This window comes from Hemiscyllium ocellatum, chromosome 6 (genome assembly GCF_020745735.1).
Source record: "Hemiscyllium ocellatum isolate sHemOce1 chromosome 6, sHemOce1.pat.X.cur, whole genome shotgun sequence".
NCBI classification, from domain to species: Eukaryota; Metazoa; Chordata; class Chondrichthyes; order Orectolobiformes; family Hemiscylliidae; genus Hemiscyllium; species Hemiscyllium ocellatum.
This window is the reverse complement of record NC_083406.1, coordinates 73,520,057-73,647,075: the sequence shown is the minus strand read 5'-3', so window position 1 is coordinate 73,647,075 and position 127,019 is coordinate 73,520,057. Positions and strand designations below refer to the sequence as shown.

Sequence of the window (127,019 nt, the reverse complement as noted above, 5' to 3'; positions counted from 1 at the left end):
TTACATATTGCAACCATTTAAATAATTTACATCATAAAAGTTCTGAAATAAACATAAGGCAAACAACCTTCCCAACCTCTCTCCTCTCCTGAGGTATAGTGACCATCAGGTAAAACCACCAGCCTCTAATGAGAGAGCTGCCTTATGTATTATGTGACTTTGCCTTATGTTGGATAAAAACCAGTTTTCAGTTCTGAAGAGGAATGAATAACAATTACATAGAAAAAGTTTGGCATAAGGAAAATGAGAAAGTTGGAACAAAGCATTTGAATTCAGGAAAATCCATTTTCTGACAAGCTGTATTATATCAGTATTTGGCCTACAATTTTTCTAATCTGATCAGGTCATTTAGAATCAATAGATTCATGCATCATGGTCCAATCACTCCACGCCGACCATAATCCCAAACTAAATTAATCCCATCTGCCTGTGCTTGGACCATATACAGCCAAATCTTTCTTATTCATGCATTTATCCAAATGTCTTTTAAACATTGTGACTGGACCCACATTCACCACTTCCTCTGGAAGTTCATTCCACACATGAAGCACTCTCTTTAAAAAAAAAGTTGTCCCTCATGTCCTTTTTAAATGTTTCTCTTTTCACCTTAAAAAATGCCCCCTAGTCTTTAAATCCCCCACAATAGGGAAAATACACCAGCTGATCACCTTCAACATCCTACTTTCTTGTGAAAAAAAGTCTCAACCTATCCAGCTTCTCCCTATAAATCAGATCTTCCATTCCCAGCAACATCCTGGTAAATCTTTTCTGAAACCTGCCCAGCTGGAGAATATCCTTCTCAAAAAGGCAACAGAACTGGACAAACTACTCCAGAAGAGGCTTCACCAAAGTCCTGTGCAACTTCAACATGACGTCCCAGCTCTTAGACTCAAAGGTGTGAGCAATGAAGCCAAGCATACCAAATGTCTTCTCAACCTCCTCGTCTACGTGATTCAAACTTCAAAGAATTATGTACATTAACCATTAGGTTGGGTATCAGTTTGGCTCAGTTGGCTGGATTGTTGGTTTTCAGAGCAGTGTGACGCCAACAGCGTGAGTACAATACAGCGCGCAGACAAGGACTCTCCTTCTGAACCTCATCCCTTGCCTGAGGTCTGATGGCCCTCACATTAAATCACCACCAGCTACTTCTCTTTCATGAGAGAGCAGCGCCTATGGTCTGGTCAGACTATGGTGATGACAACAACTCTATTCTACACTACCCAAGGCATTACTTTTAAGTGTATACGTCCTGCCTTTGTTTGTTTTACCAAAATGTTTTACCTCACATTCATCCAAATTAATCTCCATCTGCTGCTCTGCAGCCCATTGACCCAATTGATCAAGATTTCTTTGTAATCTTAGAATCAACTGGCTAAATTCCATTTCAAAACTTCTTTGTCAACCAATCAGAAGCTTGATAAATAACATGGCCTTGCCAGTCATACATCTGGATGAGTTTCACTGATTAAAGCTGGAATTATGCCAACAAATATGGTATAAACGTAGTTAAATACTGATGAATAGTTAGCAGTGTCAGAGTGAAACGTATCGTTTCACTAGGTTTGTTTAACTTACTTGTAAACAGGTTAGGAAATTGTTGTTGTGAGACTGACTGAGTCATTTGTCTGTAATGTCTTGTTAAATCTTTGGACTGCAGTGACTCACATATGGTGACAATAATTGTAGGTAATTATTTAAGATATTCCATAAAGCCTAATCATAGACTTACACAAAACAGAATCGGTCTCATCCACTATGATCAGTACAGGCAGATATCTCTTGACATTCACAATTTGGGTTCTCCAATAAAACATAGCCAGTTGCATGAGTTATTATATGCTATTAGCACCAATGGAACCATATGCATTATTATGTTCAGAAGAAACTGAAATATACGAAAATAGAAAAGATCTATGACTATGTTTTTTTTTTAAATTGAATAATGACAATAACAAAGAATAGGTCATTGAGTCTGTTATGTGAAGTCCTCCATTTAATAAGATTGTGGCTGATTTGATTGTTACACTCCGATCAGATTTTTAAAGACGATTGTTTGTATTACTAGCCATGCATTTAAATCTCAATCTTAGTTCATGATACATTTCACTCTAAATAGTAATTCTGGGGATTAATTTATGAAATGACTTAATGCAATTGCGAAATGCTTAGAAAACAATCAAATTCAAGATGTGGGCAGTCATAGATATGATGGTAATTTTAAAAAACCACACCGTCTTGCCAATCAGCACAAATTAGAACTGGCAGAATTTGTACAGCATTCTTTGGGAAAGTGATACAGAACTTCAATGTGGCTGGAGAAAGAGACATGCTGTTGTCATTGTGCACTCATCAGAGTCAAATTTTAAAGGCAAAAACAATTTATAACTGAAAATGTGTTGCTGGAAAAGCGCAGCAGGTCAGGCAGCACCCAAGGAGGAGAGTCGACGTTTTGGGCATGAGCCCTTCTTCAGCAATGAGGAAAGTGTGTCCAGCAGGCTAAGATAAAAGGTAGGGAGGAGGGACTTGGGGGAGGGGAGTTGGAAATGCGATAGGTGGAAGAGGTCAAGATGAGGGTGATAGGCTGGAGTGGGGGCGGAGAGGTCAGGAAGAAGATTGCAGGTTAGGAAGGTGGTGCTGAGTTCAAGGGATTTGACTGAGACAAGGTGGGGGGAGGGGAAATGAGGAAACTGGACAAATCTGAGTTCATCCCTTGTGGTTGGAGGGTTCCTAGGCGGAAGATGAAGCGCTCTTGCTCCAGCCGTCGTGTTGCTATAGTCTGGCGATGGAGGAGTTCAAGGACCTGCATGTCCTTGGTGGAGTGGGAGGGGGAGTTGAAGTGTTGAGCCACGGGGTGGTTGAGTTGGTTGGTCCGGGTGTCCCAGAGGTGTTCTCTGAAACGTTCCGCAAGTAGGCGGCCTGTCTCCCCAATATGGAGGAGGCTACATCAGGTGCAGCGTATGCAGTAAATGATGTGTGCGGAGGTGCAGGTGAATTTTTGGTGGAAATGGAAGGATCCCTCGGGGCCTTGGAGGGAAGTAAGGAGGGAGGTGTGGGCGCAAGTTTTGCATTTCTTGCTGTTGCAGGGGAAGGTGCCGGGAGTGGAGGTTGGGTTGATGGGGAGTGTGGACCTGACGAGGGAGTCATGGAAGGAGTGGTCTTTTCGGAATGCTGATAAGGGAGGGGAGGGAAATATAGCTCTGGCTGTATGTGCTGTAGTATAAACAATTTATACTACAGCACATGAGACAATGGAGCTGATTCATTGACAAGTCAACTTCAAAGAATTGTATAATTTAACCTTTAAGTTGGGAATTAGTTTAGCTCAGTTGGCTGGATTGTTGGTTTACAGAGCAGTGTGATGCCAACAGCAGTTACATGTAACCAGTGGTTACATCGAACTGGAGTCTCCAATCTTTTTGGTTAATTCAATAAAGGTGCAACACTTTTTCTCCCCCTTTTTGTGTATCACACGCTCAAAATTGACCTAAAACCACCACTTTCAGACCTGAAAAGTGCCCTATTTCAAGTTTCCCTGGAAGCCTAAGATACCTAAAAAATCTGAATAACAGCTAAAGCTTGCCATTTCATGCTATTGTTATGCAGTGGCAACATGAGTAATATTTCCCCTACTAACAGAATACTCCCATCAAACCAAAGCAATGTTCTTCCTATCATATAAATGAGTATGTAGTACTGTATATCAATTTCAGTGCCAGTGTAATGCCAAGAATGCAGGCTACATGTTTCAATTACCAGGGTTGTGTGTGAAAACAAAAGATCTTAAAATGTTGTGATACAGAATCATGTAATTATTAGCACCTTTCATGACCTGGAATGACTGCAAATGCTTCTAAGGTATTTCAAATGGATGTAATTATTAGACTGCAGGGGGACAGAAACTTTCTTTTTCTTTATTTAAGTTTTATTACCATTAAGACTGTGGAGCAATGTGTTTGTATTAAATCACCAAAGTCAGTTTAGCATTATAACATTCAATGCAGTTAGTGCATTTAAAACAGGTAGGGTATCTCCACTGTTGAAATTTACATTGGACTTATAAAACAGTTAATATGTCTGATTTATGCACATATTAGCTGAGTAGAAAGGAGCATACATATGCTGTATGACAGAACATTATAATTTCATTGTCCAAATATACCTGTCAATTTTAATGTGGACATTTTGGCAGTATGAAAATGATAATATCATTGGGCATATTAAAAAAAAGTGAGTGAGGATCCACCATAATGGAAAATCCAGTCATAGTATAAACCTTTATCTCATTTATAACAAGCTTTGCATGCAAGATTAGTATGAATATTCTCTGCTATCTCTGGGATCCTGTATCATTAGTAATCACTATTTCCCCCTCACATGCTGGTCTTGGCCCTGCTCTCTCAATGCACAGCCTTATTAGTGTAGAGGAGATCAGTCCTCCCATCGTGTCTGCAACAGCTCTCTCAATGATTAATTCCCTTCATCCCATTCTCCTGCCTCCCTGTGACCCTGCATGTTCCCCCTCCTCCTCCCTCAGGTAGTCTAATTCCATTTAGAATGCTTCAAATCAAGCCTAACTAAACCATACTCTTAGACAGTACATTACAGACTTTAACCACTCACTGTGTGAGAAAGGCTTTATTTTAGATGTAGGTTTGCTCACTGAGCTGCAAGGTTCATGTTCAGACATTTAGTCACCATACCAGGTATCATCATCAGTGAGCCTCCAAATGAAGCACTGGCTGTATGGCCCACTTTTTATTTCTGAAATTAGATTTCCTTAGGTTGGTGACATCATTTCCTGTTCTTTTTCTCAGGTGGTGGTAAATGCGATCCAAGTCAATGCGTTTGTTGACAGAGTTCTGGTTGGAATGCTATGCTTCTAGGAATTCTCATGTGTGTCTCTGTTTGGTTTGTCCTAGTTGAAGTGATATCCTTCATCATCCAAATGTAAAGGCACTAGTGAGAGTGGGTCATATCTTTTGATGGCTAATTAATGTTTATATATCCTGGTGGCTAGTTTTCTGCCTGTTCGTCCAATGTAGTGATTGTTACAAACACTGCATTGGATGAACAGGCAGAAAACTAGCCACCAGGACACATGAACATCAACTAGCACAAAAAGACATGACCCACTCTCACTAGTATCCTTACATACAGATGAGGAAGGACACCACTTCAACTAGGACAACACATTCATCCTAGGACAAGGCAAACAGACACATGGGTGAGAATTCCTAGAAGCATGGATTCCAACTAGAATTCTATTAACAACTGACTTGGATCCCATTTACCACTGCCTGAGAAAAAGAACAGGAAATGGCATCACCACAGGAACTGACATCATCACAGGACATTATGTCACTAACCCAAGGAAAACTAAACATAGATATAAAAAGCGTGCCATAGCACCAGTGCTTCACCCGAAGGTTCACTGATGATGTTACGTGGTATGATGATGAAACATCTGAAAATGAACTTTCCAGCTCAGGGAGCAAACCAACATCCAGGACCTCAACCTGAGCTCCAAATCTTCTCAAAACTTTTCTTCATGTCACCATTCTATCATTTGCTAATTAATTTAAACCTGTGTATTCTCATTCTTGCTCCTTTCATGAGTTGAAACAGTTTCTCCAAGCTTATTTTGTCCAGATTCCTCATAACTGCCTCCACCTATTGTTGTCTTGCTTTTTGCAGGAAAACCATCCTAACTTCTTCCATTTATATTCATAATTGGAGTTGCTTATCCATGAAATTACGCTCATGATTTTTTGACGCATTTTCTTCACTGCCTCAACATTCTTTCTAAAACGGAGCACAGAAATTGATGCAATACTCCAGCTGAGGCTGAGCTAGAATTAAAAGGTATCTAAATTTTGAATGGGAGCTTGCTTTTATTTCCCCTTACAGTCATAATTCTCTGGAAAATACTTGGAAACAATTTCACAAATTAAGATACAAATTATTTTCAATCATCAGTTCACCAGTCTGGAAGAATGAGGGGCAAATCATGTTAATAATCATCTGGTTAGAGCTACTGATCCTATGCAATGTGCACGTGTGAAGTTGATCACAAGTTTTCTACATTAGCAATCACCTATTAATCATCAACCCCTCCACTAGTTTGTTGAAAACTATTCCCATGTTTTCCACTGAGCTGCATTAGAGGGTACAGGTACATCAAAGAGTTGCACCAAAACTGGGGAAAGTATTATGAATGATCCAATCTGCAGACAGTATCCATTATATGCAAGAATTTTAAGGTAGATATTTGATATTCTAATCACTACTTTTTAATAATAGCAGTGTTAAAAGACACATTTCCCATTGATGCTCCTGCTTTGTCCTCCTGTCGATTCAATAAAATGAATAATTTTCTTCTGCTGTCCACTTTGCTCTTGCCCTCCTCCAGACCTGCCCCATTCCCTTAACTACTCAGACTCCATCTGCTCCCTCCCAGCCCCACTCTCAACCTTGCCCCCTTGCCCCCCCCCCCCCCCCCCCCCGCTCCTATCCCAGACTGGTGGCAATGGTTCCAACAGAATCATTTGGTCCAAGGTCCTCTTCAGGCATCATGTAGCAACAGCACTAATTGGATGCATGGCTCTCGATCACAAACAGTATGTCAAGTTGCTCAAATTTAACGAACAGGAGCTAGGAGACATCTCCTCCTGGCCAGGCAGTGGATGGTAAAAGGGTGCAATTCTCTTTTCCAGAAGTTGAAATTCTTCCAGCAACTGGAAAGATGACAGGAATCTGACTGATAGAAGCAGGGATGATATTTTCTCTGATTTGGGGTTCTTGAACCAGACGTCAATATCTAAGGATGTGGAATTAGTTATTTAGGACTGAGATGAAGAAAAATCTTTTCATCTAAAAAGTATTGAATCTATACAATTCATTAACGCAGAAAGCTATGGTGGCCAGGTCACTGAATATATTCAAGAAGTAAGTACCTTTTCAGATTCTCAAGTCACTTAGATATGGGAGAAAGAAAGCAGAAATCTAGCATTGCGATTTTATTGAGTAGCAGAGCTTAAATGGCTGAATTGCTGACTCCTGCTCCTAGCTTTTGTGTTTCTATAACCTACAGATCATATCGAACAACACATACTGTTTTCTGGTGACAGTACTGACTGCACTCAACCAATCAGTACTTGCAGAACTCAAATAATTTTGTCAAGTGTTATAAGTGATTCTACAGTTGGACAATATTTGCCAAATAATCCAATGTGCACTAATAATTACATACAAAAAATTTCAGATTATAAATTGAATTTGCAATATGGCTCACTTACACTTATAGAAATGAAATGTATACACAGGCAGGCAAAAGGAACATGTCTGGGCATTTTTTTGAAAACTGGGCATGTTTAAAATTTAAACAATTAAACACTACACAATTGGCTTGTTAACTGATCAGCAATTGTTTTTACACAACATAAATTGCTGCTCCTTATTAAATTTGGCTTTTTAAATTCATTTGTGAGAAGTGTGTGTTGCTGGATAGCTAGCATTTATTGCCCATCGCTAGCTGCCCTTGAACTGAGTGAGTTGCTTGGTCATTTCAGAGGGCAGTTGAGAGTCAACCACATTGTTCTGGGTCTACGGTCACGCGTAGGCCAGACGAGGTAAGGATGGCAGTTTTCCAATAATCGGCAATGATTTCATGGTCATGAGTAGGTTCTTAATTCCAGATTTGCTTTTTAATTGAATTCAAATTTTACCATCCACACCTCTACACATTACGCCTTGCACCCTTATCACTCACTCTTAATTAAGAACACCTGCTTTCTGTCCAACCTGTCTATCAGGGTCTCCCCTCGACCATCTCTGTTCCAAAAAAGACCTGAGCATTTCCAACCTCTCGATACCTCAAGCAGTTCATCTGAGGCAACACCTTAGTAAATTTCCGTTGCAGTCCTTCAGTGCAATCAAATCTTTCATTATAACGTGGTGACTTGAACTGCAAACATTACCTATGGCCTTAACAAAGTTCTGTATAGGTCCAACATAACCACTCTATATTTATAAAATGTCTCAACTGATAAAAGACAAATATTCCACGTCTAACTATTGTATTAATCTACCCTGCCACCTTCAGAAATTTGCGTATAAATACTTCAAAATCCTCGAGTGTCCTACCATTCATCGAGTACTCCCTTGTCTTGTTACTTCTTCCAATGTGTAGCACCTTACTTAGCAGGATTAAATTCCATCTGTCACACATCTGCTCATTTGACCAACCTGTTTATGCGTTCCTGTAAGCAAAGGTTTTCTTCCTCAATGTCAACTACACAGCCAAAATTTGTGTCATTAACAAACTCAATCGTCTTATCACCCCACCCCCCCAAAAAAAAACTCATGTATATCATCAATATGTTTCACGAACAAGGGACTGTCAAATGCCACTGGACCCTGACCTCCAGTCCCACAAACAGCCTTTTCATTACAATCTTGCCCCCTGCCACAAAGCCAATCTTGGATCCAAGTTACTCTGGATCCAATGTGCCTTACCTATTTTATCAGTCTTCCATGTGGCACCTTGTCAAAAGTTTTGCTGAAATCCATAAATTACAGTACCTGAACAACACTCCTCTGCACAGTTATTTCAAAAAATTCAATTAAATTTGTTAAGCACAACCTCCCTCTGATAAATGGATCAGTGGTGCTGGAAGAGCACAACAGTTTACCTCCCTCTGATAAAGCCATACCCATCACTGATCAAATCTTGCTTCTCTAAATGGACATTAAGTCACTCCTTCACAACTTCCTCCAAAAGTTTCCCTACCACTGATGAGACATTCACTGCTATGTAAGTCCCTCATTTATTTCTCACCGTTCTTGAAAACTGGATCCATACTAGCCATTTCCTGTGGCAAGAGACAAATTAAAAATTGGGTCAGGTTAGGGCCTGACAATTTCCTGACTCATCGCCCTCTGCAGGATGGAATATAACTCCACCAGACTTCAAGATTTGTCTACTTTTAAGCCCTCTAAAATCTCCTCACTCCTACAATCAATCTGCTAAAAACCTTTCAGTTCATCTTCTGAAATTCTGTACCTACATCTCCCAAGATAGATGTGAAATATGTGAACATTCGAGTAATATTCTCCCGTTTCATACACACATTTTCCCCTTTGTTTCTAATAGGCCCTACTCTTTCTCTGGGTATTCTCTTCACCTTCATATATTTTGGGATTTTCTCTAATCTTGCTCCCTCTTTGCTCTTGAAATTGTTTTCTTAAGATCCTTTCACACTACGACTCCGAGTTGATTTGTTCCCTCTGTCCTTTTCATCCAGTTTGAATATTTCTAGACATCCAGAGTTCTCTGGGCTTGATCCTCCTGGGTCCTGTAATCTCCCAATTCCTTTTGAACACCTCCCACTTTTCTGTTACAGATTTACTCTCAAATAGCTATTCCCATTCTACTTTGGCCAGATCCTCAGATCCTGCCTTGTTTTAATAAACTCTGTCTTCCCTCAAAACAAAATCCTTTTTTGCAGACCAACTTTCTTTTTTGACTTGTTAGCCAATCAACAAATCAACCACTTAATTAAAAACACAATTTTACTTTTAAAAAATGGAATTTAGACTTGAATATTCAGCTTGTTATAATATTTTCAAATTACAGACAACATGAATTGTATGGAGTGTAGTGTCTGAAAGGGTTAGTACTGAAAAGTGATATATAAACAGCACCCACTGATTAATATATCACACCAATTCGGTGGGAAATCAGTTTAAGATCTTGAAATAAGACGACCAATTACCTACATCTTCCTCATAGACATAGGTCTGGATTTTCCAAAGGTCAGATAATTTCAAAAGTATAGTTGGGAGTTGCACATAGGGATCCTGCAAAATTCTCATTGGAGCAGAAATGCCCAGGAACTTGAAGATTCTCCTGGGCAACTCCCCTTTGCTTGGAACCCTCTGAAAGTACCCATTTAAAATTGGAGAAGTCAGAGGGATATGCTACAGTTAAGCAAATAAGTAGTCAGAGAAAGTTAAACTACATATTTGAAAGACTAACTCCTGAGTAACTATTACCCCTTCACCACCAGACAAGACAGCCCCCATTGTGCAAAAGACTCACCTTGCCCCCTTGTCCTTATTCCAAATCCGACCCTAATCTTTATCTGCTCCAGACCTGACATCCCCCAATACGGAAACGTCAAAGCACAGAAAATAGGAATAGGCCATTCAGCCCTTCAAGCGTACTTTGTCATTCAATACGATTGTGACTAATCATCCAACTCCGTATCCTCAGTTCCCACTTTCTTTCAATATCCTTAGATATAGTTCTTCGGGTTAAAGGAATCAAACTCCTTCATGAAAACATTGACTATTTTGGCCTGAATTGCTGTTTGTAGCAAAGAATTCCAAAGACTCATCACTCTTTGGATGAGGAAATTTGTCATTTCAGTTTTAAATGGCCTATTTTGTATCCTTAAACTGTGACCACTGGTTTTGCTAAAGTTTACTAATTGAGAGACATAAATCTTGAAAGGGAAATACAGCAGAAAGCATTGTTAAAATGTAAATAAAAACTACCCTCATGAGAAAGGAATGGAGTGAACACCAAAATCTTCACAGGCTATTATCTCAGTTTGCATAAACTGCAGTATTACATGCTGATTCATTTATTACACCATTCTTAGTAGAAAGCATGCAGCAAATTGTAAACACACATTGCCACTTAAATTTATCGATGAAGGTTTAATTTAAATTTACATTGTCAAAGCAGACTTCAATATTTCCACTCCCAAGTACTCTTCTATTAAACTCGTCCTTTATATACAGAATTTATCTTAAGCACATACATAGATAATGTCTTTATTGTAAAGCAAAGATTTCAGCCCTAGGAATTTCTCGTTATATGTAACACTGAAAATTCACAATGGTTGGTTTTCAAGGACCATGTTGTTGTGAAACTGGGACAGGTTTTCAATAATCACAGATCGTAAGTTCAGATTGCTTCATGAAGAAAATGGGTAAACATTCAACACTTGTTACCAAGCTAAAACGTGATTCAGTTCTAACATTTCACAAAATATCTCTGTAGCAAAAATATTGATATATTAGAACAGAAATATTGTTTTATTAGAGAAGCAATAGTTGGTAATGAATTGGACTCAGAGATTGCTTATTGGTAATAAGTCTAAAATATGGATGCTGATTACAAGTGGAAGATCTATTTACAAGCCCGCATAAGCAACAGATCCTTGAGATTAACCTTCACGTGTCTTATTTTATATAAATAATTAGATGCCCTTTTTCCTATTCCAGTGGAAGATAATCAGGGACTCATCACAAAGTATAAGGCTATTGGTAATAAACTGCAAGTAAATAATGTCACAATAAAAGTAAAACATCAGAAGTGAAAAATTATTTAACTAGGGAAGGAAAGGGAAATCAAGGCATCCATCATCTCACCACTCTCACACAATTCCAAGTTCTGTAATGCTGAAGATGGCAGACAGCAAACTAAACAAATAGCCTTTTGGTCACTGTTAGTGAATGGCTAATGGAAATCTGGAGAAGGGAAGGAGGAGGAAACAGAAAGGTCCTTTGTACCCAGAGATTTAAAAAAATAAAAATTTACAGAAGAATAATCATTTCTCAATACGTAGGTCTATATTTCCAGAAAAACAAAGAAATAAAGTGCATGTACATGGTACATGTAAAATAATTATTTAGATCCCTTGATTGGAAAACTATAATTTATAAACAATGCTGAAAGAAATCATGTTAAAAAAAATATTCATTATTCAAGGTTCCATAAACCAACTTCACCTTTACTAAGTGTCCAAATCCTTCAGTCTTTCAGCGTGAATCACTTTGATTTTTCTACGTTTTTCAACATGGTTTATTTTTGCTGTTGATTTATTCTGCAAAGATTACTATTTGCTCATCAAAGTTAAATAAATGAAATATACAACTAATCTCAATAAACACATGACTGATTTGCTAAGGAGCTTTATATGACAACTAGAATTCCATTGTTACTGGATTAATATGCTTCCATGCATCTGTATAATGCTTAAACTTAAATTTGCAAATTTCATATACAAAATCAATTCTGAATTTTGAATATAAATATATTCTACATTCCATCCACCTCTTAAATATTTTAAAATATTTTGTTAGAGATTATGACTTAAGTTGACTAGTTCTTGCTATGTCTAAATTATCGCATCCATAAGTAGATTCTACATTAGAAAACACCAAACATCTGTAGACCCTTTACAATAATATACAAAATAAATGGGTTTTGCCATGTTTAGTGTCATCAGCTGAATGCTAGCATTGCTTTCACATTATTGGAATAAAGCTAATTAGAAATTTACTTTAAATTTAAAAATCAATAAACGTCTGTGTAGGTTTTGCCTTCCAGTTGCAGTTCTTCCCAATTATGCTGTACAATTTAGAAGAATGAAAAAAAGTCAATGCACAAAACAACAAATATACAATGAACTTACAAACCAAATAAGAAACACTAAACAAATGGCTTGAGAACAAGTTTGTAATAAGGCAGTTTTCCTCTCAATAAATTCAACAACCGTCTTCTCTTTTTAAAAAGGCTGAAATGCAAACGTATCTTGCCCCAATCGATCTTTATCACAGTCCAGACCAGTTGTGAAAATATGAAGCCCAACCTGATGACCGTGAAGTGCTTTCATCTTCTCCTAAAATAAAACAACATTAAATAAGTGAATTTTATTATAATACCTTGAAATTTGGTTGCACAACTTTCACATAGTGCTGTTTTGTTCAACAAGAAAAACTGCACATCTCCCCATATCATGAAAAATGACTGGTCAAGAGAGCAACACATTTATAAACCGCCGATACTGTTTTAATACTGGCTAATTGAAACTGCACAATTAGAGGTCGAAGTAGGACTCATTGACTTTTAACCTGGCCCCTCCCAAACACTTTTGGGCAAACCCCTGGCATATGTTTGGTGCTTCGTTGTCACTGACAGATGTCAGAAAGGCAATGAGCAAGCAACAAAATTGGAAAATATTTACTGATGTACAGGTTTGAAATAAAAATTTTAATTTTAGCTGTTCCCTGTCAAATCTGCTGCACTAATGACCAAAATCTCCCATGAACCACTTCTACCTTGCAGCCAATGGGTGAGGAAGGTACAAGCCTATTTCCTTCTCGTGACTTTTCATTTGGAGAAAAATCTCCCCTGTAACAGACTGAGAATTCACTTTCTGGGAAATCAGTCCAAGCATAGAATGTTGCTTAGTTGTAAGGCAGCCTCCTTTAAGGCATTAGATATTAAACAGAAATGTTATAGAGTTTGCAAAGGGAGCCTGGATGATGAAATTTTTGCCTTACTTAGATGTTCTTTTATACTAGGTAAAAGCAATGACTGCAGATGCTGGAAACCAGAGTCTAGATTAGAGTGGTGCTCTAATCTAATTACAGCAGTTCGGGCAGCATCTGAGGAGCAGTAAAATCGATGTTTCGGGCAAAAGCTATACAAATAATAAAAACAGAATTTCTGAACAACATTTGTAATAGCTGACATTATTTAACTGGACAATGATGTGCTACTGGACATGATTTTAGTATAAATAGAGTTTAAAAGTGTGGCCAGGAAAAAAACACAGGTCAGGTCAGGCAGCATCTAAGGAGCAGTAGAGTCAACGTTTCAGGTATAAGCCCTCATAAGGAATGTGGAGGGGGGAAAGGTGCTGAGAAATAAATGGGGCTGCGGCGGAGGGTGGGGGGAGGAAGAGGGCTGATGGTATGGTTATAAGTGGAAGCAGGAGGCAGATGACAGTGATATGTCAGTGGAGAGGGTGAAACAGATAGGTGGGAAGGAAGATGAACAGGTAGGTCAGGTTAAGAGGGCGGTGCTGAGTTGGAGGATTAGACCTGGGGTGAGGTGCAGGGTCGGGAGAAATGGAAAGTGGTGAAGTCAACGTTGAAGCCTTGCGTTTGTCAGGTCTCGAGGCGGCAGATGGGGGGTGGGGGGGGGCGGGAGGAGAAGCCAGGATTTGCACGTCCTTGGGGGAGTGAGAGAGGGAGATGAAGTGGTTGATCACAGGGCGGTGGTCTTTTTGGAGTGCGCGGACTAGTAAGGGCATTAGCATTCGGACAAAAAAAGTAAATCAATTAACATGTGACAACCATACTCGTGCTATCAAACAAGGGTGGCACAGTGGTTAGCACTGCTGTCTCACAGCGCCCGAGACCCGGGTTCATTTCCCGACTCGGGCGACTGACTGTGTGGAGTTTGCACGTTCTCCCCGTGTCTGCGTGGGTTTCCTCCAGGTGCTCTGGTTTCTTCCCACAGTTGAAAGATGTGCGGGTCAGGTGAATGGCCATGCTGAATTGCCCGTAGTGTTAGGTAAGGGGTAAATATAGGGGTATGGGTGGGTTGCGCTTCGGCAGGTCGGTGTGGACTTGTTGGGCCGAAGGGCCTGTTTCCACACTGTAAGTAATCTAATCTAATCTAATCAAGCGAATCAAAGTTACTGTCTGTATTGCTCTGCTCCTCCTGTAGCTTCAATAAACTATCTTGTGAAAGACTTGATATTGAAATATAAGGAAGCCTATGTAGTTGTGGTGCCTAGTCACTAAACAGAGAGAAAGTGAGGACTGCAGATGCTGGAGATCAGAGTTGAAAAGGGTGATGCTGGAAAGCACAGCAGGTCAGGTAGCATCTGAGGAGCAGGAAAGTCGCATTTCAGACATAAGCTCTTCATCAGGAATGTAATCTTACTGCGATGCCCTTTCCAAGGATGCCCACCTTGACGAAGTTCTCCTCTTCTCTCCACAAGGACCACAGCGAGTCTCTCTCTCTCACCGCACCCCCCCCCCCATGTTGTCTCCTCTACCCTGAAGCTCTTCAGCCATGTCCTGAAGCAGACCCACTACTACAGCCACATGTCCTTCCTCAGTATCTGCCTATGCAACAGACTTATCCCATATGGATTCAAGACTCCATTCAGACCATCATTATTTGGACCTGACTAAGACAATCACTACCGACGGCAAATACAAAGCCTCAGAAATGATTCTCCACTTACTCTCCCTACAGTCAGCCCTATCCCAGCTTTCTAATAGTCGTTTTGAAAGGCATTTGTATGTGAAATTCATCATGCTTATACTTTCCATTTCTGATTTTGCAGCAAAATGCACTCAGTAATAAGAGTTCAATTTGATTGCTGAAGGAGATAGACAGTCACTTGTGATGTTCACACAGGTCCATGATCTCCAGTAGAGGGCTCTGCATCCCAACAGCTTTCTCATTACTGCAAGTTCAAGTATAAGATCCCTTGGAAAATCTGTGGGCAACTCTAAGTGAAATGTGGCACTCTTTTCACTAAAGACAGCGATTTCAAACTCCAGCCCAATAACAAGCTGTGGGAGGATAAACTGTTTCCTCTATCAAGTGAATCAATAACCATAGATCACTGTTTAAATAACTGATAAAATAGTAAAGGGCAAGTGAAACATATTTCTATATGGAGGGCTGTAACATGAGGTGAAATGGTGAAATCAGATTCTACAGGAGTTTTCAAATGGCAATTTGGCATATGGTTGATGTTCACTAATTTGTAGGATTATGAGGATAACGTTATGGGGTGGCTAAAGTAACATAGCTTTGTTTGTTCTGGTCTCACAGCATTGTTGACCAGGCCAGCCTTCTGAAAACACTTCAAGAAGGTAGCCCAGACCCTAATCTCTCTAGTTGTTTAAAGCAGGTATAAAGTGAATATTCCAGGAGTGATGCAGTTGGCCCAACCACTCAGTTTGAAACAAAACAGAATTTATTTACAGACTACTGAATGAAACATGAACAAAGGAGAACCGAATTTAGAATAACAACCTATCTGAAAACCCAACTGACTCTTAAAGCAACTTAGCGTTGTTCCAAATACTTGCAAAATCCCCTCGGCAAAAAAAAAGGTAAAATCAAACACAGGTTCTTGCAGGAGAGACTTCAGAGAGAGAATCAGCATTGAAACTCTCTTCCCAGTAGCTGTTTCTTCAGGTCCCCAGCTGAAACTAAACCAAACTAGTAAAAAAACCTGAGCTGGGAGAACTGGCCTTTCATTGTACAAGTGTTTTTTTTTAATTTAAAAACATTTTTAAGTGGATATTTCCAGATATATTGGAAACTCTGCCTTAATGACCTGTCTTGAAAAAGGACAACATAACCTTGTTAAGGAGCACCATCTCCACAACAGCAACAGCATCCATTGTAGAGACCTATTTTACAGACTTTAAGTTCTATTACAAAAACCTATAGAGAACCTGAGTGCATATGTGTGTATTGAACAGTCAGTCACTGAAGTCCAGGCCAAAATATGTGTTTTTTTAAGTCAACCTGTTCAGACATGTTATGACACACCTAGGCAGGTGGGACATTAACCTCGATCTTCTGGCTCAGAGGTAAGGACACTACCACTAGGCTAATATTTGTAATGGCATTATAAATAACAACAGTTTGGAACCCACTAACTTTATATTCAAGAATTGCTCACAAGCTGATTGGATTCCTGAATAAGAGAACAAAAGCCCACGCTTCAAGTTTTAAGTTTCAAATTTTACCTTGAGCTATCGCAGATACCTTGCTTCGCTCCTCTGGGCTCAGTTGTAACATTGTGTCAATTACTGGAAGCAGGCTTTGCTTCTCACTACCTGCATTTAGGAATATGAACTTCAATATAACATTCTTCAAATACTCCAGGTTTGCAATAGATTTTTCACGTTCCTGGTTTCTCTCTAGTCTTCTCACTTCATTCTTCAGCAGCTATGTGGGGAAAAGAACACTTTGTGACTTGTATATCGAGTTAGGACATAAGATCAGAAAGAAGTATATACTGAACTTAAGCATTCTATGAGTTATAACATTTCCTGCTATCTTACATAGCCCCAGCACAGGTTTCACAGCTGACTTTTTTTTCTACATTACTTTCAATATAATTGAATTTCTGCCAATGGGGTTATTTGCTGATTATTTTAATTCAACTTTTATTCAGGACAAAGTTCAAACTAAAACAAAAAAACTTTTTACATTGTGACTAATTAAACAATCGAGTCAGCTCATTTGCATCAGGGCAATGATTGGAACATGTAAATGAGAGATGGTGACATAGTAGTCATACCACAAAACTAGTACAGAGGAACGTTGATTATCCGAAGGACGTGGGTGGGGAGTATTTCGTTCGGTTAATTGAATGCCGGATAATCAATTGCCAGATAACATAATGTAGCCAAGCATCAGGACCTTGTGATCTTGTTCAGATAATCCGAAATTCGGATAATCAAATATCGGGTAATAGAGGTACCTCTGTAATCCAGAGGCACAAGCTACTGCTCTGATGTTTAAAACTCACTGATGCAGCTGGTGGAAATTATGTTCAATTAAGAAAACCAATACACCAGCATTCAGGAAACGATTATCAATTGTCATAAAGAGCCACCTTGTTCACTAATGTTGTTTACAGAAGGAAATCTGTTATCCTCACAGTGTTACCTACATGCAGTGATAGCATCTTAACCATGTGTTTGGATTTTAACTGCCTAAAAATTGCTTAAAAGCCTAAATGAATCAAGGTATACAACCTGTCATTGACCAAGGCACTGGAAAGTGTGGGAGATGCATGGGAATACCATCACCTGCAAGTTCCCCTCCAAGCAACATACCACCCTGACTTGGAAATGTATTGCAGTGCCTCCATTGTCACTAGGCAAAATCCTGCAACTCCCTACCCAACAGCACTATGAATGTACCTACTGACTATGAACTACGGTGATTAAAATAGTGGCTCACCATCACTTCCTACTGAAGGGCAAACCAGCAAAGCCCACATCCCAGAAGGAATTGAATAGGATTTCCAACACGAATGCTACAACGGCTACTGCTGAAAAGTATTTTTTGTGAACAGATACGAAGTAATGAAACATACAATTTACTTTTTAGGAGCAATTTACGGCAGATGCTGGAATCTGAACTGAAAACAAAAAATACTGAGATCACAGCAGGTCAGGCATCATCCATGGACAGAGAGCAAGCTCATGTTGAGTTTAGATGACTCTTCAATTCATTAAGTTTTCCTGTGATTAGAAGAATACTAATAAATTGTATTGAATAATTGATAAAAGAATCAGTCAAATCATGTATTCACTGTGGTTTTCCTAAATGCCTGAAGACATCAATGGGAAATTGAGAAAGTACAACTCCTAGAAAAGGCAGGCAGAGTCTAATGTTGGTAACAAGGAGGTGCAACATCCGGAAAGAAAAGACCAGGCTGGAGAAGGACTGAATGGGTGTTGTCACTAAAACAGAATGGAGGAAGGAAAATATGGCGCAGAATTTCAGTTAACAGAAAGAGATGTCTATAATACCTTGTAAGGAATGGCTTAAAACATATAGATGGCCTCCCTCCCTCTTACCTGTTCTTGTGACATACATCAGAAGACGACTATTGTAACACACTATAGTGCCTAACAATATAGGACTACACATTTCATCACGTAATCCTAAAAGTCAAATGAGTTGCATATGATTCTTGGTATCAAGGAAGATAACATCTAACAAGAATCAGATTTATTGAAGAACTAAGAACTACACTTTATCTTATATTCTATGAAGAAATAAATAGATCTGGCACTACTTAATTAAGTGTTCCATCCCAGTGAATGTTTACCTACCGTGATTTGTTCCATAAGGATGGCATTAGTAGCTTCAGTCTCACGCAAGAGGCTATTCAAATGGTCAATACTCTTCGTAGCTGTATTTAATTTCTGTGTTATTTCTTCCTTGGTTGGCTCTGGCTGCCATAGTGCAACATCTGCAAATCATCAATGGAATAGGGAGAACAGTTCTCTGGTTAATCTCGGTGTAAAAGAATTTTAGTTACTTTTCTTAAGCTTTTTTTTAGAAGAGGAAGTCAAAAGTAGCTTCCCTAGTTTTTTTTAAACTCCTGGGCCAGCAGACATTTTAAATCTGCATTCTTAATCGTTTCCCAAATTCTTTCCCTTCATAAATAATCCACCAACATGGAGGGGAAATGCAGCTGATGTATTTCTAGATATGTAACACTACTGTTCTCAACCAAAAACTTACAAAATATAGAAATGGTGTCCTAAAATGGTTCATGCTCAGGTCTGCCTTTCCTTGTCAGTTTCAATATACAAAGAATACCATTTAGAGTCAAGAGTCATAGAGATGTACAGCATGGAAACAGACCCTTTGGTTCAACTCGTCCATGCTGACCAGATATCCCAACCCAATCTAGTCCAACTTGCCAGCACCCGGCCCATATCCTTCTAAACCATGTACCCATCCAGATGCCTTTAAATGTTGCAATTGTACCAGCCTCCATCACTTCCTCTGGCAGCTCATTCCATACACGTACCACCTTCTGCGTGAAAAAGTTTCCCCTTAGGTTTCTTATAACTTTCCCCTCTCACCCTAAACCTCTGGCCTCTAGTTCTGCACCCCCCCCACTCCAGGGAAGAGACTTTATCTATTTATCCTATCCATGTCCCTCATGATTTTATACACCTCTATAAGGTCACCCCTCAGTCTCTGAAGCTCAAGGGAAAACAGCCCCAGCTTATTCAACCTCTCCCTAAAACTCAAATCCTCCAACCCTGGCAACATCTTTGTAAATCTTTTCTGAACCCTTTCAAGTTTCACAACATCCTTCCAATAGGAAAATTACAAAAATATGTTTCATAGCAATTTTTGCAAACACATAAGATTTAAAAAAAGACTTACTTATGTTTTGAGGATAATTGCCCATAAAATAAAGTAGCTTTCTTAAAATAATCACCAAGAAAGAAAACACCAATTAAGTTTATTGCTTTACAAATATTTTCATTATCTTTCCATATCAGACAAATCAGCTAAACATTCCAAGGCTGTTGTAAATTTAAAACTGTCAACCAACCTAATGCTGTCTCAGGGGAAGTGAGTAATTGCTCAAGAGAGGCAACTTGGGTATTGGAAGAAGATACCGATTCTGTTTCAGTCATCTCCATTCCTTCTCCTTCTCCACGGTCAATTGAATTGATATCTATCACAGATGTGTCCACATTTCTTCTGTCACGTAGGATCTTCCCAGGTGGCTCAAGTGGTGCAGGGTCTTACACAATTAAAAAAACAAACAAAAATAAGACTTCCTCGTTGTGATGAAACTGGTGCTTTAACACTAAATGGATACTATGGAAATTCATGTAAGATGTTGTAGAGGCTTTGATCAGAATTATTCATATAGTCTTGGAAAGAGACATATTACTAAAATACATTAGCTTTATAAAATCATAAACTACATCAACAATGGGGTAAATATTCTCATTTATATGAACTTAAATATTAAATACCTATCACTACCCATTCTCTTCCTGATGGTATTTCTAAAATTTTTCTGCAGGGTCTGGACATTGAATAGTATCTTTTTAATATTCATTCATTCATTCATATGAGCATTACTAACACAGCCAGCACTTATTGCCCATCCCTGATTGTTCACAAGAAGCTTGTGTTGAGCTGCCTTTCAAAACCACTGCAGTGCAGCCTAATTACAAAATTCAAGGGGGCATTTTTTGTTCATTCATGGGATGGGGGTGTTGAGGTGAGACCATTACTTATTGCCTATCCCTAACTGAATTGGAAACGTGAAGGTGAGCTGTATTCTTCAACTACTGCAGTCCTTCGATTGTGTACTCATGCACACTGCTGTTAGGAAGGCTGTTCCATGATTTTTTATCCAGTCACAATAAAACAACAGTGGTAGAGTTCTGAGTCAGGATGGTGTGGGAATTGGGGAGCAACTTGCAGGTAGTGGAGTTCCCATGTACCTGCTGCACTTCTCCCTCTTGCTGGTTGAGGATGTTGCTTTGGAAGCTGCTGTCAAAGGAGCCTTGGTTAGTATCAGTGCTGAATGGAATGTATGTTGAAGGACGAGAGTGGCACACCAATCAATCCTTTGTCCTGTCAAGTCTGAAGCTTCAAGTATTGTTGGAGTAATAGGTATCTAGCAAGTGGACAGTATTCCATCACAATCCTGAAGTATGCCTTACAGATGATGGAAAGGTTTACAGGAGACAGGTGGTGAGTAATTCATCACAGAATTCCTAGTCTCTAATATGCTTTTGCAATCACACTATTCTTTTGCTGCTCTAGTTAAGTTTCAATCAAAGATAAAGCCCAGCAGATTGATAGTAGGAACTCAGCGATGGCAATTCCATTGAACATCAAGGACAATGATCCAATTATCTCATGTCTTGCCAGGCATCTCTGGCACAAATGTTAATTGCTGTCCAGATCTTGCTACATTTGAACACAGATTGGTTCAGTACCTGAGGAGTTTTGAATGATTCTGAATATTGGGTAGTCATTAGTGAATATCCCTACTTCAGAGGATTCATTTGTGAACATGCTCATTTCTGACCTTATGATGGACAACTAATGATATATCTGAAGCTAACTGGGCTCAGGACACTGCCATGAGGAACTTCTGCACAATGTCCACAAGCTGAGATGATTGGTCTCCAACCACTATCACCTTTTTTCCTGCGACAATACTCCATTCAGCAAGGAGTTTTCCCCGATATCTATTGACATCAATTTTCCTTTTCCCCTTGATCTCACATTTGGTTAAATGCTACGCTGATGAGCTACTTATTCTCACCTCAACTTTTACCACTATACTATATTATTTCATTCAGTCAAAGACTGTTATGGATGCCTTTCAGGGGAAATCACAACCATCTAAAGGAGAATGGATTTGGCTACGTGAGCCAAATGGAGCAAGAATACTGCAATGGGCTAAGTGAACTGAATTATATCATATGCAGTACAATCCTCTCAACATTTCTTCTAACTTTAACACCATTACCACTGTCTGATCACCTTCGGACTCAAATAATAAACGTCTTCCCCACAAACCTTCCTTTCCCCTACTCGATAACTCACTTCCAGAAGAATTACCAGGTTTTCCAACTGATCAGTTGCGATGCACTCTGAAGTGTTATGATATTATCACTTTTAAATGAAGGCTTGCGACATGGCTTGGAAAGGGTGGACGCTAGGAAATTGTTTCCGTCAGGCGAGGAGACTAGGACACATGGACACAGCCTTAGAATTAGAGGGGGTCAATTCAGAACAGAAATGCAGAGACATTTCTTCAGCCAGAGAGTGGTGGGCCTGTGCAATTCATTGCTGTAGAGTGCACTGGAGGCCGGGACGCTAAATGTCTTCAAGGCAGAGATTGATAAATTCTTGATGTCACAAGGAATTAAGGGTTACGGGGAGAATGCTGGTAAGTGGAGTTGAAATGCCCATCAGCCATGATTGAATGGCGGAGTGGACTCGATGGGCCGAATGGCCTTACTTCCACTCCTATGTCTTATGGTCTTATACTATTTGAAAAATTGGATTCTAGAATGGACAGAGAAAGCTTTAGCTTTAAGTTTGAATTGTATTTCTATATTACGCTTGTTGAGAAAGATGCTTTAATATCACTTTGAAGTCAGTTGTGTTGGGCTATCTGAACTTTATTTACATACATTTTAATGAGATTTTCAAAACACTCGAGGCAAATAGCTTACTGCTTAGAAGGACAAAAAGTATAATTGGCTTATTGACAAGATATCCAATAGCATAGGGACACAAACAGTTTTCTTTTAGAGAGAACCACCAAGACATTGAAGTGACTGTGAAAGGTTTCCTAAAGACAGACAGACAGACAGACCGACCGAGAGAGACAGACAGACAGACAGACAGAAAAAGGAGGTGGGGGGCAGCAGTACAGTTCAGCAGTCTCCAGAACAGCCAGGGCAGGAGATAAAAGTCCTGAGAATCTCCAGAAACAGAAGACCATGGAAAATAACTTTAAGGAATATAGGTTAAGTAGTAAATGAGTTGTGTTAGCACTTTAAGAACCTCATGATGATATATTAATTGAAACGAGCAAGCAACACATGATTTAAGTTTGTCAGAAAGAAACCACATATAGCTGTGTCAATTGAAGAAGGAACTTTAGCGTGGAAACGCTGTATTCCTTCACCATGGTTTGGGTATCTGCAAGGTAGATGTTGAAGAGAAAAAGAATGGTTACATCTTTATTGCTGCTATTTGTACTAAAACAGTTGCAAATATTTCTTATATGGTGCAAAAATAAGTTGTTTCTTTTTGTTTTCTGCAAATTTCCCTTTTTGTATATAAACTTTAACGTTTTGTTAAAAGTACAATGGTAGCCTCTTGTGAATTTGCTCAGTGATTGACCACCAAGGTAACTAAATTGCAAAAATAAAGCCTATGGTCTGTCAAGCCAGGTTTTGCTCTGTGATCTGACTTGTCCAGTGTTAACATTAGCTGGGATCATTACATATGGCAGATAAGATCAAGAACAGAATCTGCCAATCACCATTATTTGAAATAGATGGTATGATGCTGTTATTTAATTACACCGTAATAAAAAGAATTCTTTAAGAAATACTTACATGCAATGATAAATATTTTACTCTTAATGGGAAAATATCAGACATAGAAGTGTCAATTTGCAATGCATGTAACAATGACAAATTACCATTCCTTCAGTGTCACTGGGTCAAAATCCTGGAATTCCCCAATGTGGATTCCTACAATAAATGGCCTACAACAATTCAAGGTGGGTGAAAGATCACCACCATTTCAAGGGCAACTAAATGATGGGCAACAAATGCTGTCTCAGCCAGAGATGCCCTCATCCTAAGAATAATCAGAAGATTAATGAAGCATTATTGTAATTGCAACCATAGGTAAACTGAAATAATATATTTCTGTTAACTTAAAAAAAACACACACAACTCTCTAATTTGTAACTCAAAATAAAGCAAAATACTGCAGATGCTAGAGATCTGAAACAAAATGCTGTAGAAACTCAGCAGGTTTGGCAGCATTTGTAAACAGAGAAAACAAATTAATATTGAGTCCGATATAACTCTCTGTCAGAACTACAGAACTGTTCTGAAATCATATTGGACTTGAAACATTAACTCTGTTCCTCTCCAGACAGATACTGCCAGACCTGTTGAGTTTCTCCGGTACTTTCAGTTTGTAACTAATTTGCAACATTTAACAACATTTTAACAACTTGTATAAAAACTGTAGTGTGCTTTATAAATTAGAGATAACAAGAATATAAATCGTGATTTTGGTATCTAAATATATCTAAAATTATAGTCATTTTAATCAATTTGTTTGCATATGTGATGTCACGCCTCTGGGGCAGGTGTGACTAAACTTGGATATTCTAGCCCAAAGAGAGACAGACCCTACCACTATGCCACAACAGCCCTCATCTAAAATTATACCCTGTATAAAGACGTAGTCTCTCACTGACAGATGGTTATTCTACAGGTTCTACATTGAGACTTACTTGCTAAACTGCTTTCAGTTTGAAGCTGGAAGATCTGTGCCTCCATTTTAGTTAATTGTTTCTGTAACATTTCAACGGTCTTCTTGTGACCTTCCTGTAGGTTCTGAATTTGCTCACAGAAGCTTTTCTGTGCTGCTTCATTCTGGGCAGTCATCTGGCTCACAGTCTGAGCATGCTCTGATTTCAGCAAGACATTTTCAGACTGCACACAGCAAAGTCTGCAATATTTAAAAATATAACTTCATTTTAGCACAATCATGAAACAATATGTAAATCTTCCTTATAATATTTCATGCTGGACTCCACCCTCCATCCATGCATTAAGTGAATAGATAAGAGATTACCATGCTAGTTTATGTTCATGCTCTTCCACAGTTGGTTTTAGTAGATTTACATCAATGGCAACATCTTAGTTTTCTCTTTTTATTAAATAGTTCAGTTTTGAAATACTCAGTTGAATTGAGCATTTCAACAAATCTGGTTTTTCTAATATCACATGATTATAGCAGTGTTTCATAGTCTCTCAGCACATCATACCTGCACCAACTCGATAAAAGTGAGAATGTTTTGCTCAGTTACACAAAATATTGGTGAAAATTGAACAGTGTTTTAGTCCCCTTATGTGAATGGAAACAGATGCAGTTCAGAAGAAGTTTACTAAATTACTTAGAATGAATGGGCTCTGTCATGAAGTCAGGGGTGGGAGAGATTGGGTTTGATTCCAGGGGCATTTGAAAGAGAGGGGTGACTTGATTGAAGTACATAAACTTTGATGGGTCTTGAAAATGATGTTGCCTCTTGTGAGTGAGTCCAGAACTTGGGTCACCAATTTAAAATTAGGGTTGCCTTTTAAAACGAAGATGAGAAAAATTCTTTTTTGTCAGGGTTTGAAACTTCTGCCTCAGGTAGGGACAGGGTCATAAAATTATTTTTTAAACAGATGTAGATACTTTTGTTATGAAGGGAATCAAGATTTGTTAGGAGTAGATGGAAATGAGGAATTTGATTCAAACACTTCAGTCATGGGGACCTTACTGAATGGCAGAGCAGGCTTGAGTGACCAAATATCTACTTCTGTTCCTATTCTGTATGTAGCATGTTTGTAAGTCTGGAGTTTAGTAAAGTTATCTGTTGTGTGGGTGGGTACTTCATTAGTCAAACAGCATAAAATCCATAGAGGGTAAAAATCTTAACCAAGCATCTCAATTTGATTTATGATCTGAATTACAGTGAACTAACTGCTCTCAAACAGAAATCATTCTGTACATGTACAAGCTTACATGTAAACAATAATACATATTCCTGAATGAGATCACATTTACAAATTATATTTCTGTAACACAATTGCTTTGTGGTGTTCTGATTTGTATAACAGAAGTTGCTGATGTTTTGAGATAAATAAATCATTAAATGGTCCATTGTACTTCAACTAAAAGCAGACTATTCATATGCAAAGATTATTAGAATTTTAATTATAGTGGAATAAAATGGGCGACGTCAAAATGTATTGAAAATTAGTTTCATGAAGCAGATCTGAACATTTAATAAAAACCGAAAAAATCTGCAGATACTCAAAATCTGAAACAAAAAACAGAACTTGCTGGAAAATCTCAGCAGGTCTAGCAGCATCTGTGGAGAGAAATCAGAGTTAACATTTCGGGTCACACTGTGATTTCTCTCCACAGATGCCTCCAGACCTGTCGTCATTTTCCAGCAATTTCTGATTTTATTTCTGAAAACATGTAATATTTGCTTTGTGAACAGCAAACTTCAGAGAGGACCTCTAATTTGTTTACATCAAGTATGTGAAAATAGCCAGTATTCTTTACAAAGAAATTTCAATCAACATCTTAAAAGTCTTGAATACCAGAACCTCAATGCTTAAAACTATCTCTTAGTGTGCTCAATTTGCAGAACTATTGCTTTGATGCAACTCCAGATTTATCAGATATGTACCTACTTAACATTCATCTCATATCAAATATGCAAAAACATCAATTTGTTTTCCAGGTTAAAGAATGGATGTTGTCAAAATTTCTGTTCTGAACGATACTAATGGAAAAATGTCTGGCTTATAGGGTGTAGAAAAAATGCAATATCATAATAATACATTAGATTTTGTGATATCACGTGGCAACAGTATAAATAAAATTTTAACAGTATAAACTTCAAGTTAGTCAAACTAATTCACCAAGAGATTGCTTTTAAGAACATGAATTATAGCACTTATAATCAATTAAGGCTATCTTCTGCTTTGTTGGTTTTAGAAACTCGAAAAAGTAAAAAGAAAACATACTTTTCTCGAATCTCAGCCTCCTTGGACACAGTTTCTTGGAGAATCTTGTTATGCCGTTCCAGCAGTAGGTCATGCTCCAATTGTAGAGCCTGTAACTCACTCGCATTGGCTTGTAGACTGCAATGAGTCTCCTGTAACTTTGCCTTCAGCTGATCAACCACCTTTTGAAGCTGTTCCCTAAAATGACGAAAATGTATACATTAATTCAGCACAACTGTGCTTTTAGCACATCAGTGGATGTTAATGACCAAACAACCCCACAGTGCATGCAATGTAATTTCACAAAGGAGGAATGAGTTAGATTTTTATTTTTTGTTCGGTTAGCGATTGTAGTGGGGGCTGCTTCAAAATGGCAACACATTAATTGACTAGAGAAAAACTGACACCAGAGTTTTATTCCCCAACAAGTACAAACTAGTTAAGGGCAAGAACTGGCTATTCAGCCCATTACAACTTAGCCTTTGAACATCTTAAACTTCTTTAAAATACACATTCAATTGAACAAATTGTTGTTCCATATTGGCTCAAATGAGTCATTTTAGAGGAAAATAATAAAAATAAACATGTTATTCCAAATGATTTCACTCTGAAAATTTTAAAAACTTTTAAAACTACTTTAAGTACATTTATCTTCTCTGATCTTACTGGTCAAATTCGCCTTTATGTAATATTCTATGTCTAATCTCTATGTTTATCTCGATACCCTTCCTACATACACTATAACCTTCGGCACTACACTATTTAACAAATATTTATTTCACTATTTCCCTTGAAAAGTAGAGTTATTCTTTGTTGTCCTTTCAGTGGACCCAACCCAATGCATTTTTGTTGATGTAGCAAATTCAACATTTAAAAAAATCATAAATACACTCTGACATTACGTTACTTCAAAATAATCTTTGACTTAACCTAATTCAACTATATACCCCAACATGCCACTGACTTCACATTTGTCAATTTTAAAAAATTAATCTGCAGGATGCGGGTGTTGCAGAGCTTATTGTCTATTCCTTATTATCCTGCAAAATGTAGTGACATAAGTAGAGTTTTGAACTGCTGAGGTGCACATATTGTAGGTACACTCAGTCAGTTAGGAAAGGAGCGCCTAATTTTGGCATAGCTATTCTAACAGAATAATAATATAGTTCGAAGTCAGGGTGGTATGGGAATTCAAGCAGAACTTCTAGATAGTAGTGCTCCTATCTATTTGCTGCCCTTACCCTTTGAGGTGATAGAACTTGCAGATTTGAAAGGTATTGTTTAAAGAGCATTGGGGAGTTAGTGCACACTGCTGCTAACCATAACCATGCAGGAAGTAAATATTAATGTTTCCGAATAGGTTAGCAGTCAAGCAGAATACCTTCTTTGGATTGTGTCAAACTTCTTGAGTGTTGTTGGAGCTGCATTCATCCAAAAAAAGTGGAGAGTATTCCATCACACTCCTTCCTGGTGCCTTCTATATTATGCGCAAGCTTTATGGAATCAGGTGGTAAGCTAATTGCCACAAAATTCAGTATCTAACCTGTACTTATATCCACAGTATTTATACAGCTGGTAGAATTCAACTGATGGCTTCAATGTCTGAAGGTTCGCAAATGGTGTTAAACATATGGCCAACAGCAGTGAATATTATCATAAGATCTGAAGTGGCAAAAAGGCTTCGCCTAAGGCACTACCCTGAAGAACTTCTGCAATCATATCTTGTGGCTGAGATCACTGATCTCCAACAACCACAACATCTTCCTTTATATGAGATTTGAACCCAAACAGCCTTGGGTACCGGTGTTATCACAATTTCTGATGCACTCCATTCTCCCTGTGTAGAATGTTCTATACCCTCTCCATGACGTCCTGTATTCTGGCATCAGACAGGCAAACAATTTTGGGATTCATGATAATTGCTGTACAAATACCTGTATGTTCGTGAAATATGAATTTTCTACTCTTTCCTGTTGCCTCCTGTGCATTCCTTTACCAGTGCTATTAGGGTCAGGACTACATTCCTTCACGGTGTCATCTCCGAAGCTAAGAACTGGTTTGACAGCAGCACATGTATAAATATATCTGCATTCCTGCCTCTTCTTACTTTTCAGGTAGCCACCCATCTACTGCCCTGAATATTGATACTTACGGGGTGACCTACTCTTGGAATGTAAGATCCAGGAAATTCACATCCTTTCTGATGTCCACAGTGACTTGAGCTCAAATGGTGCAGACACTTCAGACAGACTTGACCCCTTGCCCTCAGCCCCAAGATCTATCAAGCATTTAGAAATTCTCACATTGTGTAAGAGTGACAAATCACACAACACCAAGTTATAGTCCAACAGGTTAAATTGGAAGCACTAGCTTTCAGAGCGCTGCTCCTTCATCAGGTGGTTGGCAACCACCTGATGGAGTAGCACTCCAAAAGCTAGTGCTTCCAATTAAGCCTTTTGGACTATAACCTGGTGTTGTGAGACTTGTAACTTTGTACACCCCAGTCCAACACCGACATCTCCAAATCATGTGTGGGAATTGTAAGAAACAGGGCTCATTGCCATCCATAAGTAAAAAATATAATTCCTGTTTAAGGGTCCAGTTAATACCTTGTATTTACTGTTACTATTTACCCTGATTGAAAGAGTATTCGTTTAACTAGTTAAGCTATAAACTGAATACAGTATTTAATAGTTTTCTGATCCTTCTTAAACCACTAATTTTAAATAAGTGTGAAATGATGACTAAACTTAGAGTAAATTTTACAAGTCAAAAAAAAATCGCACTAAGAGATGCTGTATTGAGGGACATTATCTCAGGCTCTGCAACTCACTTTTCTTCCTGGGTCAAGTCATGTTCATTCTGAGCGACTGATCGGCTCTTCTGCTGTTTTAGGACATTATGTACACGAACTTTGTAACTTTCAAAATCGATAGCAGTTGCAGCCTGTTCAGACTGTAAAAGAACAAGAAATCACTTTGGTGCAAGTATGCAATTTCAAAAGAATGAATTTCTAGCATTTATAAGTAATTTTCAGAAATAATTCTCATTATTTTTCTTTTTTTTCTGATGAAGATTAATTAAATTTTGGTGACTCACATGGCCTTTCATACTCCATACAGCATTTCCATCCACCACCCTAACCCTTATACTAACCTTTACCCCATACCTATCACCCTTTTTTGTTACCAATTCATACTCCTCAACCTATCATCTTTTGCCCTACTCCCCATGTCAACTAACTAAGTACTCAATATGGCATAGCATCAGGAGCCATACTGACATTAAATAAAATTGTATATCTATTGATGACATAATTACAACACAAATTAAAAAAAACATTGAATACATTTAAAGTCCTTCAACTAAAACCAAACTCTTATCAATAGAAACATTTGCATTCCAAGTTGTTTGATCATGTTGGCAGCTTGATAGTTGTTTTGATAGCTTTGACAGGCCCAGTGGGTTTGTGCACATTTTAAGCACATTGTTGCCCACTTTTCACAATACCATAGAATGCCAAAGGCAAATCCCACCCCATTCACCTGGCATACTTACTTCTAGTCTGGCCCCACCAGCATATGATCTGCTTTGCTCTGGGGCTCCAGATGTTTGGTGTACATGATCCCATTTAAATAGGGACAGTTGGTCATTTACATAGCCAGTTGGCTCAGGAAGCACATGGGAGAAGCCAAGGACGTGAAAACTTGGCCCCATGAACATCGAAAATGAAATATGCAGCGTGAAACTTTGATTTGTGAGCATTTTTGGTATTTTTGTGTGTAATGGAAAAACCTTCTGTCATTACAAAAACCCGGGCCAATGTCTTCAACAGGAATTGTTCATTTTTCATTGACTAATTTTCCTAAAAACAATTTAAATCTTCTCGTAAGGTGTCTCTTTTCCTATTCTCAGTAACCAACTTGAAATTCTCAGCACATTAACTTCAAAACGTTGGATAGCTAGGGTGCTAAACTTGAATGAAAATCCATTGATCTTTACAATTTAAGTTTTGCATCAAATAATCCTCTATAGTGACTACAGGCAAATCAGAGGCTGAGAATCGACCAATAGTTATGGATATGGGCACTTGATTATCCATGCCAGAGGTAGAAAAGAGGCTGTATTTATTTTTCAAATCGAAACTGTAGTCACCTGAAAAGAAACATTTAAATTTATTCTACACTTCAACAAAGATTGTATTTTGAATTTGTTTCGTGTACTCCAGATACACTTCAGACTATACCTTAGCAACATTACACTCGCCCTGAAGAGCTGCTATCTTCTGTGTAAATGCATTCACTGTCCGATGATTCTGCTCATTTGTTTGCCGCAATTGTTCCTGAAGCTTGTGGTTTTCGGCGATTAACTCTGCCACTTGAATCTGCAACATTTAACAATAATGTCTCAATTATGGATTCTCCAAAAAAAATCTTTATATTTTATAACTACTGCCTTGGTATTTTGAATTACAAGCACACAGAGGAACTTAGAAAAAAATCACATTTTAATCAAGAGTCACAACATTAATTACACTGATTAAATAAAAAAAATGTAAATTTTTGTTTGAGAAAGAATTGTTACCCTAAAGGTTAGAGTTTCATTGTTGGATTGATTTTCCAGAGTCAAAGCCTGGAAGGTGCAGAATTTGCTGGCATCTTCTGGAGTATGGGAGAAGAGTAAAATGATGAAGAATTTTCATTTCTATTTAGTGATGCTCACTAAGAATGCATAAATATGGATATTGGATGACAGTATACAGAGGATCCTTGATTATCCGAATATCAATTATCCAAATATCAGATTAGCGGAAGGAGATCTCTAGATCCCAATAGAAACATTACATCAACGATGTGTTTCCAACAGTGATTGCGTCTTTTGTTTACAATGATTAAACAGGCACCGAGTCCAAATGACTGACCTCCTGCCCTCTCTCTCTCTCCTCACACTTTCCCTGGAGTTCAACAGAGGGGTGTACCCTAAACTCTCCCTTTCCCAGATAATCTCTCCCAAATTGTCCTGTACAGGTAAAGGTGAAACCTGTCAAAAAATTGCAGTAAAAAGTTGTGTGCGTGCGCGCTATTTGGAGACTTAGCTCAAAAAGGCAACAGCAGCAGTCTTGGTGTCCAATCCAGCTGCAACGGGGAGGGGGGGGGTGATGTTGGACGGGGTTGGGAGACAGCGGATGGGTTTGGGGAGCAGGGTTGGATGGGGTTGGGGGCCAGCGTTGAACAGGATTAGGGGGAGGTGCTGGACAGGGTTGGGGGGAGGGGGGTCAGTGTTGGGGGCAGGCAGGGGCTGTGTTCAACAACTTTGGGGGTATGGCCGGGGGGCGGTTTTGGATGGGGTTGGAAGGCGGGCGGTGTTGGACGGGGGCTTGTGTGCAGTGTGCTGTTGCCTCGTCTCCTGAATGGGGAGCAGACGTAAACTCCAAACCCCAGAGGAAAGGCATTTAATCGATTAACCGAATAATCAATTATCCGAATGAAATAGTGCCGCCCATCTTGTTCAGATAATCGAGGGTCCTCTGTGCTTGATTTTATTGAAATGCCACTTCCGTAGTAATTCTTTTGTTATGGGACATTGCTGGTGAGGCAGTATTTATTTTCCATCACTGGTTTCCCTCACCTAGTTTCACTCTTGATTAGCTACAATACATTGGTTTGCATTGCTCCTGTAAAGAACAGTTAAAAGTTGGTTCAATGTTATGTAACAAATTCATATGCAGGCAAAGTTGGGCTGCTATGACAGGTTTTCTGACAGAAAAACTTTGACCCTACCACCTTTGCAAACTAGCAGCCCATTTCTAAAGTCTTACTGCTCTCCAAAATATTCCAATACATTGTTGCCTTCTAAATCCATTCCCATCTTTCCAGGAACTTCATGTATGAATCTATACAATCAGGTTAACATCCTTGCCATAATACTAAAACAACTCTCATTAAAGTCACAATAAAATCCTATACAAAAGTAAACTTTGTTCTTTACTTGTCCAGTTTTTGATACAGTTAACCACACCATTCCCCCGCAAAGCTTCTTCATGATCATCAGCTGAGTGGACCTGCTCTCACCTGGCTCCATTCTTATGAAACAAAACATAGCCAGGGAATTAGTTACAATTTTCTTTCCTTGCTTCTGCACTGTTCTCCCTGACACCACTCCAAAGATGATCTATTCTTGACCCCTTTCTATTTATTAACTACATGCTGCCTCTTGATGACAATATCTGAAGGATTTTTGTCTGTGCAGAAGTCCAACACAATCTCATCACCAACTTTCTCACTCCTCCACTGTTGCTAAAATTATTAGATTGCTTATCCAATATCCAAGACTGGATGAGCAAGGATTTCTGCCAAGTAAATATCAGACAGATTAAAATCATTCTTGTCATTCCTGCTCCAAACTCTGTTCCCCAACTATTGACAGCCAGTCCGTTAATATCATTGGTCATCACATTTGATCCACAAGTCCCTGTCCAGAATTTTAATGACAACACTACCTCTGCTGACAATCAAAGCTGTGACCATATTTTATGACTCCTTGCAATGACGGCTTCATTAATTTAGGATGTGTCAAAAGGCTGTTGGTTCTTCCTATTACTGTCTTAAGAGCAATGGCCACTGCTAGAACAGCAGGAGGCCCCAGAGCAACAACCAACCAGGAGGCCCAAAGTGGGATCGGGATCACCAAGGTCTTTCGGGCCGGTCCTTGTAAGAACATGGTGCTCAGCATTTCAGTCCACAAAGCGATCTTAACCCCAGAATCCACAGACATGTCACCAAGGGTAACAGGGATATGGCGAGGTGCCCATCAGCTACCCATAAATTCTCAAAGCATCCCTCACCAGACTACCCAGTTTTAAGTAACTGCTACTTTGTTGTACTGCAAACAGCATGCTGACACAGTTGGCCAATGGAATAATGGCAAATAACAAAATCTGTATAACCAGAAAATAATTCAGTAAGGATTTGTTGCGATAAGAAACTTTAGAACAATGGATCTCTACTCCTGTATGAATTTTGGAGTTTAGATCAATTCACATCAAACAATGACAAACACCATGTTCTACAGGTTTTATTATTAGCAGCTCAATTTGAACCCAGTAATTCCTTAAAGAAAACAAAGTTCTATTTCTTCCATGTAATATTTGGACCACATGAGCCAGGCAAGAATTATCTCCAAACAAGGGAGAAACTAATTATCATCCTGTGATATTAAATGGTATTATCTTTGCTGAATTCCCATTATTAGCATTCAGGGGATTGTCACTGATTGGAAACTGGACTGGGCAAGCCATATAAATACTGAGGCTAAGAACATGTCAGATGCTTGGAACCCGGCAGTAACTAACTCACCTCCTGATACTCCAAAGCCTGTCCACCATCTACAAGAGTGTGACACTATCTAGAACAAAGCAGCTCACATGATTGGCAGCACATTCAGAAAGGGAGTCAACGGGGTTTGCAGATGCAGGAGATCAGAGTTGAGAGTGTGTCCCAATGAAGGGCTCCGGCCCGAAACGTCGATTTTCCTGCTCCTTGGATGCTGTTTGACCTGCTGTGCTTTTCCAGCAACATACTCTCAGCACATTCACAAAAGTTCACTGCCTCCAGCACTGTTGCGCAGTAGGAGCAGTGTGTACCACCTTCAAGATGAAACTTATCAAGGCTTCTTAGATAGCATCTTCCAACCTGCAACCACTTCCATCTATAAAAGTTCAGCAGATACATGGGAACACTACCACCTGCAGGCTCCCCTCCAAGTCTTTCATCATCCTGACTTGGAAATACACATCCCTTTTCCTCCAGCATCACGAGGACAAGATCCTGAAACTCCTTCTATCCCCTTCCACCCTTCCCCAACCTCCTTATAGCACCATTGGTAAACCTTTTAAAAATGGACCGTAGCTCACCTCCACCTTGAAGGCATCTAGAAATGGGCAATAAATACTGGACCAGCCAGTGACACCTACATCCCATGAATGAACAAAAAAAAGTAGGTCTATGCACAATCAGCTTTTGCTTTGTTTAGTATTTTAATCCAATGCATAAATTATATGCAACTTCTATGTTTCCTGCCTTGTATAATAATAGCACATACTGCAATGTAGTAAAGCATTTGTTGAAGTTTAAAGATAAAGTTAAAGTATCCAAATGACTGTCAGCAAAGCTTCATTATGAACACCAAAATTAACTGTTGGGCAAGGCTTCCTCTCATGAATCCATGCCAACTCCCTTTGTCACACATCTCGATAGATGTTTTATTTTGTTCTTTTGCCAAGACCTTTAGCCATAACAGATCTGCAATTCTCTGGATTACTTGTTTTCCGTTGTATTAAAAAAAATTAAAAACAAGGAACAGCCTTAATATCAAACAATAACAAAAAGAACTGTACAAAGATCAGCACACAAAAGTTCAAAGTTATTCACATTTCCCGAGTCCTTGGTGAATCCTGAAACAGATCAACTATTTCACTGTACAAAAATAAAAAAGGCCAAACTAGTTAATATTCAACACTTTAAAAGGCACCTGCGTGGGTATATGAACAGGAAGGGTTGAGACAGATATGGGCCAAGTGCTGACAAATGGGACTAGATTAGGTTAGGATATCTGGTCGACATGGACGAGTTGGACCAAAAGGTCGGTTTCCATGCTGTGTTTCTATTACAAATCTTTTTCAAAGAATGTATTTCAAACAATTGAGTTAAAAATAACGGATTAGAGGTACCTTGTAATTTTCCACTTGCTGCTGGTTTGCTTCAAGTTCTCCCTTGATAGAAGCTTGGACAGCTAAATGCTCTCCTTCCTGAAAACATAATATCAAGTCAATTTTAAAGCTGTCTGCCAGACACTGGTCAAATTTAGGAGATAAATTATATTTCAATTAGTAGGCATCTATTAAAGTCTGCATAATATTCTGTATTATTGTATTTGATATTCTGCATTATTTCATTGATCACAAAATCTGGTGGAAACCTCTTTCTATCAACTCCTCCCCACAACCTGCTCAAGTTTTTTCAAATTGTTTTTAACACAAAGGGAAACTGCTGATGCAGAATAAGTAGACAACTTGAATATGTTTGAGTATTTTGGAATTATGATTTAATTGAAAAGTAAAATGTTTGTTGCCATTTTTTCCCTTTGGTTCTTTTTGGTGTTTTGTCTGGAGATTGTTCAAGTTATCCTTTGCTTATCTCTCACCTTCCCCTCACTCTTCTGCAAGACTAATCTTGATTTCTTTCAAACACCCCATTTAAATAAAAATAAAATTAATATTTAAGAAAGAATCCCCTCGGAACTGTAGATATTTTCAATCTCACAAACATTTGTCACAACTAGGCCTCATTACAGAGAAATAAGAGTCGTTTCCTGAACTATGACTGACAGGAAATGAATATGCCATTTATACATTGTACTCAATTATGAATACATTTTCATAACATTAATATTTATATTCAAAATATATTTGCAATGATTAAGATAATTTTGGACTTATTCATGCTACACACAGCTCTCTTTGAATCTGTAAGTTCCTTCTTAGTTTTCACTAGGATTTGTTTCATCTTGGTATTTTTCTCTTTGTACTCCTCCAAAGCTAAATGAAGAGATTCTGTAACATAACCATATAAACAGGTTATTTTACTTACAGGGTAGTGTTACAATATCTGTTGAAAAGATTGATACAGAACTTAAATTAGACAACAATTTATTTACTATATATTTATGTAATATAATTTCAAGATAAGAAAATCTTTGGATTAAACTATACATCTACTGTCAAATTACATATACAATACATCTTAGCATCTTTCTTAAATAAAGCAATATTCTAGACTTTGCTAAAGTCTATCATGTCTAATTCCTGAAATGTTTTGTAGGTTTCAATGAGATCAGCTCCAATTTTTCAAATCACCAAAGGAGAGTGTTCTGGTCTGCCCAATCTCTCTTCATCCCACAATCCCTAAAACCAATTTGGTTAACTCCACCTAAGCCAATAATATCTTTTTTAAGAACAGGAGATCAAAACTGCATATACTACTGAAAATGTAATCCAACCAAGCTCCCATACAATTGAAGCTACTCTTATAATCTCATCCTTTTGCAATAAAGGGTAACATTCAATTTGTCTTCCTAATATCTTGCTGCACCCATGTCAGCATGGCTTACAAAAAACATTTGAAAAGGTGTCCAAGTTTTAGCTAATGGATAAAAGTGACATTGGAAACAGGGATACAAAGTAGGTTGTATAACAAGAAACAAGAAGTAATGGAAAATGGCTGTTTCTTGTACTGAAGTAACGTATAAAGCTAGGTTCCCTCAAGATGCACCGCTTTTCTTGATCAATATCAATGACATTGAAATTGCGTCCTGCACATCATTTCAAACTTGGGGGATTCGTGAATTCCGTGGTGATCACGTTAGACTTCAAAGGTCAGCGATAGGCAAGTGAATGGATAGACATATGGAAGAAAACATTTAACACTGAGAAACGTAAAATTATACATTTTAGCAAGACAAATGAGGAAAGGCAATTTAAACTAAATTATACATTTCTAAAGGAGGTGCAGGAACAAAAGTTCCTGGAGTTACCCTTCTAGAAATCAGAGCAGGTAGCAGGGCAGGTTAAGAAAGCAAGAACTCAGTGGTTTCTGGGCTTTATAAATAAAGGCTGTGGTTAAAGGATCAGCCTCAATCTGAGTATTGTGTCTAATTCTGAACACTTTATTTGTGAAGGAATTGGACACAGTACAGAAATGATTCATAGAATGGTTCCAGGGATGACAGATGTCAGTTATGTGGACAGATTGAAGAAGTTGGGGATGTTCTCCTTAGAACAGGTTAAAAGGTGCTTTGAAAGATACATTCAAAATCATGAAAGGTCTGGACAGAGATTGCGAACAGTTTTATTTGGTTGAACACGAGTACAATGATTTAAGATAACTGGCAAAAGAATCAAAGGCAGCACGATGAAAAACTTCGTAAAAAGTAGGTAGTAGTTAAGATCTGGAACACACTGCTTTTTTAAAATTGCAGATGATTCAAATATGGCTTTCAAGTAGGAATTGCTTAATTGTATGAAGTGAAAAGACTTTCAGGGGTAAAAGCAGGGAAGTGGGAATAGTTGAGCTGATATTTCAGAGGTTGTCAGCATGGACATGACGGGTAGATTAGGTAAATTATGTTACAACCATTCGACAATTCTGAGGATATCTTCGTGAAAAACAGCTGACTTTACCAGTAGCTTTAAGCACTTTATTAAGGACCACAATCTAGGAATGGCTAGTAAATGGCCGAGAACTGAAAAAGTATTCTACTATGTTTTACAAATGGAAACCAAAAGAAAATATAGGAATGTAGCAGTCATTCAAGATTTCTTGCTGCTTCCTGGTTTGATTAGCAAAAAAAGTGTCCCAAGTACTCAAACTGCTGAACTTACTGATTTCACAATCCATCGTTTCTAGTTTCTGCTTGCATGATGTCATTTCATCTACCACTTCTACAATCCGGTTGTCCCGATCGGTAATTTTCTGGTTCAGTTCTTTCACAAGACGTTCATAGTCTGCAATCTCCATGTCCATCAGCGTGCTTTTTTGAGCATCCTAGTACCACATTTAGGACAGTAACTATTTAATTTGACTGTGATTTCCACATTGCCTTTTAAGATTTCAAATGAAGCAAATGCACAAATGGTGATGTGAAACTGGATTTTTTTTGACAAGTAGATTTCAGCACATTATCTAGATGAACATCTTAGTGCAGCCTATGGGACTGCCATTGCCAGAGGTGTCATTTTGTGAATGAGGTATTAAATAGATGCGTCACTTATCTGTTTGTGCAGCTTAAACGATCCAATTACAGTACTCTAAGAACAATAGTCACCCATTGCCTTAGCATTTCACATTAGTTAATCAAAAGCACAAAAAGGGCAAATTAAATAGACATCAAGTCTCTGTTTGTAGCACTCTTGCCTCCATATCAGAAGGCTGCGGACTTCGGTTTTATTTTATTACATGAGTGAATAAAACACTAGGGCTGATATTCCAGTGCAGTACAGATGAAGCAGTATTGGAGGGGCTGACTTTCACTTGCGACATTTAATCAGGGCCCCATTTGCCCTCTTGCATAGGTATAAAAGATCCCACAAGGTATTTCAAAGGGGTGACATGGTGACCCGGTGGTTATCACTGCTGCCTCACAGCATCAGGGACCTGGATTCGATTCTAGCCTCAGGCTACTATCTGTGTGAAGTTTGCACATTCTCCCCATGTGGGTTTTCTTCAAGGGCTCTGGTTTCCTCCCACAGTCCAAAAATGGGTAGGTTAGGTGGATTGACCATGCTAAATTGCTCAGAGTGTCAAGGGATGTGCAGGCTAGGTGGATTAGCAATGGGAAGTGCAGGATTACAGGGATGGGGCAAGGAGGATGTGTGCGGGATGCCCTTTTGAGGGGTGGTGTGGGCTCCATGGATTGAATGGCTTGCTTCCATACTGTAGGAATTCTATGGGGAGCAAGGCAAGTTATGGCTGGAAGCCTGTCCAATATCTTGATCAACATCACAAATAGATTTCCTGGTTATGGTGGAAGCTTGGTCAATGAAAACAGACAGCCATCTTTCCTGCAAAAGTACTTGATTAACAAAAACTGTGTTATACCCCTACATTATGGAAAGGATTGTCTAATTTCAAGTCTTCTTTTTCAGCTTAATTCATCTAATTTAACGGTCTCCTTTCAAAAAAAGAGTTTCATCAGCTGTAAGAACTCTTTTGGCCATGAAGTGCATGATATTTGCCCGATACAGGAGTCAAGGGTTATGGGGTGCAGATAGAAAAATGGAGAGGAGGCCACAATCAAATCAGCCCATGATCTTGTGATTGGTGGAGCAGGCTTGAAGGAGTAGAAGTAGGCAGTTTGGTCCAAAGTACAATCTTCATACACAAGTTCACATTCTTTTTGAAAAACATTCTCAGTTTAGTACACAAATTTAATTTGTACTTTTCCCCTGACATTTGACTTTCAACACAATGGTCAGAATATACATAATAATACTGGTAATGTTGAGTGAAGAGTTTTTAAAATAATGAAACCACTTTGCTATTTATTTTATTCATATCAATTACACTCTATGCCACACATTGTTGGACATTAACTAATTGTAACTTGTGACCGAGCAGGTGTACAGCTTTTAAATTGCACCAGATGCATCCCTTGGTTGTAGCTAGCAACTGGATTACTTTCAAACATCTCTCAAGCTCATCCTTTATGAGAAGATGCAAACTAGACACTGTTGCAAGTCTGACAGGTTGAGTGTTGAACATCGACCAAGCTTTTACATCCTGTGGTTTAGGCCAAATTGCTTTTATAATCAGATCAGTCCCAAACCTGGTCCGTCACTCAGTTTCATATTAAATGGTGACTAGCATGGTAGAGATTTGGGAAGCATGCACTTTTATTCTAAATCTATTTATCACTTTTGGGCATAATGACAGGGAATATCACAGAACTATATGCTGTAAAATGAAATCTAATTATCGGAGGCACTCAGGTAGCAAGTGTGGAGAAAGGAAATATGTTAATATGACTCAATTTACACACAAGCACAAACACATTATAACCATTGTTAACATTTACAATTATAAGTTTTGGGTGGCAACTCTACCTATGCAATTGCCCAGACACGTATAAAGCTGTCTCTTAAGTAGGGCATTTCAACTGCAGTCAAGCAAGGCCAAATAATTAATATTTTGTCTATCTACCAAGAGCAATATATTTGTACCAATTGAAATTTCTTACCTTTCTTACAAGTTCCAGTTCCTGTGCTGTCTGCTGCAGCTGTTGTTTCTCATTTTGAAGTTGCTTTTTAAGTTCTTCAACATCTTTCAACAGTGCATGATTCTCCTGAAGAATACAGTTTTTTTTAAACTTACTCATTCGCAGAATGTAGGTGTTGCTGGCTAGCCAGCATTTAATCCCTATTCCTAACTGCACTTGAAAAGGTGTTGGTGAACTAGCTACATATATGGTGTAGATAGTCATACAGCACAGAAACAGAATTTTCGGTCTAACTTGTCCATGCTGACCAAGTTTACCAAACTAAACTCGTCCCACTTGTCTGTGTCTGGCCCATATACCTCTAAACCTTTACTTTCATGTACCTGTCCAAATGTCTTTTACATGTTATAAATTGTGTCAGCATCTATCAATTCCTCTGGCAATTTATTCCACATACAAACCACCTTCTGTGTGGAAAAAGTTGTCCCTCAGGTCCCCTTTAAGTCTTTTTCCTCTCACCTTGAAAATATGATATGAAGATGCAGGTGTCAGATTGGGGTGGACAAAGTCAGAAGTCATACAACACAAGGTTATAGCTTAACAGGTTTATTTGAAATCACAAGCTTTCGGAGCACTGTTCCTTCATCAAGTGAAGTGGAGGGAAGCACACAGGCACACAATTTATAACCTGTGAATTTGTGCTCTTTCGTCCATGTCACCTGATGAAAAAGCAGCGCTCAGAAAGCTTGTAATTTTCAAACAAACTTGTTGGACAATAACATGGTGTTATGAGACTTATGACTTAAAAATATGCCCTCTAGTTTTGAATTCCCTACCCTAGGGAAAAGATCTTTGGTATTCACCTTATCTTTGCCCCTTATGATTTTATGAAACTCCATAAGGTCATCTCTCAACCTCCTACATTTCTATGAAGGAAGTCTTAGCCCATCCAACCTCTCCTGACAACTCAAACCCTCCAGTCCTGGCAATATCCTTGTAATGATTATCTGAACCCTCTCTAATTTAATATCATCCTTCCTATAGCCGGGCAATTAGAACTGTACACAGTACTCCAAAAGTATCCTCATCAACATTTTGTACAACTGCAACATGACGTCCCAACTCCTATTCTCAATGGTCTGAGCAATGAAGGCATGTGCACTAAAGCCTTCTTAACCACCCTGTCTATCGGAGATATATTTTACTTACATAAATAAGTTTAAAAGGAAATGAAAAATAAAAAAAAAAGAGAAATTCCAGAAAATTCATTTAAAAACAGAGCACGCATCTCTATGAGGAATCCATTACCTTGGAAACCTGTTCCTTGAGAAGTTTTAAGGCCTCAAGCTCCTTTTCAACAGCATTCTTTGCTTTCTCAGATTCTAAAACTTTTGCTTCCAGCTGTTTTACATTTGACTGCAGCGTTCCCAAATGAGCAAACATATCTTCCTTATCTGAAGCCAATTGTTTATACTGAAAGGAAAATATTAGAAATATAACTATAGATTAATCCAGAGAAGTGATAAGAACAAAGAATACAACACAGGAGCAGGTCCTTCTGCCCGCCAAGGCTATGCCACCACATTTTGCTTTTCCATACTAAAAGTATCTTCAATTACAGGATCCATAACCCTCTACTCCCATCCTATTCATATATTCATCCAGTTACTTCTTGAATGCTGCAATTGTATCTGTTTTCACGACCTCCTCTGGCAACACGTTCCAGACACTCACCACCCTTTGTATGAAAAACTTGCCTCGCATATCTCTTTTAAACTTCCCTCTTGCACCTCGAACCTGTGTCCCCTAGCAATTGACCTTTCCACCCTGGGAAAAAGCCTCATTCTTTCCACTTTATCCATGCCATTCACCACAATCTTATAAACTTCTATTAGGTTGCCCTTCAACCTTCCAGTTAAATCAAACCAAGTCTATCCGACCTTTCTTCGTAGCTAGAATTCCCCATACCAGGCAACATCCTGGCAAACATTTTCCGTACCCTCTCCAAACCTTCCACACCCTTCGGATAGTGTGGTAACTACAACTGTATGCAATATTCCAAGTCTGGCCTAACTAAAGTTTTAGATCCCTCCACATATCAATTTTCTTAAGAATTCTGCCATTCCTGTATAATTTCCAACTGTACTTGACCTTCCAAAATGCATCATATTTGTCTGGATTAAATTCCATCTGCCATTTTTCTGCCCATGTCTCCAACTAACCTTTATCCTGCTATATCCTCTGATAATCCTCCTCACTATCCTTAATCCACCAATCTTTGAATCATCTGAAAACTTACTAAGCAGACCAGCTAGGTTTTCCTCCATTACATTTATGTAGACCACAAAAAGCAGAAGTCTCAGGACAGATCCCTGTGAAACACCACTAGTCACAACCCTCCATTCTGAAAAGCATCCTTCCACCTGTACCCTGTCTCCAATGACAGGGCCAGTTTTGCATTCATCTTGCCAGCTCACCCCTGATACCATGTAACTTCACCTTTTGTATCAGTCTGCCATAAGGGACCTTATCAAAGACATTACTGAAGTCCATAGAGACAACATCACCTGATTTTCCTTCAATCATCATCGCCACCTCCTTAAAATACACAATCAAGGTAGTGAGGCACGGCCTCCTTCACACAAAACTATGCCAACTACCGCTAATAAGTCAATTTACTTCAAAATATGTATACATTTTGTTCCTGAGAATCTTTTCCAATAATTTCCATACCACTGATGAGAGACTCACGGGTCTGTAATTTCCTGGATTATCCCTGCTACTCTTCTTAAACAATGAGATAACATTGGCTATTGTCCAATCCTCTGGGACCTCACTTGTGGCCAAAAAGGATACAAAGATCTCTGTCAATGCTCCAGCAATTGTTCTCTCGTCTCCCTCAACATTCTAGGATAGATACCATCAGGACCTGGGGACTTAACAACCTTAATACTTGTTGTGGGTCTGTTCGCCGAGCTGGAAGTTTTTGTTGCAAACGTTTCGTCCCCTTTCTAGGTGACATCCTCAGTGCTTGGGAGCCTCCTGTGAAGTGCTTCTGTCATGTTTCCTTCAGCATTTATAGTGGCTTGTCTCTGCCGCTTCTGGTTGTCAGTTGCTGTCTGCTGCAGTGGCCGGTATATTGGGTCCAGGTTGATGTGTTTGTTGATAGAATCAGTGGATCAATGAACGAAAGGGGACGAAACGTTTGCAACAAAAACTCCCAGCTCGGCAAACAGAATCACAACAATGAGCACCCGAGCTACAAATCTTCTCACAAACTTTGAACCTTAATACTTTTTAAGACAGACAACACCTCTTCCTTTTTAATAGCAACTTTGCTTAGAAATGTGCCCCTCCAACAAATCTTCCTCCTTTCTGAATACCAACACAAAACATTCATTTAGGACCTCATCTACCTCTTCTGGTTCTACACATAGATTCTCTCCTTTGTCCCAGAATGAGCCAACCCTTTTTCTGGCTACACTCTTGCTTTTTATATATGGACAAAAAGCCTTGGGATTGTCCTTAATCCTGTTTGCTAATGACTTTTCATGACTCCTTTTAGCCCTTCTAATTCCTTGTTTAAGTTCTTTCCTAATATATTTCAAGGGCTTCATCAGTTCCCATCCTCCTGGACCTTACGTATGCTTCCCTTTTTCTTTCTGACCAAGTTCATAACATCCCTGGTCATCCAAGATTCATGTAATTTGCCATGCCTATCCTTCATTCTCACAGGAGCATGTTGCTCTTGAACTCTTATCAACTGCCATTTGAAATACTAACACTTATTTTTCCACTTTGCAGCCAAAATATCTAATTCAAGTAGCAATTTATGCACTGAATTAAATAAAGAAGCCTTAAATCAAATCAACGTTATCTTTTAATGCTGTCTAATATAACTGTTACTTCAAAGAAACTCGATTTGTCCAGTTTTTTTTTACTAAGTATTAAGTGAACAGAAGTGTAAAAAGAAATCTATAGATGAGGGTCATTTGGAAGGATTAAAATGCATTGGTGATCTTTCTGATCTGGAGTCATCTTGAGTTGCATAACATAGCTTCAAACTTCAGTCAAGAAGGGCTGTATAATATTTTGTTTCTCTTACCCACAAAGTAGTACTAGAGCACCCACACAATTTACCGAGTTTAGCTAATTTACTGATATTCCTTGCAGTAACAGAAGATACTATTTAGGCAAGGATGAAAATCAATTTATTGCACGGCAGGATCCTTTTTGTTTGGCAAAGTGGCCTTGAAAATCCTAATAATGGACAATATTTTCATATCATATGCCATAATACCAGAAAAAAATTTGTCTCCCTCATCATGTCAAACATTTATAAAATACTGCGACTTTAATTTAAAAATTGGAAGAAATTAACTATTGTGACCAATGATGAATTTGCTATTTTCCAAACAATACTAAACCTGTTGAAATTGCAGTTACATGGCGTACACTCCCAATTAAAGCATGGATTTTAAAGAAGAAATGAGGGATCCTTTTCATAGCACAAGCCTTATGTCATAGGTTTAGGGAGGCTGCTCTGCACAACCTGCTGCCTATGTGTAAGAAAACAAAACAATGAACTACCCACCTCCCTAAAGTTTGGAGGTCATATAATCCAGCTCTTGAAAAGATCATTCCAGAAACATCACTTTGTCTACCTTAATTCAGTTTCACATCCTTTTCAGAAAAGGTTATCTTAACTGCGTAGGTGGCAGATATTTTTCATGTCTATTTACTCAAAAGTAAAAACAAAATGTATCTACAAACAAGAATGAGACTGAGTTTCAACCTTTATTTCACTCTATAAACTTAAGCAACAGTAAGATACCCAACCTCTAACACAAAAAAAATAAAGAACTAGGAACTGGCAAAAGCTGCATAAGTTTATTCCTGATATCGAGATGGAATTATATAATAAATTTTGACATCCTACTATTCACACATTAACTAGAATTTCTGTAGTGTGGAAACAGGTCACTTAGCCCAACAAATCCACTCTATCGTTGATATATACTATACTATAATACTCTACATTTCCCCTGAGTAATGGACCTAACCTACAAATCCTTGGACTCTATGGGCAATTTAGCATGGCCAATTCACCTAACCAGCACATCTCTGGACTGTGCAAGGAAACTGGATCACCTGGAGGAAACTCACGCAGACACAGGGAGAATGTGCAAACTCCACACAGACAGTCACTAGAGGCTGGAATTGAACCTGGGTCCTTGGCCCTGTGAGGCAGCAGTGCTAACCACTGAACCACCATACCACTCACTAGTGGTTACACAATTTCAGGAGACATTTGCTGCTGTTACAGCATTTATATACATTTTGAAAGAGACAGCTCAAGTCATCTGTTAAAAGAATCATGTAAATGGCATGTTCACTTAAAATGTGAATCATTTTGAGGTTACACAAAACATTTTTCTTTCTGAGTTGTACAAATAAATAATGTTAAAAGTCACTGCACTGTCTCGTGGAGAGAAGTAATTTTTTTGTGTGTTGTGTTATTTCGAGATGGTAAGGTATAATCAGAGCAATTCTGAATGAATCAAAACAAACTTAAAGCAACCAGCTATTTTTGTAAATAAAGGGCAACTTTCATTTTTTCCACAAGGAATTTGAATGTGCCCAAATATGTTGCTATTTATACACACTATATATACAGCTGTTACCTGTTTTTAAAATGCTGAACAACATTAATTCCTAATAGATTACTTTCACGTAAAACCATGCATCAATTATATAAAGTAGAAAATGTATAAAAATGAACTAAAATTTCCATTTGTAAAGATTTGTTTAATAGTCCACAGCATTAAATCACTGAATGTATCACTACCACTGTTCATAGCGGCAATGATTCCTGGTTATCATCCCTCAAGCCTGATTTTTACTATGTCCACAGCAATGGGAGTGTCATGCACAAAGTTAACAGTGAGATCTTTTGTGATTCCAATCATGACACCATAACCCTACATTTCCTCTCTCCAAAAATAGGCATGGGTGACCTGTCACCAAGACCTTTGCACAAACATATTAACAAGGAACAAGAGTAGGCCACCCAGTCTTTCGAGGCTGCTCCACCAATCAGTAACATCATGATTGATCTGATTTTAAACTCAACATCTACATTCCAGATAATCTTTCATCCCCCTAGTAATCAAGAATCCACCTGTCTTCTGTATAATCAAAGCATAACTTCTCTACTCTAGCATTCAATTCCTCTTGCAATTAAGCCTTGCGCTTTATTAACTTTCATGATTACTTGCTGTACCTGCATTCTAACCTTCATGCACGAGGACACCCAGATATCTCTACATTCAATCACCACCTAGACAATTTGCAACTTTCTTATTCCTTTTGCCAAAGTGGTCAATTTCACATTTTCGACATTATATTCCATTCTCCAGATCTTTGCCCAATCTCTCACCCAATCTATATCTCTTTGTAGGCTTCTAATGTCCACTTCACAATTCACTTTCCTACTTAGCTCTGCGTCATTAACAAATTTTGTTACCACACTTCCAAATCCTTCATCTAAACTGCAAATAGCCGAGGCCCCAAAACCAACCTTTGTGGTACACTACTCACGGCATCTTGCCAGCTTGTAAACTCCACTTACTCCTACCCTGTGCTTCCTGTTAATCAACCAATCTTCTATCCATGCCAATGTGTTAGCCGCAACATCATGAGTTTTTATTTTCCATAATAATGTGGCATCTTATCAAATGCCCTCTCGAAATATAAGTACAATACATCTAAAGGTTCCCTTTATCCTCAGCACAAGTTACTTCTTCAAAGAGCTCCAATAAATTAGTTAAACATCATTTACCTTTGACCTTGCTGGTTCTGACTGTTCTTTGATCAAAAACTTTTCAACTATTCCAAGGTCCCTGTTATAATAGCTTTAAAAATTGCTTCTAACATTTTCTCTTTGACAGATGTTTAACTGGTCTGTAGCTTTCAGATTCTTGCCTCTTTCACTTATAGAATAAAGGGATTACATTAGCTATTTTTCAGTCTAAAGGAACCTCCCCTGAATACAATGAATTTTACAACATTAAAACCAACACACTTAGCTGACTAGCTACTTCTTTCAAGATCCTAGGATGAAATCCACCAGGACCAGGGATTTGTCAACTCGCAGTTCCAAAATTTACTCGGTATTACTTCCCTGGCAATTGTGATTTTCTTGAGTTTCTCCCTCCATCTCAACTCCTGATTTACAGCTGCTCCCAGGATGTTACTTGTATCTTCTCTCAGGAAGACCAAGGCAAGCTATCTGTTCAGTTTGTGCATCTCTTTAGTCTCCATTATTAATTCCACTATTTTCTATAGGATCTTTTGACCTGCCACTAACTTTATGCAATCATATATCTTTGCTTGATTTTGATCGTACCTTTTCCTTGCTTAATTAACCATAGATAGTATGTTCACCATTTCTAACTTTTTTTAATTGTTGGAATGTATCTATTATACACTTTCTGGATATTCCTCTAAATATTTGGCACTGCATCTCTATTGACCTATCCCTTTACTTAAGTTGCCAGCTCATTTTCACTAGGTCTGCTTTCATTCCCTCACAATTGTGCTGGTTTAAAATCAAGTAGTCGCCTTAGACCCACACTTCTCTAAACTGTACAGTTCAATCATGTTTGGATTGCTACTATCCAGGGTCCTTTCACAGAGGTCAGTAATTAATTTAATTGGTCAAAACAAGGTCTAGTATATCCTGCTCTGTGGTCGATGCGATAATATGCTGGTTTAAGAAACTGTCCTATAAACATCCACAAATTCCTTAATACGTTAATTTTCTCCCCTACCTGATTTTTCCAGTCTATGTTAAAATCCCATATGATAACCGCAGTACTGGCTCCCATCATTCCTTCTTTGATACTTGTTCTCCCATGTGGTTACTGACAGGGGGCCTCTGGCAACTTCTACAATCACCCCCCCCCCAACATGCTAATAATTCCTCAGCGCTACTTAGATGACTTCTACATCCTGGTTTTCTGAACTTAGGTCATCTCTCTCTCTCTCTCTCTCCCCCTCTGTCTCTATTCTGCTAAAAGTTATCTTTATTTGAACAGAGCCACTCCTCCAACCTTTGCTAGCTTCCTAGCCATCCTGTCACATACTCTTTAGTTCCAATCCAGATGATCCCACAGCCACATCTCAGAAATGGCACTAGATTGTGTTTATTTGTGTCAATTTGTACTACTGATCTATCAGTTTTGTCTTGTATGTTATGTGCACTCAAATACAACACATTAAGTTTTGTCATTTTTAAAAAATATTTTTATAATCTCTAGTCTTATCTGCTGACTTGCTCTTAGATCTGTATTTTCTGTTCCTTCTGCAATTGTCTGTCATTCCTCCTATAACTGCAGCAATGCCATTCAGGCTTTGTTCCCTCATCTTGCAACTTTAGTCAACATATCTACACATGGCCTCAAATAATTTGAGTAGCCCAAGGCTCCATCCTCTCACTCCTCTTTCACCACAATTGTCCCTGAGCAAATATATCTGTTGGGATTTTCTTGATATCTATGTATCTGCTATTAATACCAAACTTGAATTCCCCATACAACTCTTGATTTAGTGACTGTTTTGTAAATTAATTCATGAACAATTATAATTCTTCCCCAATTAATTTTGAGAAAACCAAAGCCATTTTGTTGATTTCCTTTAAAGGACTTGGAGTTCTCCAGTACTAAAAATGGACCATTGCTTTTGACTGGTACGGGCTCAATCACCTAAGAATTCTAATCCTATTTTCCAGCATTTGGCCTATCTTCTTGTATACCTTGGCATCACAGTGTACGTCTAAATACTTCGTAAATATTGAAAGTTTCTGCTTGTATCACCCTAACTGACAGAATTCCAGATTCCAACCTCCCTCAAACGAAAAACCATTTCCTCACACCCCTTCTAAATATTCTGCCTCTTCCCTCAAATTATATTCTCCCTGCCCATTGATTCCTCTGCCAAGGGGAACATGTTTCTTCCTATCTCACCTGTCCATGCCCTTCATAGTCTAGACTCCCCTTCTGGTTCTCCCATTCCTGGAAAACAACCCTAGCATATCCAATTCCTCTCATAGCTAAAACACTGGCAGAGCTAACATCCCAGTAAATCTCCTCTGCATTGTCTCCAGTGCAATCACATCTGTCTATTGTGCAGAACTGCACACAATACTCCAGCTGTAGCCTAATAAACCTTTTACACAGTTCCAGCATAACCTCCCTGCTCTTAAACCCTACGCCTCAGCTAATAAACGAAAGTATCCCATATGCTTTCTTAATTACTTTACCTATTTTACCTGCTACCTTCAGGGAACAGTGGATACTTGGTGCTTCCCAAGGTCCTATGTTCATCTTGTATTTCCTTGACAGTGGAGGTGCTCCTCAAAGAGTTCACTTAGTTTGTGTTTGGCTTTTCCATTGTTTTGGAGATCATATTGTGAGCAGTAAATGTAGTAGACTAGAATGAAAAAAGGACAAATGAAAAGCTGCTACACCTGAAAGAATAGAAGGGGCTTTGGACAGTAAAGGGGGAGTGGTGAGTGGGCAAGTGTTACACCTTCTGTGATTGCATGGGAACTGCCACGGGGAACAATAAAATGTTAGGAGTGATGGAGGAGTGGATGAGGATGTTTCAGAATGAATAGTCCCGGGAAAACCTTGACAGTATGGAGGAGGGAAATGTGTGTTTGGGATTGGCATCATATTGGAGGTGGCAGAGATTGGGTGGCCACTTTGTGAAACACCTCCACTCCATCCATAGGAATGACCCAAACCTTCCAATTACTTCAAATAGCTTTGACTACCATTCACAAAGGCCATTTATTTTCATTCATGCAAGATGTACTGCAACTGTTCTTACCTCAATAGATCACCACTGAAACCCAAATACAAAGTTTACATTATATACAGAATTAATTTCTCAAAATCTCCTCACTACATTGGCCTGCCAAGACGCAATCTCCAGAATACATCCAAAACTCCCTTCATCATTGTGAACTCAACTACAAACACTAAGCAAAATTTCAAATATCCAATAAGCTTTTGGACACCTTTCTTAACCCATATTGCTATGCTCCCTCTGGTTTAATTTTCATTATTGTCTTTATTAAAGAGTTATTGAATTGCATACTATTGGCATTGGCACCACAATCTCAACATGGTTTTATTACAAGATTTTCACAGTAGCTCCTTAAACTTAGTAATTATGCAGTTTAAATAAATGAAGATGAATTGTGAATAGATGGAACAATATTGCTCAGTTGGCAGCAGCACAGGAAGACAGCTTGGTACCTGTTGAAGACAAGCATGCAAGTGTTGTGTAAGCTCTTCCACCTGACGTTCAGAGTTACTTGCTCGTGATTTTTCCATATCCAGTTCTTCTCCTTGTTTCTCATACTCTAGCAAAAGATTCTAAACCAAAGAAACATGATCTTAAATAAACTATAACATTAGAAGAAATTAAACGTTACTCTGTCCCATAAACGCTTTTCCCCCCAATTTGTCTGCCATTTTACACAACCAATTGCTTAATAAGCTTTATTAACAAGTAGCTGAGTCATATAGATGAGGCAGATTGAAGGTGGTTTCCTGTTGGGACAGTGGTAAAATGTCTCAGGACTCTGGAGTGGGAAAACAAATTCAAACAGGGAAAAAAAAACAGGCATACATTCCAACTTCATTTCTCATTTCATTGGACATGCACTTGGACAAGGACAGAATCTGTTTGGCAATTACTGCCTTCACATAAACTGCCATTCAAGATTTAGACAATTAGTAATTATACAGGTGGGGTACCAGAGACTAACTACAACAGTTGGATTGTGGCCCAGTAAGGAGCCAATACTATCAAGGAAATTGGGGGAACAAGTGAAAACAGGGAAACGAAAATTGTAAATGCTATTTCCATTAAATGGAGAAGAGCAAAACAAAACAGAACAAATGATCATTTGTGTTACCATTTGCAAACCCAATCATCAGCCTTCAATCCAATTCAGGGTAAAATTGAAATTAAGTTATTTTTTGGAAACAACGTAAATATACTCAATTGATTGAACTAAATGAAACATCTCGAACGGGCGACAACTGTGCCCAGTGAGTCTTCCACATTGCTCAATCGAACATGATATTTACTCAATTATTAAATATATCCACAAATGAGAAAAAAATTAAACTAGCCATTATTATAAGATTGCATATAGTGAATAATGTCTACCTGGCAATGATTACAAGTATAAATTTCATAGAGTGAGGAGGGGATCAAATCACCATCATCTGAGAGATACTAACTGATGTGGATTCCAAATATGATTTGAATCTTGAAGAAGAATCTACCTGTATTAATTATCACAATGAAATTAGCAGGAACTTCTCCTATTTCAAATACAGCAGGGGGCATGGGATATTTAAAAAGGGAAAATGAAGTCAATTTTCAACATTACATAATTTATCTACATTAAAATGCAATAGGAGCATCCCTCTCAGATATTTCTCAGCCCAACTACTACCTGAGCTTTCTCTTTTTCAGTAAATTTCATAACCACCTCCAGAGTATTACTTATAGATTTCCTTCAGCTGTCATAAATGCATCACATATGGAACTTTACAGACAGCTTTCTGATAAGTTAAATGTATTGTATGGCTTTCTATTACCTACTCTGAATAATATTTTCATAAAAAGGGTAGAGAGGTCATACTTTCGCTGACCTTTTGTCATTTTTCACCGCCCAAATTTTATTTAATTATGTACCTTGTAGCTTTCTGCACCTTGCATAATATCTTTCATAGAAGACGACAATCTGTCTCGCTCAGACTTTATAATCTCCATCTCTTCTGTTAACTGTAGCACCTAAATGAAAATAAATATCCGTTATATAATGAGAACAGTGTGCTGGCACTGTTTTTAAATGGAAAGAGAAAACTCTCACTGGATACCTTACCTGTTTCTTGCTGGCATCAAGCTCCTTTTTAGCTTTCACTGCTACAGCTTTAATCTTGTTTATTCTGTTTTCCTTATCATTGTTTACTTTTTCTAGAGCAACTGTTTAAAATAAAAACATTACAAATAAGCCAACCACCAATTTTTTTCCCATTATATGTTTAAAAATTTTTATTTGAATATTACTTCCATGGCATTGCTCAGATTAAACACTGGTGGTGCCCAAGAAAATCTACTTTGGTTCATACAGAGTGGTCATATAGAGGCAGTGTAAAAAGAATGCAAAGTTAGATGCTTGGTAGAGGTTAGTATTCATTGCAATAGATGAAGATATTGCAATGCAAGTATTTGAGAGAAAAGTAAACTTGAGGAAGTGAGTATGTAAATTTTTGGCCAGAGTTTTATCTCTTCTTTTTATTTATTCGTGGGATGAAGGCATCTCTGGCCGGGCCAGCATTTATTACCGATCCCTGATTGCCTAAAGGACAGTTTTTAAGAGTCAACCACATTCCTGTGGATCTGGAGTCACATGTAAGCCAGACCAGGTAAGGAAAGCAGTTTCCCTCCCCCAAAGAACATTAGTGAATCAGATGGGGGTTTCCAACAGTCAACAACAGCTTCATAGCCATCATTAGACTCTGAGTTCAAGATTTTTCTTTTTGTTATTTAATTCAGATTCCACCATCTACCATGGGCGGGATTCAAACCTGGGATCCCTCATCATTACCAGGGTCGCTGGTCTAACCATCTATCGATAATACCACTAGGCCATCGCCTCCCCCTTGTGGAATTAAGTGCGCAGTTTAAAAAAACTTAACATATAATTAACAAACGTACACTACATCACAGAGCAAGTTGCATATCTAGACTGTCGCATGAGGGAGTTTGTGAACAGTGAAACTGCTTGAATAAATATGCCTGCAGTGAGGTCTCTATCTCAAATCTCTGGCCAAGAAAATTTGAGTTAAAATGCATACTCACTGATGAGGGACTTGTTTTATGAAGCGAGCAGTTTAGGCCCATACTCTCTTGAGTTTAGAAGAATGAGCAAAGATCTAATTCATGTATATAAGATGCTAAAGGGGATTGACAAAGTAGACGTAGTGAGGATATTTCCTCTTGTGAGGCAAATCTAGAATGAGATATCATTGCTTTAGGATAAGGGTTAACAGATGTTAAAAATAGAGATAAAAAGAAATCACTTTTTTCAAAGGGTTGTGAATCTGTGGAATTCATCACCCCAGAGTTAGTGGATGTTGAGACAGCAAGTAAATTTGAGGAAATAGGTAGATTTTTGAAGGGCTATGGGGAGTGGAATGGATAGTGGAGTTGAGGCCAGGACAAGATCAGCCATAAGTGTATTGATTGGTGGAGCAGGCTTGAGGGACTGAATTGCCATTATGTGCTTTATGTTGGGAAAAGGCTGACACAAAGGGTGGGAACAAACATTCAGACAGCTGCTCACAAGCTGTAGTGAGATACAGGTTCAAAATGGGGTTGGTTATGATCTTTATGATTCACTGTAGAGGTGAGTTAGAGAAATGGACTGGCAAAAATTGATCTGATTGAAATAAACTGATCTACCTGTGAGGATAAGGGTGAAGACTCTTGAAGCCACAACTGAAATAGGTGGAATAGGTCAACCAGGACATTGAAATGGTTACTAACTGTAAGTATCTAAATGTCAAAGTGGATGATAAATAATATTGGAGGGAAGAGTATATAGATGCACTGACCAAAGGGCTTACATATAATACTACTTCAGAATACTAAAAGGCTTTCCAACAGATCCAGTAGTCAGAAAGCTCTTGTACTTGGTTGCCCTTTTGGGGGATTTGTCAAGTACTGCTGTCTTAGGAATTAGATTCTTAACATCCTGAGGTTATTGAACCAGGCTGGAAAAGTACATGATGAGCAGATCTTTCTTGAAGAAATCTGAACTTGAAGAAGTTTAATGAGAGCAAGAAAGCATAAGTGTCACAGGAGATGTGAATCACTCCTCATTTCATTATTATGTGAGATACATTAACAGTGAAAGGTACCGTCCCTCACATGCAGGACGAATTAGTTCCTGAACTTATTTGTCATTCTTTATAAGAATTTGTAATAGCATTTTGATGTACAGATGAAGATAAGACATTCAGGTTGGTACTCACTGCTGATTATGTAAATGGCATAGAATAGTTTTTGTTAAGTTTATATTGAAGTTAGATATCAGCTTAACAAACTGCAGCCAAAATACACCAAACAGTAAGCAAATTTCAGTGGAAATTCCTGCTCAATTTAAAACTAATAAAACCATAATACTACAGTCGTATCAACAAAATGATCAGAAACATCACACGCAAGTCTCATGAACAACACTGCAACTTTTTTTAAAACTTAGGATACAATTCTGGGACTAGTTGTTGGTTATCAAATTTCTTTTGTATTTTTAGAATGTCACAAATTTGTAAAAGGTAAAAGGGTATTCAGTACAGCACGTACACTGCCACACTTATTATCATAAAGCAATTCTTCCTTGAGGCTTTTCAACTACAAAATACAATATAAAATTCGTTAAGGATTTCTATTCCTCTAAGGATGATTGATCTACACATCAACAAGCTCAGAAAACTCATCTTTTGATAGTGGTAAACTGCACCATGTTGCTGATGAAATTCAGAACATTAAAGAAACACCTTCTCTCTGCCCACTATCCCATGCCACCAAATTGGTTAATTTGCCCTCCCTTCAAAGAGTTAAACAATTCTTTAAAAAGAGTCAGAACCAGGATTTTCCTTGGGCTACAGTGTGACTGAAATTTGTCCATCAGTTTAAAAGAGAAGGATGAAAAACATTAACTACTTCTTTCATGAGAATGGGAGGGTGAGGAAGGAGTGGGACTATCCAGCCAAAGTTAGAGGATTGCTGACATTATGGAGGGCTAGAATAAATGACAGAGATGAGGCAAGACCGGAAATGGAGGAATGTGACATTGAAGATGAGAGTTTTTAAAAGTGACATTATTTAACTGACAGTCCGTGTTGGTCAGCAATCACAGGGGTAAATGGCTATACAAGATTTGGCACAACACAGGACAAAGGCAGTTCAAGAATGATGTGAATAAAATTAGAAAACCAAAGTAACAGCAGATGCAGGGAGTAAGTACGTAACAAAATAAGCCTTTTTCTATATGGCATGTGATGTTAGCCAAGTATCTGGCAGAACACTATCATTAATGGATCAAGTGGTAATACAGCAGAGTTTTGCAGCACATCTGAGGCTGTTAGATTAGCTTTTGGCTTCAGTTCCAAAGGTTGACAACTTCCTCCTAGAACGAGGATGAAGATTTTCAGTTCATTGCAGTCATCCTAGCAAAAATGTTTTTAGTTCACGGAGATTCCAAGCTGAAAGAGTTCTTCAAAATGTTAAAAGCAAAAAGGCTTAGGCATTCGGAATCATGAAAAGTTCATACTAGCAGACTTGGAAAGTAACCATAAAACCATCTCAGCAGTTTAAGGGAGAAAAAAAATAGGGAACGGTCAGTTAAGTAAAAAATAAAGGACTTGAGGTAAGAGTGATATTTCTCTAGATTTGAGTATCTGTGAAAGGACAGCATTTAGAAACAGGTTGTTTATTTTGCAGCTGTTAAGATTTTTCTGTTTTATATTTAGCTTGTTTTTTTTCCCCTCAAAAAATCTATGTTGTTAAAGATCAGCTGCAACCTTATGTCAATATGCTTCAGTAATTAATCACCATGGTAACTAATTGCAAAAATTGAAGATAGGATCTTTCAAGCCAGGTTTTTATTCTAGTCGTACCACCATCTAGGATTTTAATACCTATTTTCATTATTTTCAGGACCAGTTTTCCCAGGAAAAAACTACAACCAAAAGCCTCAATGAAACTCAAGCATACCTACTGTCATCAAGCTAGAGTACTTTTTACCAAGAAAAAGGGAGAACAAATCCAACATTGCACTCTCAATCATCAACAAAGTAGTTTGAGGTATTGTTGAAGTACTGTATTATCCAGAGCATTTACTAATAACCTACTCCTTGGGAGTTTTCATTTTGCACATGCGATGATGCTGCTCCTTTAACAAGGTTATGTCGTCCTTGGTGTTTTTTTTCCAGAAGGTTTGTAAACATAGAGACTCTGGGAGGTCTAGGTTTGAAGGCTGTTAGGTTCAATTTGATTATAGCTAGCAGATACTGCATCAGGAAAAAGGCTTTCAAGTTTTAAAAACAACATTTTTACAATGAAAGGGGAGTGGCCAGTTCTCCCAGCTCAGCTTTTCTCTGGTTTGGTTTGAGCAAGCAGATTGGTGAAGCTGCTGGACCCAGAGAAACAGGTCCATGATGATCCTCCCTCTCTTTGACGGTTGGATATTTCCTTTTTTTTTGCAAAAGGGTGTTTATTGGGATGGTTGCAAGTATTTGGAACAGCATGATTAAGTTGGGATAATCTTTGGGTTTTCAGATAGGTTATTATTCTACAGTCTGTTCTCAATGTTTTGTGTTTCATTAAGTAATCGTGTAAATAAATTATGTTTTATTTAAAACTAAGTAGCTGGCCAGCTGCATCTCTCCTGGAATATTCACTTTACACCTACTTAAAACAACTAGCAAAGTTAGGGTCTGGCCTACTTTCTTAAAATGTTTTGAGGGGTCTGGCCTGGTCCATAAAAATCATCACTCAGTTCCAAACTTCATTACAGCATTGAGTAAACAAGGAAAAAGGATCTGAATTCTGGAGATTAGACAACAGTGCCTATCCTTTAAATTAAAGGCAATATTTAACCAAGTGTGGCTTCAAGGTGACCGAGCAAAATTGAAGTCCGCTGGAATCAGTGTAACTTGACAGACTGAAAGTATACAGAGCATAAAGGACCATGTTTAGAACTGTCAAATGTCAGCTCAGGGAGGTTTCCTAAATCCAATGCCTTCTGCTGCTGCAATGACCTTCTAACCTTCCTAATATCTAACAGGAGATGTTAACTGATGACTACACCATTTTCAGTTCCATTTGTAAGCCTGAAGAAAATCAGTTTTCTGTAGACAGCAAAATGGGGACAAAATTCACTTGGGCTGATAATATTTGCAGCACTCAAATGTCAGACAATGATGGCTTCTAACAGGGAAGTCATATCATTTCCTAGTGGCATTCAATTATCATTGTTAAATCTTACACCATCAACAACCAAAAGGTCACAATTAGCCTAAAGTTTAACTGGACTACCACATTAATCTTGTAATCACAAGAAGGAAGTCAGAGGATCTCTAACATGTGGCAGATAACTGATCTCCTTATATTCGAACACTTTTCCATCAACTCAGACACAAATCAGCAATATGATGAAATGCCCTCCACATGCCTGGTTGAGTTCAACTGCAACATCAAATGATTTGAACACCAATTAGCCTCCATGGTTGGCATAGAATCCATCAGCTAAACATTCATGTCCTCCACCAATGACATACAGCACCCATGGCATGTACCATTTACACGATACACTACAGCAATTCTTCTTGAACAGTACTTTCTAAACCCACTATATTCAGAAGAACAAAGGCATCAAAGTACTCTTAAGTTCCCCTTTGAGTCTCACATGTCATCCTGACTGGGAAATTTATCACCATTCATTCATTATTGATCCTATGACAATCTCGAATTCTCCACTGAACAGTACAGTGTATCTATATCCCACAGACTGGAGGTGTTCAAGAAGGCAGCTCACCAGCACCTGGTCAAAAGCAATTAAGGTCAACTAAAAATATTGCCTTTGTCGTAACATCTACATACCACGGAAATGAAAAATTATGGGCTGAAGAAAGAATGGACGAAATATGAGAGAACAAATTAATCAGTTTGAAAGCAATATGATAGAGGTTTAAAGTACTTTTACTACAGTTATCTGGAACAGGAAAATTATGCTTAATGTGGAACTTGCCAAAAAAGCAGATTTCTTAAGAGTTAGGCTTTAAAAATGATTTTCTGACAAATGCACTATCAGTTTTATAAAGTTGTTGATCAGTCACAAGTGAGTGAAAGCCTATTGCGTGACTCAGCTATTATTAGGCAACAGACCTAGTATGTTCCCAGTTTGAGTCTCACTAAACAAAATCACTCAGCCACTGGTGAAGTCAAATACTGAAGCTCAGCATTAAAACTGTAACGTTACTTTATAAAAGTCAATCTTGCTTCAAAAGGTCGAAGGGGAAACAAAAATCCCTAACTAAATGAAGTGTCACAACTAAAAGATAAGCATTAAACTGAAGGACTTACATCATTTAAATGGAACAAAACATACCAAGTTGCTAAATACTGCATTTTACTTGATTATGAAAAGTCCTTAAATTATCAGAGAGTTTTATTCAAAATAAAATACATGAATGTATATGCACATAAAATGATAAAATAATAATAATATTGGGTATATTCATTGTTGACTGTGATTCAGTAGTAGCAGCTTGTCACAAATTAATGTCACAAAGCCAAATTAGAGAACAAACTGCCAGGGGTCAACTTCGCTATCAATGTAAAACAATCTATTAAGAAAACTTCTGGAAAAAAGTTGTTCTACTCCCATTTGATACAATAGTGAATAATTATAGTTTAAATTTCAATGAAAGTGACAATAACCAAAAGTAAACCATACCCATTTTGTTATTCAGTTCCACAATTGTGCTTTGTAAAATGTTCTCTTCACTGGATGTTTTCTGCATCAAATCCTGCATTTAATTCAAGGAAAGGAGAAAGTGAGGACTAAAGATGCTGGATATCAGAGCTGAAAATGTATTGCTGGAAAAGCGCAGCAGGTCAGGCAGCATAAAAGGAGCAGGAGAATCGACGTTTCGGGCATAAGCCTTCCTGAAGAAGGGCTTATGCCCGAAACGTCGATTCTCCTGCTCCTTGGATGCTGCCTGACCTGCTGCATTTTTCCAGCAACACATTTTTCAGCTTTAATTCAAGGAAACAAAGGTTATCACCATCTTTGGGTGTTTCATGTTTTATTCTGTATTATTTTAATGTATTATTTACATTATGAAGTTCCTTGAAACAGAAAACAAAATCCCAGTATCCTTTACAATAAAACTGCAAGGATCCAAGTAAAAATTTAAAAATCAAAAATTAAAATAACTGTTGTTTTTTCCAAATATGAAAAATTAAAACTGATCATTCGTATTTAAACCAATAAATGAGTTGAAGACAAACAAATAATAAATTGCAGTAAATTCAACTTCTTAATCCAGTACAGTTCTTAAAAATATTAATTCATTTACAAATTTGTAAAACTTTTGTCTGGTTATTACAATCAATTTGTTCCTGTCTAATTCAGTGCTCGTACTAAAGTTTCCCAACAAGCTGCATCATTCCTCTTTGGAGGGATTAAATTCTTTGATATAATTGTGATAAGCAAACTGGTGGCAGGGGAAGGTGGAGACTTGGGCCTAGCATAAAAACTCTCAGAACAATAGAAACTGACATTGAGCGACAAAAGACTTTTGAATCTAAAATGAATCATTGAAGAGCTGTTAAATTTCTTTCACCTTGAAACTTTAGAAAGAACACAGAAAAAAATGAACATTCATTCCAAGTCAATTTGGCTATTGTACAGAAAGATGGTTTCCTAATGTCACTTTCAAAGCAGTTTTTCAGGTCTACAAAATTTATGCATAGAAAATAAACTAGATGATATTGAGAAATTAAACAAATGTCATCTACTTGCATCATGGTCTTCAGTATAATAATAGATATACAAGGGGGAGATATCTTGAGACATCAGTGAATACATGATATCTCACTGAAAACTAGAAGTGAATGTAAGAAAAAATATTCAACACACTTCCTGGAAGCTCAGCTTAAACACAAATTCACAGGAAACAAAAAGAATTTAAATCTATTTAGCCTACAATGCACCATTCAGTCCCTGCACTTGTTCATGTTAATCTCATTTAATAAATTTACATTTTCAATTAATGGTTACCTTCAATTTTTGAAGTTCCTCTTTAAACTTTGATAGCTCAGACTCTTTTTCATTCAGCTGGCACTTTAATTGTTCCTCTTTCTCTTCTGTTGTTTCTTTTTCAGTTTTCTCATTTTGCTCTTGCTTTTCTGTCTTCAGATTCTCAAGCTTTTCTGTAACATTCTGAATTTGAACAAGCAGGTCTTCATTTTCCCGAGTGATTTTTTCACTTAGGTTCTGCAATTCTAACAAATCCCTTTGCAATCCTTCCTTGTCAAACTGTGCTTCATCTAGATGCTTCTGCAAAAGGGTTCTCTCTTTTTGAAGGTCATCTATTAAAGAACTGAGCTCAGCCTGTTGATCTCTATTTGCATTAGACTGTAATTCCAATTCCTGTTGCAATTGTTGTATGCGTTCATTGCACTGTAATGTCACAGACTGCTTTTCCTCTCTGAATTTTGTCATAGTTTCCTTCAGTAATTGTACTGCCTCAAGTACATCCAACTCAGGAACATCATTTGTAAAGCTGAAGATTTCCTGTTCCAGAATGCTACTTATTGCAAGTCTAACATCATTAATCTTCTGTTTTTCAATTCCCGCTGCTAGTTGGAGACTGTCTCTTTCCTGAATCCGAATTTGTAACTGTTTACTGAGATCTTGAAGTTTTTCTTCATTTGCTCCCAAATTTTCATTCTGCAAACTGGTCATTGCTGTTTCTTTTTGTAAAGCTTCCTTTTCTTTTTCTAATTTTGCAATAAAGCCTTCCAGATTTTTTGTTTGAGTGTCTAAATGTTCTTTCTCAGTTATAATAGCTCTTAGTTTTTGACAAGTAGACTCCTTCTCTGAAACTGCTGTTAGCAATTGATGTGCAATTTCATCCAATCTTTGCTTCAACTCACATTTGTCCTTATCAAGTACTTGTATTTGCTGCTCAAGTTCTGCACATTTACCTTCCTCTACCACAAGAGATTGTTTCAGACTATCTATTGATCCTTCAGAATCATTCACTACTGAGACCAGTTCCTCTTTCTCTCGGGTTAAAGTGCCCACTTGTTCTTGCAAGTCATTTAAGTTTCCCTCCTTCTTCTGTATTGATGACACCAATTCTTGATTCATCTCTTGCAAATTGCTGACAGTTTGCTTCAGTTCTTTAGCTTCCTCAACTTCAGACTGCAACTTATTGATCGTTTCCAGAAGAGAATCTTTTTCATTAAAAACTTTTCTGAGTTTCTGCTGTAGGTCATGAATTTCATCAGATTGTTGCTGCTTCATAACTTCAAACTCATAACTGATCTTTGAAGCAGATTCTCCTAATTCAGTCTGTAAGCTCTCCATGGTTTTACGCAAATTTTCATATTGAAGTACTATCTCTTCTTTCTCCTCCAATAATGTTTGGCATTGCTTCTTCAGATTATCTATTTCAAGACGGGATTGCAATTTCTCTTTTTCAGCAGCAGCATTTAAAGTTTGCTCGAGCGCTGAAATAGCTTTTTTATTTTGTTCTGTTGTGATTTGCATTTCATAGGAATGCTGGGATACCGTCATTTCACAACGGTCATTAGTAGACTGAAGTTCATCTGTCAGCTTTGCAACTGTATTCATATACTCTTCCTTGGATAATTGGAGTTCATTTATCTTAAACTCCCAGTCCTCTCGCTCATGGAAGAACTCCTCTTTTGTGTGGTATAGTTCTAACTCCAGCTTTTCTTTTTCATCTTTCATATACAGAAGTTTATCCTGTAACAAACTTTCCTGCAATTCCAGTTTTTTCACATAGTTCTCTAGATGCTTCATCTGCTCATTTGATTCAATAGTTGCTTCACTGGGGATTTCTTTTGGGACCTTGGTTTGCTCTTCTGTCATTTTTCTTAACTCTTCCTTCAGTTCATTCAACTGACATTCATAGTTGGTCTTATTAGTGATCTGTTCATTCTCAAGACTTTTCTCTTTTATTGAATGTTTTTCTGTTAAATCTTGTTCCAGCTCCTGAATTTCCTTCTCGTGTGTTTTGATTGCAGATTCCAACTGTTGCTTCAATGTTGTCATTTCCTCATGATGGGAGATTTCCATTATTTCAAGTTCTTTCTGGAGGTCTTTCATTATACTTTCCTTTTTTGCAACAGTATCCCTATGACTTTCTTGTAGCTTTCTAATTTCTTCCTCCTGCTTCTCAACACCAGCTTCTACCTGTTGTTTCAACTGTGATATCTGATCCTCATAGGCAATTTTAACTGCGTTTAATTCTTCTTCCAATCTTTCTGCTTCAGTTTGCCGAACTGAGAAGATTTCAAGCTGCTGCTCTAGTTTTCCAATGTGGATACTGTGTTTCTGATTTGATGCTTGAAGTTCATTTTCCAAACTGGTGACTTCTTTTGCGTGTTTAGCTCGAACACCTTCCAATTCCCCGTTCAAAGCTTCAATTTTGCTTAAATGCTGATTTTTTAACAACTTCATCTCCTCCTGGAATTCTATTTCTCTTGACAGTGCATCCTTAGAAGTAAAAAAAATTACAAATGCTCTGTTTACCTCAAAAAGAGTTGCATCAATGTTAATAGAAACAGTTTACAAATGTAGATGGTGAACCTTAGCAAGACTAAAGTAGCAGCCTTTTTAAAAAACATTACAGGGAAGCTACAATGATCCTCGCTAGATTGAAGCTTCCTAATATAGATACAAGCTTCAACACATCAGTAACAATTGTAGGCTTCTGAATACGGTCAATCAGAAGCATAAAAGTTTTGGTATTTAATGCAAATAAAATGTAAAGTTTTTTCCTTTAAGGCAAAATAAATCTTCATGTGTCTGAAGTTTTGGAGATGGGACTCATGTCCATAGATGTCTGGTCAGGATCCTGCAGAATAACTTTTTTTTTAATTCATTAAGGGATGTGAGCATCATGGACTGGACCAGCATTTATTGCCTTTGGCCTAGTTTCCTTTGGAAAGTGATGATGAGCTGCCTTTTTGAACTGTTTTGGTCTATTTGTTATACGTACACATAACAATTTCATCAGGGAGGGAGTTTCCAGATTTTGACCCAATGACATTGAAATACATCTCAGTTCCTGCAAAATCAGAATGGTTATGGGCTTGTAGGGGAACCTGCAAGTGATGGTGTTCCCATATATCAGCTGTCTTTGTTTTCTGGATGAAAGTGGACATTATTTGGAAGGTGGTCTCTAAGGAGTTTTGATGAATATCTGCAGTGCATCTTGCAGATGGTGGACACTGGCTTTTTAAGTTTAAACTTCCAGTGGTTTCATTTCCTGCAGCCCAGACATTTCACAACCCTGAGAAGGTAGAGACTTAGATTAGATACAAGGGATTACTGGCCTACTTACCTTGGAAATGTTAGATTAATACCTAGTTATACAGTTAGATCATTTCACAGCTGACCCATTTCTTCCAAGCTTAAGCACCAATGATCACTCCACCTCCTGACCTAAGGACGTACCAACCCATAGAACATGCAACAGCCCCTCAACCATCCGACCCAATTTGTTGTCTGACCACTAGCTAACTATGCAACACTGATAGTTTGAAGCATAAAGTGACCAGCAAATGAAAGGTAGGGGAATTAAAGAATAGCAGGCTAAGAGGAAGAGGGGACACTGACAAGACAGGGTTCCCTGTACCGCACACTTGCAATGCCATTAAAGATGGGCAACTAAAATATTGATCAAAAAGCAGATTATAGGACAGATGTGGGGAGGACCTGGCGCAAATTTATTTTAAATCAAGTTAGTCACTACCTTCAACTCTTCCTTATTTTTTTCAAGCTCCTTTCTAAGAGAAAGTGCACTTTGTTGAGCTTCTGCTTTTTCCAATAGTACTGAATCCAGCCTGGTTGTCAGTTCCTAGTCACATAAGCAGAATAGTGCAAATTACATTAAGGTGTCAAATTAATTTTGAACAGTTATAAAATTTTATAAAGATTCTGGTCTGTTATTGTGTTCATGTAAACTTAAGTAATTTACTATCCACATACAACGTTTGTACATAGTTACTTTATACCTTCAAAAAAACCAACATATGATCAACAATTGGGTTGCATTTCAATTTCATTACTCAAATTTTCTTCTGTTCAAAATATCAGCCTCATCCTGTAGATAAGCAAAACATATATTTGAGTACCATGCAAATAGTAACATTAAACTCATCCAACTATGATAGTGGAACAAATCTTGGACACCAACGTACAATGGAAATGCATGGCAGGACACTGCTAAAATCATGATACACAGACCTATGTGGAAGTTGTCTGGGAAATTCCCGTAGACACTCTGCAAATGTTCCCAGATTTGAAGTCCTAGACTTTGTACAATAACCCAGAAAATGTTACAATGGATTACAATCCAATGTAACAGCTGGACAACTAAATAAATAACAACTATTATTCTGTTTGTGTTCAGGAGCCCAAGAAAATATTTGCACAATTGTGCACTCACTCCTGCTGTTATGCTAGCTTTTGTCAAGCAAATGATTAAGCACATGCAATGTTATCTGTAAAAGTGATGCAAAAATTACAAATGATTAACACCTGCTTCATGGCTATTACCTGGATGACTGCATCATTAGTATCAGCAGCTGGTTTTGTTCTGAGCTGTGCAATTTCATTTTCCAGTGCTGAAATGACATTATATGTAAGATAAAACATTTAAAAAATAAACTGGTCAATTAAATCTAAATTTGCCAAAGCAAACTTAATAATTAGAATACATAATAATGAAATACAATTTTACATCTTTACATAATTTAAGAAATAAATAATATTTAATTGAGTTGGAATACTACAATATATCAGGTCAAGTTGTTGTCATAGATTTTAGAAGGTCTGAGATTCAGTCAGATAATGTCAATGCACAGTATCTTATATTTATATTCAGTTTTAATGCAGTAAAGTGTCCCAAAGTGCTTTGGAATAATTATTTGAATAAAATGCAGACATTTACAAAAAAAATGAGATATTAGGAGGGTTGACCAAAAGTATGATTAAACATAGGGTTTTAACCAAATCCTTAAAGGAAATTGGTTCCATGATTCTGATTCTGTGAACTGCCTTGGGATGTACAGGCATTTCACAGAATCAGAATCTAGGAACGAATTTCCTTTAAGGGTTTGCTTGAAACCCTATGTTGAATCATACTTTTGGTCAATCCTCCTAATATCTCATTGCTTCTAATTGTCTGCATTTTAATGTGCTCTATAAATGCAAGTGATTGCTGCAGCTTAGTTGGAAGAATTGATATCCATGAACAACTATTTTAACTTCCTTCCTTAACAGTAGTCATGGAACATGTTTTAAGTAATGGAAGTGCAAGACACCAGTACATGATACTACTCACAGCAAACAAAACCTCAAAAGAATCAGCTTTTCGAGAGGGGGGAATGATTACAAGAGGATGTTCAATGAATCTTTGGGTAGGTTGATTAGAGTGCCCCAGTCATTACAACTTTAGCACTTTACCAGACAGAATTGAACTTATTACTGCAGCCACTATGACAAACGAAAGACAGTTGGAATGGTGTGAGATGCAATGACCAAAGCGACATGATCACTTCCTTATTTACAATTAAACTATATGATAAAAAGGAATGAGTACAAAAGAAATGACCATTTTCAACTTCGTCATGCAGTCAGGTTCAGTATACCTTAATATGTATTGCACTGGTTCAACAATCCTTTCTTAAGTAAATAGAGAAAACAATACAAATAATCACTTTTGGTAATACCACAGAAGAATGTAGCAGGGATTAGCTGTCTCCATAGCCCTTTACTCCGTGAAAAAGGTACAATGTGTGGACATATTCTTTTTTGCCTACAAAGGACAGGTTTTAGGTGTATGCAAATGAATCATACTGTCAACCTACTGATAATTAAAAATTGCTTTCCAGCGTAATTCATAGCATAATTAGGAGTATACAGTTAAACATTTATTGACTAAGGACCCTGATTCTTGGGTCAAAAACACTAACTAGCCTGGATTTTTCTATGGCTTGACAGTCATGAATGCATTGCAGTTGAGGGTTGCACATGGTGCTCTGTAGCAGACTCTGAAGGTATTGCCTGGGAAACTGAAGATTCTGCTGGGCAATTCAGGTATGCCTGGAAGACTCCAAAAGTCTCCATTTAGGAGTTAGAATTCAGGGAGATCTGATTAAGTAAATTACGATGGTGAAAAAGTTTAAGACTTTTTTGGTACAAATCCGGAGTAATTATTTAGCTGACCCCATACTTATCCTCCCCAGATCCTTATCTGCTTCCCCTTCTCTTCCTCCAGGGAGCCAACATTCCGGCCTCACTCTGGACCCAATCTGATCCCCACCTTCTCCCACTCCGCATGTACTACACCCTTCCATCTCTCATGCCATTGCCCCTTACTCATTGGAATACAGAAGAACTTGAGGCAAGTTTATTGAACATACAAGATTCTTAGAGAATAACAGGATAAATGCAGAAAGGTTGTTTCTCCTTGTGAAAGAGCCCAGGACTAGAGGACATCATCACAGGACAGGGAATTACACATTTAAATCAGAGATGGGGAGGAATTTCATCTCTCATTGGGTTGGGAATCTGTGGATTTCTTTACCAAAGAGGGCTGTTAAGGTTGAATCATTAGGTATATTCAAGGCTGAAGATAAATAGATTTTTAATCAGTTAGGCAATCAAGCTTATGGGGAAAAGGCAGGAAAGTGCAGTTAAGGATTATCAGATCAGCCATGAATGCATTGAATGGCGGAGCAGACTGGACGGACTGAGTAGTCCACTTCCGCTGCTGTGTCTTATGTTCTAAATCTGGCCCATTATAATTACTTTTAAAAGAAGGTGCTGGTAGGTAATTCTGCTTAAAGATGTTTTGGTCATATACATTACCAGTGCATTTTGACTTTGTCTTCTGCAAAAGCATAACCTGTTTTTTCGCAAATTTTATAAGCTCTTCCTTTGGTAGTGTGTCCAGCTGTAAACACAGTTAAATAAATGAGTATGGATTCAACATATTCCATTGTTAATTTAGATGAGATTAATGTATAGGTGCTCTTTAAAAGCAAGCTCCAAAATACTGGTGCACTTTGTCATGCAAGATAATTGTGTGTCAGACTATCTTTTTAATTTCAAGGAAAAATGTCAGAACAGGAAGAAATGTGTGACCTGTTGTTATTTCTGCAATAACGCAACGTGACTAAGTTAACTCAGGGATGGAGCCATGTCAAACATTGTTGAAAAACCACATACTGAGTTTAACACCTGCAAACAAAAGGATGGCTGATCTGGCTTTGCCATGGATAGGCATGCAAATTCTGAGACAGCTGTTCTTGCTTTATGGAGACTTACAGGCAGCCTGAAAACAAATTATTGACAGACAGGGAAACTGCTGCAAAAACAATGCTGCGCTTTGCGAGTTACCAGACAAAATGCTAGTGAAAACTTGTCTTCTTAGTGAAGAGGGTCCTGCAGAGCTTTAATATCAGTTGAAAATTTACCATGATGAATCCAGGAGAAACAATTATGTGAACAAACCTTGCAGCTGGAAGATGGACCAGAAAATCTTGGAATATTGGTGACCAGATATTACAACATAAGAACAAGGGAGATGGTTTGGTCCATTGTCTGTAAATAGGGAACTCTGAGAAGTGTATATTACATGTGATATATAGGGCCATCTGTCATGTTAAGAATCTTGTTGGGTTTCTCTACTCTATTGTTCAGAGTATTAGTTGCCTACTATGTAATGTGCAATTAATTATTTAGTTTACTTGTTATAGTAGAAGTCTTAAAATTTGAAATCTTATACAATTCTCTTAAATAGTTAAAACAGGAATTTAAATATTTTGGTTTTTTTGAAAAAAGTTATCAGTCTCAATAGGAATCACAAGTTAACATTTAAGATTTGTTTTCATGCAAACCTTAGATTTTCCTGCTCCAGGGACTGCTGGTGAAGGCATACCATCCTGAGCACTCTCCTGTTAAACATAAACAGACAGAAGTTTTAGAATTTAGAAGTTATTTGCACTGTTTAAACCTGGTACTAATACGCAAAATAACCACAGTAATATGAATACTGTAATAAATAATTAGCAAATGTGATAACTAGCTTAAATTCACATAAAAATCATATTTATTTCAATTACCCCACAATGTAACTCCCTGCTAATAAAAATATAACTCCAAAATTGTTACAGAACCTAATTTCTGTCCAGTGATCAGTGTCTCACACCAACATATATTTAACAAGTGAAGAACACTTCAAGCACATAGTATCACCACATAATATTGTTATAGTTATGCAGTTCTTCCTTAGAGCTTTTCCCTGCTTGGTTGGTGCTCCGTAACAATGAAGCTGAAAACAAATCATTTAAACATTTCTATTTCACTGAGATAGTTCCAGACCAATTCACATCCAAACAACCAGCTCCGAAAACTTTGCTCACACTTTGACAGCTGTCAAATTCATAATGGACACAATCCACAATATCTGGAAACATTTAACATTCTAATTTGATTAACCTTTTTCATTTTAAAAATCAATTCATCCTATCTTCCAATGTAAAGAAATTCATTAAAAATTTCCAAGAGCCAGGCCCACACATTCATCAAAATCTAAACAGGTCTTCTGAGGCCGTCTATATGCCAGGTTTTGCTGAAATTCATTCCTTAGTTTTCTAGACATACTGCTAAAAGACAAACAAACATCAGCAAAAACGTTACTTCATCCATCTTCACTGGGACAGGTTCAATCACCAGTCTGGTTCACAGATGGAACCTTGATGAGCAGAACAACACTCTTCTCACTGGAAATTAAATACTTTGCAAATCAATGTAATCATGGATCAGGGGTTCACAGTTAGGTAATGTATATTTATATATCACTTTTAAAATAGTGAGATGCCTGCAAACAGATATTGGTAAGGTTACTGGTACTCTATGTTAGTTGTCTGAACTACCCTATGTGAACCTGGGATCCCTGAAACCTTGGTTTAAATGTAGATTTTGGTAAAGAGAATGTGCGCTTAGTTATCTTGCAAACAGAATTTCTACTTATGGCTTTTTCAATGATTTATTCGGAAATACCTAAAAATGGTAACGAGTTTCTATGTATATCAGACACCTGAATAATAATAAATAAAACTTGTCCATTCAACAAGGGTCTCCATTTGCAATGCATTCATTCTATTGCACAGCATATTTAAAATTCATTAAGAATCATGGCAAAGGTACTGGTAGTTTTGTTCTGTTGTGAGATCCAAACCTGGAGCTTTCTGATACATTCTACTGCTGATAATGTAAACAAATTTAGATGGCTCATTTCAGGCAAAATAAATTTAAATGATAGTTGCTATGACACCATTTTCTGCCTTCGGTACTGTTATTTGATTTAGAACAAAGAATCCTTTGGCCCTCCAAGCCTGTGCCAATCAAGATCCTCTGTCTAAATCTGTCGCCTATTTTCTCAGGATCTGTGTCCCTCTGCTCCCTGCCCATTGATGTATCAGTCTAGATACATCTTAAATGATGTTACTGTGCCCACCTCTACCACCTCCGCGGGCATCACATTCCAGGCATCTACCATCCTCTGCGTAAAGAACTTTCCATGCATTTCTTCCCTTAAATTTTTCCCCTCTCACCTTGAACTTGTGACCCCTAATAATTAAGTTCCCCACTCGTGGGGAAAAAGCTTCTTGCTATTCACCATGTCTATACCTCTCATGATTTTGATTTTGTAGATCTCAATCAGGATTCCCCCAACCTCCACTTTTCTAATGAAAATAATTGGAATCTACTCAACCTCTCTTCATAGCTAGTGCCCTCCATATCAGGCAACATGCTGATGAACTTTCTCTGCATTCTCTCCAAAGCACCCACATCATTTTGGGAATGTGGTGACCAGAACTGTACGCAGTTTTCCAAATGTGGCTAAACCAAAGTCCTACACATCTATAATATGACCTGCCAACTATTGTACTCAATACCCCAACCGATGAAGGAATGCATGTCGTATGCCTTCTTGACCACTCTATCAAACTGTGCTGCCATCTTCAGGGTACAATGGACCTAAACACCCAGATCTCTCTCCATCAATTTTCCCCAGAGCTTTTCTACTTAGCATATAGTTCGTTCTTGAATTGGATCTTCCAAAATGCATCACATCGCATTTGCCCAGATTGAACTCCAACTGCCATTTCTCTGCCCAACTTTCCAATCTATCAATATTCTTCTGCATTCTCTGTCAGTCCCCTTCACTATCTGTTACTCCACCAATCTTACTGTCATCTGCAACCTCACTAACGAGACTACTATACCTTCGTCCAAATCATTTATGTATATCACAAATAGTGATCCCAACATGGATCCCTGTGGAACACCACTGATCACAGTTCTTCATTTTGAGAATCTCCTTTCCACTTCTACTGTCTACTGTTGCCCAGCCAGTTCTCCATACATCTAGACAGTACACCCTGGACCCCATGCGATCTCACTTTCTCCATCAGTCTACCATGGGGAACCTTATCAAATGCCTTACTGAGGTCCATGGATATGACATCCAGATCCTTTCCCTCAATTAACTTTGTCACATCCTGAAATAATTTAGTTTATTAAAGCAGCCATACCCTTCAAGGCTATAAAATGACTTTATAAACTCCTGCAAAGATTCAAGTACAGCTAATTGTGGTTTCGTCTGACAGAAATAAATCTGATTATTGCTGACACTGCATCCTGAAGTTAGTTAGGCAGCTCCAAAATGTACCTAGGCTTTAAATAGAAGGAAGTCGAGTGTGGGGTGCTAGTGCAAGTCTGGCATCATCCGAGGAGAGGGAGCATCAACGCTTTGGGCATAAGCTCTTCATCAGGAATGAGGCTTCTGAGGGGGGGGGGGGTAGCCTGAGAGATAAATGGGAGGGAAGGCAGCTGAGAATGCAATAGGTCAATGAAGGTGGGGAAGAAGGTGATGAGGGTGGAGTGAATAGATAGGAAGGTGATGGACAGGACAAGAGGACGGTGCCAAGTTGGACGACTGGGACTGGGACAATGTGGGGGGGAGGCGGAAATGAGGAAACTGGTGAAATCCACATTGATCCTGTGTGGTTGCAGGGTCCCAAAGCAGAATATGAAGCGTTCTTCCTCCAGGAAGTGGGTGGCGATGGAGGAGGCCCACGACCTGCATATCCTTGGCAAAGTGGAAGGGGGATTTGAAGTGTTCAGCCACAGGGTGTTGGGTGCAGGTGTCCCAGAGATGTTCTCTGAAATGATCCACAAGTTGGCACCCTGTCACTCCGATGTAGAGAAGACCACATCGGGTACAGTAGATGACATTTGTGAAGGTACAGGTAAATTTCTGTCAGATGTGGAAGGATCCTGGAGGGCCTTGGACTGAGGTGAGGATGGAGGTGTGGGTGCAGGTTTTGCACTTCCTGTGGTGGCAGGGGAAGGTGCCGGGAACAGGATGTGGGTTGGTGGGGGACGTGAATCTGACGAGGGAGTTGCAGAGGGAAAGGTCTCTCTGGAACGCTGATAGGGGTGAGAAGGGAAGTATGACTATGGTGGAGGGGACCGTTTGTAGGTGGCGGAAGTGGTGGAGGACGATGCAGTGTCTACAGAGGAAATACAAGGAAATTCTGTTCAGCCCAGAACATAACAATGTAGTCTTTCAAAGCCATGCTCAAGTTTTATAATGAAACCAAACTGAACACATCATTTTAAGTTAGAGCAGAATGTCTTATATGAAGTTGTTACATCAATCATTTAACATACCATTTATATTTTTGTAAATTTAACAAAAACAGTAAATGACTAGATTTTCCCTGACTGACAACCATAATTCGGTTTATTCACTTGTAAATGCAGTTGTATAAAATTCGATGCTGGATAACAGCTCATTTAGTCACGTACATTCATTTCTATTTTACAAAATATTGTTCACTCTAAATGACTTTGACATACTTGCAGATTCAATAAAGCTTCTTTCCCTGCTCAATGAGGCAAAATGTTCAAGGTAGTAGAAAAGCTGTAGATTATCAGAAAAATTATCAGATTATCAGAAAAAGATTATCTGGTACACTAATGTACAGGGAAGGAAAACTGCCAATCTTAACTGTTCTGATCTCTATATGTCTCCAGAGCCATAGCAATGTGTTTGACTCTCAACTCCCATTTGAAATGACCAGCTCATTCCATATGTACCACCCCTGCATGAAAAATTTGCCCCTTAGGTTTTTTTTACATCTTTCCCCTCTCACCCTAAACCTATGCCCTCTCATTTTGGACTCCCCAACCCAGGGAAAAGACTTTGTCTATTTATCCTATCTATGCCCCTCATAATTTTGTAAACCTCTATAAGATCACCCCTCAGCCTCCGACGCTCCAGGGAAAACAGCCCTAGCCTATTCAACCTCTCCCTATAGCTCAAATCCTCCAATCCTAGCAACATCCTTGTAAATCTTTTCTCAACCCTTTCAAGTTTCACAACATCTTTCCGATAGGAAGGAGCAGCACAACTAATTGAGCTAGTCAGGTCCTAAAGAACAATGCTCCTAGACTGGGTCTGGAAAATCAAGAGGGAAAACCATACTTGGCCACACTCTCATCAATTTGCCTGCTGCAGACATATCTGTTCTATAACAGTAACCACCGCACAGTCCTGGTCTTAAAATTGATCGTTACAAGTCCCATCTTCAAATTGTTTTTTCATTGTGATACGTGGTATGAAATGGGTTAAACTTCAAACAGATCGAGCAACTCAACACTGGCATCCAAGACGCACTGTGGGTCATCAGTAGCAGGAAAACTGTACTCCAACACAATCTGTAACCCCATGATTCAGAATATCCCCCACTCTACCATTACCATCAAACTAGGTAATCAACTTTGGTTCAGTGGAGAATGCAAGAGGGCATGCCAAAAGCAGCCTCAGAAATACCTAAAAATGAGGTGTCAACTTGGTGAAGTTATAGGACTACTTGTGTGCCAATATCATGAACAAATGGTTCACAGAGCTAAGCCATCTCACAACCAATGGGTCAGATCTAAGGTCTGCAGTCCTGCCACATCCAGTTATGAAGTAGGCAGGTCACATCACATCAGAGCATTAAAAAAAGGCTGAAGTATTCTGAATAATCTTCAACACCCAGTTAGGCTGACCTCCAGAGATTACAGCATCACAGATGCTAGTCTTCAGACAGTTGGACTCTCTCTCTCAAGAAACAGTTGGAAGCACAGGATATTGGAAAGGCTATAGGCCCTGACTATATTCCAGCAATAATACTCAAGACTTGTGCTCCAGAACTTGTAGCACCCACAACCAAGCTGTTCCAGTACAGCTGCAACATTGGTATTAACCAACAATGTGGAAAATTGCCCAGGTATATCTTGCACATAAAAAGCAGGTCAAATCCAACCCAGCCAATTACTGCACCATCAATCTTATCTCAATCATCAGTAACTCGATGGAAAGAGTTATCAACAGTGCCACCAAGCAGCACTTGTTCAGCAAACATCAGCTCACTGATGCCCAATTTGGATTTCACCAGGGTCACTCAGCTGCTGACCTCACTACAGCCTTGGTTCAAACATGGGCAAAGAGTGGAATTCCAGAGGTGGCGAGTGTGAGAGCCCTTTATATCAAGGCTGTTTTGACTGAGTGTGGCATCAAGGAGGAGAAAGTGAGAACTGCAGATGCTGGAGATCAGAGTGGAGTCTAATGCTAGAAAAGCACAGCAGGTCAGGCAGCATCCGAGGAGCAGGAGTCATTTATTGCATCCATTGCACCCGATGTAGTCTCCTCTACATCGGGGAGATAGGAAGCCTTTTTGCGGATCGTTTCAGAGAACATCTCTGGAAAACTCATATCCATTAACCCCACCGCCCTGTGGCCGAACACTTCAACTCCCCCTCCTACTCTGTCAAGGACATGCAGGTCCTGGGCCACCTGCACTGCCAAACCATTACCACCTGATGTCTGGAGAAGGAATGCCTCATATTCCGCGTTGGAACCCTGCAACCCACATGGGGATAAATGTGGTTTTCAAAACTTCCTCATTTCCCCTCCCCTCACATTATCCCAGTCCCAAGCCTCAGTTCATGAATGTTGGCCAAAAAGTTAAACAGGAGTAATAGTCTATGGGAATTCTTCTAGTATTATAATATTCTTTCCTAAGGAAATATCAACTCGGCACTACACTCCAGACCCATCCATCACTGCCCCTCTGACCTTCACCTTCTCCCTCATCTTCAACCATCTATTGCTTTCCCAGCTACCTCCCCCCAACCCCAGCCCCTACCCATTTATCTCTCAAACCTGACCCACAAGCCTCATTCCTGATGAAGGGCTTATGCACGAAACGGTGATTCTTCTGCTCCTCGGATGCTGCCTGACCTGCTGTGCTTTTCCAGCACCACACTCAGTCGAGAGTGTGGAGCCTTAGCAATTGGGCAAGTTCTCTGCTGGTTAGAGTCATACCTGGCACAAATAAAAATGCTCGTGGATGTTGGAGATCAGCCATCTCAGCCCAAGGACATCTCTGCAGGAGTTCCTCAGGTAGTGTCCTCAGCCCAACCATCTTCAGTTGCTTTATTAATAATGCTGCCTCCATCATTAAGTCAGAAGTGGGAGTGTTTGCTGATGATTTTGTAATGTTCTGCATCATTCATGACTTCTCAGATACTGAAGGAGTTTGTGTGCAAATGCAATAAAACCTAGACAATATCTCGACTTGGATTGAAAAGTGGCAATTAACATTCATGTCACAAATGCCAGGCAATGACAATTAACAATAGAAAATTTAACCACCGTCCCTTCACATTTAAAGGTATTATCATAATTGAATCCCTGATTATTAACATCCTGAGAGTTATCATTAGAGCCCCTGCACTGACAATGAAGTAGTGGTCAGGTTGAAGCAAATGAGAGTAGAACTTGTTATTTGCAGATAAAACCAACACAAAGTCATGGTGCAAAGGCTTTTTCCTATCATTCAATGCAGTAAAACTCTTGGATTTATCAACACTGTAGGTTACATAACATTTTAGTATTAACACTGACTGAATACTAGCTCTCAGTAATGGTTTGCCATAGTGTCAGTTCTCACACTGGCCCATTTTAATAGGTTTGTGGTAGAACTGTTCTGCATCAAATCTTGGCAACTCAACAACGCCAATTACACAGCATTGATTATGCACGCATCAAAACAGAGAAGGCTTGGAGAACAATCATTAGCAACCTGGACCGATTGGAATGTCACTTCCAGACTGGTGCCTTTATTTCAATCCAGAGAAGTCAGCTCTGTCAGCATGCATCTGAACAACACTACTACTGAGAAATAATTCAACGTATCCTTCCATGGAAGCAACGTGATGTCATCCTCAGTAGGACTCTCATCTATTATCCTCAGCTCATGAATGTTGGCCAAAAAGTTAAACAGGAGTAATAGTCTATGGGAATTCTTCTAGTATTATAATATTCTTTCCTAAGGAAATATCAAACAAGTGGCTGCACTTAAAAGGGATCTGCGGGGCAACGTTTTCACACAGATGGTAGTGCATGTCTGGAATGAGCTGTCAGAGGAAGTGGAGGCTGGTACAATTTCAACATTTAAAAGACATTTGGACGGGAATATGAATAGGAAGCATATAGAGGGATATGGACCAACTGCTGGAAAATGAGACTACATTTGATTAGGATATCTCGGGCAGCATGGATAGGTTGTACCAAAGGATCTGTTTCGTGCTGTCTCTCTCCAAGACTGAAGTGCACACTATATGTAGGCAAAGGCAATTAGCTATGTGCTATGCGCCTTGAAGATAAGGCATCATGTAAATGCAAGGCAATGGGCCCCAGCTATGCCTGTCTCTTTGTCGGCTACGTAGAACAGTTCATCTTCTGTAGTTACACCAGAACCACTCCCCACCTCGTCCTCCGCTACATTGATCAATGATAGGCACCACCTCGTGCTCCAGCGAGGATTTACTGTATCCATTGCTCCCGATGCGGTCTCCTCTACATCGGGGAGACTGGACGTCTTCTCATAGAGTGCTTTAAGGAAATCTCCAGGAAACCCACACCAATCAACCCCACTGCCCCATGGCCCAACATTTCAACACCCCCTCCCACTCTGCTGAGGACATGCAGGTAGTGGATCTCCTCCTCTGCCACTCCCTCACCACCTGACATCTGGAGGAACACCACGTTGGCACACTTCAACCCCAGGGCATCAATGTGGACTTCACCAGTTTCCTAATTCCCCTCCTCCCACCTTACCCCAGTTCCAACCTTCCAGCTCAGCACCATCCCAATGACCTGTCCTACCTGCCAATCTTCCTTCCCATCTATCCGTTCCACCTTCCTCTCTGACCTATCACCTTCATCCCCACTCCCATCTAACTATTGTAGTCTTTGCTACCTTCTCCTCAGCCCCCCACCCAACCCCCCTCCCATTTATCTCTCCACCCTGGAGCTCCCTCCCTTCATTCCTGACCACTGTGCTAACCACTGTGCCACCGTGCCGCCAAAAGTTCCTTTTAATACTACAACTTAAATGCAGAATTAGAGATCAGGTCACAGTAAATACCAAAATCAATAATGACCACAGTTCCAGAGCTGGGAAAATCATTGTTTATTCTGGGCAGCATGGTGACTCAGTGGTTAGCACTGCTGCCTCTCAGCACCATAGTCTCAGGTTTGATTCCAGCCTCGGGTGACTGTCTGTGTGGAGTTTGTACATTCTCCCAGTGTCTGCGTGGGTTTCCTCCGGGTGCTCCGGCTTCCTCCCACAATCCAAACATGTGCCATGCTAAATTGCCCATTGTGTTAGGTGCATTAGTTAGAGGGAAATGGGTCTGGGTGGATTACTCTTCAGAGGGTCGGTGTGGACTGGTTGGGCTGAAGGGCCTGTTTCTGCACTGCAGGGAATCTAATCTAAAACTTCAGAAACACGTTGAACCACGCAAAATAGATGCAGTGCTTTCTTTCAGTTTGAGGCTTTTGAACGGCCCAGGAAATATGAATTGAACAGGAAGTGAAATACAGTGTGAAGTGCAGACGTGTATCCCACAGATAATTTCATCCTCGGGTTTGTCTGGTTCGTTTTAGGAGATACAACTACGTTGAGAATCACCAGCAGAAACTACCTCGGATGCTACAAAAGACAGTGACACCATCCTGTTTATTACAGTCCTCGATTAGCGATTCCAAACTGATATCCATCAGGATTTGCTTTTGTAAATATCCGGCTGAATGAATAAAAACATTAAATATTTACTAGCAGTTACTTTGAAATCTCTGTTACACTGCTGCTTTGGCAGCTAGTCTTAAATGGCGATAATAAAGTAGCTCGTGTGGGAGGTTTTGCCGCAGACCGACAGTATTGACAAATCATTTGATTAGTTTTTCAGTTTCTTCTCACCCAAAGCCCTCATTGGGTCATCATTTATGAAAGAGCTGAATGACTGACTATTCACCGGTCCCGAATACTATCACCCCAGGCTCACGCTGAGCCGCTTCCATCGACACTAGCTATCACCCCCGACCCCCTCACCTCCATGCTCGCGGTGCTCCAGCCTTCTCCACCTCACCGTAAACAAATAAACTGCGTTAAGGGAGGCCGAGCACTGAATTCCGCCTCCAGCCCACCCCCGCACTCGCGACCACCCCCTTCCGGCTGACGTGACGACCGGAAGTGGGGGTTCCCATGGTAACGAGGCCTGCTCTCCGTGCGTGAGGAGCGATGGAACAACGCAGTACGAATGACATGGTGGGACAGTCATCCCTGTGTTTCCAGCCTCCGACAGAGGGGGCTCACTGAACTGATCGTCTCGGACACCCTGGCGTTTGAGGTTCACGCACAACCTGCACCTCCTAGTTAATTATTATCAAACATTTGGCATAGGTTTTATTTTAAATCAACCTACTCAGGAATATTATCACATACCCTGGAACAGGTAGGACTTGAACACGGATCTTCTAGCTCTCATCCCCTGCTGTGGAATATGGACAGTTTCAGGCCAGGACGAATAATTTTGGTATTTCCACTTGTCCAGCTGGAAAATTTGTATTTTTTTTCCTGAGTAACCTAATCATGGTTAATACAGACAGTTATACAGAACAGAAACTCACCCTTTGGTACCACTCATCTGCATCAACCAGACATCCAAAACGGATTTAGTTCAATTTGCCAGCATTTGTCCCATATCCCTCTATTCATACACCCAACCAAATGCATTTTACATTTTTTTATATAGAATCCCTACAGTGTGGAAACATAATTGTATCAACCGCCACCACGTCCTCTTGCAGCTCATTGCATACCCGCACCACCCTCTTGTGAAAAAGTTACTCCTTAGGTCTAGGATCCCTTTTAAGTGTCTCTCCTCTCGCCTTAAACCGAGCTTTGGACTCCCCTAACCTGGGAAGAAGACCTTAACTCAAATTGAACTTTTTTATCGCTGGAAAAAAGGCGCATTTTGTCATAAGATTTTCATCCAGCACTTACCAGGACAATTTGCAAGAATACCAATTCTAGGGCAAATCAGCATTTATGCTCCCATGAGCGGACAGTGCTGATTGGTTAGCAAATTGACCGTAATTGACAGAGGCATTGCCATGAAGATTATGCCCATTAATGTTGATTCACTTAGATGCCAGGCTTTGTTAAAATTTTAAGTCAGACATGTTGAAATGGATTAGATTAAGCCATAAGATAAGACTGTATGCTGTTGGAAGTAGTATATTGGCTTGGATGGAGAATTGGCACATGGGCAGGAAACAGTGAGTGGGGATAAGTTTTTTTGGGTGACCTGTGACCAGTGGGGTTTCACAGGGATCATGGCTGGCACTGCAGCTGTTTACAATATATATTAATGACATGGAGGATTGAAGTGAATTTTGGAGACGATAAAAAAATTGTAACACAAATTTTGAGAGGGATGCAAATAGATTACAGAGAGTTATTGATGGATTAAATAAATGGAAAAAAAAGTTGCCAAATGTGGCATTGTTCATTTTGGAAAGGAGAATACCATGGAATCCCTCCAATGTAAAAGCAGGCCATTTGGCCCATCATGTCCACACCAACTCTCTGAAGGGCAGCCCACCGAGACACATCCCTGTAACCCCACATTTCCCATAGTTAGCCCCACCTAACCTACACAGCCCTGGACACTATGGGCAATTTAGCGTGGCCAATCCACCTAACCTGCTGAACTTTGGACTTTGGGAGGAAATCCACACAGACACTGAGAACATGCAAACTCCACACAGACTGTGGAGTGGAATAGAACCTGGATCCCTGGCATTGTGAGGCAGCAGTGCTAACCACTGAGCCATCATGCCATCCTTAAATGGCAGAACAGAATAATATTGAAATAGAGAAAGCAAGTAATTGTGCATGAAACACAGAAAGCTAGCATACAGGTATAGCGGGTAATCAGGAACGCTAATGTAATGTTGGCCATTATTTCAAGGTGGTTGGAGTACTAAAATGGAAAAGTCTTACAGCAACTGTACAAGGTATTGGTGAGACCATATCTGGGTACTGTGAATAGTTTTGCTTTCCTTATATGAGGAAAGATGATTTCAGTGGAGGCAGTCAGGGAAGGTTCAGTATGATGATCCCTGGTATAGAGAGATTTATCTAATGAGCAAAGGCTAAACAATTGGAACTCATTGGAGTTTAGAAGAATGAGAGGTTTCGCATTGAATCAGAGGATTCTTAAGGGGCTTGGTAAATTCTGAGAGGATGTTTCTCATTATTGGAGAGTCTTAGACTAGATGGCATAGTTGCACAATAATGGGGCACAATTTAACACTGAGGTGAGGAGGAATTTCTTCTCTTGAAGCCTCTTCGCCATTCAAAAGGATCATGGCTGACTAAACATTTCTCGCCTCCACATTCCTTGCCTTTCCCCAATCCTTGATTTCGCTACTGATCAAGGATCTATCTATCTCTGCCTTAAATGTACAAAAGGACGCTTCCACACAGTTCTCTGTGGCAAGGAGTTCCAAAGAAACATGTCTTAGAAATGGCAGTTACTTATTTTGTTGAGTTGAAACATATGTAGTGCATGCACATGTTCCTTTTGCTTGCAAAGAACAGAGGCCAGTAGTTCCACATGCAAGTGTGTCACACTGTGAGCCTGACTGACAATCCTAAATTGATTATCAATATAATTCTTTGCACACTTGGGATTATTCAACTGTTATTGTACAATTTGACAGAACTGGCAGAACTTGCCTCACAGCATATCTTAAGTCTTCCTTCCTTAGGCATGCCACATAAAACATGCACAGTTAAGAAGACATGTAGATTTATGAGAAACTTTACACCATCCAAAAATACGTGATTATTTTGATACAGTATAAACATCATGTATGTGTAGTTAAGAAATGAACACTCATGGAAGGAGCAGATACTTATCAACTACCAAAGTAGAATAAAGTTTGTAAAGTTGTGTCTTTGTGAATAGAACACATTGGTCCTATTTCACGTGTCAAGTTAATTCAGTGGTTTTTATAAATCTAATTTAATTCATGACTCCTCAGAAACTAAAGCAATCCATATTCAAATGTAACAAGACCTGAAGCTGGATCAGTATCAAGGACTCTCCACATATGGGTAAGGGGTGATTTGTTGAAAGGATACTGGCCTCTATGGAGTTGCTTCAGACATCAGCTAAACATCATGATATGCTCCAAATTATCTGTAACCAATGGAGCTTTGTTAGTGTGCACATTAAGTTTGTCATCTATCCTCATCAATAACAGACTGTGTGCAAAGCACTGAATAGGGCACATTTCTTCATTCGTATTATGAAATGTAACAGCTTAAAATCTCTGTAGCTCTTGTAGTTCATGATGAAAGTCAAGGGACTATTTTAGTCTCGATTTATTGACAAAAAGAACAGGCATTTCCAAGGTAGATTTCAAATTTAAGTCTGCTTTACAAACTGTCATTTGCAATGGAATCCAAAAGGTTTTTGACTTGCAAATCTTATCAAACTATTGACATTTAACTTTATTTTGATACGATTTGGGATAAATGTTTCAGAAAGTATTTTGCCCATATGTCACATTGACATGCCGTGAACTCCATGCGAAAGATTGGTGAATGAGACAAACACTTGATATGCATTCAGAGAACTAGTGCTTCATTTCTTGTGTAAATTACCTGTCTGTCAAATTGACGGTGAACTTCAGAGCTTTCATTTTTGACATTTGTTCAAAGCTGCATTTCTATGATAATGTATTGAAACTTAAATAACCTTCTTTAGAAAAATAAATGTTGTATATCTGGATACACAGCAGAAGATCATAAAGAAAGCTAGAATTGATATTAAGAATGCAAAAGGGTTGATGGACAGAAGTCCAGCTTCAGTTTGAAGATAGAAAATGAGCGGCTTCCTCAAGTTTAGTAACATCCTAGTTGCACCATCCCAAGCTTTCCTCTATTCCAATCTTATCAGTGATAAAGTCTGTGCCTGATGTTCTCTCACATATAATTGCTTTTGTCAATCATTATGTAATTTCAGCTGGCACTTCTTTATAAAATTAAACATTCATACATGAATCCCATATGGGTTGATTTTATGAGCATTGGCTTCCAGCTATGCCAGTTAATTAAATCTATAACTGCTTCACACTGTCCAAGAGTAGAGGGGCAAAATAAATTGTGAGTTTTAAAAATATTATTTGCTGTTGCAATAAGGGCCCTAAAGAACATAGGAAAAGAGCAATTGTGGAGCTAGTGGGTTCTCCAGATTATCTGCAAAAGGTCATTTGTTAGTCCTCCATTCTTCTGTCCCTGTGTGAATCCCATCCTCAGTGGTGGAGAGACCAGCAAATGAGTGCTAACGACAAAACTGAAGTGTTTGCCATCATGTTCAGTCAGAAGTGCCAGGTGGATGATCTAGCTGATCTTTTTCCGAAGGTTCCTTTCATTATAGATGCAATTCATTGTTTAATCTAATTGAATGAACATGAATTAAAAAAAGCTTGTATCCAGTGGATACAGAAAAGGCAATGGATCCTAATCACATTCCAGTTATAATACTGAAGACCTATTGTCCAGAACTAGCTGCACCTCTAGCCAAGCTGTTCCAGTATAGCTACAACACTATCATTTAATTGATAATGTCAAAAACTTTTCATAATTAAGCAGGAAAAACCAAATATGTCCAATTGCCATCTTATCAATCTATCTTCAATCATCAGTAAAGTGATGGAAGGTGACATCAACAGTATTCTTACTCAGGCACTTGTTCACCAGTCATCTGCACACCAATGCTTGGTTTGGAGTCAGAACCATTTTGCTCCAGACCTCATTACAGCCTTGGCCCAAAGAAGAACAAAAGAACTCTGAATTCCGAGTGCAAGCTGAGAATGTAAGGCAGTGTTTGACAATGTAGCAACAAGTCCTGGAAATATAGTTTGTTATGGACCAGACCCCCATTCAATTCTATCAAGGAGATAGCCTAGACTCCAACTTATATTTAAAGGCAAATATAAGGTGCTGTTTCCAGATGTAATTCGATTGGTTATACTTCTCTGCTTTAAGCAAATCGCATCTTATTGTTCTCCTCAGATTAAAATACAAACGAAAGAAGAGTTAGTATAACTTTAACTGTATTGAAAAACATAACAGAATAATAGATTATTTAACAAATAAGGGCCTGTTTCCACACTGTAGGGAATCTAATCTACTCTAATCTAATCTAAACAGCAACCAATATAGTAACTTTCCATAAACATCCTTGACAAAAACAAATTTAGTAAAATAGGTAGTGTCACTTGCAATTCTAGTAGAGAAAAAGAAAACTCAAGGTTTTTAGCTGGAGCAGAGAGACAAATAACAGCTTTCACAGACAGCTTCAAAACACCAGCAAGTGCTGAAAGCTAAACTAAAACCCTGCTTCTGCAAGAGCCTCACTCCATTCATTCATGCTGCTTCTATTATTCCAACTTTACAAAAACAAACCCCAAGACCTCACAAGCTGTTTACTTCATTGGCCTCAAATAGATAGCTTTATGCCTCTGTCTTAACATCTCTGTTTTAAAAAATGGATAGAATACACCCCTTAAAACCATAGTATTGTTTCAAGTTGATGACGGGAGAAATAGGTTCTGTTTGATAGAATCCAAATCTATAATCTCCTGGACATTATTTTAGCTGCTTCAACAATGACCTTTCATCCATCATGGGGTCAAAACTAACATTGCTTAGTGATGATTATATCATGTTCAATTTAATTTTGTCAATTTTAGATTACAGTTTAAACTCAAATCTCAATACTTATTTGTCCATTTGAGAATTTCACCAACAAGGCAATAGATAATCTGGTGCAGTAACTGAGGAAACTTTGCTTGCATTGTAAATAACACTTATCAAAGCAAAACAGTGACTGTATGGGCATACTGCACCTCTTGATTCCCAGATCAGCTTTGAACATGGAGCTGACATTGGGTCTTTGTTCCCTCACCAACACCTCTAGAGTCTTCTAGTTTCAATTGGATAGCAGGCTCTAATTTCTTTAAACTTGGCATGTGCTTTGGTCACTGAAAGCAACAGTTTTTTTTAGTATGTCCAGAAGTGCTCTTACACACAATTGAACAGCACCAGATCAGCCACGGTGTTTTTCCATTTATTAACCACCTCAAGCTGCAGATTATTCACCATCCAAACCACAATCCATAGCATGATTAATAATGTTGTTGCTTTCTGATTGACCTCAGTAAACAAGATTCATTTCAAATTGGTGTATTTGATCTGTCTCTAATTGGCTTTCAAAGGTGATAAACATTAACTGGAATAAATTCTCCACAGTTTGCTGGAGAACCGACCATGTCTTGCCTGTTTAATGAATGCGCACCATCCAGAGATATATGGAGTAAGCTTTCCAAAGACATTTTACATCTATGACAATTCTTGTTTGCCTGTGGCCTAGCGTAGAGAGAGAAACAAAGATTAGATTAGATTACCTACAGTGCGGAAACAGGCCCTTCGGCCCAACCAGTCCACACCGACCCTCCGAAGAGTAACCCACCCAGAGTTAATGTTTCAAATGTATGACATCTTCAGGGTTATGGGTTTTATTCTAATGACAGAGGGGATGGAGGAGGAATTGGAACAAATAATGAACATGCACAGAGTAAAAGATAAATGCAGTACTAATGGTGGTAAAGGAGTGATCGATAAGTCTGTTATCGGTGCTTTTGTCTTTTGCACTGGGTGCACTCATTTATTCCACTTGCTTCTCTTCCCACTCTGTCAGTGACATTAAAAAATAATTTTCCAGTTCGTTTTAGTTCTGAAGAACAATCATACTCTACTTAAAACTTGTGTTTCTCTCTCCACAAATGTTGATGTTCTCCAGAACTTCGTTTCATTTCAGATTGCCAGCATCCACAGTATTTTGTTTATATTTGAGACATTGGCTGATGACATCTCCAAATATCTCCTGACTGTTTCCTTAATGTATCAAATATCCATTGGCCCTTCCTCTTCATTAGAATTAGTTGTTACTACTTTTATGATGCCTTACTAAGATCAGGCCATTCACTTAGGATAGAGAGATGTATCCTGTTGGGCCCCATGATTGACACTCTTGAGTTCATCATCTCAATTTTTGCAAGTTTCTCATTAAAATAAATGTTTGACCATTTGCATTAAGGAGCTATTTGTTAGGTAATGTTTTTTAAAGCCTATGATTATGAATATCAGGAATGAGTTTCTTATTGATTTTTAAAGATTAAAGTGTAAAAGGTTGATAATAACTTACAAAACTATATAAAATATAGGAAATCATAAAGCTCTAAACAAATATACAAGAGTATGTAAAAAAAAGGGTGAAATGGTGAGATATCCTCATACATTCTGACAACATATACATGCAAGTAATAAAATTCAAAACAATATGCAGTTACAAACTTATACACGCATTGTTTCAAGGTTAACTCTAATTTACAAATCTAATTGCTACTCTCTATTACAAATCAAAACAAAGCCAGCACAGAGTACAGTATTATTATCATAATAACTGACTTTCTGCTTTCTGTGTTGCCCGATATGGACTTAATGAGCTGGGAGGATGTTAATTTGCCTTATTCAACATTGAAGATTGCAGATCCTTGTAATCTAGTTCTATGAAATGGAAATACATTAAACCAGGGGCTTGAATTTTGAAGGTAACGTCAGTGTGTGGTGTTATTCTCATGGTGCATTCTTTTGTTAAGTGAGGCAAAGCAGAGTCATCATATTGGAGTATTAAAATCTAGATTGTTTACAGTTAGGCAGAATGAGATACTATATTAATCAATTAATGCAATTTGATTGTATAATTGTAAGTAAACTAAATTAGTCATGAAATACTCATTTCCCTGCCAGATGTTTCCATGCTGTATGACTCTTATGACCCTATATACAAATGGCAACACTTCAGAAACAATCTGAAAGTTCCTACAAGGTCTTGGGCTTAGAAGTGGCAAATAATAATTGTGCAACACATGTACTAAGCAATACATGCCTCCCACCTACACTCAGTGCTCAACAGTACCATCAGTGATTTCCTCCCCCCATCCCCCCCAAATAACATGTTGGCTGTGTAAGAGCAGATCAGAGACTGGTTAAGCCGTGTAATTACCTCACTTTGTACTGGACAAGTAGTAAGTTGCATCTTTGGGACAGTCATTACCTGAACCTTGGTGGGACAGTTGTTCTGCTAAGGCCTGGTGGGAGGGCTTAGAACTAACTAGTGGGGCGAAAGATCAAGTTTGGGAACTTGTAGAAAATAGAGCAGGCAAGGCAAGTGAGCAATGTAACAATAATGGAAACAATCAATCAATGCCACGAAGGGACAGAATGCACCCAGAGGTAAGAATAGAGGTTACAAAAATAGTAAAAAGACAGAACTAAATGTTTTGTATATTCATACATATAGCATTCATAAGAAAACACATAAATTGACATTACAAATGGAAATAACTATTTATGATCTGATATCCATTACAGAGGCGTGCCTGCAAGATGATGACAAAATCTGGACCTTGAATGTTCTCGCGTCCATGACAATTAGGAAGGACTGAAAAATAGGCAAAGGTGAATGGGTAGATCTGTTAATTATGGATGATATTGATACAATAGAATGCAACTATCTTACTTCTGAGGTCAAAATGTAGAATTGATTCGGGTAGAGGTGAAAAATGGATAAACTAAGAAATTACTTATCAGTTTGATTTATAGTTCCTCAAACAGTAACCATACTATATGACAGTGATACAAGGCAATAAAAGGAGATTTTTCAAGAAGGATGGTGATAATCAGGAGTGATTTTAATTTAATATAGATTGGATGAATCAGATTGTCAAAGGTAGCCATGATGATGAATTTATATAGGGATTTGGGACAGTTTCTCAAAGCAGAATGTTCTACAGCCAACGAAAGAGCACAGGCTATATTAGAGTTGATAATGTGCTTGAGACAGGACTAATTAATTAACTCTCTGTGAAGATCGCTTGGGTAACAGTGATCCTAATATGATTCAAAATCACATTCAGTTTGTAGGGGAGCAGAGTGAATCTAAAGTTAGAAGAATGCTTTAAACTGAAAAAAGACAGAACTAAATGTTTTGTATTTTCATACATATAGCATTCATAAGAAAACTGATAAACTGCATTACAAATAGAAATGAGGGCATGAAGACAGAGTTAGCTGATTAATTAGCATAATAGATAAGATGGTAGAGATGCAACCAACATTTAAACAGATTTTTCAGAATACTGAGAAGTTACAATCCAGTGAGAAAGAAAGGTTCTAAGGAAAGGATAAGCTTTCCACCACCAACTAAGGAAATTAAAGCTAGAATCAATTTGAAAGAAAAGCAGTATTCAGCAGAAATTAGTGACAGGTCACAAGACTGGACAACATATAGGAAGCAGCAAAGAATAACTTCAAGATTAATAAACAGGAAGATGTTAGGGTATGGGAGAAAGCTTGCTAAAAGTATGTCAACAGATGGTAAGAATTTCTACAAATATTGGAAACGGAAAAGAATTTGCAAAGTGAACTTGATCCTCTAGAATGTGTGTTTGGTGAATTAATAACATAAACATAAAAAAAGGCAGTTGAATTGAACAAAGACTTTTCATCTACCTTCACTGCAGAGAATATAAATAACATACCAGAAACAATTGTGAAACAGGAGGTGAAAGAGAGGGAGAAGCTTAAAATAATTGCAATTTGTTGAGAAAAATATTAGAACGAAAAAGCTGACAAATCCTCAGGTCTTCGTGGACATCAACCTAAATCTTAAAATGAGACAGAGGGTGGTGGTGGAGAATTGCTTTTCAGACTGGAGCCCTGTGATCAGTGGTGTACCACAAGGATCGGTACTGGGTCCACTGTTTTTCTACATAAATGATTTGGATGTGAACACAGGAGGTATGGTAGTAAGTTTGTAGATCACACCAAAATTGAAGGTGTGGAGGACAGCGAAAAGGTTACCTCAGAGTACAGTGGGATTTTGATAAGATGGGCCAATGGGCCAAGGAATGGTAGATGGAGTTTAATTTAAATAAATGTGAGGCACTGCATTTTAGAAAGGCAAATCAGGGCAGGACTTATACACAATGGTAAGGTCCTGAGGAATGTTGCTGAACAAAGTGACCTTGGAGTGCATGTTCATATTTCCTTGAAAGTGGAGTCACAGATAGGATAGTGAAGAAGGAGTTTCCTTTAATGGTCAGAGCATTGAATAAAGGGTGGTCATGTTGCGGCTTACAGGATATTTCAACCACTTTTGGAATATTGTGTGCGATTCTAGTCTCCCTTCGATAGGACGTTGTGAAATGTGAAAGGGTTCAGAAAAGATTTACAAGGATGTTGCCAGGTTTGGAGGATTTGAGCTACAGGGAGATGCTGAATAGGCTGGGTCTGTATTCCCTAGAGTGTCGGAGGCTGAAGGGTGACCTTATAGAAGTTTATAAAATCATGAGGGCATGGATAGGGTAAATATAAAAGGTCTTTTCCAGAACCAGAGGGCATAGGTTTAAGATGAGAGGGAAAATCTTTAAAAGGGACCAAAGGGGCAACTTTTTCACACAGAGGGTGGTGTGTATATGGAATGAGCTGCCAGAGGAAGTGGTGGAAATTAATTCCATTCCAACATTCAAAAGACACCCAGCTGGGTATTCGAATAGGAAGGATTTAGAGGGATATGGGCCAAATGCTGACAAATGGGACTAGGTTAAATTTAGGCTGGCTGGTTGGCATGGCCAAGTTGGACAAAAGGGTCTGCTTTTGCACTTTACATTTCTGTGCCTCTATGACTCTAAATGGCTGCTAAAATAATATTTTAGTAGATAATTTTCCAAAATACTCTAGATTCTGTAAATGCTCTGTCAGATTGGAATATATCATATGTGAGTCCTATTTTCAAGAAAGGGCAGAGGCAGAAAGTGAGAAACTTAAGGCAGTGACCTTAATATCTGTCATGATGTAAATGCTGGAATGTAAAGGAAAACGTGTTTGACTGCTTTATTGGAGCTCTTTGAGGAAGTAACAAGCAACATGGATAAAGGGGAACCTATAACTGTACTGTGACTAGATTTGCAGAAGACTTGCCCCTTTCTTTTACACATGCATAGGAGCACAGTTAGCCTGGCCAGCATATCGTGCCCATCTCTAAGAGTCCAGAGGACAGTAGAGAGCCAACCACATTGTAGTGGATTTGGAGTCACATGTAGTCCATTCCGGATAAGAATGAAACAGTTCCTTTGAAAAAGGACTTTAGTGAGCCAGATGGGCCTTTATGGTAATTGGTAATGGTTAAGATAGTGACCAGGAGCTTAGCATTTTATTCCAGATTTTCTAGTGATTTCAAATCTCACCACCTATTGTGGTGGGATTCAAAACCACATTCTGATACATTAGTCTGGCATGCTGGATACTAGTCCAGTGACATTAACATATCATCACCCACAGTCATAGGTTACTTCACAAAATAAGAGTTCATGGTGTATGGGGCAACATATTGGCATGGGTACAAGATTGGTTAACTAACAAGAAACAGAGAGTAGACCTAAGTGGGCCATTTCAGATTGCCAAGGTGTGACGAATGGAGTATCATATGGATTAGTGCTGGGACCTCAACTATTTTAAATTATATCAATGATTAGGCTGAATGGACCAAGTGTATGGTTGCTAAATGTACTGATTACTCAAAGTGGAAATAAATTGTGAACAGTCAACTTTGTCTTCCTGCACTCATAATTTCTCTTACATAAGTTTAAAGCTTTAGTTTTAGATCTCTCTTCACCTCCCTCAAACTGAATGTGAGGGGAACAGACAGATAGAAATAGGTTATGTGAGTGTGCATAAATTAGGTAGAAATAATGTGATCACTATTTTAGTATAGGGACTACAATGTGGGAAAATGTGTTCAGGATGAGTGGAAAACTACAGTATATTATTTAAATGGAAAGATGTTGTGGAACTCTGAGATACAAGAGGATCAGGGTTTACTGGTAAATGAATTATACAAAGTTGATATGGACATACAGCGGTGTTTATTGAAACAAATGAAATGTTGTTATTTATTACAAAGCGAATGGAACGTAAAAACAGGGATGTTTTCTTACAGTTCTATAGGGTGATGGGAAGATCACATCTGGGGAATTCTGAGTAGTTTTGGTTTCCTTCTTTAAGAAAGGATAAAAATGCACTAGAAACAAATCAGAGAAGGTTCATTTGCCCAGTATCAAAACAATTGTGGATGCAGGAAATCTGAAACAAAAACAGAAATTGCATTAAAAACTCAGCAGGTCAAGCAGAATCTGGAAAGGAAACAGCATTAATGTTTCGTGTTCACTGACCTTTCTTCAGAATTTCAGCAATTCAGCAGCAATTTCTGTTTTGTTTCATTTGACTAATATCTGGGATGAAGGGATTATTTTATGAGGAAAGGTTGGACAAGTTATGTCTGCATTCATTTAAGGGCAAAAAATAAATCACAAGACAGGAAAGGTACTATTACAATAATCGTGGCAGGGGCATCAATATGAAGGTGGACTCAGAAAATCAAGTTGATAGCGTAGAGAAAAGGAATTCACGGAATGTCTACAAGAGGGTATTTTGGAGCAGTTTCTAGTCAACCTTAGTCAAGTACAGGCAGGTCTGGATGTGGTGATAGGTATTGAGGTATACTTGATCAAGAAGCTTCAGGTAAACAAACTTCTAGGGGATACTCTGCATTATATGATAGAATTCACCCTGTGTTTGAGAGGGATAATCAGGTGTTATTACAATTGAGTAAAGTTTGAATCAGATGTCATTAAAATTGAGTAAAGTTAACAACAAAGATATGTGCGGACTAGAGTTGATTGGAAGGGGCAAGGAAGCATAGAAGAGAAGATGGCGGACCAGCAATGGCAGGAATTTTTGGAAGTATTTGGGAGGCATGGCAGAAATTCATTCCAGAAAGAAAAAACACATTAAGGGGAGTTTGAGGCAACCATGGCTGGTAAGATAAGTCAGGGACAGATAAAAGTAAAAGAGAAAGTACACAATATAGGGAAGATTAGTGAGAAGCCTTTAAAAACCAGTCGAGGACAACTAAAGAAGCAGTAGTGGGGAGAAGATGAATTACGATGGTAAGTTTGCTAGTAATACAAAATAAAGGTTTTTTTTAATCTATAAAAGGCAAGAGAGAGACAAGAGTGATATTGACTGATGAAAAATGAGGCTGGAGAAGTGGTAATGGAAAACAAAGAAATGGCAAAGGAACCGAATACGCATTTTGCATCAGTTTTCACAGTGGAAGTCACCCGTAGCATATCAGAACTTCAAGAGAGTAAGGGGTAGAGGTCGTGACCATCACTAAGGGGAAGGTGCAGGGAAGCTGAAATGTCTAAATTTAGATAAATCACCTGGACTGGTTGGACTAATCCTAAAGGTTCAAAAGGAGATAGCTGAGGAAATTGTAGAGGCATTAATAATGATCTTTCAGGAATCACTGGAGTCAGGGAGCATCCCAGATGACTGGAAAATGGCTAATTTTACACCTTTGTTTAAGAAGGAAGGGAGGGAGTCAGAAGGTTGGAAATAATAGGCTGGTTAGGCTTATCTTAGTTGTTAGTAAGACTTTAGAGACCATTATTAAAGATGAGATGGAGGAGTACTTGAAATGATTGGTAAGTTAGGGCTGAGTCATCACTGTCGAAAAGTGTGGCATTAGAAAAGGGCTTTTGCCCGAAATATCGGCTGCCTTGCTCCTTGGAAACTTTTCCGTGCCATACTTGATCTCCAGCATCTGCAGTCCTCACTTTTTCAGAGTCACCACAGCTTCATCAAGGAGAGGTCATGCCTGACAAATCTGTTAAAATTCTTTGAGAAAGTAGTGAGCAAGTTTGACAAAGAACAAGTGGGCGTGATCTATTTGATTTTTTTAGAAGCTTTTGACAACATTTCACACAGGAGGCTGATAGATAAGATAAGAGTCCATGGTGTTAGGAGCAAAGTACTGACATGGATAAAAGATTGGCTCACATGTGTAAGGCAGAGAATGAGGATAGACAGGGCTTTTTTAGGATGGCAGCCAGTGACTAGTGGAATTCTGCAAGAGTCAGGGTTGGGACTACAACTATTTATATTATATAGTATTAATCTGGATGAAGGAACTGAGGATGTTGTTGCTAAGTTTGCAGATGACACAAAGATAATGAAGGCACAGCTAGTGTTGAGGGGGGTGAGGTTGCAGAAGGACATGGACAGGCTAGGAGAATGGGCAGAGAAGTGGCAGAAGAAGAATGTGAGGTTATGCACTTTGGTAGGAAGAATAGAGATATAGACTATTTTCCGAATGGGGAAAGGCTTTAGAAATCTGAAGTATAAAGGGACTTGGGAGTCCTAGTACAGGATACCCTTATGGTTACTTGCAAGTTCAATTAGCAGTTAGGAAGACAAATGCAATGTTAGCAATGATTTTGAGAGGGAGGGAATGTATAAGAGCAGGGATGTATTGCTGAGGCTGTAAAGGGCTTTGATTAGACTGCATTTGGAACACTGAGAGCCCACATATTTAAGGGAAAATGTGTTGACCTTGAAAATGGACTACAGAAGGTATACAAGAATGATCCCAGCGAGGAAGAGCTTGTCATATGTGGATCAGTTGAGGACTCTGGGTCTGTACAATGAAGTTTAGAAGGATGAGGGAGAATCTCATTGAAACTCACAGAATGCTGAGAAGCCTGGATAAAGTGGATGTAGAGAAGATATTTCAATGAGCAGTAGAGACTAGGAACCAAAGGCACAACCTCAGAGTGAAAGGATAACCCTCTAGACCTGAGCTGAAGAGGAATTTCTTCAGTCAGAGAGTGGTGAATCTGTGGAACTCTATGCCTCTAGTAAGAGAGGCTAAGTAACTGATCGTATTTAAGAAGAGATGGTTAGGTTCTTGATTAGTTAGGAGACCAGAGGTTACAGGGAGAATGCAAGAGAAGGAGTTGAAAAACATGTTTAAATGGTGGAGCAGATTTGATGGGCTGAATGGCCTAATTCTGCTGCTATAATGGTCATATGGAGAGTGTCCCTTCTGCCCTGATTGCACACAGCATTAATTCAAGACAAATATCATTGAACCATCAAGTGCTGGTTTGCCTTTTGTGAATTCATACTGAGCACCTCCTAGGTGCTCAAAATTCTATTTCTTCAATGATTCTTTAAGTGTAGACTACAGAACACGTCTTGTGGGTATGCATAAATTTGAAGGTACAAAACCCCAGAAGGGTATGTACAATGATTTTGAAGCAAGTTAAAATCTGAGCCCCTAACTTTAAGGATTTGCATACACAGTGTTCCATGTCCTCTCACAGCCTACTTCCTACACCTAGCTCAAAAAAGATCGTTCTATTTACAATCAAAGTGATTGCTGTAATTATTAGTGGGGATGTCAATTTAACATAGTTTCAATAAACTTTACCTGTGAAATTCTTCAGAGCTGCTCTCGCTCTGTCAGCATTAACCTTACTCGCAGTGTGACAAGCCTTATTTAAATTAACAAACAACCATTGTCTACCAGCCATTTCATACAGCATCGAAAGTAGAAGGATGAACATCAAGTAATATGGATGGAGTGGGAGAAGGACTGAAGAATTTCTTGAGTTTTGTTTCAAATCTGAACAAAATAACTTATCGGATTGTTTTCCATTCCCTGTTTCTTGAGAGTGATGAGTGTCACTGTTTAACAACACCAACAAATGCTTAGCATTTGATAAATTTCTGTTTTCTTCAGCAATGTGAGAAGCTGCCTAGACTCTTATGGGCTGCGAAAACACTGTGAAACAGATTTCTGTGAGCATGCTTTTGTAAAATGTTGTTCCAAGGAATGCAATTTAATTCTGAAAATAAATCTGAGAATTTGTTTTCTTAAATTTCAGATGGTCAATTCAATTATCAGATAACTCAGAAGAAGTAAAATATTGAACTGGAGCATTTGAGTTTTTACAAATGCCTCCTTCATATATTATGTGTGTGTGTATATGTGTCATATAAATTTATGAATATATCATATATATTTAACTTGCACAATATGGCAACATGATTTGAGACATTTGGAGAGCATTGTGGATAGCTATATAGTTGACCCTAAGACATGCTACTTGCAATGAAACAGACATACTATTGAAATTTGGATTATAAGAAACATCAGTCTAAGAGAACTCTGTTTCAGAGTGAACATGAGCAAAAGTCATTCAAAAAGATTTTGTTATTCTAAGGAGCACTTTTTAGTAGGATTTAATTCTGCAACTCAGAGGTCAAAAATAGTATGAATCTTCCTGAAAGTTAAATAAATGATAAAGAACACAGTTCCTCAACAGATGCTTGAACATTTTCCAGAAAGATCTTTGTAATTCTACAGTAGGATTTTAAAGCAATAAACATGTGATGTACAATAAAGATTTTTCACAATTTTGAAAGCTATTGACGTTTTTAAAAAAACATAGAAAACTTACAGAAATCAGGAAGAAGAATTGTGGTACAATTAAAGAAATTAGTCTTGACACAGAGAAGGTCTGAGTGTTTTGGCAAACCTGAAAGAGCCATCTGAAATGTATCCCAAATTGTTGAATGACGCAAGAGAGGAAATAGGGTGCGTGCAAAAATTCTCAATTCCTCTCTGGCCATAGGAGAAGTGCTAGAGGGCTGGAGGGTAACCATTGCGGTACTATTATTCAAGATGAGGGGAAGAGATAAAATTCCTACAGTATGGAAGCAGACCATTCAGTCCATCAGATCCACAAAGAACCTCTGAAGAGCATCCCACCCAGACTCAAACCCCATCCCAACTCTATCCTTATAACTCTGCCAGGCATCAGTTTCAGTTATAAGGCAAGATTTGACAAGTGGGGTTGTCTTCCTTAGAGCAACAGAGATTGAGAAGGGATATGATTGAGATGTATTAAATTATGAAGGGGTAGATAGAGCAGACGGAAAGTAATTTTTCCCCTTGATGTAGGGATTAATGACCAAGGGCATAGATTAAAGGTAAAGGACGGATGGTTTAGAGGAAACGTGAGGAAAAGCTCTTTCACACAGAAGGTGGTGATTATCTGGAACCCACTGCCTGTAGGTGTGGCAGAGGGAGGAACCATCATAATATTGAATAAGTATGTAGACATGCAATAGTGATGTCAGGGCATACAAAGCTATGGGTCAAGTGTTAGAAAATGGAATTAGAATAGTTAGGTGGTTGTTTTTGACCATGTGGACACTAATGGGCTGAAGGGCCTTTTTCTGTGCTGTAGATCTCTATTACTGTATTCTGATGCTAACAAAAAGATACTTTCATGCAAAGATGTGGTTTGGAATGCAGCCAGATTAATGGGATGGGAATCTCCTTTCTACCTGTAATATCTTGTTCATTATATCAAGTAAGCTATCTCATTCATCCCCAAACTCCATCAACAGACACATTGACCTGGACACCATATACAAACCACTACAGCTGAAACTGACACCCGGAAACGGCAAGAACATCCATCAACAGACACATCGACCTGGACCCCACATACAAATCACTGCAGCTGAAACTGACACCCGGAAGTGGCAAGAACAAACCAATATAAATACCGGAAGAAACATCAAAGCAGCGCTTCACACGAGGCTCCAACAGCACTGATGATGTTCCCTAGCCAGGGAACGAAACGTTTGCAGCAAAAACTTCCAGCTCGGCGAGCAGAACCACAACAACGGATACCCGAGCTACAAATCTTCAATCAGATTTTAAATCTCAGTGAATAGAATAACCTATTTAACTCAATTTGATTCCTATATCTAAACATTAAAACCAAATAAACAGAATTATCTAAAATCTCCTTATTAGTTGGGTTCAGACTACAGGTTGTACCTGTTATTTTAAACATGCCGCAACTATGTCAGCGTGAAGTTAAGACAGCAGTGTTTTACCCACACCTACTTCAAATCCTTCTACATTCTTTTTGAAGGTAGTTATTGTTTCTTTGGTGATAATTATTTCTTTGGAACTTAGCAGGAAACTGACTCCTGGTTTTATAATTTAAAAACAAAAGTTGTGATCATATTTTGAAAGGCCCTGAAGTAAAGGCTGGACAAGTTCTGAAAATTAGTGATTGCATTATTGTTTGAGATATTTTTTCATGATTTTGTGGTAATCAGTGATGTAGCTATGACTTCAGTAGGCATGTGATAGAACTCTACTGGGAGGCTGTAATATATACAGCTGAGAATCTGCTGTTCTGTGGCTTTGCCGTCATAGTCACAGTGTTAAAAATAAACTAGAAGAAACAATAATAAAATATTTATTATGTTTCTAATTTCTGTGGGTGAAATCCCAAATTTCTTTCTGATCTGTGTTATAGATCTCCTACAAGTTGAAACAAATTTGCACCATCTTTTCTGCGCTACTAGTGCTTTACAAGTGGGAAGTCAAACTTCGATCAAGGCTGAGATCCCAGAGAAAATTTAAAAAGCACTGAGGCATCTTATAATGACCATTCAGGAAGACTTCAATTCAGGAGATTTAGCATATTCTGAAAGGGGGTCATAAAGAATGGGAAGACTGTGGCTAGTTAATAAGGTTTGATGATAAAAGAGGTCTTATTAATACAGTTAAAGCAGAAATAATTGTAAAATCATTTTCACAGAGGAACTCATAATAGTAAACAAGCCACTTTCTACCACAAATGCTCATTTATTTTGTGGTAAAGGAGCTGCGGACCAATATGGTAAGTCAAGGGCAGGGCAGGATAATCATAATGTGAATAACAATGACACATATGACAGCAATATCACAGGTAAACAAAACAAAAAATGTCAAAACTAAACAGACAGGCCTCAGGCTGAATTACATTTCCTCAGTATGACATTTTAAAGTGAGGTACATTTTGCTGGAAGGTGTATAATCCAAAGCTGACCCCCACAATGTTTTACTGTTATTTTAAAGGAACATTTTCAGATACCTTCATGTTGCATTTTGTTTATTCTTTATTGGGTGAGTTGGAGGTATTTTAAATGTATGATATTTATGAGAGTAGAATTTAACATTGGGAGTCAGATTTGTGAGTTGTATAAATTTATTGGTTTAGATCTAAAGCATTGTAGTACATTGCTGAACAGATTAAACACCTAATTCTATTTGAGCACATCTCCTATGCAGTCATGTTTTTTCTAATGTCCAAGAATGTAGAAATTCCCAAAATGCTCTGTGCAAGTAGAAATTAAGAAGTACCATCTGGTTATCATTATAAAGACATGGTTGCAGAATGACATTGACTGGCGCCTTATAATTAAACGATACAGGATATTTAGGAAGGACAGAAAGCTATGAAAAGATGAAGGGGGCACTCTGGTAGTTAATTGTATCATAGAAAGGGTGGCTACAGAAAGATACAGATAAATTAAGTGAGCGGGAAAATGTTTAGCAAATGGAGTATAATGTGAAAATGGGAAACTGTCCATTTGATAGGAAGAATAAAAAAGAAGCATATTGTCTTACTGTGGACTGACTTCAGAGCTCTGAGATGCAGAGGGATCTGGATGCTGTGCTGCATGAATTGTTTAAGGATAATATGCAGATACAACAAGTAATTAGGAAAGCTAACAAAATAAAATGGGAGTTTTACTTCAGTTATACAGGTTAATAGTGAGCCCATACATGGAGTATTGTATACAGTACTGCTCACCTTATTTAAGCAAGGATGAAACTGAGTTTGAAATTGTTTAAAGTTAACAAAACTAATACCTTGAAACTGTGAGTTGCATTATGAGGAAAGATTGGATAGGCTAGGTTTGTACCTGCTGGAGTTTAGAGTATTAAAGATGGTGGATTGGAACATATAAAATCTTTTTAAAGTCTTGACAGGGTAGATGTTGGGAAGGGTCTTTTCTCATGGGAAATCTAGGACCAGATCACTGTTTAAAAATAAGGGTTGCATTGTTATGAAAACATTAGTAACATAGTAATAATGGGACAGAGCTGAAAATGTGTTGCTGGAAAAGCGCCGCAGGTCAGGCAGCATTCAAGGAGCAAGAGAATCGACATTTCAGACATGAGCCCTTCTTCAGGAATGAGGAAAGTGTGCCAAGCAGGCTGAGATAAAAGGTAGGAAGGAGGGACTTGGGGGAGGGGCGTTACCTATCGCATTTCCAATGCCCCTCCCCCAAATCCCTCTTCCCTACCTTTTATCTTAGCCTGCTTGGCACACTTTCCTCATTCCTGAAGACGGGCTCATGCCCGAAACGTCGCTTCTCCTGCTCCTCAGATGCTGCCTGACCTGCTGCGCTTTTCCAGCAACACATTTTCAGCTCTGATCTCCAGCATCTGCAGTCCTCACTTTCTCCTAATAATGGGACAGAACTACCATTATCATCATCCATGTCCACACCCATACTGATATTTAATCCACGTTCTATTAAAATCAAAGTTAATGATCTTAGCTCGATTATGAACAGCTACAGTGTTTGATTTGGAACGATTGCCAAGTCCTGTTTTTTTGTTTTCACTGATCAGCTTAAAGATTTTAAATGTTTCAAGTTATGACTCATTTTTGTACCTATGCGTAAAGTGAGGAGGAGGTGGTTTTCATCAACCATGATCTTGAAGCTATATCTCTTGATATTCAGTCTCTGTCAATTCTAAAAGTCTATGGGAATGTCTGACCTCCATGACTGTCATGATTGATACCAGAAATGGTCATTATCCCTGTCTGTTACCCACCAAGGGGCCCAAACACAGAAGAACTGTTAGATTATAATAATTGAATATTAGATCACATCTTCATTTGCCAGTCACAATTTCCTATTTAAGTGATGTTGGCTTCAATTTTCAGACTCAATATTACAGATGGTGAACTGGCCTTCTTGAATGATACAAATCTGAATATTGCAGATCATTACAATCCACTTAAAATGACTTCTTTCCTGGGCCTCAGCAATCATCAATGTGTTATAGTGCAATTGAAAGTCTCGCTTTTGCAAAGTAACATTGCTCACAAATCCATCCTAAGTCCTATGAGAAAGCAACAAAGGTGCATTTGAATGAGGAGAAAGTGAAGACTACAGATGCTGGAGACCAGAGTTGAAAAATGTGGTGCTGGAAAAACACAGCAGGCCAGGCAGCATCCGAGGAGCAGGGGAATCGACGTTTCGGGCATAAGCCCTTCTTCAGGAATGAAGCTGGTGTGCCAAGTGGGCTGAGATAAAAGGTAGGGGGAGGGAATTTGGGGGAGGGGTGCTGGGAATACGATAAGTGGAAGGAGGTGAGGGTGAGAGTGATAGGCTGGAGAGGGGGTGGGGGCGGAGAGGTCGGGAAGAAGATTGCAGGTCAAGAGAGCAGTGCTGAATCCGGGGGTTTGGACTGAGATAAGGTGGGGGGAGGGGAAATGAGGAAGCTGGAGAAATCTACATTCATACCATGTGGTTGGACAGTTCTTAGGCAGAAGATGAGGCACTCTTCCTCCAGGCGTCGTGTGGTCAGGGTCTGGCAATGGAGGAGGCCAAGGACCTGCATGTCTGTCTTGAGTCGGTCGCCTCTCCATTTCTATCTCGGGCGACCGATTCGACACAGATATTGACTGCAAACTGACTGACTCCCACAGCTACCTAGGTTACACCTCCTCCCATCCTGCCCCCTGTAAAAACGCCATCCCATATTCCCAATTCCTTCGCCTTCGCCGCATCTGCTCCCAGGAGGACCAATTCCACTACCGAACAACCCATATGGCCTCCTTCTTCAAAGACCGCAATTGCCCCTCCGATGTGGTCGACGATGCTCTCCACCGCATCTTCTCCACTTCCCACCCTTGAACCCCGCCCCTACAATCGCCACCAGGACAGAACCCCACTGGTCCTCACCTTCCATCTCACCAACCTCCGGATGCATCATATCATCCTCCATCATATCTGCCACCTCCAAATAGACCCACCACCAGGGATATATTTCCTTCCCCACCCCTATTAGTCTTCTGGAGAAACCACTCCCTCTGCGACTCCCTCATCAGGTCCACACCCCCCACCAACCCAACCTCCACTCCCGGCACCTTCCCCGTAACCGCAAGAAGTGCAAAACTTGCGCCCACACCTCCCCCCTCACCTTCCTCCAAAGTCCAAATGGATCCTTCCATATCCATCACAAATTCACCTGCACCTCCACACACATCAATTACTGTATCCGCTGCAACCAATGTGGTCTCCTCTACATTGGGGAGACAGGCCGCCTACTTGCGGAACGTTTCAGGGAACACCTTTGGGACACCCGCACCAACCAACCCAACTGCCCCGTGGCTGAACACTTTATCTCCCCCTCCCACTCCGCCAAGGATATGCAGGTCCTTGGCCTCCTCCATTGCCAGACCCTGACCACATGACGCCTGGAGGAAGAACGCCTCATCTTCTGCCTAGGAACCCTCCAACCATACAGGATGATGTAGATTTCTCCAGCTTCCTCATTTCCCTTCCCCCCACCTTATCTCATCCCAACTCCCAGATTCAGCACCGCCCTCTTGACCTGCAATGTTCTTCCCAACCTCTCCGCCCCCACCCTCTCTCCAGCCTATCACCCTCACTATCACTTCCTTCCACCTATCGTATTCCCAGTGCCCCTCCCCCAAATTCCCTCCCCCCTATCTTTTATCTCAGCCCGCTTGGCACACCATCCTCATTCCTGAAGAAGAGCTTATGCCCGAAACGTCGATTCTCCTGCTCTCGGATGCTGCCTGTCCTGCTGTGTTTTTCCAGCACCACATTTTTCAACACTAGTTGCATTTGAAAGATGATTCAGCAAGTACAATTAGTCTACATCGATCAAGAATGTGTGTAAGAATTGTAATTGTAATTCAGTTTGTCACACAGTTCGTAAAGCAATTGGCTTCTATTTCCTACAGTGACTTTGTAAACTGGTCTTGATACATTTGTGGATGGAATATTGAGAGGTGCCTGGGTGATTCTTGAAAGCAGCCAGTTGAATAATGATTTAGCACGGCTGTCACCTTGATGGCACTAGGATGGGATGGCCATTCAGCCCTTCGTTTCACAAATTCTGCTCCAGCAAATGACATAGGTTCTGTGGTGGGTCCTTGGCCTCCTCCATCGCCAGACCCTGACTACATGACGCCTGGAGGAAGAACGCCTCATCTTCTGCCTAGGAATCCTCCAACCATACAGGATGATGTAGATTTCTCCAGCTTCCTCATTTCCCTTCCCCCTACCTTATCTCATCCCAACATCCCAACTCCCAACAGTACTTTCTCAACAGTGCCTCACTCATTGAAGAAATGGTATCGAAGATGATAGGCACTGGGCCTCTTGTACTTCCTCCATATCCTGAGGGGGGCTGTCAGGCTGCATCATCTTTGATAGCCTTGAAACAAAAGGTCTTAGTGAGCTCCAAAGTGCAGTATTGAAATGGTAAACTATATTGTACATGATTGGAGATGTCATGAAGAATTGGTGAGGCTTTTATCCAACATCAAATTCTATGGGTGTAGGGTGCAGGTGCTCCCTGCCTGAGATGTGCCCTAGGATTTTCAGGCCTGCACTTCAAGATGGTGGCCCAGAGGATAAAGGAGTCAACTGGATTCAGCAGGAGCCTACTCAGACTTTCAAATCAGGATTTGTTGCCATCTTGTATTTCTTCATCTGGGAAAATGGCAGATGTGCTGAGATTAGGTAATAGTGAGATGTCATGGCACACAAAGAGGCACCTTGCTACTCTTTCATCTCACCATTAAAATCTTGGGTGGAAAACCATCTCACCATTAAAAACTTGTCCTCGATGTTGGAAATCTCATTTTTCTAATCTTGTCATAGTTTCCCACTGTCTCAGAAGACCCACCTGCACTTTCACTGCAGTGAGCTAGCTACTGTTGAAAGTAAACAGGACAAAAGAATTTCAATCAATTTGAAAGGTCAAGTACTTTGAAGTCAATTGTTTATACTACCGACATCAGTGTAATCAGTTAAATCCACACAAGATGTGGCTATTTATTTTTCATGGTTTACTAATCTGTACAGCATTTTTTAAACTTCCATCTATTTTTGGACCCATGTCTTATTCATAATTTGTGTGTATGTATTGTTTAAATATTTATTTTTGCGTTTAGTAACTTACTCTTTGTTAAATCGTGAAAGCCTGTTTAAACTGGCTCCTTCTGAAGCATAAATATATTTTGTCTGGGCAGAAGTTATCCATGAGTGGAATAGATCATTTTTAAACTAACCTTTTTATGATCAACAGTGAGGGCTGGTGAATAAATAAGGAGAGCCAATTCCCTCTCCCAACTCGGGAAGTCAATCCATCTGGGATATTCTGTATGAAAAGGTAATGAGTTGAGGAATCTCACTTAGTTGGAACATGTAAACTTTTTTAATAGATATTTTCATTGAAGAAAAAGGAAATTTTTTTAACATTTTTTTACGAACTTACAAAATAACGCAAACAAATATAAACACTAATATACAATTAAATATTAAATAAATAATAACTAAAACACAACAACCAAAAGAAAGAAAAGAAAACTCAACTAAATACTAATCTAACCTACAAATAACCAAAGCATATAATAAAATATTTTACATTACTCAAAAAAAACATAGTAATTAAATAATGAAGTACATGTTCAGAGTGAATTAACATCAAGTCATAATAAGACCGGTATTCATACGGGATTCCTCCCCATGGGGGCCCCCAGACCAGCCAGAACTACCACAACTAAATAAAAGCCAAAGTATCTATCTATATAGTTCAGGAACGGCTGCCATATTTTATAGAATAATTCAGTTTTTTGGTGCACCATAGTTGTAAGGAAGACAAGGGGAATACATTCCATGATTAACCTGTGCCAATTTGAAAGCCCTGGAAGGCCCTCAGCTATCCATTTTACTAAGATATTTTTCCTTGCACAAAAGGGGAGAGTGGAAAATAATTTCCTCCCATGCACATCCAGAGAGGGCAGGTTCGAAAAGCCCAGGAGAGGAGATACTCGATCTACTTCAATTTCCGCTCCCAAGATTTCTGTCAGCGCATTTGCTACTCTAATTCGGTATTTGTGGATCTTATGACATGTCCATAAGCATTGTGTGAGAGTGCCCACTTCTATTTTACATTTAGGACAAATTGGGAATGTTCCTGTCCTAAATTTTGCCAGTCGTTCCGGTGCTATATGAGTCCTATGGAGAATCTTTAATTGAATAGCTTAGGTTCTCTTGCAAATGGAGATCTTTCTGTCATTTTCCCAGATGTTGTCCCACATTTCTGAAGGGATTTCCAACCCCAGTTCCTGATTCCATGTTTTAAACAACTGTTCCATGTCTTTTGGTTCTTCATTCTGTAATGGGTGATAAAGAGTGCTGACCGAGGGTGGACCCTCGGTTTATAAGAGCTATCTAATAATATGGTCTTCTTCTGTATATATCTCGAATTTGGAAATATCAAAAAAGGTCTCCATTAGGCAGCCCAAGTTTCTGTTCCTACTGTTCAAAAGACATCATAACTTCCACATCGAACAGATCCCCTAAGCAAGAAATACCTCTGGACCTCCAGGTTTTAAATGTAGCGTCTGTATGCCCTGGTTGAAAATCCCATGCTTCCACTATAGGAGTGTAAGGAGAGGTTTTTCAGAATTACCCTTGTCTTGCATTAAAGAATTATCTTCCAGGCTTTAATTGTATTTAATACAATAGGGTTTTTATAGTGGTCCACAATAACTTTCATCTTATCTAAAAATAAGAGATTAATATGGGGACACTTTGCTTGAGAAGCCTCAATGTCCAGCCAGATTGATTGCGGATTACACAAAACCCAGTCAGCTACGTAGCTTAATAGAGAACTCAGCTGATACTTCCTAAAATCCTACCCTTGCTTGTGGAAGCTGCAGCTTCTTTAATTTAATAAGGGGCCATCTATGATTCCAAATGAAAGAACCAAGCCAACCATATAGTTTATGCAATGCCGGCCTGGGCAACATCACAGGGAGCATTCTCATAGGGTATAAGAGACGAGGCAAAATATTCATTTTAATTAGAGCTATTTTGCCTAACCAAGATATCGGGAGATCCACCCAGTGTTGAAGGTCCTGTCTTATCCTCTTTAATAGGTGTGCAAAATTGGCTTTGTACAGCTGACCAAATACTGGGGTGATAAAAATACCTAAATATAAAAAACTCTCCAGGGACCACCGAAAGGGAAAGCAAGACCCATTCGATAAATTGGATATACTAGCGGGATCACCCATCGTCATGGCTTCCGATTTTGTGAAATTGATTTTGTAACCTGAGAACGCACTAAATAAATTGATTAATTGGATCAAGCGGGGCACAGATATCAAAGGATAACGAAGAAAAAGGAGAACATCGTCTGCATAAAGGGTAATTTTATGTTTACCCGGACCAACCCTCTAAGCCATTACATTAGAATCGGCCTGTATAGCTTCCGCCAGTTGTTCAATTATTAGCATGAACAATAACGGTGAGAGAGGACATCCCTGACGACAGCCCCTACCCACACTGAAGCTATCTGAGCCTAAACCATTAGTAATCACAGCTGCTTTGGGGTCGTTGTACAATATTGAGACCCATTTGATGAATACCTTTCCGACACCAAACTTTTCCAGTGTGTAAAACAGATATGACCATTCAACCCGATCGAATGTCTTCTCCACATCTAAAGAGACTACTATTCCCAGTATTCTTTCCTGATGACAGACTTGAGTCACATTTAAAACCCTTCTAATATTATTAAATGATTTACGGCCCTTGATAAATCCCATCAGGTCCTCTTTTATGATGCATGGTAAAACCCTCTCCAGCCTTAATGCTAATGTTTTAGAAAGAATTTTAAAATCTACATTTAGCAAAGATATTGATCTGTATGATGCAAATCTTCTGGGGCCTTTCCTTTTTTAAGAATGAGAGAAATATTTGCTTTTCTCAATGAAGGCGGGATGCAGCCATGACTATATGAATAATTAGGTAAAAACAATGACTGCAGAAGCTGGAAACCAGATTTTGGATTAGTGGTGCTGGAAGAGCACAGCAGTCCAGGCAGCATCCGAGGAGCAGCAAAATCGACGTTTCGGGCAAAAGCCCTTCATCAGGAATAAAGCTATATGAATAATTATACATGTCTATAAGTGGACCAGCCAGTACCCCTATAAACTCTTTCTAGAATTCAGCCTGGAAACAATCTGGGCCAGGTTCTTTACCACTCTTAAGCTGCCTGATTGCATCAAGTACTTCCTGGGTTGTCACAGGAGCATTCAGGATCGACACCCTGTTCTGGGGTTAAGTCCGGAAAGGCCAGGCTTTTAAAAAAGGACTCCATCTTCTTAGCTCTGTCTTCACAATCCCATGATTTATACAGATCAGAATAAAACTTTCTGAAGGTTGTATTGATCCTTTTGTGGTCATGAGTCAAAGTACCAGCACTTTCCCTAATGGACGTGTTAGCTTGAGAACCTAAACTCTCCTTGTGAGTTACGCTAGGTATCTAGCAGGCTTACCACCGTATTCATATAGGCTTTGCTTTGCAAATAATATTTCCCTCTTTGCTGACATTCAAGGCTGTCCTAAGGACGGTAATCCTTTGCAACTTAGCAATAGAGGGCCTATCAACATACGCTATCTCAGCTGCCTTCAAGCGAGCCTCGAGTAGACCTTGTTGTTCTCCCTTTTGTTTTTTCTGTGTCACTGAGTATGAAATCATGAGACCTCGTGCATAAGCCCTAATGGTCTCCCACATCATTGACGGGTTACTGGCCGTACCTGAGTTAATTTCCAAAAAGGTTTTGAACTCTTGAGAGGAATATTTTACAAATTTACTATCCTTCATTAAGAAGGAATCCATACGCCAATGTTAGGGGCCTGTCGCATCGTCCCTAGTCTTAACTTCCATATATACTGCAGCATGATCAGAGATTATTATGTGACCTATTTTGCAGGATAATATGGAGTTTAAAAAGGTCAAGGGAGCAAAAAACATATCAATTCTAGTATTACACGTATGTGGGTTAAAGTAGAAAGTAAAGTCTCTGCCCTGCAGCACCTCCACACCATCTACTAACCCGAGCTTCTTATTCAAATCTGCCAATTGTCTGGATCTAAGAGATATACCTGCAGTACTCTTGGGTATTCTGTCTATCTCTGGGTCCACAGTACAATTAAAATCGACTCCTATAATTGTGTGATGAGCCCCAAAATCCATCAGTTTGGAGAACGCTTCTGTTAAATATTTGAAGGGGTGTGCTGGGGGACAATAAAGATTCAAAATTCCATACTCCTCTCCATTTATGAGGGCTTTGATCAGTATATACCATCCAGATTCATCTTTTATCTGACTTAAGATTTGAAAGGAAGTTTCTTCCGAATGAGAATGACTACTCCCCTACTTTTTGAACTAAAATATGAAAAGAAGGCCTGATCGAATCCTCCTTATTGTAATTTTAAGTGCTCTCCTGTAAGAGAGCTATATCAACTCTTTCTTTTTTGAGGTTTGATAGTATTTTCTTCCTTTTGATTAATGAATTACTCCCCTTGACGTTCCAGGTGCACCACCTAATTAAATGACTAACCATGATCGTCCAGGCAAGTCTGAGACCCCCTGGGAGGGAGAACAGCACCCAAAACACCCTGAGCATTGACCGTAGAAAATTCACAAAAGTAGAAATTCTTTAACGGCAATATAGTTAAAAACTATTTCTAAATAAGAAAAATATAAAACACATTTAAAAAGAGATTTTCCCCCTTGTTTCCAGGGGGCACCACTACCTGACAATAAATCCATCCTATCCTCTCCCAACCAGTGCCCCGCCCTTGACCCAGGCACCACATAATAGAGTAAACAAGTGTACTATAAAACCAAAGTTAAAAGTGAGTGCCCCACCCCCCACCCACACCAACACTTAGATACATTTAGAAAAGATAATACAAAGTATAAACATATAAAACTATAAAGTTACAATCCAAGCAAGTACTAGATAACTAAGTATAATAACAGGAAAAAAATCCCACTCTAAAAAAAATTGAGGTAGGACAGAACGCCCCCCACCCACACAAATCAACTTAGTCACCCGGCCTGTTTAAAAAAATAGAAAATCACATAGTGGAAAACAAATAAGCCCCCCTTCCTGCCCCCAGAGACGATATTAAACGATAAAGAGGATAAAAAGAGAAAGAAAAGGTAAACGGGGTGGGGGGAGGCAAAATTGCATTAGCCATACGATGAAGGGCTTATGCTCGAAACGTCGAATTCCCTATTCCTGAGATGCTGCCTAACCTGCTGTGCTTTAACCAGCAACACATTTTCAGCTGTGATCTCCAGCATCTGCAGACCTCATTTTTTACTCGACGGTTTAATTCTTACAGTCTATTTAAGAAGGACCAAAAATTCTTTAGTCTTCTCCGATGATCCAAAGTTATAAACGGATCCTTCATGGCTGAAGCACAGCGTTGCTGGGTAACGCAAGGAATATTGGATGTTTAAGTCTCTCAGACGCTTCTTCGCCTCATCAAAGGCCTGATCCGATTCCAACTTTAATATTTCAGGGAGCCTCTTCCCATTAGGGAAGGCCTAGCAACCGAATATTTTTTAGACGACCCGATTATCGAATTCGTCGATGTGCTCCTCCTAGATCCAGACTCGCTGTTCGAGAGCCTGGACCCGGCCTATGGTCGATTCAGCTCCAAGGTTGCGGCCTTTAGCTCCGCCCCTCCAATGCTATGTTCAAGTTTTTCAATTTCTCGGTCGTGCTTTTGCAGCGCGACCAAGAGTGAATCACACCTGCTCCTGGATTCTTCAATGAAGGCGTTGATCCTCTCTTGCAGCTTGTTAATCATAGAGACCAGGCTCGCCTCTGCAGTTAAGTCCCCCGAGGCGGCCGCGGACATCTCCGCTGCTGCTGGAGGGGGTGGGAGAGGGGTTCCTGCCTGTTGCGAGCTGCGGGCATTTTTACCTTTAGTCATTTTAAGCACAGCACCAAACTGTTCAAGTTTGGTGCAAAATGACTAAATATGTTGGATAAGAGTTATTTTAAAGGGTGTAGAGGATGTGGTGGAGGCGGGTACCCCACTTTGCCTGAGTCTTGGGCAGAGTACTACAGACTCAGACTTGTTGGGTTGCCGCCATCTTGAATCTCCAAACGTGTAAACGTTTAATCCTCATAACATAAATATTCTAATCTACTAAACAATATGTTAGTTTACTTTTTCTTTTTCTATGATTTTTGAATTTGATATCTTCCTTCCACAGATTAATCATAAAAAAATTATATTTTTTTCTACCTGGAACAGAAAAGTTTTGAAGAAGAATCATGAGACTCAAAACTTAAACTCTGTTTCTGTCTCAGCAGATGCTGTCAAGTCTTCAGTGTTTCTCCAGTACTTCCTGTTTTTCTTTCAGGTCTCCAGCACTTCAGTATTTTGTTATCATTTAAATTTCCCACAGTGCCTGAATGGAGGGATGTGTGTCAGCATGAATAGAATTGCTGTTCATGTAGCCCCAGAAAAATCTGTGCAGCATATCAAAAATGATAAAGAATATATATTGTAAAGAATTTATGCTGTATGCATCAGAAAGCTGAAAGTAAGCAGTTTCTTTTGAGCATAATGAATTGAATAAACAGATCAGTCTTGTCAAAGTCAGCGAAGCAACTAATGAAATGAGATATTGCTTTTCATGCAATATTCCTCACCTACATGATCAATTTATTTTTGTAGAGCTATAAACATCTTTGAAATGGTACTGTGTATGTCATTGCTTGAGGCATAGTGACCCTATAAAGTAAGGAGGTTGTCCTGTCAAGCATACATAAATTAACACAAACTGCATTATCCTGGAATCCATCCAATCAGCTTCAAACAACTGACTACTTCTGTGTAAACTTTCGATCAGATAAAGCTGTATAAATTAAGCAATTGTGTTGCAATGGAGATGTATAAGAAGGATGGCACACTATTTCTAGATGCAAATAATAAACATTTCATGGAATCATAGAATCTTAATCATGCTGAACGATCCATTTGGGCCATCAAGTTTGCACTGACCTCGTGTAGAGCATCCCACCCAGATCCATCTCCCATACCCAGAGGAAACCCATGCAGACACGTCCAAATTCAACACAATTGTCCAAGGCTGGTATCGAACCTGAATCCATGGTGTTATGAGACAGCAATACCAATAATTGTGTCAGTCCCAAAACAAAATACTTGTAAAATAAGAAGCATAGGTTAGGATAGTTTTGAGAAACTCACTCCTGAATATTAATACATTAAATGCCTGGCTTCTCTCAGATCAGGTGATTAAGACAATGAGTAGCTGAGCTAAACAAATTTTATCTCTGACCTGAGCTTTAATGACTAGTTTATGCCAGACAGCAGAGCAACAGACATGCTACAATTAATTTCAGAGGCTTTAGGTTAGTGAGGAGGAAAATCAAACCAGACTTGTGCTCCTGATTATTATCTAATGCATTTTTTGGTAAATCGGCATAAATAGATTTGGGCTCAGCTGTAATGATGCCATTTCCTCACCAGTGAAAAACCATAGTCATAGAAACAGCAGAAAAAGGAGGTGGTGAGGGCTGCAGCCGATACTAACCTCATCAACTAGGAAAGCTTCAGCTACCCTTCTTTCAGCCCAACTGAAATAGTCAAGTGGGTTTAAACTTTGTAGCTACATTAATGGTATGACCTCAAAGAGTAGAGACTCTTCTCTGTGTAGCCAAAATATTTAATAATGTAAACGTAACTATGTCTGCAGCATCAAAAGTAGCCCAATAGATTTAAACAGTTTAGTATGTTGTTTAAAAATGTGCTTCAAATTCAATTGTACACTTTTTTCTAAGACTTTTCATTTGTTTATTTTAAATAAATTAATAACTGTGTTAAAATGTTGCTAGTACTAATATTTTCCAAGCATGTTAAGCACTTTAAAACAGAAACTTGTGCTTTGTATACTGAGGACTGATTTCATGACCCTGGCAGAGGTCGTGTCAAGAATTACGTTGGCTGGACCGTTGTATCAAGTATTATGGTAAGTGTTGCATGGGTTTGATGGAATTTGTAAACCACGAGTGGGAGCTGAACCATCCATCTTGTCTTGTCACTTGACTTGGGCATCAGAAATGACAGATGATGACAGATTTTCCTGAGCACAGACTATTGGCACTGAGAAATTAAAAGCTCACTTGAGAAGTTCTGCCAATTTAATGTTGGCCATTGTGAATCTTTGGCAATTGATGTCCAGAACTCATGGGAATGGCCTCAACTGGGACCTCGGGTTCATGTCACACTATAGGTGACCCCAATGCACTACACAGTCTCTCACACGCGCACATGCACGCGCGCGCGCGCACACACACACACACACACCTACATGCCTATATACTCAAGCAGACCCCCTTTCATACACAAGCTCTCTCCCATACACACTTTAATACACCCCACACTCATATCCACGCATGCACCCTCTCAAACACTTATACCCCTTTACACTTAGACACATACACATACATACACACTCTCTCACGGACACTTACGCACGCACACACATAAGCTTGTGGAGTGAATTTGTACTTGCAGAATTACATTTTGTTTTGCTCAAAAACTGCATGAATCCATGTAAGGTTCTGTAAACCCCTTTTTTAGAAATAGAGTCAGTATGAACATTGAGACACAGACAGACTTTAACCTTACACCTTCAGTGCATTATCTGAGATGACATGGCACCTATTGTTAAAGTTCGCTTAAGAATGTAACTCTAAAAATGTTCTGGAATTTACATATGAAAGAAATGAAACCAACATGGTCATTCCAAAAGATGAGGGACTTAACAAACAATCCAGATCTATCATTTCAGTTGCATCACACTGTAAACATTCGCTATAAATTCTGTGTCTTACGATTTTATACTCCAAGCCACCTGATGAAGGAGCACCACTCCAAAAACTAGTGCTTCCAAATAAACCTGTTGGACTATAACCTGGTGTTGTGTGATTTTTAACTTTGTACACCCCAGTCCAACACCGCACCTCCAAATCTTGATGCCCAAAATGTAAACATTGCAGACAAAGGGAACATACCATAACATTTTCCCTTTTTCACTGAGTAAAATGCCATGGAAGGTCAGCCAGCCAATCCCTACTGCATCCCCATGACAATGCCTCGACAATAGAAGTCGTAAAAGTTCAGAAAAAGAATTAAAATGGACTTGAAATGCTAATTTTGCTTCTACCTCCACAGGTGCTGCCAGATTTGTTGAATTTCTCCAGCACTTTGTTTCTATTTCAGATTTCCAGCATTGGTAGTAGTTTGCTTTTAACTGAGATAGTTAACAGTTCCTGTTGCATCTTCATACCAACCATAGCACAAGAAATTAGAACTTCTTCTCATGCTACATTAATTCTTTTTTTATGTTGGCTTGTTCTTGCTTTTCAGTCCTGATGACTGCAACATGATGACTTCTCCTTTTAAAAAAAGTTAAAAAGGGAAGTGCATTCCAGTGAAATGCAAAAGGAACTTAGTGATAAACGTATCAACAAATAAACCATAACCAACAGTGCAAAGCTCAAAACTTTTGCATGACTTAACTCTTAAACTTCAGGTCATCCCAATCATCGTGTATCTGATTTATATGCGCTAACAGTATTATGGGATAGCATGCCTGGCCAAAAGTGCATAATTGTACATGGGACTAATTACCCCATAGTAACATGGGATTTTCAGAGCAAATGAGGTCAGATAATGTCAGAACATATTGAGACAATAACATTGACAGCAATGTGGGGTTTACAGCTCATCATTAGATTTATTGCCAAGGAAATGTTTGAATTTTAAGTAGACAACTGATCCCTGAAAGAATATAATGCACAATGATGATATTGATAATATTGTTAATATTAGTGTGTTGTCACCAACATTCTTAATCAAAGAAGAACACGCACTTCATCCTGGTGAATAGTGATTCCTTATGTGGGTGTTGCACATTTTCAGCAGTAAGATTCCTTATAAAATCTATTCATATCCCATTCTATCTTGAACTGCTCATGTTCATTCTAAATCTGCAGCAAAAGAGCACAGCATGAAGCCAAAGACATACGAGCACAATGCCTGATACCTGACTGCAGGAAATGCCTTCCAGCAGCTCTATATAAAGATCCTTTATTGTTTGCTGGACACGTTTATAACATTGGGATGATCCAGTATTTAGCTCATCCTGTGATAAACTCATTCAGCAACCTGCAGAACAGTTGGGATTAATCACCAGTGTTGTTGAAATAGCCCACTCAATACATACAGATTAGCTGCTGGTTTGTCCTTTTAACCTGATAGTCAACTTCTGGATGTTTTTGGCCTATTTTCTGACTTCTGTAACTAAATTCTGATTTTAAATCAGATGCTGTGCTCTTTTGCTACAGATTTAGAATGGACATGAGCAGTTCAAGATAGAATGGGAGCTGCTGTGAGAAAAGGGAGGCTGTGGGCACATCAAATGCTGATGCATATTCATAAAGGTTGGCTTCATCATCACTAAGTGGGCAGATGGTGTCCACACTTGAATAGATTCCATCACTGGAAATTCAAAAGAGGGATAAAGATGAAATTATACTATGAAAGGAGGTAAAAATTACTGGTGAACGTAGCTGCAATTTGTAACTAGAGACAGAAAGCAAAAGAAATTAATAAGATGCAAAAAAATTTCACGTTACTACTTGCCATGTGCTCTCCCTCTGCCTGTGATGTTCTGGGTTTTCTTCTACAGGAATGTGCAAGCAGGTGCAACCTGTGGTGGCAGCCTCCTGTTGAAAATGTCCCATGAGTTTTTTCTGTAAGACAGGAGGGACTACCACGGTGACATTCTTATGAAATATTTAGAGAACAGCAATGGGAGAAGCAAGTATCCAGTAGGTAGGGACACTTATGCAACAAAGTGATTATGAAGAGAAGTTGGTGAAGTGATTGTTGGTGAGTGAAGCAAGAGGAATGGGAGCTACCTTGATAATTCTGGTGAAGTCTTTGAGTTTCTTATTGCATTGCAACCAAATCCTGGAAGCTAACCTCCTGACATCCTCTAAAACATATTCTGGCTAATGTGGAAGTATTTTTTTTCATTCATTCACTGGATGTGAGCATTCATTGCCCGTTCCTAATTGTCCAGAGGGCACTTAAGAGTCAATCATATTACTATGGGAGTGGAGTCACATGTAGACCATAGCAGGTAAGGATGGCAGATTATTCTCCCTAAAGGACATTAGTGAACCAGCTGGGTCTTTTCTCTCCCCCTGACAAAATCAATGGTTTCATAGTCATTATTAGGTGCTGCCTGACCTGCTGTGCTTTTCCAGCACCACTCTAATCTAGACTATATACACACACTGTATCACACTCAAATGCACACTCAATCTGTCACTTCTACTTGCACACATGTATAAGCTTATGGGGTGAATGTGTTCTTACAAAATTACATTTTATTTTGCTCAAAAACTGCATGAATCCATATAAAACTCTGTAAAACTATACATGATTTGGTGATGCCGGTGTTGGACTGGGGTGTACAAAGTTAAAAATCACACAACACCAGGTTATAGTCCAACAGGTTTAATTGGAAGCACTAGCTTTCGGAGCGCTGCTCCTTCATCAGGTGGTTGTGAAGGAGTATTGCTCCAAAAGCTAGTGCTTCCAATTAAACCTGTTGGACTATAACCTGGTGTTGTGTGATTTTTAACTTAAACTATACAGAGGGTTTTGTCAATCTGTCATTGCATTGGGACAAAGACAGACTTCATACCTATTGTTTAAGAAGCTGAGCTATCTTGAGAATGTAATTTACAAAAAATTCTGGGATTTACATATCAAAGAACAGAGACAAGTATATTCCATTATAAAAGATGAAAGTTTTAATTTAAGATTGTTGACTGTATCACATCTCCATGACAATGGACTCCTTTGGCTATAAATTTTATGAGCATGATCTTAACCTCCACACCACCTAATGAAGGAATGGTGCTCCAAAAGCTAGTGCCTCCAAATAAACCTGTTGGACTATAAATCTGGTGTTGTGTGATTTGTAACTTTGTCCACCCTAGTCCAATACCGGATCGTCCAAATCATGGTTTTCCCAGTTAGAATCAATTCTGAAGAGGAGTCACTGGATCTAAAATGTTAACTCTGCTTTCATTCCACAGATGCTGCCAGATCTGCTAAGTTTTTCTGGTAATTTCTGTTTTAATTTCTGATTTCCAGCATCTGTGGTTTTTGTGTTTTTTTTCATAATTTGTCATGCTGAATTAAACTTCTGGAGGTGATATTGGTGTACACCAGCAGCAAGAAACATCCTGGGTAGATAATTGGTAGGTCACTTTTCAGTCTACACAAACTTATATTTTCTCTCAAATTCATAAAACAACAGTTCAAGCATTTTTGGATTTTTTTTCTACTCTTGCTGTAGTTTCTTAATTGGCTTACAATAAAAAATCTTGGCACTTCTTTCAAGTTAATGGAAAATAAAAACTAGTGGAGTGTAAAAACGAGGGCAGAGTATAGCCAGCAGACTACTGCACCCTCTTTGGAATGCATTAAATTTTGAGCATTAACAAAGTAAAAAGCTTTTGGAATAGAAGTGAGCTTGAAGTTATGTCTGAACAGGAATCAGTTCAGTTTGATATTTATGATGTATCCATTTTGAAGGTAATGAATTTAAATAGAGCATAAAGTCCATGTGATATCAACAGCTTCTGAATCAGAAGCTCATATCTGAAGATGTGAAAGTTACAATTGTAGTTTTTGAACTCTCAAAACCATTTAAAGTAATTAACGGGTGTTTGGAGTAATCCTCCTTTATTTCTCAGCTATTGAAAAAGTCAGAAGTCACATAACACCAGGTTATAGTCTAATATGAAATCACAAGCTTTCAGAACACTGCTTATTTGTCACATCACCTGATGAAGAAACAGCACTCAGAAAGCGTGTGATTTCAAATAAAGCTGTTGGACTATAACCTGGTGTCGTATGACTTCTAACTTTGTCCACCCCAGTCCAAAACCGGCACCTCCACATCTCAGCTATTGAAACACTACCTTTTAGTTTTTCTCATACCTCCTATTGTCTCAAGCTGATCACACTGGTACCGTTTTACCATCTCTTCTTGAGCAGTTAAACTTAAGTTTCTGGGTAATTTTACTTATTTCCCTGAGTTTGTGGTGGCCCTGTATTTTTTTCCTCTATCTGCCTCTGCTTATTATGTTCTTCTTAAAAATGTTTTTCATCTGGATTATCTTCAGGCTCTGACAAAGGGCCCGTGCTAAAACATTATGTCTGTTCCCTTCACAAATGCTACTTGATCACTGTGCTTCCTGCAGTTACTGTGTTTTTTAGATAGAGCCATGAGGTAGTTTGCCTTTTACAAGATGTGTCCTGATACATAAAACAATATGAATGCCATCTGTTCAATAACCCATAATATAGTTTACAACATTGCACAATGTAGTTGATTTTCTTTGATGTATTTCAATGAACTATTTAACTAAATAATATGAAGTCAATCAGAGAATCGCTATAGTGTGAAAGCAGGCAATTTGGCCCCTCAAGTTCACTTCAACCCTGTGAAGAGAATGTAACCAGACCCATCACCCCTCCCCCGCCAAACACTTTTCCCTGTAAACTTGCATTTAGAACAGCTAGTCTGCCTAGCCTGTACAATATAGGCAATTTACTATGACCAATCCACCTAACTTGCACATTTTTGGACCCACACAGACATGGGAAGAATGTGCAAACTCTACATAGACAGTCACCTGAGAGTGAAATCAAACTCAGGTCCTTGGCACTATGAGGCAGCAATGCTAACCACTGAGCCGCCGTGACAATCATTGAGATAGATTCAAAAAAGGCACTTGTTATGTTATGCTAGAGTGTTTAAATAATAAATGATGATGGCTTTCTTATTATCTTGAGGTAATTGAAATCAATATCTCAGTCAGTCCCTCTGCTTGTTTGATTTTTGTAGAATAGCTCGACATTTTCTCACCAGGCAAGAGCCAGATGGCTGTCACGTGACCAGAAGCCATGCAGAATCCGAGTGTAGCATGCTAGACTAAGGATGTATGTGTAAGTTCCTGTGTAACTGTAAGTTATCAGGTTTTCTGTTTACGTGAACATATTCGAGATTTTCAAGTAAATGGAACCGAAGTTACTTACTAATCCAGTATGAGAACAATAATACCATATTAAGGAATGTAGCACAACAACACTGTTTACTGTAACGGTGTCATTACACAAATATGGAGAAAGTCTTCATTGTGCAGTGGTGACTTTTGTCTTCCAACCATGTAACCATGAGCTGATGTATCTTGGCAAGTGGAGCACTGAGAATAAGTAAAAGTGGGTTATTTTATTGCATTGTTTACTTTGCAACCTGTTACAGGCCCAGTGTGGAAGCAAAGTCGCTCAGGCCTTACCCAGCTGAATCAGCAGCTATACAATCTCGTAATCCTTGGTTGTATACTTTGCAGTCATTGAGTCATAGAGACATAGCATGGAAACAGATTCTTTGATCCAACTCGTCCATGCTGACCAGATATCCTAAATTCATCTAGTCCCATTTGCAAGCACTTGGCCCATATCCCTCTAACCCCTTCCAATTCAGATACCCATCCAGGTGCCTTTTAAATGTTGTATTTGTACCAGCCTCCACCACTTCCTCTGGCAGCTTTTGCCCCTTAGGTCTCTCTTAAATCTTTTCCCTCTCACCCTAAACTTAGTTCTAGACTTCCCCACCCCAGGGTAATGACCTTGCCTATTTACCCTATTCTTGTCTCTCATGATCTTATAACCCTCTATAAGGTCACCCCTCAGCTACTGACACTCCAGGGAACACAGCCACAGCCTATTCACCCTATCCCTTTTGCTCAATCCCTTCAACCCTGGCAACATGCTTATAAATCTTTTCTGAACCCTTTCAAGTTTCACAAAATCCCAGCCCCTTGCTGTAGTACATTCTGTGCTTCTGTTTTCTTCACAGCTTATTCTAAATAATATTTGCCATTAAAGCTGCTGCTAAGCAGTGGTTGGCAGCAGATTTCTTTGGCATAGTTCCCAGATACTGAGGGGATATATGTTCAGGATTTCCTGGCCCGCACATATCCAGTGATATCATGTGGATTGGTCCATCTGATTTTGAAGGGTTGCAGGAACACAGAGATCAGAAAAAGTATGTAAACAGATCTGTAAGGTAGTACGACAAATTTGGAATACTGTTTTAAAAAGGTATTCGTAATATGCATTTTTATTAACAGCGTTAGAGTGTACAGAATCTAATAAGTTACACGATAGTCATTAAAATATTGCTTAGGCCTTTGGGCATCAAATTTTAGAAATGTTGTCAAGGTTTTGGAGAGGATGCAAAGGAACAATTGACTTCGATGGTGTGGAGAAGCTGAAGAAGCCTGATTGTTCTCCTTAAAACAGAGAAGCTTTGATAAAAATGTTCCAAGTCATGAAGTCTTGATCCAGTAAATAAAACAAAACTGTTCCCATTTTCAGCAGGGGCAGGAGCCATAGAGCACAGGTTAAAGTGATTGCTGAAAAAACAATATCGAGATTCGGTTCATGCAGCAGATAGTAGAAGCAGATTTAATAATGAGCTAGATAAATAAAGGGAACCAGATAAATCATGTAAAGAGAAACATTTATAGAGTTGTGGGGAAGAGCAGGGTTGTTGGATCAACTGGATGGTTCTTCCAGAAGTGGCACAGACATAATGGACCGAATCGCTGCTTTTTCTGATCCTATAAGGCCCAGAGGGTGAGTGAACGGACTAATTAGGTAGACTCTCAAAGCTGGAGGGCCAGTAAGAGCCTCTACAGCTCAGAAGAAGCACCAACCTACTATTGCAGGCAAGGATGAGAAAGTGAGGGCATCTTCACCTTTCTAAACCTTTAAATTAAAAAGAGGGCCACAAATGCTGGCCGATGATTGTAATGAAGGTGCCTAAATGTAACCAAGCAAGTGAGGAAGGCATCAGAGCTTGTCTGGAATGCTGGTTGCCTGGTCTGTCTCTGAATGCAGTCTCTAGGCTGCTGGCCTACTTCCCCATGCCTCAGCAAGCCTATAGATCAATTGGAAAAGAGTTTAGAAGTGTGTGATTATTGGTGATTGGGGATGTTTGGCTGTAGTTGCTCATAACTCTAATCCATTATTCAATCATCAAGAACCTGGGCAGAAAGGGGCTATCTCCATTATAATGCCCTCCTGCTTTCGATTGGATTAGATTGGATTCCCTACGGTGTGGAAACAAGCCCTTCGGCCCAACAAGTCCACACCAACCCATTTCCCTCACAGCGCCAGAGACCTGGGTTCAATTCCCGCCTCAGGCAACTGTCTGTGTGGAGTTTGCACATTCTCCTCATGTCTGTGTGGGTTTTCTCCGGGTGCTCCGGTTTCCTCCCACAGTTCAAAGATGTGCAGGTTAGGTGAATTGGCCATGCTAAATTGCCCATAGTGTCAGGTGTAGGGGAATGGGTCTGGGTGGGTTGCTCTTCAGAGAGTCGGTGTGGACTTGTTGGGCCAAAGGGCCTGTTTTCACATTGTAGGCTATCTAATCTAATCTAATCTAATGCAGCTAACACTGTGGGCAATTTAGCAAGGCGAATTCACCTGACCTGTACATCTTTGGACTGTGGGAGGAAACCGGAGCGCCCGGAGGAAACCCACACCAACACTGGGAGAATGTGCAAACTCCACACAGTCACCCGAGACTAGAATCAAACCTGGGACCCTGGTGCTGTGAGGCAGCAGTGCTAACCTCTGTGCCGCCCCCTCTTTCACTTCTTTCTCTTCCTCATTTTTCTGGTGTTCTCCTCTCATCTGATAAGTAACAGCAAATGCCATTTCCTCAGAATAATGAGGTTGCGCAGCATGCAATGTACTGGTTTGCCAAGTCGTGCAGAGGCCTTCCACAGCTATCCAGGAAATACACCTTGAGGTGCAGTGCCAATATGCAGAGATTGTGTTTGTGTGTATGCACATATGTACATAAATTGCATTGCTGCTTGAAAGACTTGCATAGTGTATTACCTGTGCTCAGACACCAGCTTCAGATTGAGGAAATAAAATCCTTTTTTGGAATCATAGAATCGCTACAGTGTGGAAACAGGCCATTTGACCCAACAAGTCCACACTGACACTTTGAAGTGTATCCCACCCAGACTCATTCTCCTACCCTGTTATTTTAGTTCCACGAAATTTACTGAGTTCACATGAGAGGTGTGCAAAGTAAAAAGCATTTAGTTAATGGCACAAACACAGAACGCTGTGGAAAGTCAGCTGTCTGGCAATAACAGTGGAAAGAAAAAAAGAGTTAACATTTCAAACGTGATATGTTTCTTAAGAACGGAATAGGTTTTTTGTTAGTACATTTGACAAAGAAGGAGCAAGGGGCAGATGGTTTAGAGTCTCAGTGCAAAAGACAAAGGGGTTATTAATATTGGAGAAAAAAATGTAAAAAGTATGTAAATTGACTTATGAGCTGGAGAGAATTAGACCTTGTTGTAAATGCAAAGTAAACAAGGCATAAATATGACATAAGCAAAAGTGAGGACTGCAGATGCTGGAGATCAGAGTCTAGATTAGAGTGGTGTTGGGAAAGCACAGCAGGTCAGGCAGCATCTGAGGAGCAGGAAAATCGATGTTTTGGGCAAAAGCCCTTCAGGAATGAAGGCAGAGAGCCTCCAGGGTGGAGATATAAATGGGAGGGTGTTGGGGCAGGGGTGAAGGTAGCTAAGAGTACAATAGGTGGATGGAGGTGGGGATGAAGGTGATAGGTCAGAAAGGAGGGTGGAGCAGATAGGTGAGAAGGAAAATTGCAGGTAGGGCAAGTCATGAGGATGGTGCTGAGCTGGGAGTTTAGAACTGGGGTAAGGTGGGGGATAGGAAATGAGGAAACTGGTGAAGTCCAAATATGATATAGCTGTGGAGGAAGGGGGAAAAGGAGAAAGACAAAGCAAGAAAAATGGAGAACAGACATAAAGCAGTCAGCTTCTGAAGTTACTGACTTTAGTACTGCGGCCTCAAGACTGTAGACCACAAAATATGGGCTTGTTCCTATAGTTTGCATTGTGCTTCCCTGGAAGATTGCAGCAGGCCCAGGACAGAAATGTTAACATGAGAGGGAGGTAGTTTATTGGAATGGAATGCAATAAGAAGGTTGGGGTCAATCCTATAGACAGAATGAAGATATTCTCCAGAACAGTCACCCACTCTGAGTACAGTGTCACCAATTAAGAGGAGACTGCATTGTGAGCAAAAAAATGCAGTAGATTAGATTGAAAGAAGTGAAATGCTGCTTCAACTGAAGGGTGTATTTGTGGCCTTAGACAGTAACTGGGAGGAGGTGAATGGGCCAGTGTTACACCTTCTGTGATCGTATGGGAAACTGCCACAGAGAAATGAGGAGATGTGAGGGGCAATGTGGGAATGGACCAGGCTATCATGGAGGACACAATCCTCCCCATGGAATGCTAACAAGGGAGGAGAAGGGGAGACGTGTTTAGTGGTGGTATCTTGCTGAAGATGGTGGAGGATGATCCTTTGAATGTGGAGACTAATGAGGTGGAAAGCAAGAGGAAGTGGAAGCCTATTGTTGCTCTGGGAAGGGGTGAAGGCATAAGTATAGGAGATGGATCAGACATAGCTGAAGGCCACAATGTGGTGGGGTAGGGGGGGTGAGGTGGTGTTTTCAGTTGAGGAAAAGGAGGGGTATGTTTGAGGCAACCCAGTGAAAGAAGGTCTCATGAGAACTGATGCAATGAAAACAGAAACTGGGAGAATGGAATGGAATCCTTGTCGGAAGCAGGATGGGAAGAATTGTTGGCATTGTAACTGTGGGAATCAGTCGGCTTGTAATAGGCATTGGTGGTCAGCTTAACATCAGAAATGGAAACAGAAAAGTCAAGGAAGGGAAGGGTAGAGTTAGAGCTACCCAGCATTTGCAATATTTTGCCTTTATTTGTCATCTTTCACTGTGCCAAAGTCTGCAATCTGTTTAAAATATTATGCACATTGTTCCTGCTTCTTGGCGACTCAGAGAATGAATTTGAATTGTTTCTGTTTGTATAGAACCTGTCAGTGACGACCCTTTCTCCCCAGTCCACCACCCCTCCAAGCAATAATGCACAGCATTCTGCCATTCTCACATTGGCATTTATAGACAATGTTGTCTTTGTCTACCTTGAGTTTGCATTCATAACCTCTTTTGGAAAATAAATATGTATCATTAATTGGCTGTTTCTAAATTTGAGACAAGAGATTGCTTCCTTAAGATCCCCACTCAATACCGCCTCCTACTCCATCTTCTAGCAATTTGTCCTTATGTGTGTGAGCTCTCAAAATCCCCCACGATATGTTCAATTTCCACAAACAGACAAACCATTCTTCCCATTTTAGGAAGAGATTTGTTTAAGCAAAGCTTTTTAATGCAAAAAAGACATACTTTTAGTACCAATTACATCCTAAAAACTGTTCAGTCTTTAACCAAATGAATTGGATGAAGGGACTGATGAACAACAATAGTTTGAAAGGTAAGTGTAAAAAGGACAAAAGTGCTTGCAAAGAAATACAGATGGGCTATGTGAGTGGACAGAACTTTGGCAGAGGGAGTATAATGTGTGAAAATGTGATGTTGTTTACTTTGGCCAGAGTTTTGAAAAAACAGGAACAGTTTTCAGAATACTGAAGTAAATAAGGATCTTGATTTTCTGGTATGCGAATCACAAAACATTATTACACAAACATGACAAAGATTAGAAAGGCAAATGGATTATTGTACTTATTATAAGGGCATTGGATGATTACATAGATGGAAATATTATGCAAGAGTATGGGGAGATTACTTCCTGACAGCCAATGAAATTCATTTGAAGAGGCCATGCAGGCACAGTGGACTGCCATTGTGCCATTACAATTCTGTGATACTGCAATTGGAATAGATTATAAAACTAGAGATCTTTTGCTGTAGTTGCACAGGGTATTTGTGAAACTACATCTGGAGAATTGTAGATAGTTTTAATTTCCTTATTTATGAAAGAACACCATTAGTAACAGTGCTAAGGTTAATTTGACTGATTGCTGTCTTGAGGGATTATCTTATGAGGAAGGGTTGGCTATGTTTAATCCAGCAGAGATTTTCCTGCACATCCAAACCCCTCATCTACTGTGAGAAAGTGAGGGCTGCTAGAGATCAGAGTCGAGAGTGTGGTGCTGGAAAAGCACAGCTGGTCAGGCAGCATCTGAGGAGCAGGTGAATTGACATTTCAGGCAAAAGCCCTTCATCTGGATCTTTATGCTCAAACATCGATTCTCCTGCTCCTTGGATGCTGTCTAACCGGCTGTGCTTTTCCAGCACTACACTCTTGACTTTGACCTCATGTTCTGTGGCCGTTGTTCTCAATGTGGTCTCCTCTACATTGAAGAGACAGAATGCCAATTTGCAGAACATTTCAGAGAGCACCTCGAGGACACATGCACTAAACAACCCCACCACCCCATGGCCGAACACTTCGACTCCCCCTCTCACTCCACCAAAGACATGTAAGTTCTGAGCCTCCTCCTCTACCAAATCCAAGCCACTTGATGCATGGAGGAAGACTACCTCATCTTCCACCTTGGGACCCTCCAACCACACGGCATCAATGTTGATTTCACCAATTTCCTCATCTCCTCTCCCCCCCCCTTCCCAGATCCAAGCCTCCAACATGGCACCGCCCTCTCTCAGCCCCCTTGGGCACCCCCTCCCCCACATTCCTGATGAAGGGATTATGCCTGAAATGTCAGCACTACTGCTCCTTGGATGCTGCCTTACAATCTGTGCTTTTCCAGCATCACACTTGTTGACTCTGGTCTCCAGCGCCTGCGTCCTTACTTTCTCCATGCTTAATCTTTGCCCATTGGAGTTGATAAGTGTGAGATATATTGAGATATATAAAGTCGAGGGCACTTCACAGGTTCGATGCTGAGAAGAAATGTACATTTATGGATGAGCTTAGAACGAGGGGACACTGTTGAAAAATAAGGGATCTCCCATTAAAGATGGAAATAGGAAGGAATTCTTTCTCTTAGAGGAACATGAGTCTATACAAATGCTTTCCTGCATTAGAGGCAGTATCATTGGTTATTCTTTAGACAGAGGTTCTTGATTAACAAGGCAGTCAAAGGGTACTAGAGGTAGACTGGAAAGTAGAGAAGGGGCTACAATCAGATCAGCCATGATCTTATCAAATAATGGAGCAGGCTTGAGGGGTTGACAAATATTTCCAATCTGTATTTTCGTATTAGTTAGAAGAATTAAATCTAGCAACTGATGTAAAAGTGAATTTCTTTGAATAGAAATACTGGTAGTCTTTTATGTTTGTTCAATCATGCAAGGTTAAGATAGGGTGTAGTCCTAAGATTCTTTTTGGCACATGAAAGTTCTCACACATAAACCAATGCTTTGCCACTAACTTGCACCATGCTCAGCCTTGTCTGCATGCTGTCAGCATAGGCCTAGACCCCTTTACCACATTGATACCTTGTACAATTTTGCTGTGCATTTTGATACATTTTCTGACTGTTAACTGCCCACGCAGCTCCTAAATAATGGACTGCTTATTTCTCTGAACATAGCATGTTGAACCACTTTATCATGTTATGTATTTCACTTTAATAGCTTCTTACCTTCAGCAAATACAGGCCAAAACTTGTAAAACCAGTTTGCACAATTAAACCTCATAAAGCCCTGTAACATTCAAGTGATACTGTGCTATACCCAAGTCAAGGCCAACACATCTTACCGAAGTTGAACTGCAAAATTGGAGACTGTGTCCCCCATCTGGTAAACTGGCCTAGATCCTTAGAATTAAATTCATGAGATTTTTGCCACTCAAGTCTCATATTTTGTTTGATTCAATGAGTTTTGTTAGTACTTTGATGAGCCACTAGATAGAGCAGCACACGTAGAAATGCTGCCATCTATCCCTGTACAAGCAAATGGTTTTGACTGACTTGAATCGTACCAGAGGGTAATTGAACAAATTTAATTTTCAAAGCAACAGAGTAGTTGCTCTGAAGAGAAAACCAGTTGCAACAGGTTCGAAGGGATTATTTTTTTGATTACTTAGTGTGGAAACAGGCCCTTTGGCCCAACAAGTCCACACTGACCCTCCAAAGAGCAACCCACCCAGATCCATTGCCCTATATTTGCCCCTTCACCTAACACTATGAGGCAATTTAGCATGGCCAATTCACCTGACCTGCACATCTTTGGACTGTGGGAGGAAACCAGAGCACGCAGACACAGGGAGAATGCGCAAACACCACACAGACAGTTGACTGAGGCGGGAATTGAACCCAGGTCTCTGGCGCTGTGAGGTAGCAGTCCTAAACACTGTGCCACCGTGCCACCCAGATAAAAGAAGAAAAACCTGTAGTGTATAGATGTTGGTTTTTCCTGAACCAACATAGAGTCATAGAGATGTACAGCATGGAAACAGACCCTTCGGTCCAACCCGTCCATGCCGACCAGATATCTCAACCCAATCTAGTCCCACCTGCCAGGGCCCGGCCCATATCCCTCCAAACCCTTCCTATTCATATACCCATCCAAATGCCTCTTAAATGTTGCAATTGTACCAGCCTCCACCACATCCTCTGGCAGCTCATTCCATTCACGTACCACCCTCTGCGTGAAAAAGTTGCCCCTTAGATCTCTTTTATATCTTTCCCCTCTCATCCTAAACCTATGCCCTCTAGTTCTGGACTCCCCAACCCCAGGGAAAAGACTTTGTCTATTTATCCTATCCATGCCCCTCATAATTCCGTAAACCTCTATAAGGTCACCCCTCAGCCTCCGATGCTCCAGGGAAAACAGCCCCAGCCTGTTCAGCCTCTCCCTGTAGCTCAGATCCTCCAATCCTAGCAATATCCTTGTAAATCTTCTCTGAACCCTTTCAAGTTTCAAACATCTTTCCGATAGGAAGGAGGCCAGAATTGCACGCAATATTCCAACAGTGGCCTAACCAATGTCCTATACAGCCATAACATGACCTCCCAACTCCTGTACTCAATACTCTGACCAATAAAGGAAAGCATAAAGGTCTACCTGCGACTCCACTTTCAAGTAGCTATGAACCTGCACTCCAAGGTCTCTTTGTTCAACAACACTCCCCAGGATCCTATCATTAACTGTGTAAGTCCTGCTCTAGTTTGTTTTAACAAAAATGCAACAAAAACCTTGCAATTATCAAAATTAAACTTCATCTGCCATTCCTCAGTCCACTGGTCCAGTTTATCAAGATCCCATTGTACTCTGAGATAATTTTCTTTACCATCCAACATACCATCTGCAAACTTACCAACCATGCCTCTTATATTTTCATCCAAATCATTTATGCAAATGATGAACAGCAGTGGACCCAGCACTGATCCTTGCAGCACACTGCTGGTCATAGGCCTCCATTCTGAACAACAACCATCTACCACCACTCTCTGTTGCCTACTGTCAAGCCAATTTTGCATCCAATTGCCTCACTCCCCCTAAATCACATGTGATCTCACCTTATTAACCAGCCTACCATGCAGAACCTTGGTGAAGACCTTGCTAAAATCTATGTAGACAATGCCTACCACACTCTGCCTTCATCTGCCTTCTTGGCCACCTCTTCAAAAAACTCCATCAAGTTTGTGAGAGACAATTTCCCATGTTCAAAGCCATGCTGACTGTCCCTAGTCAGTCCTTGCCTTTCCAAATATACAGAGACCCCTTTTGTCAGAATTCAACTATTTATCCGCTTTTGACATCAGGCTCTTCAGACTGCAGTTTCCTGGCTTTTCCTTGCTGCCTTTCTTGAATAATGACAGAACATGGCACCTCATCCGATGATGTCAATGATTAAAATGTCTCTTCTAGGATCCCTACAATTTCTTCCCTAACTTCCAACAATGTCTTGGAATGAATTTGATCAGGTCCAGGGAATTTATCGACCTTTATGTATTTTAAAACCTCCAGCACTTCCTCTTCTGTAATGTGGATTATTTTCAGTATATCACTAATTATTTCCCTGCATCCCCTAGCTTCCATATCCTTCTCTACAGTAAATGCTGACACAAAATATTCATCTAGGATCTTACCCATCTCCTGTGGTTCCACATGTAAATGGCCCCATTGACCTTTAAGGAGCCCTATTCTCTCCATAGTCACTCTTTTGCTCTTAATGTGTTTGTAGAATCTCTTTGGATTCTCCTTAATCTTAAATGCCAAAGCAGGTCCCTTTGTTGCTCTCCTGATTTCTGTCTTGTGTATTCCTACACCTTCTGTTCTCCTCAAGTGATTCACTTGATCCCAACTGTCTATACCCGACATATGCCTCCTTCTTTCACTTGACCAGAACGTTAATACCCCAATCATCTAGCGTTCCCTACTCCACCAGCCTTGCACTTCACATTAACAGGAACATGCTGTTTAACTTTTAGTCTAACATTTCCCAAGTAACTCTTCACTCAAATTCATAAGGACCCACCAAACTCTTTGATTTGAATGGATACTTTCAGATAGTTCCAGGTGTTGAGGAATTGCTCAATGGAATCTTCAATTTCCCAAGCAATTCCTTTGAAAATCTGCTGTGTCAATGCTGGAATAATGATTGTATGGTCATCAGAAAATCCATGCTTGTGTTTCTAACTTTGTGAAGCTGCAAGAGCAGTGGACTCACAAGGGGTTGGGCCATTAATCTCATCCTGTTTCTAGCCCTGACTTTGGCCTAGTTCCCGACTCCTGATAAGTGGCATTTATAGGGTGCTATTGCAGACCTCAACTTGATGGGGAAGGTGTAAATGATATGGCTCATTGCTGTAAATTATGTTGGCTTGCAGTCCTAGCTTAAGATTTAAAACATTAAACGCTTGTATTCAAATACCTTCTGTAAAATGTGTCCTGCAGTGACCCATTGCAATACTGTGTTCTGATGGCAAAAGTGACAGAATGTACGATATGATATATTCATGTAATTTGCTTCATGTTGTGACACACACCCACGCTTCACTGGGTGAATTACAGTTCTGACATCATTTCTTGTGAAAAATATGAGACATGCTGTTGGGGGAGGGGATATGGGGCTGGC

The 127,019-nt window shown here is 39.2% G+C and overlaps 1 protein-coding gene across 1 annotated transcript; it reads right to left on the bottom strand.

Moving 5' to 3' along the window:
* Window positions 1-10,763: 10,763 nt before the first annotated feature.
* LOC132816441 (GRIP and coiled-coil domain-containing protein 2) lies at window positions 10,764-77,995 on the bottom strand. The gene is made up of 23 exons (XM_060826025.1): window positions 77,902-77,995; window positions 68,281-68,337; window positions 67,250-67,334; window positions 64,934-65,001; window positions 64,128-64,232; window positions 60,398-62,866; window positions 59,069-59,141; window positions 52,427-52,527; window positions 52,237-52,335; window positions 50,781-50,900; window positions 41,764-41,928; window positions 40,477-40,581; window positions 38,123-38,285; window positions 36,195-36,295; window positions 35,414-35,491; window positions 30,932-31,069; window positions 29,519-29,640; window positions 26,707-26,883; window positions 24,411-24,628; window positions 19,938-20,132; window positions 18,694-18,833; window positions 16,588-16,789; window positions 10,764-12,695 (listed from the first exon to the last, which is right to left on the bottom strand). Exons 1-23 carry the CDS (start codon window positions 77,905-77,907, stop codon window positions 12,628-12,630), a joined length of 5,055 nt encoding a protein of 1,684 aa, XP_060682008.1. The 5' UTR covers window positions 77,908-77,995; the 3' UTR covers window positions 10,764-12,627.
* Window positions 77,996-127,019: the final 49,024 nt, after the last annotated feature.

What these genes read in the sequence shown, in the direction of transcription:
- LOC132816441 (XM_060826025.1), bottom strand. An exon ending in TCAAGGAACAGGTTTCCAAG is followed by an intron (nt 40,582 to 41,763) that starts GTAATGGATTCC and finishes TGTATTCTTCAG; the next exon opens with GAGAATCATGCACTGTTGAA. An exon ending in GGTATCTGCGATAGCTCAAG is followed by an intron (nt 12,696 to 16,587) that starts GTAAAATTTGAA and finishes GTTTTATTTTAG; the next exon opens with GAGAAGATGAAAGCACTTCA.